Source organism: Dipodomys spectabilis, unplaced genomic scaffold, assembly GCF_019054845.1.
Source record: "Dipodomys spectabilis isolate Male_0828 unplaced genomic scaffold, ASM1905484v1 ptg000783l, whole genome shotgun sequence".
In the NCBI taxonomy this organism is placed as follows: Eukaryota; Metazoa; Chordata; class Mammalia; order Rodentia; family Heteromyidae; genus Dipodomys; species Dipodomys spectabilis.
The window spans coordinates 22746977-22890640 of record NW_024871460.1 but is presented as its reverse complement, the minus strand read 5'-3'; the positions used below and the strand labels follow the sequence as shown (position 1 = coordinate 22890640).

General features: G+C 43.2%; 4 protein-coding genes and 1 long non-coding RNA gene across 7 annotated transcripts in view; 2 read left to right on the top strand and 3 right to left on the bottom strand.

Moving 5' to 3' along the window:
• The window catches only part of Gdf6 (growth differentiation factor 6), a 16481-nt gene extending 6583 nt beyond the window's left edge, over positions 1 to 9898 (bottom strand). Inside the window, exon 1 of the mRNA XM_042673058.1 lies at positions 9441 to 9898. Within this exon, the coding sequence (XP_042528992.1) occupies positions 9441 to 9837 (397 nt within the window). The 5' untranslated portion in view covers positions 9838 to 9898. The remainder of the gene's footprint in view (positions 1 to 9440) is intronic.
• A 40108-nt stretch (positions 9899 to 50006) lies between these two features.
• Positions 50007 to 62648, top strand: LOC122102388. The gene is made up of 3 exons (XR_006146489.1): positions 50007 to 50016; positions 52256 to 52259; positions 62563 to 62648. It is a non-coding gene; the product is annotated as an uncharacterized LOC122102388 (long non-coding RNA).
• Positions 62649 to 63167: 519 nt separating this feature from the next.
• LOC122102346 (cytochrome b-c1 complex subunit 7) lies at positions 63168 to 67158 on the bottom strand. The gene is made up of 4 exons (XM_042672990.1): positions 67085 to 67158; positions 64718 to 64789; positions 64288 to 64454; positions 63168 to 63347 (listed from the first exon to the last, which is right to left on the bottom strand). Exons 1-4 carry the CDS (start codon positions 67101 to 67103, stop codon positions 63270 to 63272), a joined length of 336 nt encoding a protein of 111 aa, XP_042528924.1. The 5' UTR covers positions 67104 to 67158; the 3' UTR covers positions 63168 to 63269.
• Positions 67159 to 69318: 2160 nt separating this feature from the next.
• Mterf3 (mitochondrial transcription termination factor 3) lies at positions 69319 to 86155 on the bottom strand. Of its 3 annotated transcripts, none has more exons than XM_042673155.1 (8): positions 86027 to 86155; positions 81900 to 82239; positions 81023 to 81175; positions 77144 to 77333; positions 74548 to 74695; positions 74106 to 74177; positions 72709 to 72870; positions 69319 to 69529 (listed from the first exon to the last, which is right to left on the bottom strand). In XM_042673155.1, exons 2-8 carry the CDS (start codon positions 82222 to 82224, stop codon positions 69476 to 69478), a joined length of 1104 nt encoding a protein of 367 aa, XP_042529089.1. In that variant the 5' UTR covers positions 82225 to 82239; positions 86027 to 86155; the 3' UTR covers positions 69319 to 69475. The 3 variants fall into 3 exon arrangements, with proteins under 3 accessions (XP_042529089.1, XP_042529087.1, XP_042529088.1); XM_042673153.1 differs by having other exon boundaries at positions 69319 to 69587; positions 86027 to 86153; XM_042673154.1 differs by lacking the exon at positions 86027 to 86155 and adding an exon at positions 83742 to 83760 and having other exon boundaries at positions 69319 to 69587.
• Positions 86156 to 86379: 224 nt separating this feature from the next.
• Ptdss1 (phosphatidylserine synthase 1) lies at positions 86380 to 142892 on the top strand. Its single transcript, XM_042673056.1, has 13 exons — positions 86380 to 86729; positions 100246 to 100337; positions 107015 to 107059; positions 109969 to 110093; positions 115196 to 115354; positions 119278 to 119429; positions 122653 to 122794; positions 124941 to 125053; positions 127647 to 127712; positions 135097 to 135196; positions 139090 to 139158; positions 139820 to 139880; positions 141823 to 142892. The coding sequence occupies exons 1-13, from the start codon at positions 86551 to 86553 to the stop codon at positions 141930 to 141932; spliced, it is 1413 nt and encodes a 470-aa protein (XP_042528990.1). The 5' UTR covers positions 86380 to 86550; the 3' UTR covers positions 141933 to 142892.
• The last annotated feature ends 772 nt before the right edge of the window (positions 142893 to 143664 follow it).

Here is a 143664-nt window from a genome sequence, read left to right as displayed (position 1 = left end):
TCAGATCCTTGATAGCTTTTCTAGGGTCCTGGGTAGATCTTGCTGTCACACACATTAATGATGAGGAAACGTGTTTCAAGAGGCATCTTAACTAGCCAATACCTTTTGAGGAGTAAGGGACAAGTATCTAAGATCCTGATTATAAATTTGAGTCCCCCTTCTAGCTACACCCCTCCAGAGGTACTGAGTGGGAAACACTGAGGTGCAACTTTGTTCTTGATGCAACACAAAGGGGATCAGGTATGCCTCCCGCCACTCTCCCATCACCGCTCTTCTCCTTTTCTTTACTGAAAAGTTAGAATTCATGGTGGAGACTGGACTTTTTCTCTCCTAGATATCTCAGCTTCAGCATTGCCCTGAGGAGTCCATCAAGTTGGAAACAGCCAGGTGCGCTAGGTGAGTAAGACCCAGCTGCCAGTCCCACTCTTCCAGATGTGAAAGCCTCTTAGGGTAATCTGTGCCTCAAATGTTTACCTTGCTCTTGGGAAATGGTGGTCTCCAGGACGTTTCTTGGAGGGGTGGCATGATATTCCTGAGCGAGGCACAGTGGAGTGGTGAGCCATGGATCCTCACTAAGCATCCTCACTAAGGCAAGCAACCCTCACAATCCTCGCGAGTGATCTTGTGTGCCCACCTAAGGCTTATAAGAGCCACACTGGTGTGATCTAACTCTTCCTGTATGCTGCTTTATCATGGGAAAATTGAATTTGAAAGAACAAAGGTAATCCTCAAAAACACTAATAATGTGATCATTATCCATATATTACAAGTGTGTGCAATTATTAAATGTCAATTTAAAATAAAAGTATACTCTAATAAAATCCATCTCTGAAAAAGGTATTGCTATAAAGGAAAACGCAAGTTTAAGAGTCACTTGTCCAAGATGATAAGTGGGAGAAATGGCAGAGTGGGACCCACATCTATACCACTAGGTACAGGTGTCCCAGGCCTAGATATTTGTGCTTGGTGCAAATGGAATAAGAAGGTTCTAACACTTATACAGTGCCAATGCCTGGAGGGAGGGAAAGCTTTGATCCCTGGACTCCACAACTCATTCATTCCCTAACCACTTTTCAGTAGAACTGAAAGGAGGCTTAGAATTATACTTTGGAAAGAGAACTTACAGGGAAATTTAAGTATCTCCTCTACAAAATGGAGTTAATAATGTTGGATTACAGGATCACTGAGGGGGCAAATAAAACAAGGTTTACGGAACTTCTGAAGAAGTTATACAAGGGCTCATTACTATTGGCAGTGTGGAATTGAACATAGGAAGTTACAGTCTAAAAGATATACATTTCCATGCTTCTCTGCAACATATGAATTTCCATCTTTATCTGTGGCATAGTGTTTGAGTCACTTTGAGTGAATAGACTATATCTCATAAATTCTCCCAGCCTCATACACCTCATCTGTAAAGTGGAAAGACCACAGTTACTTTCACTACCATGCTAAGAGTCAAGGCACCAGAGCAATACCATAGTTCTTGGAAACCCTCAACAAATGCAACCATTATTGCTGTAACTACCTTCATCCTGGTAGGGGAGGTATATGTATTCTCCCTTTGACCTTCTTGGGGAGATATGACCCAGTTCTGTCCACAAGATGTCGAGAACTGAATGAAGAAAAGGCACCGCTTGGACATAGGGTACAGAAACAAGTCAGTGTTTTCACTTTCTGCTTATCTAAGGTCCAATAAGAGTGGGGCTCCTCCAGGTTGCAGTCTTGTTCCTATTAGGGCAATGCTATTTCTGACATAGTGTCACATGGCCAAAACTTGCACCCAGTCTCATCCAGGATTGAATCCTTTTTGCCAGTCCTGGAACATGGGGAACAAAACGGTGCTAGACAGGTACTGGTCGGCAAGACTCCCTTACTGAGTGTAACATGGAGTGAGATAAGCTGAAACTTTCTTTCTCCGGTCTTTGGCACAATCTGCCCATAGAGGCAGCCCTGGAGTAAAAGGGTATGCTCCACAAAAAGCCACTCAACATGGGGGAAAGGCACAGAGATGGTCAGAGAGCTCTTTGGCTACATTTTGGAGAAGCTGGGGCACCTGTCAATTAGGAGAGACCTTCTGAGAGGAAAGGTTGGCCTCTTACCCTCATTAGCCCACCTTTCCTGGGGGTGGGGGGGGGCGCGTGGGTTTCTTGGCTTCTCCAGTACCTTCCCCAACAGCTTGATTCCTCAACTTCTCTTCTTTCAAAATCCAGAAGTACACAAGGAGGAGGAATCCATGAAGTCTAGGCTTTTCTAGCTTCCCCCTGACTTCTGAATCTGTACTCTCCTTCTTATGGTGAGTGGACCTATCAGATCCCCAGGGAAAAGCAGACCTGGTAGTTGGTCCAAATTCCACAGAGAAATCACATTCAGCAAGCTGTGGCTCACCTGGAAGCAAGCAACTTGAATCTCCAGAGCAAAGAAACGAAGCTAGAAAAGGAAACCCATGTCCTACTGGACTGAAAACAAAAACAGCACTGCTTTTGTCTCCATGGCTTGAGGAGAACAGCCAAGAAGATCAAAGGCACTTGTTGGGACGTCTCTTTCCAATGCAGTCCCAACCACAGCAGCTCAGATCTTAATTTGACCACACTACAGATCAAAACTAAACAAAAAACATCCACACCATACTTTCCATCCCACTTTTCTTCTGTGCACAAGCCACCTTGGCCAAAGATCCCTGCAGGTTGCAGTTCTTACTTACCCTGGGGCCATGTGTACTAGGCCCAGACCAAATTCATTCCGTGGTGGTGACCGTTCCCGTAGTGCCCACAAATAGGCCACTGGGACCTGCAGGAGTCCTTTGGGCAGAGAGTATGGGGGTGGGGAGGAATTTCAATCATACACCCACCCACCTTAGTGGCGAGAATGAGATCAGGTCGCTCGGATTAAGGCTTTCCAATCAAAAGTAAAGTAAAAGGTGTCCAGTTTTATGCGGTTTCTGCTCCTCAGCTAGTGCTGAAATTCCAAGTGCTGGCAGGGGTTCAAATTTGCATCTAGTAATAGGCAGATTCTTGGGCACTCAGCCTCCCTCCCACTTCACCCCCCCCCCCCCAACACCGGTCCTGAGCAATAGAACCCTCCCTAGTGTGTTCTTTACAGCGCTGGGCCAGTCCAGATTGAAGAAAAAATAGCCTCAAATCCTCTCCTCCTGGATGTTGATCTCGGTCTGATTCCCGAAACAACGCGGCAAAATCAGATTCGTGGTGTTACCTGCGGGACCCTGTCTGGCGTTTACCAATTATCCACCCCACAGAACCTGGAAGCTGTTGTGTGCGGAGAAGTCGGGTAGGAGGCTGGAGAGTTGGGTAGGGGGCAGTGCCAATTTGTCTGCACGTCAGATTTACACAGCAGGCGCACGGGATCCCTTTGTCTCTCTCCCTACTCCCCAAATTTCTCCACCAAAGCCAAGGCTCCCACTTGCGAGTTACTTCTCTAAGCAGCTCTTCCCAAAGTCAAACCACCTCAACACCGGACTGAGGCCCGCCCCTCTCCTATCAACGCGCCCAGCTTTAAGTCCCCAAACCACGCCCCGCTCCCGGCGCGCCGGCCACTGGCTGCTCTGCGCGCGCTTCTCCCGGAACGCGGTCCCCACGCCGCCCGCCGCAGGTCACCCCCAAACCCACTAACCCTCAGCACCCAACCATGGTTCCCCTAGAAACCGTCCTGAAAGGCAGAGAAGGGTAGCCGTGGAACCATTCGACCAACCTGTTTGATTCCAGTAAACTGGAGATAGAACTATTTAACCCATTTTGAGACGATTAAAAAAAGAAAAAAGAAACAGCCAGGGCTTGGAGTGAGGGTTAGGGACTGTCAAGTTCGGGGATGCTCTTTCCACTCCTCAAAGGCTTGGCCCGATTCTGTCTCGCGGCCTCTCCAAGGCATCGCTGGACCCGGGTTATTCAACCCCAGAAGGGCTATCGAATGAATGCCTTCCGTATTCTGGGACAGCGCTTAGAGGGTACTGTTGATTTGCTTTGCGTCTTTCGATGCACTCTGAAGTCTGACTGAAGACAAAATTCTCCTTTCTGCCCAATTTCTAACATACTCTCTCCCCCAGCACACACCTCTCCATCACATCTTCCAAACGCCCTAGGAAGATATCGTTGCTCTCAAGGAGGTGCGTCAATACCCTGAAAATACAGGTGGGGAAAAACAGGTTCCACCAAGGCCTCCTTCAGTACAGCAAAGGCGTTCCCACCGGGTCCTGGGGACTCGAACCTTCTCTGTTCCGAATAGGGGGTGGGTTCTCACCTACCGAATCTGTTTGGGGTGCAGGACTCAGGAGACGTCTCCTGGTCTGAGTTTAGAGTCACTCGCCCGCCCCTGAATGTGTAAAAACGACATAGATATTTGAGCTTGGTTTTGCTCCTTCCTCCTCCCCCACCAGCAAGCTACCGTGCAAACTCACAAGGGCCCAGAGAGCCTCCCGCCAGTAGGAAAACCCTAGACGGCTTCTCACTTTAGCCTCCCTGATCACCGACACTCGCCAAGAATCCTGGCACCACCTGAATTCCCGCTGCAGAGGTGTTTTGAACCTACTGATGGATATTTTCTCCCCTCCAGGCAGCTCTGAAGGCCTTAAAGTTGCAGATGGCACTAACTGGTCTTTAACAAACCCTCACGTGAAGTTTTGGCTTTAATGTATCGGAATCATTTCGATCAGAAGAGTAGAGCAAACAAGACTTCCTTCCCTTACCCCTGGCTTTTCCCAGAACCTACCCATTCACCCGGCTTGTGGGAGGATCGGGAATCTAAAACAAGCACACAAACCACACCCGCGCTCCTGCTTGGCGAAGCCTCACAGCTCATCCCTGAACGCTTAGCAAGCCCTCTCCAAAGCTGTTCCCCCCCCCCTCCTTTTTTTTTCCCGGGGAAATAAAGCTTAGATTGGAACCTTCTGCCCGGCTTCCTCACTTGGCCGTCTGGTCTGAATTAGTGTTTTTATAAGGGACTCAAACAAATCGAATACAAGGTCACCAAATAATTAACAGTTGCGAATTCCCTCCGTCCCCATTAAAATACTTCCCTGCTTATATTTCATTTTCCGTTTGCCAACAACAGGGTCTGGGCAAAAAGCTCTGCTGCCGCCGTGATTACACCACTCCGGTGCCCAGGTTCACCCAGAAACCCGCTATTTTGCATATACATGATGTACCAGAAAAACTTCAATCGCTGGGAACTATGCAGTTCTTGGAATGTTTCTCCCCACACCCCGCCTAGCCCCAGCTAGTGGCCTGCCCCGGCCCCTGGTAATCACGCCCCAGGAGGTGAAGGGAGAAATGCACTAAAGGCAGCCGACTGCCCCGAGCCATTTCTAAGGTGTCAGGTTCCTCAAGGATGTTCCCATCTAGTTTTGTCTTTTTGGTTCTTTACAGTTCCTTGGATGCACTATTATAACCACCAAATTAAAGCGTCTTCTTATTTCAAAGACATTTGGGAACCTAACTCTACAGTCTTAGACTCAATTTCCCTCATCCTGGAGAGATTTTTTTGGGGTGTTTTTTTTAAGGTGGAACACTACATAAACTGTAATTCTGAGTCTCTTTCCCTCCCTCCCTCCCTCCTTCACTCTCTCCCTGTAGAATTCAGAGACAATCTAATGGCCTGCCTTTCCCAGGCCCCAAGGTTTGGGTGCCCTAGGGCCTGCACCATTGACCTTGTAACGAGTGATTTCATGAGCTAACTGTTAACTTCACTACATACAACTCGGTCCATTCTGATCCTGTGACTCCACCAACACACAACACATATATGAGCACAAAATCATTTTAAAACACAATATGAAGACTTAGGATACGATGTTTCACACCTCTGCTAAAATAAGTATGGGGAAGCCAGGCACAGCACACATTCTGAACCTTAAATCCAAAGTTCCATGAGAACTCCTATCTAGGTCCTAGCACACTATAAAGAAACATGGAGCCTTGAAGAAACTCTCATCTTTTTGTTGTTTTTGTTGTTGTTGTTACTTGTGCTTTGTATCGCTGTCCTTAGAAATCTTCTTACCCCTTACCGTTCTGGTTTAGCAAGCAGGGTCTACAATATTATAAATTTCATCTCTCCCTAGCCACGTGACACCTAGAAACTTACTTAATCTGTCTTCCTTAATTCACCTGTAAAATGGGTGGTTATCTCACTTTTCCTTGGGAATATTTATGAGCATTAAAACAGATGTAATAGATTTTTTAGCACAGCACATGACTCACGGTAAAAGTGCTGTAAGTCTTGGTTTATTATTATTATCCTTGGTTGGCAAAGATCAAACTGAAAGGAAAGACATTTCCCCCCTTTTAGACTGGCAATAAAGTGTCCTCATGGAGGGATGGAAGAAGTGGCCTGATTTTATAGAGCATGCTGTCTTTATGGAGACGGAGAGCTCTTCAGCTCCTTCGGGCATGGGCATGGCCTTTGGCAGGTTCCAGATGAGGAAGGATTTTCACAAATGTCTTTGCTCTTCCCCTTGAGGGACCCTTGCTGTTCAATGTGGCTCTAACGTACCACACACTCCCTGGCGACTTAAACCTGACGGGGACACGGCTTCAAGTGAGCCTGGCTGGCTCAGCTCCAGGCTGGCTCCTTCTCTTTCCTGCTGGCCAGGCCATCCCCGGGCTGGGGGGAGGGGATGTCAAGCGGTTTGGCGCGGTTAAGAATCCCCCTGTGAGGAGGGGCGGAAGTCCTCTCCAGGAGCTGGGGATGCGCGGCTAGCGGGTCCCTTCCATCACGGGAGACTAGACACCGTTTGATGTGTTATGACATGAACCCTCAATTAGATCGCTGAGTTGAAACACTCCAATCAGGGGCCCGATGCTAAGCAAGCCCCGGAAGGTCCAGCTCGAGGTCACCGCCGGTGACACATCAAATCAAAATCAGTGAGAGGGAAAGTGAGGCTTTCCCTTTATCAAGCCGGGGCTGCAGCCAGCATCTTACCCGCTCCGCCCCTCCCGCGCGCGCGCGCGCCTCTGCACTCCTTTATCCCCGCGCTCTCGTGAGCGCGCGCCACCAGCCGCGACGCCTTCCTGGTCAGCGCGCTACCTTCCGTGTTCTGGGAACTTGGCGACGGGAGGGGAGGGGATGGAGGGGGGGGGGGAACCTGAAGGAGACCAAGCCTTTGAAACTGCAGTCTGGTTGGTCAAGCCGTGTCTCTTCCAGCTGCCCTCCCCTCCATAGCAGCCCCCAGCCCTCCATCCATCGCATTCTGAGGTTGAAGCAGGATGGTTGGAATCTTGGTTCTACTGGCCTGGAGATCTTGGCTTGGGAACAGTCTCTTCCTCACCAGCATTCCCTTCGTGTGCTAGCGGCCACCCTCCCACACCCAGGGACTCACAGTGGGGTGCTTAGCGGTGGGGGTGGGAGGGGGTGCAGGGCTAGCAAGGATAAGATGTCCACACGGAACCTGGGGTCCCCAGAGTCAGCCTTTGCCCATGCCTGAATTCCCAAGGCTACCATAAACACCTCTGAAGAACCTGCAGGGTTGCTTGGTCCTGTGCCAAACTCACCAGGTGCAGTGGACCCGTTAGGGGTGCCTGCCTAGGCGAGGACCAGAGTTTCTAGCCACTTTTTGAAAAAAGAAAAACAACAACAACAAAACGAGCGTCCAACTGCCCACCCACCTAGGCCCCTAGGATTTCTTCCCTGGCCGAAGGGCCTCTTGAGCACTTTTCTCTGAGCTTCCTTAGCCTGTCCTTCCGCAAAGACTAAGCAGTAGCTTAGCGGAGGCCTTGAGGGGAGGGTTTGTGGCAGGGTGGATCGTGGACGGAATTGGCGAGCTGTGTGCCAGCAGGGCCCAGGCAGAGGACCGGGTTGCAGTACTCAGAAAACGCCCCATGTCTTGCAAAGGTGACTTTAGTAGTTCTAAAATCGTCATAAAATACCTGATGTTAATTTGCGGTTGCCTCCTTTCAGCAGCTCATAACCCAGATGACCTCGAGCTGCAGCAGAACATAGGGCTGTGGACAAGACCTTGGCCGGGGTGAGCAGGGCCAAGCTCGACAGGGCTGGAGACCCAGAATCCCGGGCTGGGAGCCATTACTCTGCTCGGAAAACTTCACTCATAGGTGAGCAACTTAGGCAACCGACACTGAGCAGTCTCTTTTGCCCAAACCCCAGAGCTTCGGGGTTATCAGAGCAACCCTACCTTCACTCACCTGGAAGCAGGGGTGGCCCCCCGAAGGTGTGGAACTCTCAGAGCTAAGCCTGGGGTGATGGGGGAGAGGATGGCGCCTAAACCTCTCATCTTCTTCTTATTATTACCTTTCCTTGCCTCCTTCTTTACCTTTTCTTCCCTGCATTACTTCCCTTCCTCTTTGAAAGTCACTGGCACTTTCCTCCAATTTCTGAGACACAAGAAGAGTGAAGCTTTAAAAAAAGAAAGAAAGAAAGAAAGAAAACCAACAGGACCCTGTCCACGCTGGGAGCCAGCCATGGTGGCAAGAAAAAGAGAAGTGGATTTTGCACGAACCCCCACGTGCACCACCGGCGCAGGCCGCGAGCACCAGGGATGAGCCCCTAGATGCTTAGAGAAAGAAGAGTTCCCTTGAGGGAACCGTGGATGGCCGCACTCCTGTACTCAAATGCATCAAGCACCAAGAAACCTCCAGACCTAGCTGGCTCGGGCCTGCCCCCCCAGCGGGTCGCTGCCACCGCCGCCGCCGCCGCCTCTACAGCTGCATTTTCAGGTTGCCCCCTCGGAGCCCGCCGTGGCTGGACGCTGGAGGGGGTAGGGGAATGCCAGAGGACACTGGGCATCTTCCTGGCTGGTGAGCCCCGCAATCAGCTCAGGGGCGCGCAGGGAACCCGCTCAGGGTTCTGGACCAAGGCACCGCCTGACGCCGCCGCCGCACTTGCTCTCTGGACGGCACGAGGGTTTGTGGTAGATTTTCCAGGACAGCCCAGAGCTCCTGGCTTCCCAGCGCTCGCTGCTCAAGGCCCGGGGCCAGCCCGGTTTACCCCCTACAGCTCGGGCCTTGGATCTCCCGAACCGCACCACCTCGAAGCCCGGGGCGCAGGGTCCGTGAGTCCTCGTCCTAAGCCTTCTCCATCCCCAGTCGTCTGCCTGACGCTTTTTAATCCTCGGGACTTCTTGCACTAGCTACCAGGAGAGCGGCCACCAAGCCACTGTCTGCAAAGAGAGGAAGGAAGGAAGGAAGGAAGGAAGGAAGGAAGGAAGGAAGGAAGGAAGGAAGGAAGGAAGGAAGGAAGGAAGGAAGGAAGGGAAGGAAGGAAGGAAGGGGAAGGGGGAGGGAGGGACTGCACTGTCGGAGTGGAACAAAAGCTGCAGCCACATTCAGTAACTCGAGAAAAAATGTTGCAGAAAAGAGAAGAGAAGGGAAGGGAGCGGGAAGGGGATCCGCAGATGCAGCCTCCTGCCGAGCCCGAGCAGCGCCCCGGCTGCCGCAGCTCCGGCGAGAGAGGAGCCCGGCGCGGTCTCTGCCACTTACCCAGTCCTCTGTCTACAAAGCTGGTGATCGTATTGGCTGACTTGGAAGACTGGAAAAAGCTGGCGTTGATGCCCAGCTTCTCGGCAATGGAGTAAGTCCTGTAGATGGACAGCATGTATTCGTGGGGCACCACGCGCGGACCCCTGTGCCCTGGCCGGGACTCGTGGTGCGGCCGCGGCGGCTCCGGGCGCTCGCGGGGCGTCTCGCCCGCGTTGCTCCCGCGCGGCGCCCGGGGCACCTTCCCTTCCTTGCTGCTCCGCACGCCCTTGCTGGAGTCCAGCTCGGCGGACGCCGACGCCGACGCCGACGAGGAGATGGACGCCTGCTGGCAGCCAGGCAAATCCCATAGAAAACTGATGAGGAAGACGGCCGAGAGCAGGACCCTAGGCGTATCCATGGCGAGAGAGTGGCTGCGTCTCTTCTCCACCCACTCCCCCGTCTCCCCAGAGAGGCGGCGAGCGGGGCGCAGAGCGCGAGGGACTCGGAGCGGCTGGACAGCGGCCGGGACCCGGCTCCTCGGGCGACTCCGAGTGCGAAGAGCCGGGTCCCAGCCACACCAACCCCGGGCCCGCCACGCCCCCTCCCGCCCCTCGCGGGGAGGGGAGGGAGGGCAGTGCAGCCGGGGAGGGGGGGTGAGAGGAGGAGGAGGAGGAGGAGAGGCCGGGGTGGGGTGGGGGGGTCCGGGCAGGAGGTGTGTAAGGAGTGGGGGAGAGAGGGGCTGTGGTGTGTCAGCGTGGCCGCCAGGCGCAGCGCCCCCGTGGGGCGCGCGCGGAGTTGCGGGGCGCTGAGCCCCGCGCGGGGCCCCGAGCCGCTAAGCCAGGGGAGGGAGGGAGGGAGGGACGGAGGGAGGGCGAGGCTGCCCCGCGACCCGGGAGCCGGGGCCGCGCCCGGGTGCCCCCCCCCCCCCCCCCGTCCCGCACCCTCCGAGACGCGGTCGGTGCGCCGCCGACGCTCGGGATCGCGGCGCTCCCCCCCCCCCCGCGCCCCCCTTCCCCGGCGATGTCTCCGCCCCCGGCTGCGCACCGGTCCACGGCGTCGGTACCTTCTCTCCTCCGTCCCAACTGTCAAGCTGGTGGCGGGCTCGATTGAGGGCCCCAACCGGAGCCCGGGAGAGCCGGGCGGTGGACCCGGCTCAGGGCCCAGCTGCGCTCAGTCCCAGGCTCCCGGGTGGGGGTACCGCTCCCCACAAACACGGGCGTCGATTCCCAACCTTTGAGGTCAGGCAAAGGCCACGGGTCTGCTCCAGAGTTGGGAGCGGCGCGGACCGCGGCCGCAGCCCCCTCCACCCCGCCCCCCGCTGCGGCCCGGGCCTGGGCGCGCGCCGCCCCCGAACCTCTTCGGAAGCTGCCCGCGGGTCTCCTCCGCTCACCCCGGGCCCTCCGCGCCTCCGGCGGCCTGCCCCCGGCCTCCACTCCGTCCCCATTTCCCCGGACTCCCTTCTTCCTCGAGTTCCTTCGGCATTCCAATCCCTCTTCCCGCCGCCTGCTTTTCTTCTCACGCTGCCCTCCCATCTCTCCACGCTTCCCACCCTCTCATCCAGGACTCCCCTCCCTCCCCTTCCAGGGGACCCCTCCCTTTCGCAGCTCTACCCCAATCTGTTTCTCTTCAGCCCAGCCTCGCCCCGTCACGAGTTTCCTTTATCTGTCCCCAGATTCCCAGGGCCTGTCTTCCGCCCGCCCGCTGTCTTGAGCTCGGTCCTTGGCCTTCAGGCCGCTCCAAGGAAGGCAGCTTCTCTCTCCCGCAGTGCTCGGGGCCCTGGATTGTCATAGGCAGAAGTTTTCCAGTGTCTGGGGCGGGCAGGGGCGGGGGGGGTGTGGGGGTGGAGCGTGTGCACAAGCCCCAGCCAAAATAGGTCCTCCTTTAGGGATCCTAGTACGATAAGGCTGGGTGTGACTGTTTTCAGTCATAATTTAAAAGCAAAAAGAAAAGAAAAAGAAAACCTCAAGGGAGGAAGTGACTTTGCCAAGGCCATCAGTCTGTTTGGGATCGAACATCAATTTGGGTTCTCACCTCTCCAGTTAGAGAGCCTAACATCGCCAGCTCATGTCTTGCTTTATTTCTTGTCCCTGTGGTTTGTTTCTTTTGATGTCGGATGACTTCCTTCCCCTCGAGGCTGCCTTTTCCTGTGTATTCGCTCCCCTCCCCTTTCTCTCACATTCTCTTTCCTACTTGATGTTCATCTCTTTTCGGGTCCTTGCAGGTAGACCTGTGTGCCTGAAGGAGGAGCGAGAGTCTGGCATCTCTGCTACCTTCACTGGTCCTTAAGATCTAGACCACGCCTCCTGAGCAGGACACGTACCAGACCTGGCCCACAAACATTGTTTCACTGAATCTTCCCAACAATCCTGAGAGAAGTCCCTATTTTATAGGCAGGAAACTGAAGCCCCAGGTCACATGCTTTCTAGAGCCTGTGCACCCAAGCACTGCACTAAGAAGCTTAACTGCTTCCTCTTGACGCCAAGGATCCATCTGACTCGATGCTCATTCTGTATCTGCTCTCATTTGAGTCTCAGGATTGCCATGTTCTGCCTCAGAATTGAAGGTGTCTTTTTCATTATTTCCCCTCTCCTCTCTCTGGGCTTTAGCTTGGTTTATTATCCTTTACCAAGTTAACATCCTAAAAGGAAATTGGAAATAAGGTTATTCTGTGGGTTTTTTTTGTCACTACATCCCAGATGTTTATGCCTTTTGGGTTCTCCTCCTCCATTCCTTCTTATTTGTTTGTTTGTTTGTTTATGTCAGCACTGGTGCTCCAGCTCAGCGTCAGGACGCTATCCCTTATCTTTTTCACTCAAAGCTGGCACTCCACCACTTCAGCTACAATCCACCTCTAGCTTTTTGGTGGTTAATTGGAAATAAGTATCTCAGGGACTTTCCTGCCCAAGCTGGCTTCAAACCAGGTTCCTCAAATCTCAGCCTTCTGAGGAGCTAGGATGACAGGGAGAGCCATGAGCACTTGAGTTCCTTTTTGGATCCATTAATCATGTTACTGCCATCCAGGGGGTGGGTAGATAACATGTTGGATTTTCCTTTGTCACTTCAACATTCATACCAAGCCTTCATCATCTCTCTTGGGGTTCATCTGCCCTTCTCTGGAAGTCTTCAGCACCCTGCCACTGGTTGCCACAGGCCCCCTCTGCAAATCCCCAGGCTCAAAACTGCTCATTTCTCCTCTTCCCATCTGCCAGCCTGCCACCCAAGGCAAGCACATGGTCTGGTTAGGCCTCCTCAGCATCTTGGGCTGCACATCCGCCTTCCTGGTGTCATGGAGAGAAAGCTTCCTCTTGTGGTCTGTCTTCATCCCAGCCTTTGGGGAAAACCAGCACTTGCGGTTTGTCTTATCTCTATTTTAATTTTCCTCAGTAGAGAGTGTATTTAATCATGAGTCATGGCTTTGGACCCTCCATCCAATAAGTATGTTTCCTGTCTGCAAAGGCAGCCCTCTATGCTCTATCTTCATTTTGCCCAGGGCACTTATTATCTGCTACAAATTATCAGTAAACAGGAAACAAAGTAATGAGCCTGTTCACTGTGGTTTAGAACCTTTCCATTGACTTGATAGAGGTGTATGGAATAGCACAGGCCGCTGGAACAGGAGCACAAACGATGTGGTCTGTTCTTCAGGATTACTCTGGGACAGATATTAATTGTTTTCATTGCTACCAGCTTCAGATCTATGCAAGAGAAGTTCCCTCTGCCAGACAGGGCAGTGGGGATCATCTTACAGATAAGGACACATGCTGACAGATGAACAGAGTTGCAAGTCAGGAATACAACCAGGAGCCAAGACTTTTGGATTCCAAATCCAATGCTTCCCCTATATTTAAGCAAAAGTCAGACTTCAATATCACAAAAATGGTCCACAGTAATGTAGAATGCTCAATCATTTCTTCCTTTGCATGCTTTCCCAATAGGAATCCACCATAATGCTAACAAGGTCACACTAATGCCTTTGCACTCCCTCCCTCCCTCCCTCTCTCCCTCCCTCCCTCTCTCCCTTTTACCCTCCCTTCCCCCCCCCCCTCTTGCAAATAAAGATACAAAGAGCAAACTACAAGTCAAAATCTGCTTTACAGCTTCACACCATATGTTTTTGAAATATTGCTGTGGAGTTTCCAGTCCAGATTTAAATGCTTTACTTATTTCTTAAGCAGTTTCTTCATTTTAAGAAGGGTGAATATGTCACAGGTGAACTGAGGGGGGTCTCATGTGGTGGACGCCCCTAGCATTGACTTGTAGCAACATTCTTTTCCCTAATTGATGGAAATGCAGATACTCCGTGCAGTATGGTATCTCCTGCCACCTTGTGGTGTTAGTGGGAATTACCCATGGATAAACAAAACAAGTGGATACAAAAAAATTTAGTCATTGATGTTTTTAAGTATTTGGTTCTTCACTAAAGTGTTACTAGAAAGGCAAGTTTTACAAAAGTGTCAGGACGTTGGACTTTGAGCATGAGCCCCCCCCCCACCTATAAGGGTGCCATTTATTAAAGGGGCTCTGGAAATATTTGCTAAGAAGACATCAAGAACTGGGTGCTGGTGGCTCACGCTGTAACCCTAGCTACTCAGGAGGCTGAGATCTGAAGATTGCAGTTCAAAGCCAGCCTGGGAAGATAAGTCTGTGAGACTCGTAAACCACTAGAAAACCGGAAGTGGTGCTGTGGCTTAAGCACTTGCCTTGAGCTGAAGAGCACAGGGACAGCTCCTAAGCCCAGAGTTCAAGCCCCATGACCGACAAAAAAAAAAAGAAGCCATCAAGAAGTGCCTGAAAATTTGCACAAACAAATCACTACTTTAAAGGTACTGTTATTATTAGGGCCCAGTTATAAATATTTAGTATTATGTCAACTCATAATTTGCTACTACTATTATATGTCTGAATCAAATGACAAACTGACACATCTGATCAGATTTGATAGACATGACCCAGAAATAATAAGATTTAAGACTGGCAGATTTTGATGAAAGGAAAACTAATGATAAAATTTTATTCTTTGGGTCCTTACAGAATGCAGAAAGGAGCATAAGAAAGAAACCGACCACTGGAGCCAAAGCTGCCCATATTTGCTTCAGCCTGGCACACCTGATCCTGGGGCTTGAAGTCAAGGCCTGGGCACTGTTGCTGAGCTTTTGTGTTCAAGACTAGCAGTCTACCAGTTAAGCCATAGCTCCACTTCTGGCTTTATTTCTTACTAGTGTATCAGAGATAAGAGTCTTACAGACTTTCCTGCTTGAGGTTGGTTTTGAACTACAATGTTCATATCTCAGCCCTCAGCCTCCTGTAAAGCTTGGATCACAGGTGTGAGCCACTGGGTGCTCAACTTCTTACTTGTTTTGGATTTGTTTTTAAATAAAGCCTCTCAAAAAGCAAAGAAAATGGAAGCCGTTAGGTCAACATATTGAGCAGTTCTTCAAAATCTAGTCAAAAGAGAAGAAATGGAGTCCTGAGTGGCAGGAGAGATGGGGAGGCCATGTTTGCCTTAGGGAAGTGGAGGAAGGAGAAAAGGAAGAGAAGGAAAAAGACAAAAACCTAAGATAAAACACCTAAGATAAAACATCTTGCATGGGCTGGGAAGGTGGCTCAGTGGTAGAGCGCTTGCCTTGCAAGCATGAGGCCCTGGGTTCGATTCCTCAGCATCACATAAGAAAAAAGAAAAAAAGCCAGAAGTGGTGCTGTGGCTCAAGTGGTAGAGCGCTAGCCTTGAGCTGAAGAGCTGAGGGACAGCGCCCAGGCCCAGAGTTCAGGTCCCATGACCGGACCCCCCCCCCAAAAAAAAAAAAAACAAATCTTGCTAATTCTCACTGCTTTATCCAATTTCTATTGAATAACTATTCCATTCCTTTTGTTTGATTCTTTCTTTGACAGGTTATTCTTGGATTCTTTCTCTGACAAAATGATTAACAGAGAAGTCAAATGAAGGCAGTTGTTATAAGATGAGCATTCATAGCCCCTCTAGGCCTCAGTTTCCCACTCTACCAACTGAACAGAATCTAACGTGAATAGGGAATCATAAATTTAGGTGGTTCCATGTGTGTTACAGATATGACAGTCCTGAGATTGGCAAACAATTAGTATTCCAGCTCTGGATGTTGCTAGAATCAGACAGACTGCCCAGGGCATCACATCACCCTGCACAGGACTGCTTCTCCTTTGGATCTACTATGGACAAGCAGATGTCTAATTGTGTAATGATTTGCCAACACCAGCCATTCTCAATGTGTGGGCCCTGGACCAGAAGATTCAGCATCACCTGGAAGCCCCTGAGAAATACAAATTCTTTGGCCTCATCCCAGATCCACTGAATCAGAAACTCTGGGGCCAGGGCCCGCACTGTGTATTTTAACAAGCCTAGGGGATTCTCCTAGACACGGAGGCTTGAAAAACATTGGCCTACACCCTAAAATAGGGGGAAACTACCTGCCAAGAACTTTAAGAAATGCTTTGATTTCAAAAGGAAAGCTCTAAAGGAAATGAATAGTATGCAATTTAATTTTCAAATTAATGATTCTCATTCCTAATGAGCAAATAATTTTCATTCCCCATGTGAACCAGGTGTGTTTAATTGTCTACTGCTATACCAAGTCAAACATGGCCAACCTTGCCTGATCTCTAAAGAATAAATGGGGCCAGGCCTGCTTAGAACCTGAAAGGAAAGGAAGACAGCAGCCATACAGCATTGTGACCGACTAAACATCTCCATGAATGATTAATGGGAAACTTGGTATCTCAGCTCTATCACTTCTTGGCTATTTAAACTTGAAATGTTCTCACTTTCATATGAGGCTCCATAAATACCTGCATTTTTTTTTCTTATCAGTCATGGAACTTGAACTCTGGGCCTGGGCACTGTCCCTCAGCTCTTCAGCTCAAAGCTAGCGCTCTACCACTTTAGCCACAGCACCACTTCCAGCTTTTTCTACTTATGTGGTGCTGAGGAATCAAGCCCAGGGCTTCATGCATCCAAGGCAAGCACTCTACCACTGAGCCACCTTCCCAGCCCTACCTGCACATTTTTATGTTTGTGTCAGTTAAGCGATAAAGTTTTTTAAAAAACCTTCAAACTTTTGTCACCTAAGATGGAGGTGAAAATATGTCCCTTTGGGGTTTTTTTGGTATGCGTTACATGTGACACCGCATGTAAATTCTCACAGATATGAGCATGTGTGGTGATTGTTAATCAGCTAATCATTTCCATTTTGCAAATATCAAATAATTGTGCTCATGCTCAGTCATCCTCAATCTGTATGCTCTTGTTCTGAGATTACATCTTTTTTGTTTTCATTGAATTAGCTTTCATATTCTCTTAAGATTCTTTTTTGGTAAGTAATTTCTCCAGCGGGTGAAGTTTGTTTGACACAGTGAGTTTTTACTGTGAATTTGTGGCAAGGCTTCTCTTCTGTAATGATTTGACATGTTTTATGCCTGTGCAAATATTCTAGATTAAAAACACATTGCTGCTTGCTAATAGGTATTGGGATAGTTGAAAGGAGCAAAATGTCTCCTGAAAGAGTCAAGGAGATGCTGCTGAGAGTCAGAATGATTAAAGTTTTGGAGTGATCTTTGCCAAATCTTGCATAGAAAATGGCAACCATATAGGAAATTGTCTTTCCTATTTAGGACCAGATTTAGTTTGAAAAATTACTACCAACTTTGTAAACATTAAAATAGAAGCAATAAAAAATGTAAAATTTCACACAGGGGAACCACAATGTTTGGGTAATTATAAGCATATGGCTACTTTACATGAGATTCTGTTAAAAGTATTTACTAGGGCAGTGGGAAAAACAGAGGTTCTCACATTTAAAGTTTATTTACATGTAATGAGAATGTCATATTATTGCCATTTTAGCATAATCTGTTTTGTTTCAGAACTCTAAATAGTGTTGGGTGAGCCCAGATTAGGCAGTGTATTGCTGTCTTGTCTATTTGTTAACATTAGGTTTTACTCATCAAAAAAAAAAAAAAAATACCACAAAGAGCAATTAGCTCTCAGAAGTGTCAAATGTTTTCTTGATAACTAAAAGTAATTGTATATATTTATGTTAGTCTTTAGGAGAAAATCCTGCTTTGAAAGACTGCTTCCATGGGGCTGGGAAGGTGGCTCAGTGGTAGAGCGCTTGCCTTGCAAGCATGAGGCCCTGGGTTTGATTCCTCAGCATCACATAAGCAAAAAGAAAAAAGCCGGAAGTGGCGCTGTGGCTCAAGTGGTAGAGCGCTAGCCTTGAGCTGAAGAGCTGAGGGACAGCACTCAGGCCCAGAGTTCAGGCCCCACGACCGGACCCAAAAAAAGAAAGAAAGAAAGAAAGACTGCTTCCAAGATACTCTAGTCAAGGACTGGAAATGTGGCTCAGTGATAGAGTGCTTGCCTTGCATGCATGAAGCCCTGGGTTGGATTCCTCATTACCCCATACACAGAAAAAGCCAGAAGTGATCATGAAGCCCTGGGTTGGATTCCTCATTACCCCATACACAGAAAAAGCCAGAAGTGATCATGAAGCCCTGGGTTGGATTCCTCATTACCCCATACACAGAAAAAACCAGAAGTGATGCTGTGACTCAAGTGGTAGAGTGCTGGCTTTGAGCAAAAGAAGCTCAGGCCCTGAGTTTAAGCCCCAGGATTGGCAAAAAAAAAGATATTCTAGTCAAACAGAAGTGATGGATGTAACAATTTAATTTCATGTGCTTCTCAAACGCTATTTGAATGTAGCTTTTCCTAGAAATCACTAAAATAAACCCAAATGTGTCATCTATGCATTAAGAAACAATTAAAGGAACCTTTATTTTCATTTTTTATTTTTTGGGTCCGGTCGTGAGGCCTGAACTCTGGGCCTGGGCGCTGTCCCTCAGCTCAAGGCTCAAGGCTCAAGCTCAAGTGCTCTACCACTTGTGCCACAGAGCCACTTCCGGCTCTACCACTTGAGCCACAGCACTACTTCCGGCTTTTTTCTTTTTGCTTATGTGGTGCTGAGGAATCGAACCCAGGGCCTCATGCACACAAAGCAAGCGCTCTACCACTGAGCCACCTTCCCAGTCCCTGAAGGAACACTTTAAATCTGAGAAATGGCTGCAATTTTATCTTGAAATGAACCAATATGGGTTCTAAGCCAATCTGGGCAGACAAATCTATGGATCTCTTATTTCCAATTAGCCAACAAAAAATCAGAAGTGAAGATGTGACTCAAGTGGTAGATTGCCAGCCTTGAGTAAAAACCAAGGAGAAAGTTACTTATCCCTACGTTCAAGCTCCAGTACAAACATGTACATGTGTGCACATGCACGTACTTGTGCTCACACACATACACACATACACACACTGTATTGGAATGGAAAATAAGATAGTGTTTTCCAGAGGCTGGGTGGAGGGAGGGAGAGGGAACTGGTGTTTAACAATCACAAAGCTGTAATTTGGGAGGAAGAGGAAGTTCTAAGGGGTAGACTGTGGTGTTGGCAGCAAAACAGTGAGTGTGTGAACTGGTCACTTTCATGGCTGAGAGGAACGCTTTCATGTTGAATACTTCACTACAACCAAAAGGACACATGATTTAGCTAAACAATTCAGGAAATGCCCTTTTACAAAGTAATATGCTGAAAGACAAAACTTTTAGTAGGTTGCTCTGTTGACAATTTATCATCTCTACTACACAGGCTCTGTTAATCACTGCTTGTGTATGATTTTACATACGTTTATGCAGAAAGATGCTGTGTTAATTTCTTGAGGCTTAAAACTCAACTCTTCTTTGCCTGTCCAGCTGACCATTCTTTATTTTTCTCTCTTTGATAAGACGATTTCACCAAAAACCAGAATATATGACATTGCCTACTTCATTGATGGACTCATATGCAAGGGAAAATTCCGAGCACCCAATGACAAGTTGATTCCACTGCTTAATACCGCTCATTAAGGAGCATTAATCATTTCACATTAAAGAACAATCAAGATTGCCCAAACAGAAGCCAACCCACCCATCAACAATTTAAAAAGGGAGTAAGAAGCTGAGCATCCGTGGCTCACACCTGTAATCCTAGCTACTCAGGAGGCTGAGATCTGAGGATCCTGGTTTAAAGCCAACCTGGGCAGGAACGTCCATGAGACTCCAATTAACCACCAGAAAACCCAGAAGTGGTGCTGTGGCTCAAGAGGTAGAGTGCTTGCCTTGAGCTGAAGAGCTGAGGGACAGTGCCCAGGCCCAGAGTTCAAGCCCCACGACCACCACCAACAACCACCACTAAAAAAAGGGTAAGAAGGAGGGTTTAGCCACAGCTGGCTAAGGAAGAAGGGCGATCTAGCGATTGACACCCAATCCCCCCTTCACTCCCCCCTTCTTCCCCAACCCCACCACGGCTGCCTGAGACTTCCCCCTCATGGCCGCTTTCAGCATCTACTCTCTCTCCCCTCAGAGACTGGCTGTTTTCCATCCTGGTTCCTTTGTTCCTCTTTGTTTTCCTCCCTGTTCTTCTTTTCCCTTGCCTTCCCATTTCCTCTTCCTCATTCCATCTCTCTTCTTCATTCGATTTCTCTTCCTATTCCTCCCCATGAAACTAGTTATAATTTGGGACAGGAGAATGCCCTTCCATTCACATTGCTCCTAATTTAAGCACCAAATGACTTGAACCTTACATATTAAAAAATATAGTCTTACCACTAGAAATTTATCTACTTTTGCTTGTATTTAAATGGAGCGCTTGTTTGATAGATTTACTTTCCCATAGTGGTCCTAAAAGAAAAAAAAAAGGATAGGGAAAACCCTTCTCTTCCATAAGGATTTTATTATCTGGTGTTTGCTTAAATGTGACATCAAATAAATATGGGTTCCTTGCCTGGATAGGTCCCTTTTTATGGTTGGGCAGAGCCAACACAATTCTCTTGCTGCTGCTTTGAAGGTTCCCATGGCTTCCATAGGTCCAGTTTGACCTTCTCTGAGAAACTAACTCCTATTTTAGCAGTATTACTCAGTTCCTGACTTGCCATGAATATCACTTGAGGACAACAATAATATCTGAAATTACCATTTTAATACTATGCGCCCTCTGGTAAGCAGTTTGGCTTCTCCTGGCATCCAAGGCCTGCCACAATCCAGCCTCGGCCTTCGCTCCTCTTTCTCCAGCCACACAGTATTGTGGGCCTTTCTGGGTCTCACAGTCTCCCTCATCTGCGAGGCTGGCTGGCTGCTCTTAACCACAACAGAGCAGTGCATGGTGGCATCTGCCTCTCCCACAGCTCCTGGGGCGTCTGTCCCACAGTTGCTGAGGGGAAGGGGGTCCCTCCAGGGATGGCTTGTTTCAGCTTCCCTGTTCATATGTTCTCCAGTGACCCTCTCATGTACACACCTCTTCCTAAGGAAAGAAGGAACATTGATTTAGGAGTCTGTCCTATGGAAATACTATTTCTGTTGGGCCCAGTAATGTAGGACTCTCCCAAAAGTACCCAGAGAGGAAAACGGAAGAAGACTCAATTTTTGAGAAACTCCTATGACAAGCAGAATCACAGAATGACAGATCTGAGAAAGGCCCAAAAGATCATCTCATTTAGTTGGCCACAAATAGGCAGTGTAGGGTGGTGGTCCAAGCAGCCTGGGCCCAAACCCTAGCTCTACCAGCACAGCTCCACAGCCATGGTACTTTACAGACCCTTCCTAGACTTTGATTCCTGCAGCTCCAAGTGGAGTGATGATACCGTCACTCACAGGGTCCTAGTGCCTGCAGGAGGAATGGTTGAGTGTGAAATACTACCCAGTTATTTATGGTATTCGTTTTTACAGGTGAGGGAAGGGAAGCTCAGACTTGGGTCCAGTGTAGATTGTCCCAAGTGATGGCTGAGCTGGAATAAGAATTGAGATAAAAAGCCAGACCTTCTGACCCCTCATCAGCCCTTCTGCTACCAAGATTTCATCAAATGAGTAAACAGAATAGAAAAAGAATTGATCAGAGGACCTGTGCCCTCCTAACTCTGTCGAGGTTTGCAGGACTCATGACAATTTCAACATTGTGACCCCATGCCATGTGCTCTTGTTACAGTGTTTTATAGAGTGTGTCAGGTGTTAAAGACATTAGTGTAATGAGTCATGGCTAGGAAAAGAAAGGGAAAGGAAGGGAAGAAGAGGAGAGAAGAGGAGAGAGAAGGAAAGGGAAGGGGAGGGGAGGAGACAGAAGAGGGAGGAAAGGAGAGGGAAGAGGAGGATGGAAAGGCAGGAAAGAGAGGGTAGGAAACAGGAGAGGAGGGAAGGTAAAAGAGAGAAAAGGAAGGAAGGGGAAGGAAAGAGGAGAGAAAGTATACTTTGTGCATTATACAAATGTTCTTAGAAAATATTTTCGGGGTGTGTTTGTGTCATGAGTTATCCTATGAAATTCTTACTAACAGATATGGTTAATTTTTTAAAAAAAATACTCCTTTTTAGAACAATTCTCAAGTACTGTTCAGCTTGAAACATAGCTAGAAAATAGGGGGAAAACAGCATTATTGATTTCCCTGGAATAAATGGGGATTCATCCTATTCATTCCTCTGTCCATATATTCTCATGACTGGTGAGTGGGCTCAGGTCAAAGAATCAGGAGAAAGGAGGAAAACAGAGCTTGTGGTAACCCGAGGAGGCTGCTTGTTGGTAACCCTGCCCCTGCCTGGCAGGCCCACAGCCATACTCAACCTCCACCTGGGCCACGCGATGGATGGCTGAAAAAATATTAGCAGCACCAGCTTCCATCAAAGTGAGTTCACCCGAGGAAGCCCGTTAAAGAAGCTGATGTTTCCCTAAAAGTCATCTACAAAATGTGCGGACTGACAAAATGTTTAAAGAAGGCCCTGCTACTCCACCAGCGAGGTTTACCTTTAGCAAATGACTCTGATGATTATCATCACTACAGTGGGGTGGTTATCTTTCTTCCACTGCTGGAGATGAAGGAAGACCAATCACCGAGGTCAGTCAATTCAAGCTGTCCATCCCTGCCTCCTGGAGAGCTGGAAGAGATCTTCAAAGCAACTGTTTGATGTGCTTCTTTTCATTGAGACTCCCTTTCACAGAGACTCAAACACATAAATGGCTGGTTATTCCTCGCTGTCACCCACCATTCATTACTTTTAAAATGTATTGATCTAAGCCAATTGCTGATGGCTCACACCTGTAATCCTAGCTACTCAGTTAGCTGAGATCAGAGGATAAAGGTTCAAAGCTGGCCTGGGCAAGAAAGTCCATGACACTCTTATTTCCAATAAACTACCAAAAAGATGGAAGTGGAGCTATGGCTCAGCTGGTTAAGAGTGCTATCTTTGAGCAAAAGAAGCTGAGGGATAGCACCCAGGCCCCGAGTTCAAGCCTCAAGACTGGAAAAGAAAAGAAACAAAAAGAAGTATTGATCTAGAAAAAAAAAATCCTTAGTGCAGATCAGTCAGCCTGGGCAGGCTAACATGTTTGAGAACCAGGTACTTGAACCACTGGTAAAGAAATCAATGAAAAAAAAATGTGTACAGGAAATCTCAACAAAGTACCAGGGAGATTAGTGTGACTCAAGGGCCAACCATTCAGCGCACCGAAACTTGCCACTGAAACATCCCTTTAATATGTAACTTGAGGTACCTGGAGATGCCATCTCACCAAGTGGGAAAACCAGCACCGGTCCTATCCCGTGTGCTTCTTAGAGGATTGTGTTTCTCCCTACAACCCCATCCTGCTCTGGATCCCATTTCTTCTGTTTTTACCCCTTTGTCCTTTTATGATGGTGTCATCTTGCAGTCTTGCCTGATCACCTCCCTGGTCTCCCCCTGATGTACTGTCTGCCACACACAGCAGGCTGCACTGCAGGTAGAAGGAAGGTAGAGAGGTCCATACAGACTAAAGACAATATTAAGAGGTCTTTGCTCTTTCTGTGTATGTGTGTGCTAGTCCTGGGGATTGAATTCGGGGCCTTCTGCTTGGCCCAGCACTCCACCACTTGAACCATACCTCCAGTCCTTTTGCTTTTAGTCTCTTTTTCATATAGGGACTCACACTTTTGTCTGGGTTGACTTAAGATCACAATATTCATATCTCCAGCTTCCTACTAGCTGTGACTATAGGCATGTGCCACCCTACCTGGCTCTTTGTTCATAAACTGTCCTGGGGCACCTCCCTGACCTCACTGGCCAATTCCACCCCCACCCCCTAGACTGTTTCCTTGTTCCATACCGAAACATCCTTCTGCTAAAAAAAAAAAATCTCAAAATTGTGCTTCTTTATTATAAAAATGGAATCTTCTCCATGTTTCTCCCTCTACTAGCATCCAGGAGACTTACCACACACAGCAAGGCCTTGCAAAACAAAGTCTAGCATTATGCAGCTCACTGAATATAGAAGATGGAAAATAAAACTAAAACCTTCATTTTTCTTTGAACTAGGCTAAATTCCTAGTCAAGAGTCTTGTGGTCACAAGTGCCAACCTCAATCAAAAGTAGCTTAAGCCAAAAGTTTCAGGGCTGAATCACAGACCATTGGAAGTAGGGATTTCATGTCATCAAGATTCACTTTCTCTCACAGTACTCTCGGAGGAATGGGCTCTGTTCTGTTCTATGGCACACCAGCTTTCTCGGAGAACCTGTAACCAAGGTTGCTGGCAACTCTTTACTACAGCTTGTCAACTAGCCATGAGAGCCAGGAATGATCGCCTTCCCCAACTCCATTTAGAAAAAAATTGACAAAGGCTCCTGGTTGGTTCAACACTCATCTCTCACTGGCTCTAGACCAATCATAGAGGCTGGAGGGTGGGTGCAGTGCTACCACCAGATGGCTGGGTCCTATGAGGGATATGTGTGTGTATGTGTGTGTGTGTGTGTGTGTGTGTTGGATTAGCAAAAGAAAGATAAATTTCCACTCCCCACCCCTACTCTCTCTCTCCATTCCACGCCTCATAAATAAAATGTCTGATCACGAGAGAAGAGGGAATAGAAGCCAAGAGAGAGACCCTTCCCGACCCAGATGATGCATATTGATCCTTATGGCAGGCTACAGGAAGCTCTGGGGACCATTCTGTCCTAGTGGCATTCTCTGTGGCATACAGAGAATGAGAATCTACCACATGGTTCTGAGATGGCTTAGGCAACAGAGCCCAGAAAAGCGTTGGATGAACTTATTTTAAAGACTTGCTCATCTCTCCTAGAAGACCCTGGGCTTGTGCCCAGAATAACGGCTTTGTCCCGAAGCCTGGAAGGTCAGTTGCTTGGAAGGCATTTAAACAAGACTGGAAGCAACTCTGAGGAGCCTTACTGCTAGAGCTGTTAATTTACAACAAAGGGTGAAGCTCACTGTTAAAGCTTTGGGCTTAATTTCACGTTGTCGCTCCGGTCCTGCTCTTAGCCCAATCAGAGCGGCCTCCAAGAGCTCAGACGCAGGACGGCAGTGCCCTCTGGTGTTCATATAACAACACGACCATCTTAATCACGGGAAGCGACCCAGGAGCAGGTGTGGGTAAATCTGTCCTGAAAGCAGCAACCTGAGGGTATCCTGTGGGCCCCATTCCTCTCTGGATCAAGTTGAATCCAACACCGCCGTCCTGCTGGTCCCAACCATGCAGAATGTGTTTAAAAGGAGGTCACCCTCCTCCTCCCACTGGGAAAAACAAGCACACTGTCCCCCATTCAGCTGTCTGTCATATCTAGACTGAGACTAGGAAGTTAAAGAAATACTGAGGGGGTGTGGGAAGAAGGTAGATGGAGGAGAACAGCATCTGTGTGCTGGAGAAGCCATTGAACAGCCTGCCTCCCACCAGAAGCAAAGCAGCCCATCCATAGGAGTCTAAAATGCTTCTGGTGCAAGTGGCTGAGTTTGCATCCAATGCATCCCCTGTGCTGGCCCAGAAGTGTTCAAGCAATGGGCATCTGTACAACAGCAAGTCCATGCAAACACAGCAGATCACTTGCTGGAAAATGGATCTATTGTTTCTAGAAGATGTGAATTCCAGTCTCTGACAGTCCAAGGAATAAGAAGGGGACCAAGAAGCAATTTACAAGGAACTGCTCATCGATAGTTGAGGATGGGACCCTACCAGGTCCTTTCCTTCCAACAAGAAAAGGAAAGAAAGAAAGAGTTCTTTCGCCTTGTGGCTGGAGGCATTCCTGTGTGCTACATGGGTTCATTGATTTACTCCCATCCTACTTCATTGCAAAAGGCTTTGAGGTACATAAAGAACCTCACAAGACAGATAGATGTGCTAACACACACTTGCAATACTTGCTTCTTGGGAATCTGAGGCAGAGTTATTGTGAGTTCAAGGCTAGCCTGGACAACATAGCTAGATCTTGACTCAAAAAGAGGTCAGAGAGAGGGAGAGGGAGAAAGGGAGGAAATGAGTGAGGGAGAGAGGGAGGAAGGGAGGGAGGAAGGAAGGAAGGGAAGGAAGAAAGGAAAGAAGGGAGGGAGGGAGGGAGGGAGGGAGGGAGTAGGAGAGGAAGGGGAGAAAAGAACCCCTCAAACACAACCTCTAATGAACGCTTACATTTAGCCACTATGTAAATATTGTCAAAAATAAACCTTTGCTTTCTACATTGATTTTCTTATTTTTGTCATATGAACCAAAAGCTGATGCACAGCTACATGATTCATATAAGCAGCCAAAGGTGAGACCCAGAGCTCTAAGGACAGCTGTGCTTCAATTGATCCTTCAGTTTATACTAACTCCCCTATCAACTAAATTCTTGATCAGTCTTCTCTCCAAACCACGTATCTTACCATAGCAGGAAAGCCTTCTGTGTAGAACAAGTTGGCAAGGCTTTGTCTGCTTGCTTGCTTACTTCTTCTAGGTCCCATCACTAGTTCACTATGTGATCTCAACTAATCCTAGAACTGCGAAGTATCACTGATGATGGTGATGATGATGGTCACATGTGCTTTCATTCCACCCTCATTGTCTTCCAGAAACTGGGCTAAGAGCTTTCTATGCGTCATTACTCAGGAAGGAAAGCATTCGTTCACTGAAGAAACCACGGTTCAGAGAAATCAAGTCAATCTTCAAGATCACAGATAAAGTAACAGAGCCAAAATTTAAATTTAAGCTGTTCCTTCTCAAAGTCTTTTGTCCTGACAATTCTTCAAAACCATCTCCCTCAATAATCTTCCCAGATTACAGCCCTAATAGAGAAGAGAAAGTTCCATCCATGCCTGCCCAAGTGCAAAGCTCACACTTCATCTACCATGCTGGACAGAACATGCTCACTAACCAGAAGTTAGGTCATATTAACAGCTCTCTCCTGAGCCACTCACTTTCCCTAAAGAAAGATGGATGAAGCCAAGTGCTGGTAGCCTACATCTGTAATCCTAACTACTAAGGAGGCTGAGATATGAGGATCACAGTTCAAAGTCAGCCTGGGCAGCAAAGTCAGTGAGACTCTTATCTCCAATAAATTACCAGAAAACAGAAGTGGTGCTGTGGTTCAAGTGATAGAGTGCTAGCCTTGAGCTGAAGGACAGCACCCAGGCCCACAGTTCAAGCCCCATGACTGATAAAAAAAAGAAAGAAAAGAAAAGAGAAAGAAAGAAAGGAAGGAAGAAAGAAAGAAAGAAAGAGATGGATGATAGGGGTGGGGCTATTATGGTGAGAGGAATTTAAACAATCTAATTCAGTTTTTTAAAAAGCTCTCATTCCATTGAACTACAATAGACAAGCAAGTCTGTTTCCTACTTAAATGTTCAAGGGCTTTCTTTATGTAAGAAGCACAACACAATTCCTAGGTAAGATTTAAGACCGGAAACTTCAGGTTTCCTGGCTGGTAAATTTTTCTCACACTGTATTCCATATGGCAATAGCAAATGGAGTCTCTGATTTCTTTCATTTCTTTAGAGACCATAAAAAGTATACCTTTGCAAAAAAAAAAATCAATATGTGTTTCCTTTCCTGCCATTTCACATGATAGATAAACACAACCCTCAACCCCATACTAGAAACTACATGGTACTTTTAAATTGCCCCAGAACTATGCGCATAGCAATGTCTAAACTCATCAGGCAGTTTAATTTCAAAGTGTTCTGGTGTCCCAGGCTAGAATTCCTAGAGGGATGCATGGTCAGATAGTTCCTGGGAAGCTTCGAGGACATCTAAGGCAAGGTCTGAAACTGATTAGAGCAATATATTCCAGGGGAAATGTTTTGCATGACCTTCCAGGAAGAGATTGTCATCACAGTGAGTGAGAGCTGCGGGCCCACCATGAGGCCCACGTGACAACAGCACCAGGCTGGCAGGGTGGGGGCAGACCCAGGAGCATCCTGGGGTGGATATGTGACCATACAGTGGGTGTCAATCCTGTCACACCAGTGGAAGAAAATACCCCCGGAAGCTGTGTGCCTAGGGACATTCTACTACAGACGTGTACTCATACAACAGGTCAGAACAAGAGAGGAAAAATCATAGCACCATTGGCTCATGCCTCATAATCTTAACTACTCAGGAGATTGAGATCTGAGGATGGCAATTTGAAGCCAGCTGGGACAAGAAAGTCCATGAGTCTCTCATCTCCAATTAACTGCTCAGAAAAGGCCAGACGTGGCGCTGTGGTTCATGTGGTAGAGGGCTAACCTTGAGCCAAAGAACCTCAGGGACAGGGCCAGACCCTGCCTGAATTCAAGGCCCAGGACTAACAAAAAGAGAGTGAGAAAGAGAGGAGAAATCATAGGATATGTCAGCGAGGAATTATGTGGAAAATGTGAAGGACAGAACGAAGGAGGGAGAGAGGAGACACATGAGGGAGGTTCACAAGAGAGAAAGAGCAGACAGAAGAAAGAGACACTTGATTCAGATGTGTTGATTCCACTATGAAGGAAAGTTGGACTAATGTAGAGAAAAAGACATATGAAAGATTCAAGCTATGCTCCATGCAAGCCAACAATAAAAAATGAGCTCCATACAGTATTCATGTATAAAGTCAAGAAATACCAGTTCCAGTGCTGGGAAGGTGGCTCAGTGGTAGAGTGCTTGCCTTGCATGCCTGAGGCCCTGGGTTCGATTCCTCAGCACCACATAAACAAAAAGAAAAAAGCCAGAAGTGGCGCTGTGGCTCAAGTGGTAAAGCGCTAGCCTTGAGCTGAAGAGCTGAGGGACAGCACCCAGGCCCAGAGTTCAGGCCCCACGACTGGACCCCCCCCCCCACACAAAAAAAAAGAAATACCAGTTCCATGGTTTAGAGGTATTAAAGGCATTGTAATGAACATAAAGCCCTGTCTCAGGAAGTTTATAATCTAACAAGGAGATAGAAAGCCAACAGAGTGACCCCAAATATACATGATGCAATGTCAAGTGCTAACACCAATATACAAACAACAGGGAAATAGTCAAGAGAGCCAGGGGGCAGTGGCCATGCATTTGAGGACGTTAATTTAAGACCCATGAGAGGGTGAGCCAGGCTCTGACACAAAGATCTTTTCAGACAGAGGGAAATAGGAGTGCAATACAGGCCCTGAATGGAAATGTGCTTGAATTGTTGAGGAACAGTAAGAAATATGATAATGAGTCGTGGCACTCAGGAACAGAGAGGAACCATTGCGGAAGTCATATTGCCTAAACCAATGACTTCTTGCTAGACACCAGCATCATGTTGCCATGTTGTCCACAAATGAGATAATAAAAACTGGGGTCAATGGTTGAATATGAGACACATGATTGACTGTCCACTGGGTAGTGATGACCAGCCTGTGTTAGAATGTGGCATTTCAACAGCACAGATATGCTGTTTATTCCTATGCTACATATGTATGTATGTATTTATATACATACATATACCATATATGTGTATGTATGCTATGTACATACATTATGCAGCACATGATGTCTAATATACATCGAAAAGAGCAAGGCTTATGTTTTATTCAATGCAAAGCTGACTATTAAGATGATCTTGTAAGCTTATGCATTTAGAGAATGCAGAACTATTTATATTTAATTCTCAGACAAAGGCACCAAAGGTCAAGTATAAACAATGTTCACAGGACAGTCAGTGCTAGTCAATAGGCCACTTCTTACAGCAAGACTTCAAGATCACAAAATTGGTGGAGAGAAAGACTTCCAATCATTTGCCTATTCCCTACACTTTTGTAGCTCTGCTTGGACGCAGTTCTCTTGCATGCAACTCTTGGTTTTCTAAACCATAAATATGGAATAATAATCCTAATCTCAAGGATGTTATTAAAATTAAAGATGTCATCACGCTCTGTAAGCTTGTCATTGTATCAATGTAATTATTGGAGCGTAGCGTGACAAGATAAGGCAGGTCTATCCTATGGAAAGCCTCCAGTGTTACTCAGCGTGGCGACATGTGGAGTGAGCATCAGGACTCTTAGTAGTAATTGGAAAAAACTGGGACTACTATGTTCTCAGCAAGTACCTCCCACTTGCCTCATTTAAATAAAAATTACAAGCAACCTAAAAAATAAACACAATTGCAGGTGGAACCTCTCCAATCTCTCAATCCCCAAATGCTGCAAAATCTAAAAATTTGAGGGCATTGATTGACAAGATACAATGTGTGGAAAATGCTACACCTGCCCTCAAATAACAGGTCTTAGTCAAAACACAAGTCCATTAAAATTGCCTTCATGCTGTGTGCGGAAGGTGTCTATGCGAAGTAAAATGAGCTTCATGCTTAGTATTACGTCTCATTCCCCTAACACATATGTGTTTTTGAAATCCCAAATCTGAAACCCCTCTGGTCCTAAGCATTTCAGACAAGGAACAGTCAACCTTTTTCAAATGAGACCCAGGAAAGTGAGAGCTGCCACCATTTTCTAATGGACTGGTTAAGGGTGCTGGAAAATAAACTAAAGATGATTCCTACTCTGGGGTTTGATCCTTGGGTAAGTAAGGGTGCTATGTGGTGAAATCAGGCACACTTGGCTAGAGAGGTGGCTGTGGGAGTATGAAGCTTCATGGTGGTCACGGTACCCTGGTGATGGCTTGGCACACTGGTAGAAAAGAAGAACAGGAAGCTGACATCTTTATTGTGGAGCTTAAAGAAGAGGTTAGAGTTGGAGCTACAAATCGGGGCTCATCAGGAGACAAATGGTATTGTTAGACTGTATTATGAAGAGAACCTGGGGAGTTGTGTTAAAGAAGAAAAGAAGAATGGAGCACAAGAGACTATATGAACTTCTTTTTCTTTTGTCGATCATGGGGCTTGAACTCAGGGCCTAGGCATTGTCCCTGAACACTTTTTGCTCAAGGTGAGTGTTCTACCACTTTAAGCCACAGCATCATTTCAATTTCCTGGTGGTTAATTGGAGATAAGAGTCTCACAGACATGGGGCTGGGAAGGTGGCTCAGTGGTAGAGCGCTTGCCTTGCATGCTTGAGGCCCTGGGTTCGATTCCTCAGCACCACATAAGCAAAAAGAAAAAAGCAGAAAGTGGCACTGTGGCTCAAGTGGTAGAGCGCTAGCCTTGAGCTGAAGAGCTGAAGGACAGTGTCTAGGCCCAGAGTTCAGGCCCCACGACTGGGCCCCCCCCCAAAAAAAAGAGTCTCACAGCCTTGCCTGCCGGAGCTGGCTTTGAAATTCAGTCCTCAGATCTCAGCCTTCTGAATAGCTAGGATTACAGGCGTGAGCCACCAACACCCCATGCTGAACTTTTATATTTAATGACTCTCATTCTTTTAATGGTTGGTAAGCATTTAACTATTAGGTGCTGAGATTTTTTTTCTCATTACGTGAATCCAAAATTGAAATATGAACATTCAAGGTGATAGTTGTAATTATGGGAAAAATGGTATCACTGAGTGGCAAGTTCTTTCACGGTTCAAATTTCTTCTGATTCATTGCTGATAATTAAGAAATGACGAGGACTTAATCAGAAGTTACATGATGGAACATTTACAGAAATGAAATGTTTTATCTTGTGATGCATCAAGTATACATGTGGTTTCTTGTGAACCTCCAAACAGCTCTCTGACGCTAGCATTGAGCACAGAGACGTTCAGGGACAGAGCCCAGTCCCTGAGTTCAAGCCCCAGGACTAGAAAAAAAAAAATCAACTCTTTGAGAGCCGAGTGCTGGCAGCCCACACCGGTAATCCTAGCTACTCAGAAGGCTTAGATCTGAGATCTGAGACAATATAGTGCTAGCTCTGATGAGAGACTCAGCCAAATGGCAGACTACCAAGAGGGTGGGGGTGGGGGAGGGCTTGCTCACCTTCTAAGAACTCTCCCATGAAAACTGCCAATGAGTCCCCAGAGTGTACTACAAGTGTCTCCATTTCAAGGACACACCCCCAGTGACCATGACCTCTCACTAGACTCCATTTAAAAAAAAATCTCACAGCACCTCACCACTAACATCCTGGGGAACAAACTTTCAGCACATGAACTTTTAGCTGAACATCTACTATCCAACCAGAGCAGTAATAACAGATGAATAAATCAACAAGCGATTGGGTTGTGAGTCCACAGCGATCTGCAGAAAAACCCAAGCCCTTGCCTATGTTATTGTTGGATTCCATAAACAAAAATACAAGTGACTGCTTCTTGAAGGTTCGTTCTTTCATACCTCCAACGACTATGTATTGTTTAGGACCCATAACCTTGAGGAAGCAAGCTCTCTTTTGGGCACAGAACTTCCCAAAGTTCTAGTACAGAAGGAAAGTCTCCAGCTGTGGCTGGTTCCCAACTCCCGGCCACTCCTTGTCACTCAGGTCCTCCCAGGAGCACCAGCAGTGTTCCACAGCACTGCTTTCCAATTTCTCATACCTTTTATCAGAGCCCTGGGGATCTCTGCATTCCCTTCTACCTAGCCACCTCTAGCTATGTTGGACTTCATTTAGACATCACCTCTTTGGGGAGCCTGCCTGGATTTTTCCCCCAGCTGATAGACACCTGCTTGGGATTGATTGATTGATTGGTTGATTCTGGGACTGGGACTTGAACTCAAGGCCCTGGGTGCTTGTCCCTCAGCTTTTTCACTCAAGGATGGTGTTCTACCACTTGACCCACAGCTTCACTTCTCAGCTTGCTGGCAACTAATTGGAGATAAGAGTCTCATGGACTTTCTTGCCTAAGCTGGCTTTGAACTGGGATCCTTAGATCTCAGCCTCTTGAGTAGCTAGGATTACAGGTATGGGTCACCGGAACCCAGCTAGACTCCTAGACAGAGCTTCCATCTCCTGTTTACCATACTTCTACCTCTACTTTCCACTTTCTTGAAGACAAAAACTGTAATTTATATGTCTTTGCATTTCTTTCTTTTCTTTTCCTTTATCTTTTTTTTTTTTTGTCGGTCATGGTGCTTGAACTCTGGGCCTAGGTGCTGTCCTTCAGCTCTTCAGCTAGCAGTCTACCTCTTGAGCCACAGTGCCACTTCCAGTTTTCTGATGGTTTATTGGAGATACAAATCTCATGGAGTTTCCTGCCCGGGCTGTCTTTGACCTGTGATCCTCAGATCTCAGCCTCCTGAGTAGCTAGGATTACAGGTGTGAGCCACCGGACCCAGCTTCATCTTTGCATTTCTGAGTCTGCAACTACTAAGGGGAAAAGGAAGAGAGACAGAGACAGAGAGAGACAGAGAGAGGTTTGTCAAAGATGGTGAGTTTGAGATACTAAAACATAGGGAAGAGAGAGTACTTCTACAGTTGGTAGTCAACTTGATGTAAGGTCAAGATGGCAGGAACACTGAAATACCAGAGGAAAGCATGTAACTCCAATAGAGACAGAGGGAGGGAATGGTGGGAGGAAAGAGTAAACTTTTTTGGTATTTGCTGCTGGTAACAAGGTAACAGGCGACAGTAGAAGCAATCTGATTCTCTAGATATTATAAACACAGCTAGGATTCTTCTCCTCATTTGTTGAATAATTCTGAGAGCACGTGCTGGACCTTATAAGCTTATATGGCTGAGCCAACTTTGCATAGTACACATTTTATGTAGAAATCAATACATACACCAGATAGCTGGACAAATAGACAAGCTATTAGTGGTTTTTGCCACAAAGCTATCTACCTCATGCCTAAATGGGATTTGTTGAATGTTCCTCTTTACCTGGCCTAGGTCTGTGCCAGTTGTGGGACCAGAAGACAAGCAATTCGATGTCCTATTTAACTGGTTAAAAAGTAGTTGTATAAAATCACCAAGTATCATTTTCATAGGGAACCAATTCACTCTCACCAAGTAATTCTAGAATTAGGAAGCTTTCCAAAGAATTCCTGCAGAGCTATACCGGAATAAAATCTGGCCCTTCGTGAATATAAAATGTCAATTTTATTTAAACAGTTATAGCTCTTTGGGTCTCTTCTGCTGACTCTAATATTCTCCTTGTCTATATACTTTGGACGCATTTTTCACCTCCTGCTCAAAGACTTTAGCTGCTTCATCTTCTTGCTGGTGCCACCTCTCCCCTTCTAGAAAGTTCTGTTGGAACAATGGCATGACCTTTGCTTAGTAGCTTGTCAGTGGATTTCACAGATAGGTCATCCCATATCTCCCACATTATTACCTCCATATCCATCATTTCTTCAGCTGCGGAAATCAGTCACTGTCTTCATAAGGTAAGGGATGGGTAGCATTACCTTTCCACCATCTCCTCAATGAAAGATTAATGCTTTTGAGACAGGGTTTCACCATGTTATGCAGGCTAGTCTTGGATTCATCGTGTATTCAAGACTGACCATGGACTCGCAATCCTCTTGCTTCAACTCCTAAGGGCCAAGGCAACAGGTCTGTACCACCACATCCAGAAATACAATTTTTGAGATACCAGAATTTGAATTCAGGGTTTGGCACTTGCTTGACAAAAACTCTTACCACTGAGCCACACTCCTAGTCCCTTTTGCTTCAGTTATTTTTCAGGTAGAATCACATTCATTTTCACATGAGCCAGATTGGAGTGAGATCTTCCTACTTAATCATTCCAAATAGCTTGAGATGACCGTTACATGTTACATGAGGTAGGGCCTCATGATCTTTTTGTCCAGGCTGACCTCAAACTACAATTCTCCAGATTTTCACCTCTCAGATAATCAAGATTATAGTTATGAGCCACCAGGTCTGGCTATAATCAAATTTTTGATTAGGGGAAAAAATAAACTAATGTATGCACCAAGAAGTAACCATGGTGTTTGTATTTCTATGCCAGGCTTACTGAAGTACGGTAGAGGGTGATGGATTTCTCTCAGTGATGAGAGAAATAGAATGATGGGAAAGCCAGGGGTACAATGGTTTCCAAGGCTAGGGGTCTCGGCAAAGACTATGCTAGGCAGTATCTCAGCAATGGTTTTGTCTGTGCCACTATCTTGGGCCCAGCTAAGGAAGGTAATAACTTTAGTCCTTTCCTCTGCCAACCACTTTTCTAAGATCAAATAGCCAACCCTCTGCCCTCACCAGGAAGGACTGGTTTACACTGTGAGGCATATCACAGCCACTATGGCAGCCTACATCCACTGCCATCTTAAAACCTCCCCTGTGCTCTTTCTAACCTTCATCTCTGAACACTTTGCAAGAAAAAGCTGTGCTTACTGTTGCCATTATTTACCGTGCTTTCTCCTCTCCCAAATTCTCTTCGATGTCACCCAAGTGGGTGCAGTCTACATCACTTCACTGCTCAAAACCTCTCCCCTGGCTTCCATGGTGCACTAGGCCAACTTCCAGGAGTGCTAACTAGTCATTTCTATCTCTTGAATAAGATGTGTGTGTGTGTGTGTGTGTGTGTGTGTGTGTGTGTGTGTGTGTGTGTGTGTGTGTTTATTGGCAGTGTTGGGGATCAAACTCAGGTTCCTTGCACAAGTTAGACAAGTGTTCTATTCCATCCCTAATCAGACATATTCTGAGAAAAATAGCAGGCTTTTATTGAAAATTTAACCCATGCCAAACAACCCACCTGCATCGTCTAGCTCCCTACCTTCTCATAGTACTCATTCCATATCTGGCTGGAAATATCTATTGATTCATAGGATGGTTTTGTCTCCCATAGTGAAAGGTAAACTCCTCAACTAGAAGATCTTAATTTGTTCTCTTTTAGACCACTAAGAAAAGAAAAAGAACAGTAATAAGTAGAGTCATCCCCTAGTATCAGAGGTGCACTGGTTACAAGATAGGATACTCAAATCTGAGGACACAGGAGTCCTAATGGTATTGTATCTGCATATAACACATCATCTCATAGACTCTTCATCATCTTAGATCACTCATAATCCTTTATGCTAAATAAGGGCCATGTAAGTAGGTGTTACTGTATTGTTCAAGGAATAATGACATAAAAGAATCTGTACATGTTTGGTATAGCTGCAGTTAAATAAATATTTTTGATCCACAGTTGGTTGAAGTCACATATGTAGAACCCACAGGTATAGAGAGCTGATTACTATATGTTTTCTTTCATTACAGCAAGCACTTAATGCATGCCTGTAGAGTGAATGAATGAATGCATGAATAGATGAATTCTGCAAGGAATTGTGGGGTCTTCAAGAACACAGATTGTGTCTCACTCATCCATCAACCTCCAGCTTCTCCTATGGTGGACCTAGGACCAAAGAGGAGTTTATCACTTATCTTCTGAGGGAAATTAGAGGTGCATGCAAAGAGCCACTGACTTCCACTGAGTGTGCAGGTGCAGTGCTCTGCTCTGTCTAAGGCACAATGCTTCTCTTTGGTCTCACCATGGAGAAAGTAGTTGCCATGCTCCTTACTTAGGAAGGAACAAGTCTTAACGTTAGGGAGATGACACACTGATCAAAGTTATAGGCAGGTGAAGGGCAGACTTTAGATTTGAGCCCATTTCTTAAATTATTATCTACATTCCTTCTTGCACCCTGTTGCCTCTCTTTCAAGCCCAGCTATATTTAAACAAATGGACATTCAACTCATACAAAATCCTATCATCAATAAAGTAAATCAAAGTAAAAGGTAGACACATTTTTTCTAAGTCATCTCTTCTACTCTCCATGGTTTTTAAATTTATTTTTCCCTTCACTCCATGATATTTACAGAGAAGGTAGGATAGAAAGGATTATGATGCCATTGAAGCCAATTGTGCATATGAAGCCACCTATGCAAAGCCTTGATCATCAGGCGAAGGCCATTGTGGTTTTTGTATTAGTCACATTTGTTTGCAGCAAAATTCATGAGCTTGCTCTGTACCTCTTTCAACTTAACCATAGCCATGTTTAAATTTATTTTCTTTTAAAATGGGATCTCATGGACTCTATTAGTCTATCCTTGAATTTGTGTTGTTTGGGAAGCATCCATTCGGGTATGAAGAACACATCACTGGGTTCTTGCCCAAACTCTGTTCATGAAGGTCTGTTTGGACACTGGCAGTATTTTGCAAGAGAAGGGAAGCTTGGACTGTTTTTTTTTTTTTTTTTTTTTTTTTTTGCACAATCACTGATTTTTAAATCTTTTGCATTCTTGTAAGCCTGAAATCAGTACCAATGCCAGAGGACGTCATCATCTTGGTGGTGGAGATCCATGTGCTCAAAGTCAATTAAGGACACTTAAGGAGACAAGTACCATGAGGCAGATGTTTGTGCTCCTTTGACTCAATAACCAGGGCCACCATGTTCACGTCAATGCTGCATGTCAATGAAAACAAAATTAACCAAAGTAAGACCTTTTGCCCACTTGTTTCAAAGCTAACCTGCCTCAGCTCTAAATAAATCCTGCATGTGGTTGACTCTCTAGTTTCTATCTGCATCTTAAGTCTCTCACATGGACCTTGCACCATTGTATCTGTATCTATTTGGATGTCTTGTTCAGATATAACATGCCCCAAATGAAGCTCATAATGGGCATGACCCCATAGCTGGCCATGCCCCGCTTCCTTCCCACAGTTGTTTTTTCTGCCCTCTACCCTACCTGAGGAATGGCAGCTCTACTGTGCCAATGGCTCAGGCAAAAAAAGTCTTTATCATCCCTACTCCTTCCTTCTCCCCTTCCACACATCAGAGCTAGCAAACAGCCTCTTGATTTTAACCTTCAGAAGATGTCCAGAAACCAGTCTCTTCTCATTACCTTCTCTTCTGCAAACCTGTCCTAGTTACCATGATGGTGACTGTCCATCACCATCTCTCCACCATGTCTTATTTGGGAAAGAGAGTGCAGTGTTGGCAATCTAGTTCAGGGCCTCATACATGCCAGACAAGCACTAAGCTACACATCCACCCCAGGTTTCACTTGAACTCTTGAAATAATCTCCTAAACTTGTTCACTGCTTCTGTCCTTGGTGCTCTTCAACCCAGCCTAATACCCGTGTGTGTGTGTGTGTGTGTGTGTGTGTGTGTGTGTGTGTGTGTGTGTGTGTGTGTTGGTACTGGTATGCTTAAATTCAAGAGTTTTATAGTCCTGCTCAGCTTGATTGCTTACTATTGCTGCTTTTCCAGCCATGCCTCCAGACTGGCTTTTTGCTGATTGTTTTGGAGATGAAATCTCTCCGAATTTTTTTGCCTGGCTTTAAACCAAGATTCTCAAATCCAGCTTCCTGAGTAGCTAGACTTGCAGACTCAAAGAGCAATTGGTTCAAAGTGATTTTTTAAAGTGAAAGTAAGATCATATTGATCTATAGCTTGAAGCTCTCAGCTGTCCCTCAGGTCATTCAGAAGACAAGTCAAATTCCTGAGGCCTGTATTACTTTCCTTGGGTTCCAATAACAAATTACTACAATGTTGGGGGCTTAGAAGCACAGAAATTTATTCTCTCATAGTTCTGAGGTACAAAGTCTGGAATCAAGGTGTCCAAAGGACCATAGCCTTTTACAATTTCTAGAGGCAAGTATGTTTCCTACTTCCTCCAGCTTCTGGTGTCTGCTGCCACTCTTTGGCCTATAGCCACATGTCTTTTGGATGTGACTAATATGAAAACCACAATGGCCTTAGCCTGATAATCAAGGTGCTTTGCATAGGTGCCTTCATATGCACAATTGGCTTCAATGGCATCATAATCCTTTCCATCCTACCTTCTCTGTAAATACCATAGAATGAAGGGAAAAATAAATTTAAAAACCAGGGAGAGTAGAAGAGATAACTTAGAAAAAAATGTGTCTATCTTTTACTTTGATTTACTTTATTGATGATAGGATTTTGTATGAGTTGAATGTCCATTTGTTTAAATATAGCTAGGCTTGAGAGAGAGGCAACAGGGTACAAGAATGAATGTAGGTATTGATTTCAGAACTGGGTTCAAATCTAAAGTCTGCCCTTCACCTGCCTATAACTTTGGTCAGTGTGTCATCTCCCTAACACTAAGAATTATCCCTTCCTAAGTGGGGACAATAGCAAGCAACTACTCCCTCCACCGTGAGGCCAAAGAGAAGCATTGTGCCTTAGAGCAGAGCACACCAGCCCATCATCTTGTCCTCTCGTGTCTGTCCTACAAGAATACATGTGATTGCATTTAGAGCCCACCCAGGTAATCCAGAACAGGCTCTCCTCTCAAGATCCTTAACTAAACCCTATTTGCACCACAAACATTTCACATAAAGGAACAAAAGGACTTAGGGCATGGATATATATATATATATATATATGTATATATATATATATATATATATATATATATATTGGTGGTGGTGATGGTGGTGGTGGTGGTGATGGTCGTGAGGGCTGAACTCTGGGCCTGGGCACTGTCCCTCAGCTCTTCAGCTCAAGGCTAGGGCTCTACCATTTGAGCCACAGAACCACTTCTGGCTTTTTTTCTGCTTATATGGTGCTGAGGAATCAAACCCGGGGCCTCATGCATATGAGGCAAGCGCTCTACCACTAAGCCACCTTCCCAGCCCCTGGATATATATCTTTTTTTGAGGCAGCCACTATTTGATCCTCCCTAGGGTCCTTTATGATCTCTCTCCCTCACCTTTCTGGTTTCATTTCACTTGTTCTGTCTTCTCCATACTCATTGCCGTCTTCCTTCCTTCCTTCCTTCCTTCCTTCCTTCCTTTTTTCTTTCTTTCTTTCTTTTCTTCCTTCCTTCCTTCCTTCTTTTCTTTCTTTTTTCTTTCTTTCTTTTCTTGTACATTTTTTATTATGAAAATACTATACAGAGGGGTTACAGTTACCTGAGCAAGGTAATGAGGACATTTCCTATCAAGCATTGTTGACTCCTCCTTTGGTTTTCCCCTACCATCCCTTCCCTCCCACCTCTACAACTACCTCCTCTCCCACCCCGCCAAACCTGTAAAGTTTGTTTTCAACATAGTGTCTTGTACATCTCATTGTCAACCTGTATCCCTATTTAAACATTTTGTTTTCTCCCTTCCCCTCCCTGAACGTGCCCTCTTTCTTATGCCTTGTGTAGTCCAAGTCACTCTTGCCACAGGTTCTTTGTACCTGGTATCTCTTCCACTAGAATGAGATAGAGCTGAAAGGGGAGAAAAACTTGCAGTTAGGCCATGTGAGGCCCTTGGAATTTTACAAGATGCCAAGGCACCACAAAATATGAGATCGTCAATTTAAACCAATGGCTCCCCAGGCTTGGGATGTCATTTGGTGTTTTTTGTTTTTTTTTTTTTGCCAATCCTGGGGCTTGAACTCAGGGCCTGGGCACTGTCCCTGAGCCTTTCTGTACTCAAGGCTAGTGCTCTACCATTTGAGTCACAGTGCCACTTACAGCTTTTTCTGTTTATGTGGTACTGAGGACTCGAACGCACAGCTTCATGTATGCTAGGCAAGCACTCTACCACTAAGCCACATTCTCAGCCCTGTCATTTGGTTTTGAGTGCCCTTACTTCTACAAAAGAAGCTGATGTGAACACTAGAGCACTGTTCCACTGGTCTTGAGAGAACATTTTTAAAAATACTGTTGAGGAATTAGAATGTTAGCAAACTTGCAAGGAAAGCCAGATAGATAAAGGAAGGGAAATAACAAAATGATGAAAGAAGAATACAGGTTGAAACACTGTAACAATGAAACATACAAGGAGCTATGGTGAAAACAATCTTGACTATTTATGGGGTCCGGCAAGGAGTTGGGGAAGTGGGGAGGTAAGGGATGGTAGGGGAAAACCAAGGAGGGAGCAACAATGGTCGATAGGAAATGTACTCATTACCTTACTCATGTAACTGTAACCCTTTTGTACAGTAGCTTAACAATAAAAAAAAAAGAAAAAAATCTATTTGTCCTACAGAATTTGGGAGAATAGAAAAGTATAATACAAAGTTATTGCCTATTTCTTTCTTCTAATATAGGTAATTTTATACTTAGAGTTTTTGTTTGGAAAAGAAAACGAAATAAACAGTTTTGTAGACAATGAAAAAAAAAGAAAGCCAGATAGATGGATATCTTATCTTGTACCTGCTACTAAATATGAGTGGCACAATTTTTCTGAGACTTGCCTTTTCCACAGACCTCTCAGTAGAGGTACTTTGTGAAAGGTAACAATGCCTTCTCATTTCTGGCTAATTCTCAGACTTCTGCTCAGACCAGTGACAAGCCAGGAGGTATCCTCGTGCTCTGGAAGACTTGGAGATACCCAGGTGCTGACACTCAGAATCATGAGCAGCTCCCATGTTTATCCACAACTCTCATCTTCTCACTCAGCATACATTCTCTCCAGTATCTGCTACCAGGGCTCTAAAGATATTTCTCTGGTTACCTGCCCAACTTATCATCCTGGTTTTCCTTCTCTGGAGCACCAGGATGGCTTTCCCACCGGTATGGTGGATATTTCCACACAGAGCCACTCATTCATTATCCACACACTTATCAGATATGTATTGGATAGTAAGTGGTCTAGATACAAAATTACATGAGAGGACATTGTTTGTCTTTATGGTCTTTATGATAGCAGGATGTCATTTGGGCACATAAGCTCCACAGGCCCAATATACAACCCTCATCTTCTGTTTTTTAAATTTTATTTATTTATTTATTTTGGGTCCAGTCGTGGGGCCTGAACTCTGGGCCTGGGCACTGTCCCTCAGCTCTTCAGCTCAAGGCTAGCGCTCTACCACTTGAGCCACAGCGCCACTTCCGGCTTTTTTTTTTTTTTTTTTTTGCTTATGTGGTGCTGAGGAATCGAACCCAGGGCCTCAGGCATGCAAGGCAAGCGCTCTACCACTGAGCCACCTTCCCAGCCCCACAACCCTCATCTTCTATCTGTATGCTTATTCCTTCACATCTGAGAGAAGAAATCACCATCTCACCACGTGCTAAAACTTCCAACTTTTTCTGTCTTCATCATTCTCTGTTGATTTTTACCTTTCTACCTTTGGCCTGGTTCTATCACCACTTGTCAAGCAAGAGCATCACAAAATTATTGAAACCAAGTTGTGTTGGCTAGACATGAATTTGATGGCGATACCGGAACCTCTGTGCTTTCTCTTCTATATGTTAAGCAATCAGTTGTAAGATCCCCATTAGCCTGGATGACGGTTGACAAAGAGTTGTACTTTGTGCTTTACTAACATTTACCTTTTGTCTTTAAAGCGCATCTCTTCCTCAGAGTTCTCATCTTCCGTGGGACAGTTCCTAAGACTTCAGAAAGTCTGACAACTCCATTGTGTAGAAGATGGAAACAAACCAACTGACATGGTCTGGTTTTTTAAGGCCAGGTTGGAGGTAGGGAAAGAAACTTCTTTGCTGCTTAGAAAGATGCTGATGGTGCTATTCAGAAAGGCACTCTAAGGATTGCAGTTTTAAAACAAACTCCAATAACAAAACACTCCCAGCCAAAAGAGAAAGCTGATCTCCCAACCGAAATGGTGCCAGCAATACCTCCTCCCCTCCTTCAGCGACACAGCTGACACTCTCTGACGCATCTCCCGCCCCACTTGTGGGAGAGCCCATCAGTTCCCTTTGAATGAAATCTTTATTCAGATGTTTCAGCACTCCAGGGAGATGGGAGGGAGAGGACGAGAGATGAGTTTCAGAAACAAAAAAAAAAAGGACCCAAGAGCCAAGTTTCTGTTCTTGTTACTGTTCAGGTTTTGGCCCCGTGAATTCAGTCTCAATTCCATGTTTTTCATTAAACCAGTTTGCTTGGCAAAAGTCGAATGATAAACACAAAGCTCTGAGGTCAGTCTCACCTGACGTAGAAGGAAGGCTACACTGGGAAGCTCAGCTTTCTGCAGTCGAGAAACTTTGGAAGCCACCGATCTGCCCTTGACAACAAGAGGCAAAGATGTGGGTCAGATAATGTGTTTTTCTTTACCAACAGATGCATCTAGGACTCTCCCCACCCCCAACTTCAAAACTTCACACACAAGCAATGCTTTGTTGATCACTAGGTGCTGGTGGTCAGGTGAGAGAGGACAAGGCTGATGGGGGCTGAGGATAGCATGGACATGTGAGATTCACCCAGAGGCCAAGCTCTGCTCTGTAGTTGTCAATATGTGACTAAATGTTATTTTTCCTGCCTCTTACCCCTTCAGCTACTCAGAGGTGCCACCTCTTGAAAGGGCAGGTTATTAGGGAAACAGAAACGAGCAGAGGTCTCCACCTCCTCTGACCAGCCGGTCAGTCTGGTGTTGACTTGTTAGGAACCAGACTACTATCCTAATACTGCCCTCCAGGGCATGCTTCCTGGCCAGCTGCTTGTCTCCAGGTAAAACCCATCCCCTTGCTTTCTTCTACCACACTGGTCATACAGAAATGAAGAAAATACGTGAGGAGAAGTCTGTTTCAGCACTGGCGATCTGTCAAGGTGAATGTTTAGTTCTGTGAACTCATAAGGGGCAGTACTCTGTATGCCAGCCTGCTTCTTCAGCGCTGCCTCGTGAAATGTGTAGTAGGAAGTACATGCGAGTTTTCATTGATGAGGGGGCAGGAGTCCAGAGAGGCTAAGTGACTTGCTGATTAGCAGCAGATCTGGGACTTGAACCCAGGCAACCTGACTTGAAAGCCTTCTAACCATGTCCACACAGGCCCAGCCTATCTCCTAAGTAAAGGTATGTGGGATGCCAGGTAGCCCCAACATTTTCTCTCCCTCCCTCCCTCCCCCTAATCTTTCTGTCTCTATCTGTCTGTGTGTCTGTGTGTCTGTCTGTCTCTCTCTCTTTTTCTATCTCTCACACCCCCTCACACACACACCACATTTTCATTCCCATGGTTGACAGGCAGCATGCTCAGGTTTCTAGGAAGAGCAGAAGAACCACAGGGGAGAAGGCAGTAGTCACAGAATTTCCTTGGACCTGGTCCTGCCAAAGACGCAGATCTCTACATGCCAGCCTGCCAGCCCACGCATCAGAGAGGCTTCAGGATACTCTAGCACAGCACCTGCATTGCTGGTGCTCACTGGCAAGGAAGGAGAGAGAAAGTCAGATAGCTGCCTCCCATGAAGAGTGGACGGGGACGCCAGGGCTTAGACGTGCATGTGTCCATCCATGGCTCACTAAGGTCACGCCACTTGAATTCAGCTCATGAACAGGTTCAGGCTCAAAGCACAGCCAAAAGGACTAACAACGCCATCTTAGCTTGGTGGATCTCTCAGATATCGTAAATGGAGTGCTTCTGCCTCAAGCATGCTCATCCGCCCTCATTGTTCTGGGGCAGGTCAGTCCAAGGCACTAGTAGATTTGCTGTTTGAGGACCTCCTCCTGGGGGTGGTAGAGATAAATAAAATAACCACACAAAAGATGGAAAGAACAGGTGCCTGACGATAGCCAGGGACAGTTTTTGCCAAGCATCCTGTCCCACCATTGAGACTGACTTTGGTTGAGGATACTTCACAGTACAGAAGCTGACAGTCCCCAGCCAGCAACCCCAACAGGGACTTCTTAATTATACCAGTTAGCCAGGGACTGCATTTCCATTTCATTACAGTTGTGGTTTCATTGCCACACCTCCCTGCGAAGTTCCATCTTGTCCCTGAAGACACTTATTAGGGAAACCACTCCTCATTTCCTGATCTTGGAAAGGCCCTCCCATTGCGTGAAAAATTCCATAATTATGTGCATATACTTAACATAATCATTAAGTCCTGCTCATGTTAAGTCTAGGGACCCAGGGGCATTTGATTGTTTGATCAAGCTCCTATCCTTGCTTCTCTTGGGGGTATATACTTTTATGATCAGTTCTGCTTTAGTAAAATCTAGCTTTGGCTGAATAAATCTGCTCTGTGAAACATGCTTCTATATGCCAAAGGCCTGCCATCCATTTCTCCTGACCTATAGACAGCCATCTTCTCCTATCTTCATATGGTGGAGAGCAGAGAGACAGGAAGAAAGCTCTCTTGTTGGTGGTGCTAGGGTTTGACCTCAGGGTTTCATGCATGATAGGCAGGCACTCCACCCTGCTTCCAGCCCGTTTTACTTTGGTTATTTTTGAGATAGTCTTATTTTTTGCCCCCTCCTTGGCCAGACTATGATTCTCCTATTTATGCTTCCCACCACAGTTGGGATGATAGGAGTGTGCCATCACATCCAGCTGTTGAGATAGGGTCTTACGAGCTTTTTCTCCCCACTCAGGCTGGTCTCAATCCTCAGTCCTCCCAATCTTTGCTTCCTGAGTATTAAAGGATTATAGGCATAAGCCACTGGCTCCTAGGTTGTGAATCTTCTTATAAGGTACTAACCCTATAGAAGATACAGCACTCTCCTCCAGTGGTTCCATCTCCAAGTGCCATTTCATTAATGGTTAGGTTTTCAGCATATGAATTTGAGAGGGACACACACACATTTTGTTTGTGCTTCACTAGTATCATCAAAAAAAACACACACAGTTGCAAGGTGTGATGGCTTGCATCTGTAATCCTTGATACTTAGGAGAAGGAGATTGAGAAGATCAAAGCTCAAGGCCAGCCCAGGCAAAAAGTACAAGACCCCATCCCCCCCCACACATAAAATCTTGGTTGTCCCAAGTCTGTCGTTCCAGCTATGAGGGAAACATAACTAGAAGAGAGACAGTTGGGACATAGCTCAAGTGGTAGAGTGCTTGTCTAGAAGGAATATGGTCTAGCTCACCCCAGGTATAAATGCAAAAAGTTATTCATAAAGGACTAAGCCAGACACTAGTGCCTGACATTTACAATCCTATCTTCTTGATAGGCGAAGAGGAAGAAAACTAAAGTTCAAGGCTAGTCTGCATAGAAAATTTCATGAGACTGTTTCTCCATCACAACGGGTGCAGTGATATATGTCAGTCATCCTACAATACATGATATGCTGAGACTAGGTGAATCATGGAGCCAGAAGCATTTACCAGACTCCATCTTCACAGAGGGAAGCTGGATGAGTGGCTTGCCTGGGATCCCAGCATTGATGGTAAGCATAAATTAGGGCCAGGTGTAGGAATTGAGACCCTATCCTAAAAAATAGGGCTGGAGATGTGGCTGAGCCTAGTGCCTGAGCTCAGACTCCAATACATATGTATCTGCATAATCTCTCTATATATATGTAAGGGTATATGTATGTATAGGAATATATGTGTAGATATAGATTAGATGGATGGGTAGACAGAAAGACAGACAGAGATAGAGAGATGACAGTGTAGGTCTAGAAAGTTCACCAACCCCCATCTTGTTCTCAAATGGCTAGCTCATTGTTGGCATGTCACCGAGATAGACAGTTTATTGTTTTGTTCACCAATGTTACCAGTACCATAGAAATACTCAGAACTTTGGAGTTCAAAGCATCACACACCACCACAGAACCCCAATCTGCCTGTACCTTCTTCCTGAAGATGCAGGAAACTTGGATGTATCCAAGCATGTAGTATCTCTAGATTCTGATTAATCCATGCTGCCTCTGTCAATGCTCAGTAGAAATGGGAGTCATGTATCGCCAAAGTAAAGATCTCATAGTACAAATAATTCTGGGTTGAGATAGAAGGTTTTCAAAAATATCAAAGAGAAACCTAAAAATAATACATTTCCATTTTTGCTTAATTCAGGTACAATGTCTCAACTTTAAAAAAAAAATCATCAAATGAAAGAATTTCTATATATTTAAACAGTCTTTACCAACCCTCTATGCTCAGTCTCCAGAGATTTTTTTTTCTGCCAAAATATTTGAGCTACGAAGTTAAGGTTATAAATTCCCTCAAGCCCCGAAGTCACAAGTTGGAGTGTCATGGTCTCATGTTGATATTTTGCTTTCAAGTCAACCAAGCTATAATTTGAAACAGTTGTTCATTGGAAAATCCATTTTCTTACTTTTTCTGATCTTCAGATAACAGTCTTGACAGTTAGAAGATTAAAATATGGGTCAGCAAGTTAAGTGATATGTTTAAGGTCATCAACAAAATCTTATATCAAAATTTTATTATAATTGGAAAAAAAACAATTCAGGGGAAATTGTAAAATGAACTGTTACCCCAAACTAACTGCTCCCTCTTGGGCCCACTCACTATTACCCAGTATTACAAATATTTGAGTAAAGGGAAGACAGAAGGTGTTGTCTAACTCAGAAAGAAGTTCCAGTGAGTAGCTCATCATGTTCTTCACTTTCTCCACGAAGCTTGTTCCTGATAAAAGACATCTGGTGCAATCCTTTCAACTCCACTTTTGATCACCAAGTTTTCAAGTTGATTTCACAGTGTTCTGCCAGCAAATTCAACCCAAAATATTTTATAGATGATAACAATTATATTATTAAAAGAGGAGATGAACGGAGGGAATGGAGGCATGACTCAGGTGGTAGAATACCAGCCAGTGAGGGAAAATGTCAGATGCAAAGTTTAAGTCCCAGTCACTTAAAAAAGAAAAGAAAAGAAAAGAAAAAAGAAGCCGGTCAGGCTATAAGGTACACAGAACAGGGCTTTCCAGCTAGATGAATGATGCTCAGATGTAGAAAAGAGGTAAAGATATGAGCAGAGAAAGAACTTTAGAATCTTTAATGATCATAGTTACCAAAAAAATGAAGAGAAACAGGTGCTAGAGGAAGGTCTGGGAATGGCTTTTAAACATAGGAACTATAAACAGGCTTACAATTAAGAAAACTTTGGAGATCCTTAGCCAGGGTCATCCAAATGATTCTGATATATTTGTTTGTTTGTTTGCACAGATGAACCTGAATCTCATGGGTAGAGTCTGAGTGTGTTTGTTGTGGAGAAAGAAGCCCAAGTGGACGAAATATACACCCTGGGTTAAAAACTGCTTATCTATTAACCCTTCTTGGTTTTCTCCTTATAGCACTAAAGTGTTAAGTTTTTCAATGCTATTACTCTTTGAAAACTATGCTCTGTTTATAAAAAATGCATTGAAAAACTGAAAAATTAGGGCTGGGAAGGTGGCTCAGTGGTAGAGTGCTTGCCTTGCATTCATGAGGCCCTGGACCACATAAACAGAAAAAGCTGGAAGTGGCGCTGTGGCTCAAATGGTAGAGTGCTAGCTTTGAGCTGAAGAGCTGAGGGACAGGGCCCAGGCCCACAACCAAAACAAAACAAAACAAAATCTGAAAAATCTAATCGTCCCCAATAGACTTCAAAAGACCCGTAGCCTGGAGCTCTGAAAACATGTACAAAATTACTGTTCAATCTTATTTTTACCAAACTTATTTGTATTTTGTTTTATTTTTGCTAGTACCAGGATTTATAGTTAGAGTCCATGCTTGCTCAGGTGGTGCTCTACCACTTGAGACATACCTCCAGTCCTTCTTTTGGTGCTTAGTTGGACATGGAGTTTCTTGGCATCTTTTATACGGTCTGGCTCCTATAGGCATGACTTGCTGGACCCTGGCTTCATGTGTGGTTTTTTAATAATTTTAGTGTTATATGCTTGTTTTGAAAGGTTTTCTTCTAGTTATCAAGAATGCACATGATACTCCATCATTGGACAGTATTTCTTGGATAGTCACCACCCATCCTTGCTACTATAGACAATGTTGAAACAAACATCCTTATATATAATTGTGTGTGTGTGTGTGTGTGTGTGTGTGTGTGTGTGTGTGTGTGTGTGTGTGTGTGTGTGTATGTGGTGGGTGGTGGTGGCAGTGGTACTGGAGTTTGAACTTAAGATGTTCTAGCACTGAGTGATGCTTCCAGCCCTTTTTTACACTGATTATGTTAAGACAGGGTCTCACTTTTTGCCTGGACTTTCAAGATCAAGATCCAAGATCCACCTATGTTATGCTTCGCATTGTAGCTGAGAAGATGGACACATGCTACCATGTCCAGCTTCTACCCTGAGGTAGGGTACACTTTTCTGCCTGGGATGGCTTGCATCATGATACTCCTGATCTTGGCTTCCCAAGTAGCTAAGATAACAGGTGTCACCCACCAACGCAGCAATTTTTGTTGTGGTAAGCTAAGTCTGCATTGTTACAGCTGCCATAAAGAACTAATACCTTCCTCTTGATTTCTGTGGGGTTTTCCCAATACAAAATTTCTTAAGACTTCCTCTTAGCCTCTGGCCTAGTGTTGCTGTGTCACCATCCTCTGTGTTCCCATATCCACCCTGCCTCCCATACCCTGAGTTGTGAGCGTCTGCTCACTGAGCGATCCCTTCTGTTCACACAAGAACTCTGTTAGGACAAGGGCTGCCTAGATGTAACATGTATGAATAAATATTGATTGCATGAACAAACAAACATATAAAAATGTGCAAATAAGGTAGAAATGGCTTAAGGGAAAGAAACTTTGGATAGATGCCTCTTCATATTAGACTCCTTTTCTCTTGACAATCTTTTAAGTTTTCTATTCTCTAAAAATAAAACTCTGTGCTGGTTTATGACATACAATAGGTCAGAGATATGCCTTGGATCAAATCAAGGGCAGTGATGTGTTTGAGACAGTGTTAATCCAGAGGGGAAAGAAATATCCTGTGATAACACTGGGTGTGGCTGTGTTTCTCTCACCTGCCTACGATTATAGGGCATTGCAGTAGCTGTTTGCAAAATGCTGATGGTCTGATAGGCTCAGCTTTGTTCAGATTGCTGTGGAACATGTGTTTAGGCCATTTGGGCCTAGAGACATTACTTCTTGGCATGACAGGAAACCTTAAATGAATGTCTCCCCATTCCATCAGCTAGGTTCCCTGTCTAAATTGTCTAAGCCAGCAGGGTTTAGCCCACAAAAATTCCAAAGTACAAGTGCACAAAGATATTTACTGTGGCTCTCTTTGTAATAGCATAGAATTGGAAGCAATCCAAATGTCAGCCAACAGCTAAATGGTTGAGTAAATTATGGTAGATTCATAACCCACAGAGTTATGCATTCCTCCAAGAGAATAAGGTTGTTTCATACATTGCACTTCTGTCGTAAACATATTTCACAGCTTCTCCTGGTCTTAACTGTCCGCCCACCCCCCACCATGTCCCAGTACCAGCTGTGCTTCCCTTTCTGAGGCCAAGGTCTGTATTCTCCCTATCATCTGGATTCAGTACAGTGGCCATCTCCATCAGTGCCACCCAAAGTCATTCCTACCCGGTCCTTTGCATTTGCTGTTCTCTCAGCTGGTTCCTCTGGACCAATATTTCTCGGCCTTGATTACACAACAAAGCCCTCACTAACCTGGGCTGCATCCCAAACAAATTAATTCAGAATCTCTAAGGTCTCCAAGGTAGAACTCAGGCATCACTTTCTGGTTGTTTTGCTTTTGTTGTTTGTTTTTAAGGCCCCTCCCCCAGGTGGTCCTCTGTCCAGACCAACTTGTGCAGCAGGGTGGTGTCAGATGGTGGCTTCTCTCCAGCATTCAAGGCAGAGTTCAAATGTCATCTTCGTATAAGTTCACTATTTAACACCATTTTAAAAACAAAAGGTTTCAACTCACAGGGTGAGTTTAAGGAGTAAACAAAACACACACTGAAATTTAATTTGTAAATGTAGAAATGATAACTATGAATTGCACACATTGAAGAACAATGCAATAAAAAAAAGGCAGTGAACTACTTCCCTGCTTTTGTTTACTTTCTTTCTGGAGCTTTCCCCCTGCCCCAGTCAATTAGATACATGCATCTTCTTTTCTGTTACTAATAAAATTTAATACATGATAAAAGCAAAAACAAAAGAGTTGCCAGGCACTGGTGGTTCAAGGCCTGTAATTTGAGCTACTCAAGAGGCTGAGATCTGAGGATTGCAGTTGGACACCGGCCATGAGACTCTCATCTCCAATTAACCATACATGCACACAACAAAGCTGGAAGTGGAGCTATGACTCAAGTGGTAGAGTGCTAGCCTTGTACAAAAAAGCTCAGGGACAATGTCCAGGCTTTGAATTCAAGCCCCAAGACTGGCATAAAGCAAAGCAAAGCAGAACAGAACAAAAAAATAAAAATAGTATAAAAACACCCCAAATCAAAAATTTAGCAAAGGGCCTGAATATGTCTTTGTGAAGCAGATATAAAAATAGCCAATCAGTAATGAGCAGTTCATGGCAGGTGAAAACCACAGTGCACTATTACCCACACTATTAGGATGGCTCTTAGGAAAAGACAAAGGAAGTAGTGGGAAGGATATGAGAAAAGGACTATTTGCATATGACCAGTAGAAATGCAACTATTACAGAAAACAGCAGGAAGGTGCCTCCAAAAGTTAGAAACAGAATTAGCACTTGATCCAGCCATCTCCTATAAAATTACTACCTGGGAAAGACATCTATACCTACATCTAAAGACGTCTACATCTACACCTCAAGCACATGCACCTCTGTCCCCAATAGTAAAGATACAGAAACAAGTGAAATGTTTGCCAACAGATGAATGGATAAAGAAACTGCAGTGTGTATCTACAATGAAATATTATTCAGTCTCTAAAAGGAACAAGCTCCTGCCATTAGCAACAACATGAGTTGGGCCCCCAAAAGATGTTCCATGTTGTGAAATAAGCCAGATACAGAAAGAAATATCCTGAGCAATCTCATTGACATGTGGACTCGAAAAAGTCAAATAAACACCAGATGGAACAGTGGTTCCCAGAGGTTGGGAAGTGGGGAATGATGGGAAAACTTGTCCAAGGATGGAGACTCACTAAGCACCAGTGGCTCACACCTGCAAATTGGGTAACTCAGGAGGCTGAGATCCAAGAGTCGTGCTTCAAAGCCAGCCTGAGTAGAAAAATTCCTGAGACTTTCCCCTCCAGTTAATCACCCAAAAGTGATAAGTGGAGCTATGGTTCAACTAGTAAAACACCAGCCTTAAATGAAAAAGCTAAGAGACAATACACAGGTCCTGAGTTCAAGCCTCAGTACCAGCTAAATAAATAAATACACAAATACATACATACATACATACATAGACACAGACTCATAAGTGTGTATGATGAATAAGTCTCACAATACTGCATTGTGTACTGATATTTTGCTAGGAGAAGAGATTTCATGTGCTCTTGCCCCATGAACACAAAAGAAGCTGGAGGTGGGTATTTTAATTTGCTTGATGGTAACAATCATCTCAAGACACTGCCTGCGTAGCAAAAGATTATATTGTACATCTTACATAAAGGGAGGACAGCCCAGCAGCAGTAGAGTACACTGAACTTCCATTCTACTGCTCTCCCTTGCTGTGATCTTGTACCAGTTACTTCCCATCTCTTAGCCTCTGGAAGTGAACAGGAATGCACAGCTTAGGGGACATTTTCAAATGTCTGAAGCAATGAGACCATGAGTGGTACCCAGCCAAAACCCAGTAAATAGCACTCATTATTGTTAAGGAACAAATCATTGGTTAAAGCAGTCAGTGCTTCAGAAATTCCAAGCAAAGTAGGAATGCCAGGTGTCTGGGAGTCAGGGAGAGCTCCTTGGGGAAAGTAGAACTTAATGTCCTGTAAGTAAGCTAGGATCTGGGCAAGTGGAGGGAACAGTGAAGGTCACTAGCAGCATCCCAGGGGACACAGGTACAGGAGGAAAGGTGAGAGGTGGAATCCTGCAGTGTGTCTGGAGAGGAGGAAGGAAAGAACTTGACTAGTGATATGTCCAGGTGAGCGAGGCTTCTGCTTTCCATCACATAGCATCTCTGTGGTGCTGGCATGATGCACATTCGATGGTATGGAAGGGTAAGGCTGTGATTGGAAGCAGACCTCTGTAGACAGAGGGGTAGGGGATGGCAGGAGACAGGCTTTGGAAGGGTGCTCCCTTTCAGGGAAACTCGTGTGGCCTCTTGCCCATTGACTCTTCGCCAACCTTAGGGCAGTAAGTTACTGGGTTGCCAGGAATAGATCCCAAAGCACTTTCAAGTGGCAAGATTTGGAACTCCTGTGAGATACCCACCTCCAGGGAGCCCAGCCTTGTCTGTGCTGGGCAAGAAAAGGGGTGTGGGGGGTGTATGGTGGGAAATCCCACCTTTTCCCCTCTCCTTTCTTCTCTTCTCCTCCCTCCCTTCCGCTCCCCTCCCCTCCTCTCTTCTCCCTTTCCTCTCTCTCAATCTCATGCTCTTTCTAGGGCTTTAACTCAGGGTCTTGCACTCTTTTTTTTTTTTTTTCTTCCTGTCCTGGAGCTTTGAACTCAGGGCCTGAGGGCTGTTCCTAGGCTCCTTTTGCTCAAGGCTAGAGCTCTATTACTTGACCCACAGCACCACTTCCTGCTTTTTCTGTGATTACTTGGAAATAAGAATCTCCCGGACTTACCATCATGGGCTGTCTTCAAATCACCATCCTTACATCTCAGCCTCCCAAGTAGCTAGGATTACAGGCATGAGCTACCAGTGCCTATCAGCCTAGCACTTTGGCTTGGCTTTTCTTGCTCATACTTGTGTTCTATTCACTTGAGCTATGCCTCCAGTCTACCATTCTACTGATTAACTAAAGATAAAACTCAGCTTTTCTGCCCTGGCTGGCTTGGAACGTTGATCCTCAGATCAGCCTCCTCAGCTAGGATTATAGGAGTGAGCCACCAGCTCCCACCTCCGTTGTTTTTCTCTATCTGGAAGGTGACTCCTCTGTGGGATAAGCCCAAACCACAAGCCAGATGGAAAGAGTGCATATTATACAGTCCGTATCTATTAGCCTCTTAGGGTCACAGGCAGGATGGGGATTGAAGAGCTGATGTGGAATATCACACAGCAATTGTCTTACAGAACGACAAGCACATAGGAGCTAGTCATGAGCTAGTCATGTCCTTCCCTGATTAAGGTCCTTCCGCACCTTCCTCTCACAACCCCAATCCATCACCTAGCTTTGCCAATTGGACCTCCGAGTATGGCCCCCAAATACTCTGCACACACCATATACTTAAACCTCATATGGATGAAAGATTTATGGTTTGATTTTTTTTTATAGCTAACATTACTAGGTGAAAACTTGACTGGATATTTATATAACCTTAGAGTAAAGGGAGAGCTTCTCAGAGTGAGACCTTCAGGGCAAAACCACAGAGAAGATTGATCGTTTGAACTACGCAAAAACTGGAAACTTTCATTTGACAAAAGCCACCGTGAACAAAGTTGAAAAGGCATAAAAAATAACCAGAATAAACCTCAAACAAGGAAATAATATCACTTCAGCAAATTTAAGTAAATATATAAATCTAAATATATGAAGATCTCCTAAATAGATAAGAACTGAACCAAACTTAGGAGAATAGGAGGAACTAAGAGGAAAGGAAAATCAAACAAATAAGGAAAAAGCTGTGAACATAAAAATAGATGCACGGGCAAAGGACATAAACAAGATTGATGAAAAAGGAAAACCAGGCAGGCTTTCGTGACTCATGCCTATAATCCTAGCTACTCAGGAGACTGAGATCCCAAGAGTATGCTTTGAAACCAGCCCAAGCAGAAAAGTCCACAAGACTTTTATTTCCATTCATCTAGCAAAAAAAAAAAGCTGGACTAGAGGTGTAGCTCAAGTGATAGAATGCCAGCCATGTACAGACAAAGCCCTGAGCAAGCCCTGATACTGGCAATAAAAAAAAGGAAGGATATTGCAAATAAGGGAAACCATGGGACCTATGTTTCTTTGGGCCTGGCTTACTTCACTTAATATAATTTTTTCCAAGCCTTTCCATTTCCTAACAAATGGGGCAATGTCATTCTTTCTGATGGAGGCATAGAATTCCATTGTGTATATATACCACATTTTCTTGATCCATTCATCTATTGAGGGGCATCTGGGTTGGTTCCATATCTTAGCTATGGTAAATAATGCTGCAATAAACATAGTTGTGCTGGTAGCTTTAGTGTGGTCTTTTTTGTAAACATTAGGGTAAATGCCCAAAAGTGGGATTGCTGGGTCATAGGGGAGCTCTATGTGGAGTCTTTTGAGGAACCTCCATACTGCTTTCCAAAGTGGTTGAACAAGTTTACATTCCCACCAACAATGAGAAGGTGATGTTAGGAAAACGAACCCTCAAATATGTATTTTAATGTTTTTGTTTCTTTCAAGCATGTGTTTCTAACGCATTTATAAGATTATTTCTTGGTTGCTTTGTATGTCCCTCCCCCACAGTGTAACCCCTGCTTTCACTATATTTGATGTCAGTATAACATGTGGAGGAGATGGGGACAAACAAGTCGTTTAAGGATTCAGGTGGACCTGTTGCAACAATGAGAAGTACAAAATGTCATGTCAAAACCAGCTTTACAATGTCGGAGGGGGGACAGGGGGGGTATGATTGGGTGGGGGGGAGGGGGGAGGCTGGGAAGGGAGGTGAAGGGTAAACAAAGGAGGAGGCTGCAATGCTTGGTAAGAAATGTATGCATTATCCTGACCATGTAATTGTAACCCCTCTGTACAGTATGTTCTCAAATAAAATAAAATAAAATTTAAAAAAAAAAAAAAAAAAAAAAAGGAAGGAAGGAAGGAAGGAAGGAAGGTAGACAGGCAGACAAAGCAGACAGGCAGGCCAACAAAGTTTATTTTTTAGAGGAGGTTTTCTTTTGTTTGTTTGGACTTATTATTGTTTTGACAGAAGGTCTCACTAGAAATCCCTCTATAGCCTATCTATCCTCCAACTCAGGATCCTCCTGCCTCAGCCTCTAAAGGGCTGTGACTACCACACCTACCACAGAGATAGTTTTTCATGAAAGCACTCAATATAGGCAGAAAATAACTCTCATGAATTTTGTTGAGAAGCATAAATTATAACAAACTTTTAAAAAGAAAATCGGTAGTTAATAGTGAAAAACAAAATTTTCAACACCCAGACCCAACACCTTCATTTCTCCAAATTTGTCTATATACTCAGCTGCTTGCAAATGAAGTCCAAGTAGCTAAATCTGACATGACTTTTGTCACTCTAGAAATTCAAAACCTATGCTTTGTATGTCCCTCCCCCACGGTATAACCCCTGCTTTCACTGTATTTGATGTTATAATTTGTGGAGGGGAAGGGAAAAAACAAATCGTTAAAATAGGGATACAGGTGGACCCATTGCAACAATGAGACGTACAAGTAGTATGTTGAAAAATGAACTTTACAACTTTGGTGGGGGGGGAGGAGGGTTGGGTAGGGGGGTTGGGGGGGGGGAGGATGGGATGGGAAGAGGAAACAAAGGAGGAGGCTACAATGCTTGATAAGAAATGTACTCATTACCTTGCCCATGTAATTGTAACCCCTCTGTACCGCATTTTCACAATAAAAAAAAGAATCATGAAAAGATGATTGTATTACACTTGCATTTGCTCTTCTATAAATTGCCCATTCTACCTATTTGCTATTTTCCATTGTTATATCAAATTAGTAGGTGTTTTCATATTGTATTGATATTAAAACTACTAAATATGTGATGAAAAATTCAAAACCTATACCATTTTCTGCTCATTTTCTTTTGCTTGGAAAGCCCATCCTCATCTTCTTGGTTTCTCTAGCCTTGCGGGCTCTTCTCAAATCAGCTAGGTTGTTAGAGGGTCTACCCTGTTCATCATCCATGGGAGTTTCCTGCTGTTTCCATAGCACCCATTGTACATATTTATTACAGAAAATATATATATTTGCTTCTATAGATGTTCACATATTTATGGATCTAATTACATATTTGTCTCCACCATATTTGCTTCTTTCTCTGTATCCTACTACATGGGTAGTTTGCAACTGGAAGCAATTGTGTCCCTCAAGGGACTTCTGAAAGTATCTAGAACCTTTTCTTTTCTACAATTAAGAGGCAAGAGGGTACTAGTACTTGGAATGTAGTAGCCAAAGAAGTTGTTAAACACCCTACAATGTTCAAGTAAGTCCCTAACAATAAAGCTATTCAGCCTAAGAAGTCAATTGAAATTGGGCACTGGTAGCTCACCAGCTGAGATCTGAGGATCATGATTTGAAGCTCAGCCAGGAAGGTCCATGAGACTCTTATCCCATTTTAATCACCAAAATGCCGGAAGTGGAGATGTAGCCTTGAGTGAAAAAGCTAAGGGTAAGTGCTCAGGTCTTGAGAACAAGCCCCAGCACCAGCACGCACACACACAGATGTCTAACATAGCTGTAGTTGAGAAAGCCTGTCCTATATCTAGCTTCTGACTAGCTTGGAACATAAAAAAATACACCATTCTCACCAAAACCATACAAAACTATATACTGAAATGATGTAAAATGAACTTCTATTCTTTGAGACAGGGTCTTGCTGAGGTACCCCAGCCTGATCTTAAATTCATTTTCGGAGCCTCCCAAGTACTTGGATTACAGGTGTGTGCCACCATGGCTGGCTTTAAAGTGAACTTTTAAACTCTAATTTCAACAGTAGACAAGCATCTATGCTAGGATGTTGTACACAGCTGGTGCCCCATCCATATTAGTTCATCCTGAAATAGTGTGAATTAAATCAAAGGCCCAGAATGGTTGGTTCTGAAATGAGTATTAAAGGTTTGGGAATATTTTTTTGCGGGGAAGTACTAGGGCTTAAACTCAGAGCCTCATGCTTTCTAGGCAAGTGCTCTACCACTGAGCCATACTTCCAGCTCTTTTTTTGCGCTGGCTATTTTGAGATACAGTAATGTCTCAATATATGCGGAAGCTTGCATGTAGATGGCAATTCATCTATTTTGTGCTTCTTGTCATATGACAAGAAGCTACCACACATAGCTTCTTCACTGAGTTGGATGGAGTCTTGCAAACTTTTTATGCTCAGGTTGGCCTGGACACACGATTCTCCCAATTTCATCCTCCCACATAGCTGGGATGACAGGTGTGTACTACTGTGTCCTGAGACTGGTTGGGATGGGGTTTCTTGTATATGCCTGGGCTGGTCTCAAACTATGATCATCCTGTCCTCAGCCTCCTAACTAGTGAAGATTACATTTGTGAATCACCAGCACCCAGTTTAATAGTGAAGACTTTATAGTCAAATGCTTTCATTGCATTGCTGAAAAGCCCCATGGATAAAGGCTAACGACCTTACCAAATTGTTGGCATCTGAGTTTCCAGTTTCATGGCAAACCACATTTTAAATGCATACATAAGGAAGAAATTGTAAGCTAACTCTTCTAAAATAAATAATTACCTTCTTTTGGCTTGGCTTATAATAACAATTTTTACAGGTATGTGTAAAACTTTCTTAAAAATAGTTAGAATACTAACCGAATAATTCAAGTGAATAATGTTACTAGAAGTTACAGAGGTTTATTTTAAAATTACATTTTTGGCGTTTATGCAAAAATAGGCAAATATATTAAAGTACAAAGTTAAACAAATAATACATTCTTTCTACTAAAGGAGATATAGTCAGATTCCAGAATGACTATTTAAATAGTTTGTCATAAACCACTCAAATATTAACAGGCTTTTTGACATCTCTGCTAAAAATTAATTACCTTGCAATAACAGTTCTTTTTCCTGTTCAATTGCTAATAAAAATTTCTTAGCAAAATATGACTTAGGGGCATCATCAAATTCGAGATCTCATTCATATGCTAACCTCCTACGGCTTTTAATAAACACCCAGATAACCAGCATTTAAACAAATTATGGCAAATACAATACATATATTTTAACATAGATAGGCTTTATTAAGTGTTCCTTATATAGTCATCTGGTATTTTTAAAGAGTGAGCAATCATATAAAAGGAAATATGGTCATAACTGATTAAAGTAATAAAATCTCCAAACTAAATCACATCTCATAATTCACTTCACAGCATATATTAGATTTCATTACATCAGTATGTGGCTTAGTTGTAAATTCTCCCGATGGCCATAAACCTCTAAGGTGTTGTCATCCTGAAAAATGAGCAAGAGGGAGTTGGTGCAGGTACAAAATGGATAAATCTTCCCGGGTGTGCTGTACCTAGCGTGTAAGGCTGTAGTTCGCCGCCACCTAGTGGCAGCAGTTCCCTCCTTGTTACAGTACAGGGACTCTTCAAGTTTTCTGGAGCTATCTCATGCACTTGGTAATTGCTCATCTCTGATCCTGGAGCTCCTAAAATGAGCTCTGTATAGTGTACCCCATCTGTTCTCCACTCACCGAACTGTGACAGATTTAGTTATGAGTTTTAATATTCGCCTTTTAAATTTCAAACCCTTTGGTTATTTTCAAAGCACACATAGGATCTCTCTCTCTCTCCACACACACGTTAAAAAAATATATTTTGTTGGGCGTGGGGCTTGAACTTTGGGCCTGGGCACTGTTCCTCAGCTCTTTAGCTCAGGGCTAGCGCTCTACCACTTGAGCTACAGCACCACTTCCGGTTTTCTGGTGGTTTTGTGGAGATAGAGTCTCACGGGTTTTTCTGCCCTGGGTGGCTTTGAACCATGATGCTCAGGTCTCAGCCTCCTAAGTAGCTAGGATTACAGGCATGAGCCACTGGTGCCCAGCTCGAATATCTATATTTTTAAAATACCAACCTGTTTGTGACTTTGGAAGGAATTTAATGGCTATAGGACTTTGGGCTTTGATCTGATTTTTATCCTATTCTTGAATCAGAATTAGTGCAGAGCTAAACAAGAGAGTCCTTGGATTTTCTTAAGACTCTAGAATTTAAAAGTAGGCAAAAGTACTGTTAGTTAAGTTTACTTAGTTAATATTGAGGTACCAATACAGAGAGTCACATAGTTAGGCAATGAGAACTTAGCTTTAGAATATTATCAAATATTTCTATTTAATATAGAATTCAGACCAGAATTCACATTTGGAAAGTCTGAGGGCTTAAAGTGCCTACACTGAACAACATACCAGGTGCATGACAGTGAAGTTAAACCAATTGTCTGGTTTGGGGAAGAAACTGCAATGTATAGTAGAATGAAAAAAATAGAATATAACACACTTCTGAGTAAACAAATCTTTCTTTCTTGGAGGTCTAGGAAAACTATACATGCAAAGTCCAGGCCCACCTCAAAGTGTGAACACGGAAAGTTATTGAACAGTTTAAACCCAAACTCTTAGCTGGAGAATCATCTAATCAAAGTAGTCACATGGATCCAATTCCGCTACTTCTCATCTCAGGTGATAAGTACTTTGTTCAGGTCTGATATCCAAGGCAGGTGATGGATTACAAGTACTTTGAAGTAGATAGAACACCTTGGATTTTGCCTACTGGTCCATTAGACTTGATCATACTTAGCATTTTACCCAATTACTTATTCTTCTATTCACCTAAAGAAGCTCTTACACAGCACTTATTATGTGCCAGGAAATGTTCTAAGTGTTTGATATATAACGTAATAGTTTTCACAACCCTGTAAAATAGGCCAACTCATTAGCCCTATATTAGAGCTAAAGAAACTGACATAGAGGTTGAATTAGATTCCTAAATTTACACAGTAAATGGATTGAAGCCTGGTCCAGAATCAGCTGAGTGCTCTGCTGTTCTGTATTCAGGAAGAAGGCCTGTGTTTCACACACTCCAACATGACTTGTTATATGGGATGGCTTTTGATAACACAGAAACATCTCTCATGATTAAAAAGTTCTTAGTGGCTTAATCTCTCATGGAGCCAAATACTAGTTCTATTTTTCTCATTCCTCATGACAAGCCAAATAATAATCTATAATTAAGAACACTGATATAGCATGCTACAGTTTTCAAAGAAAACCATACTTGTTGGGCTGGGTAGGTGGCTCAGTGGTAGAGCGCTTGCCTTGCATGCATGAGGCCCTGGGCTTGATTCCTCAGCACCATATAAGCAGAAAAAGCCAGAAGTGGCCCTGTGGCTCAAGTAGTAGAATACTAACCTTGAGCTGAAGCACTCAGGGACAGTGCCCAGGCCCAGAGTTCAGGCCCTGTGACCGACCAAAAAAAAAAAAAAAGAAAAAAGAAAAAAAGAAAACCATACTTGTTCACGTTTGTTTTCATTTATAACCAAGTAATCAAGCAAAGGTGAACTAGGCAGCTTCGCTGTAAGAGGCTCCTGATTGCAATGCCACACTTTCTAGTATGAGCAGGTGGATCCTGAAGTCTCCTCTTCCTGTTATAGCTCAGCCAGTCAGCTCTGTAGTACCCTTAGTATTCCCTTTGAATATCTAAGGCACTAAACCACTTTTCACTGGAGCAAAATCATTATCAAGAGGACCTATCTCAGGCTAGAGACAAAAGAGAACTGAGGACACAAATGTATTAATTGAAGTATAGGATATTCAGGGGAACATTCCAACAGTGCAATTCCTTAGAAAGGCTCACAGTCCAATACAATAAACACCAGGAAATGGACTTGAAAAGGAGGTGAGATTAAGGGACAGGGAATAGACAAATAGAGAATACAGCCATAAAATTCAATGCATATCCTACAAAATTAAGAAAATTGAGGGTAGGGGTAGAGTTGGTAAGGATATAGAATGATGAAAAGCGTGAAATCAATCAAGATGCAATATATTTATATGATGCCTTGTTGGAATGGCAACTCCTTTGTACAACTAAAGATAATGAAAATATAAAAATATAAATTCCTGATTCCTCCCTCTCCCCCAAAAAGAGAGAACTAAGAGAGTACTAAGGACGGAACCCAGGGCCTTGTACATGCTAGGCAAGCATTCTATCACCCATATACATCTCAAGTTCCCTAATTCTCAGAACTTTTTTTTTTTGGTCAGTCGTGGGGCCTGAACTCTGGGCCTGGGTGCTATCCCTGAGCTCTTCAGCTCAAGGCTAGCACTCTACCACTTGAGCTACAGCGCCACTTTGGCTTTTTCTGCTTATTATGTGGAATCAAACCTAGGGCCTCATGCATACAAGGCAAGCACTATACCACTGAGCCACCTTCCTAGCCCCAGGAGAGATATTTCAAACTATAGTCTAAGTAGCAGAGGAGAGGCTGTGTGTTATGTGTGTGTGAATATGCAGGTGCACATGTTAGTCTTGAGGCAGTCAGTGCCTGGGTGCTGTCCCTGAACTTTTGTGCTCAGGGCTAGTGCTCTACTAGAGTCACAGATCTACTACTAACTTTTTGAAGGTTAACTGGAGATAAGAATCTCAGACTTTCCTGCCCATGCTGGCTTTGAACTGTGATCCTCAGATCTGTCTCCTGAGTAGCTAGGTTTACAGGCTTCAGCTAATGGTGACCTGCAAAAGGGCTAATATTTTAGCAAAACTTTTAAAAGGTACTCTGTGATTATGTTGCAAAAGTCAAATGTATTATTTCAGCATTGTTTTGTGGAAAAGATGCCAAATAGACTTGTGTATTTTGGTTATGAATTTTAAACATAAGACGAAACTTCTCATATTCTGTCATCTTGTACTGCACCATAGGGCCTACCACTCCTGCCTGCTCACCGTGAGCCCAGATCTCACTTGTACAAAAAGCACTTCAGAATTTAGGAGTAAGAATAATAGTATTACTGAATTAGTAGTATATATATATATATCTTTTTTTTTTGCCGGTTGTGAGGCCTGAATTCTGGGCCTGGGTGCTGTCCCTCAGTCTTCAGCTCAAGGCTAGCACTCTACCACTTGAGCCACAGCACCACTTGCGGCTTTTTCTGCTTATGTGGTGCTAAGGAATCGAACCCAGGGCCTCATGCATGCAAGGCAAGCACTCTACCACTGAGCCACCTTCCCAGCCCAGTAGTTTATATTTTTTAAATTAGCTTACAACCTTAAAGCTTTTAAAGATGATGATACTTAAAACTTTGAAGTATCATTTGTTTTGCCCATGTAGGGATATATGCATAATTCCTTTTTAAATGGTAATATGCAAATATGTCTACTGGGAGGATAGTCCTGACAAGCAAGGGAAGGAATGGTCCCTTCCGGTCCTTTCAGGTAAGATTCTGATATTGCACTGCATAGGACAGTCTGACATTGCCACTACCCATAACAGTAGCTACAGAACTCTGTGCAATGCTAGTCCTTTCTGAGGCTGACAGCCAGTCTGTTTGCATGCTGTTCACTTTAGGAAAAACAGTCATTGGCACTCATTTCTTGCCCCATCCCACTCCTATAAGTCAGGCCTTGATGCAGTTTCCAAATACATCAGTAACCTATGAAGGCACAATCTAAAGGTGACTTTGCTTGGCTTATAAAAATTGTAAGATTGAGAAATTATCCAACCAATAAGCAAAAGATGAAAGTAGCTTCTGATCTTCAAGGTATACTTAAGCACTAAATGTTATCTTAGAAGTTTGAAAGCCAGGTGCCGGTGGCTCACATCTGTAGTCCTAGCTACTCAGGAAGCTGAGATCTCAGGATTGCAGTTCAAAGCCAGCCAGGGCAGGAAAGTCTGTGCCGCTGATCTCCAATTAACAACCAGAAAACCGGAAATGGCGTTGTGGCTCAAGTGGTAGAGCGCTCACCTTGAGCTGCATGACCAACCCCCCCTCTCAAAAAAAAAAGTTTGGAAAGAAGCCAGGAGTCAATGACTTACACCTGTAATCCTAGGTACTCAACAGGTGAGATCTGAGGATCGAGAGGTTTGAAGCCAGCTCAGGAAGGAAAGCCTTGTGAAACTATCTCCAATTAAACAGAAAATAACTGGAAGAAGAGGTAGATTGTCAGCTATGAGTGAAAAAGCTATGTGAGAGCACCCTGGCTCTGAGTTCAAGCCTCAGTACTGGAACAAACAGATAAGAGGGTTTGGAAAGAACTGTGACAAAAGTGAATTCAGGAGTCATCAGAAGAAGGTTTAGAATTCAAAAGTTCCATCAATGATTATATTTATTTAAATATTCTTAAATTGTATGTTTCAGATTTAATTTACTTCATAGATTCTCTGAGCACAACTGCATTCACAGGTTCCAACTTCGTGATTACTTGTTTGCCCATTCTTCTCTCTCTTTTCTTTCCCGAATAACCTCCTTCAGGTATGGTTCAAGGTAGAATTTATCCTATAAATAAATAAAAAAAATTATATCCTATGATTGTATTCTGATATATCCCAAACACTTGATAGGTCTCAACAAATGAAACCCACAATTACTTTTTATTTCCAACATAAGAAAATAAATTCTCAACCAGACTGATAACTATGTCTTTATTTATTTAGCCAATACTACGGTTTGAACACAAGGTCTTGAGCCTGCTAAACACGTGCTCTACCACTTGAACCTTGTTTAGCCCTTTATTGCTTTAGTTATTTTTCAAGTAGGGGCTTGCCTTTTTGCCTGGAGCTAGCCTCATTCCTTGATTTTCCTAACCACGGCCTCCCTATACCTGGGATCACAGGCACACATCACCATGCCAGTTTATTGGTATGGGTCTCAACTTTTTGTCTAGGTTGGCCTTGAATAGAAGTAGCTTAGACTATAGGCACGTGCTACCTTACCCAGACACTACTTGCTTTTTAAGATGTAAAAATCCACAAAGATATTACCGGTTGCTCTGATAGGTTACAAAAGGGAAGTCTGTCAGTAGAAAGAAAAAAAGAAAAAGAAAAAAGAAAGGATGATGGTCTATAGGCTTTTCCCTAGTTCCAGCATAGTTCAGGGGTAAAAAGTCCTTTTTTGGACCTGGAGGGACCACTCAGCGGACTTGAATGCTAAATGTCATCTGAGCTGAGAGAGAGTGAAGAGGGAGAATGCCCTGGGAAGGAGAGCACCTGGTCTATCACAGAAGATTTTCCTTCTGACTTTGGAAGTCACTCTATTTCTAAGTCTCAGTGTGTTTTTCTCTAAACTGGGGCTAATACTTGCTCTACTAAGCTTAGCAGACTGTGGTCAGGACAGTTATGTGACATAATGTTGAGAGTGCTAATGCAGTGGGAATCAATACACTTATCTTATACTCCTGTCCTTGTCACCAATGTCAATTACATTAAAGCTGTTCTACCTCTTCATATTTTGTCCATTGCTCCTTAGGCAAGATCTGCTGCCTCATGTTCAGGTCCAGAGCTCTCTTGATCCGAAACATCCTGTCATTATAAAGTTTCTCAGGAAGCCTTCTTATGGCTTCTTTTACATCTTCAGTCTCTTGTATGGTATCATCTCGCATTAACCCTGAGACAGAAAAATAAATCTATCAAAAAAAGAATAAAAAGGAAGTATTTTTTCCCTAATGAGCAAAATACCCTTATGAGTTATAACTCAGGACATGGGTGAAATACTGAGAGTCCAAATCACTAGGTACAATGGAAACCCAAAGGAGTTGAGAGGAAAATATAATAAGGATGTCCTGCTACTATAAATCATTGCTTTCTCAAAGTATTTTTTAAAATAATAAATCTCTTATAAAAAGAAAAAGGAAACAGGAGTGAACTTACCCAGTTTGTTGAATCCTGCAGCACTGTAATACCATTTTCGAACACCATCCAGCCACCATCCAGAGGCTGAAACTGGTAATTATTGCATTGTTAATTTCTATGAACATAAGCAACCAGTACTCTTATAGCTATCTTCATGCAAATACAAGAAGGAATGTCCTATTAAAAATTCATACTCTCAGTCAGGCACTAGTGGCTCACACCTGTAATCCTAGCAACTCAGGAGGCTGAGATCTGAGGATCATGGTTCAAAGCCATCCCAGGAAGGAGAGTCTGTGAGACTCGTATCTCCAATAAACCACCAGAAAACCAGAACTGGCGCTGTAGCTCAAGTGGTAGAGTGCTCGCCTTGAGCTGAAGAGCTGAGGGACAGCGCCCAGGCCCAGAGTTCAAACCCCATGACCAAAAAAATAAATCATATTCTCTACAGTATAGGTAAGAGTTCTTTGCTTTATCTATGATAAAAAATGACTAGATAAAATATATGGCACATCATGGGAGAAGAGGGTAAGCTCAAACAGCAAATATATAAAAAGATCATTAGGTACAACTACTGCAGGTCAGCCTCCCTAAGGTTTAACAAGCTAATCCCTAATATCCCTGCAGAACTGGGGATGGGAAAGGAGCCCAGAACATTTCTACAATTTGTAGTTGCAGAAATAAATTACAAGAATAACTGCACACTGTTCTTTTCAAAGGAAGAGGAGGTACATGAAAAGAGGGCTGGATTTCAGGATGGGTGGCAGGGCTACAAACCCCCACTCTTATATGTATTATTATTATTGCATCTGGTTATCTTCTTTGCAGCTAACTTTCCATTAAGGGAATGAGTATGTGAACACATAATGAATTTGAACATGAAAACTCTTTAGGGACTATGAACATGAAAACTAAAGAGGCTGAGTGGGGTAGAGCATACACTTGTAATTCTAGCACTGAGGAGGCTGAGGCAAGAGGATTGTGAGGATTTGAGACACTGTCTCAAAAAGTAATAAATTTAACAGTCCATGCACGCGCGCGCGCACACACACACACACACACACACACACCAACCAACCAACATCTAGGGCTAGCCCCTTACCAAAGAAGAAAATCAAACTGCCCTTTCACTTCAACCACAAACTCCTTAATACACTATACATGACTTTGGAAACTCTCCTTGGAAATTAAGAACCATGTATAAAATTATTTCTAGGTAAAAATATCAGTCAACTATCTAAAAATATAGTTAACTGTCTCCAAACATACTTGTTGTAAACATACTGGCAAGTGATAATGATCATGGTTATCGTTCACGAAACATTTCAGTGTGCCAGGCACTGTCCTGTTTGCTTTACCCATATTTACTAGGTTTATTTGTAATAAAGCTGTAGAGAAGTTAGCAGTAACAGTGAATTATCATGGCCAGGCACCGCCGGCTCACCTCTGTTATCCTAGCTACTCAGGAGACTGAGATCTGAGCATCTGCTTTTCCAAGCCAGCCCAGGCAGGAAAGTCTGAGATTCTTTTATCTCCAATAAACTACTCAGAAAAAGCTGGAAGTGGCACTGTGGCTCAAGTGGTAGAGTGCTAGCCTTGAGCACAAAGACGATCAGGGACAGCGCCCAGGCCCTGAGTTGAAGCTCTAGTCCTTTTTTTTTTAAAGACAGAGTCTGACTAGGGTAGTGTAGGTGACCTTTACCTTGACATCTGCTTGATTCAGCCTTAACTCCCGGGTTACCCCGCGTGGGGCACCCCCACGGAATACATTCGTGAACAAGTCTAATGCACTTTCACAAAACTCAATTCACTGATGTTCCTTGACAGTTTCACCATTTCTGAAGCTGTGCAGAATGGCAACAGTATTTAATTACAAAGACAAAAGCGAGTCCAAATTCCGCTGCCCGAGAGCCCGGGGGTGGGGTGTGTGGGAGGGGGGGCTGACACTATCTGAAGTGCACATCCCCTCCACCCCTGCGTGAGTCCTCCTGCCCCCAGTAAACGCAAACCCCCCCAAGCGCCCCGGAGGGCTCAGGGCTCCAGGGCGCCCAGGAAGGGAACTCAAGGGGCTTGGCCCCCAGCCTGCGCAGGGCCCGGCGAGGCGCGCGCGAGGGCAGGGAGGGCCCCGGGCCGGCCTCCTCGGGCCTCAGCGGCAGCCGTTCCCCCGCCGTCTCCCCGCCCGGAACGCCTCGAAGGCCGCGGGGAGGGCGCGGCGGCCGGCGCGCGGAGCACCCGGCACCGCCACCATCCCCAGGCCTCACCCCCGCAGGCAGCCACACGCGGGCCTGCCTTTCCCGTGTGCGCAGACCCCCGGCCACTCAGAACAGAGGAGGAGCGAGGTCGAACGCCGCGAAGCTCGTCACGGAGCAGAGGGGCCCGGTCACTTACCAGCCGACCTGCCCGCCATGGTGACCCGAGAACGACGCGAGGCCTTCTGGGTAAGTCCTAGAGGGCGCCGGGCTCAATGCGCAGGCGCCTGGCGTCGCGACGCGCCGGAGGCGGTATGCGCAGGCGCAGTTCTCACGGCCCACGTGAACAATCTGCTTTGTCTCCACTAGAGGGCGGCAAATGGAGTATTTGCAAGGGGCTAGTGATATAATGGGGGGGGAAATGTATGCACGAACACACACACACACACACACACACACACACACACACACACACACACACACACACACACACACACACACACACACACACACACACACACACACACACACACACACACACACACACACACACACACACACGAGCGCTGGTCTAGGTTATGTTACTTAGTAGTTAGGAGCGTGGGCATTATTAATGGAGCAGAAAGAGCCAGGTAATGTGTATAGGACTGGAGGATTGTTTCTAGGACCCAGGGGGTTATCTTTGGATGCTTCTTTATATAAAATGATGTCGTTTTTAAGTGAAACCTACACACATCTCTGTTCTTGCTAATCATCTCCACTTGGTGACTGGCAGTCCTGGGGTTTGAGCTCAAGGCTTGGCACTCTGGAGCCAGGCCCTGTACTACTTGAGCCTACACTGTTAGCCTCTTTAGATTAGTTTCAATACCTGATACAAATTCAGTACCTAATTTCGATACCTAAATACTTGCAAGTAGTTGTTACATAAGGAACGACAACAAAATGCACTTGTTCAATAGCAACATAGGTGGGTTTTTTTGTTTTTATTTTTGTTTGTTTTTTGTCAGTCATGGGGCCTGAACTCTGGGCCTGGGCACTGTCCCTGAGTTCTTCAGCTCAAGGCTACCACTTGAGGCACAGCGCCACTTCTGGTTTTCTGGTGATTAATTAGAGGCCCAGGGACTTTCTTGTCCTGCCTGGTTTTGAACTGTGATCCTCAGATCTCAGCTAAGTAGGTAGGATTACAGGTGGGCTCTTTCATTAAAAAAAAAATTTTCCATCCCTCTTGGAGGGTTGAACATGTAATTTCCAGAGATGGAGGACCCACAGTTTTCTCACTTAATTGCACAACTATAGTCTAATTACCATGATGTTCTCCACTGTAAAGGGAAAGTTGAACCTAATTCAGGGTGAGTAAAGTGTGAAGGGCATAACTAGAAGAATCTAGGTACCAACTCAGGCTTCCTTAATCTAGGACTGCATGTCACATGATGCATCTGGGAAAGACAACCTTGCTGGTTTTCAGTTTCTCTAGCTAAAGATCTACATCAAGCCATTTTAGTTGGAAAGTTAGGTTGAACAAGTTAATAAAATATTAAAAGCTTCTCATATGTCTGGCATTCAGTTGGTATGACAGGACCAGCTGGAGTTTGGCAAGGAATCTTCCACTTCACCTACTTTCTTCAGTAATTGGGCTTCTTTAAATATGGCTTAGGTCTCAAGAAAGTTCCCAAGAGGACAAGCCCCACGTGCAAATGCTTGTTAACCTCTGCTTCAGAATGTCTCAGGGGCCAATTTAGATTGGCTCAGAGTCACTGGGGTATTCTCAAGAGTATAAATTCAAGGTTTGGTTCACTGGGAACTACCAGTGTACCACAACCTGGTGATTGTAAGGCAGATGACTCAAGTGATGCCCCATATTACAAAGAAGCAAAGACTCAAGAGATTAAAATCATTTTCTCCCGTGGGAGAAAATGTCAATTCCTACTATAAATCTGCTTGCTGGTAGTAAGCCAAAGTGTTATTAAATGTTATTAAATCTCATTGCCTCAAACTTTTTCTCCCTATCCTTTTCTCTTTCCTGATTTTCAGTGGCTATATATGGACAACTGTGAATACCAGAACATAGGAATACAACACTATAGCTCAGGAATACAACACTATGCATAGTCCAAAACAATGTGTTTTGAGAACCAAGTAGTGGCTGATATGATGTATTATGCTCCAGAAACTTGTATTTTATGGTATAAAATCTAAAGTCTGTGAATTCAAGAAGAGGAAAGACCCTCTTGAACCTTCACAGGAATAGCAAAGCATCCGCTCCTAAGCTCTTTCTCTAAGCTTGCTTTTATTTCAGTTCTCTTTTTCCTGAATAGAAAGGTTACGGTGAGTCTAACAAGAATTGAGTCAGAAGGAACTTACAAGAAAGAATGTATAGACCCAAATATACAATACCAATAAATTATTTCTAATATCAGTTGAGACCTAAGACAGTTACTTTAAAAATAAATTTATTTACATATACATATATGTACTTTATAATACTTCATTTTAGCATTCATTAAAAACTAAAGAGTTTTTATGAATTTTTCAAAGTCCTTTACTGAAGCTTTGGCAAGTTCTTCACAAAATATTTCATCAGGAATAGATACTAATTTGTCCAAAGAGATGTAGTTAGGTTTTTGTGGATCATACTGTGCTCTTCCTAAATAGACAAGAAACAGATGTCTTTCTTTAATTTTAAACAACCGAGTATTAAATACCTAGAAAAGAAAAATGAAGGTTTTGTTAAAAATAAATTTAAGAAAGCTATACAATAAAAGATAAAGTACTAAAAAATTACTTGGCTAAATATTTTAAGAGGTTAACAAATAGAACCATGATTCATGTTGAAAAATTCAAATCTTAAGTTTCTGTAAAAAAAAAAAAGTTATGAGGAAACAGACTGGGGTGTAGGTTAAAAGTATAGAACATGCCCATTATGTGTGAGATCCTAGATTGATCCCCAGAATAGCAGTAAATATTATTAAAAGATAGGACAGGTGTGGTAGTATATGCATGCAATATCAGCACTCAGCAAGCTGAGGCAGAAAGATTGAGAGATGAAGTCCAGCTTGGGCTATAGGGCAAAACCCTCTCTCAAAAACCAAATGACAACATTATGACTTTAAAAAGAACTCAAAAAGCAATTAGGTGGGAAAAATAGTTGTCTTGTCAAAGCTCATAGAATTCACAAACAGTGAAAGCAGGGGTTACACTGTGGGGGAGGGACATACAAAGCAACAAAGAAATCATCTTATAAATAAATATGTTAAGCCGGGCGCTGGTGGCTCACGTCTGTAATCCTAGCTACTCAGGAGGCTGAGATCTGAGGATCGCGGTTCAAAGCCAGCCCGGGCAGGAGAGACCGTGAGACTCCTATCTCCAATAAACCGCCAGAAAACCGGAAGTGGTGCTGTAGCTCAAGTGGTAGAGCGCTCACCTTGAGCTGAAGAGCTGAGGGACAGAGCCCAGGCCCAGAGTTCAAGCCCCACGACCGACAAAAAAAAAAAAAAATAAATAAATATGTTAGAAACAATTGCATGATAGCAAAAACATTAAATAGGGATACAGGCAGACCCATTGCAACAATGAGATGTACAAATCATTATGTCAAAAAACGAACTTTACAACTTTGTGGGGAGGCAGGGGAAGGGGGGGGATGGGAAGGGATGGGAAGGGGAAGCAAAGGAGGAGGCAACAATGCTTGATGAGAAATGTACTCATTATCTTGCCCATGTAATTGTAACCTCTCTGTACGGTATTTTCACAAAAAAAAAAAGAATTCACAAACATTAAAGACCATGATAATAGCAATTTGCCTGGTGAAGGTTACAATGTGTTTCACATAAATTTGTGAAATTTATTAATCACTTAAGCTCAAGAAAAAAATTATTAAAAAAAAACAAAAAAAACAATTAGAACAGTTAGAAAGGAATGAAAAGCTACATGATGGGCAAAGAAAATAGACTACTCCAGAGACAGAGGGGAATGTGTTAGAACAAATCTCAGGCCTCATCTCCAACCTATCTCATCAGATACTAAGAGTAGGGGCTCAGAAACCTGCTTTAAAATTTGAGAACCAATGTCCATGTCAGAAAAAAAAAATTGCATAATCTGTGAAATTTCCTTTAAAGAATTCCTGCTGCTCCCCAACTAGAAGCAAACAGTGAAGCCATGAAGTTGACCCTGTTAGGTAGCAATAAAACTTGCAAAAGGCCAGGTGAGAGGTGAAAACTTTACAAAGGCCTGGAGGTCTGGCAGACGTGTGGCCAGAGCCAAACTCCAGAGGCTGAGGGCAAGATGCTGGAGGGTAAGGGGAGGGATGTTTGTGGTAAGCAGTTGTCTCACTGACAGTGAGGATCCAGGCTTGGACAGAAGAACTCAGTGCAGGACACATAAGCTCTAGGCCTTTTTCCTGGTGTACAAAGGAAACAAAGTAGTAATAGTTCAATTGGAAGGGACAATGAAAAATAACTGCTGAAAACAAACTTGCTTTGACAACAGTGGCCAAAAAAATACAAGGTACTAATTAAAAAATGGAGTCAATGTGCTTTGGGGACAAAATGACTCTTTTTTATGTCTCTGCAAAAACACAAATGACGTTCTTGGTAACTAAATGTCCCTTACCACATCATTACTACTAATGGTATAAGAAGCTTCAGATGTCTTTTGTTGTTTGTCTTTTAAAGTACAGCTCAAAAACCAGGAAATTAAAAAAGACCTAAATTTAACAACACTTTAAAGCATTTATATAGTTTATGACCAGATACTGTGTTTACTTCTCCAATGGTCTGAGGTTACTATGTAATGAATTCATGTTTTTATTTTTGAGGCAGGTGTCACTCTGTAGACTCTCTGCTCTGGAACTTGCGGTGCTGCCACACCATATGTCAAGGTTACATTATCGTAAGAGAACTGTATACTATTTCAGGTTCAAAAGCCACAGCTCCGATTGAGTTTCCTCTCAAAAACACTCCCAAATTACTACCAATAATTACTATTTTCTTACCTTTCACGATTTTTTTTTTTTGGTCAGTCGTGGTGCTTGAACTCTGGGCCTGAGCGCTATCCCTGTGCTGTTCAGCTCAAGACGAGCGCTCTACTGCTTGAGCCACAGCACCACTTCTGGTTTTCTAATGGTTTATTAGAGATAAGAGTCTCATGGCTTTTCTGCCTGGGCTGGCTTTGAACCGTGATCCTCAGATCTCAGCCTCCTGAGTAGCTAGGATTACAGGTGTGAGCCTCTGGCCCTGGCTTTCATGATCTTTTCTTGTGTGATAGTTCTCTCCCAGTTTAAAATTTATTATATGTTATATATGCTAACCAGAACTATATCTATGAGAAAGTTAAGCTTCTTAGCACGCATGCAGTTTCAAAATCCTTGCAAAAATTTAAAGTATCTGTTGGGTCCCTCAGTTTGTCAATGTATTTTCTTACTAATAATCTTTCTATCTTGTTTCATTTTCAATAATAGAGTTCAAGAAGCTGGAAAATCTCAAGCCCATTCTACAATTGGGCTTGCCAGCTATGACTATGGTATATTTGTTAGCTCATAGTTTCCTCTACTTGGAAGGTTTCCTTCCTTGTGGTAAATGCCACTCATTGTTTTACTGATTGACATCACTGCTAGAGTGGCAGGGTGTCTTGATAAAGAGGCTGGGTTTATTTAATTGTCTGGGTTTTGCCACCTGTTAAATCAGTAACTCTGGACAAGTAAATCACTTTATATTTACTTTCTTCACACAGTTGTGACAGTCACATAAGTGCCCCCACTTCGCATGTGGGGGGCAGCCCACATGTGGGGCAAGGGCACCATCACGAGAGCTGGGGTATATGTAGTACCTGTGGGAACTTGACAATGATATGATGGGGGATGCTCATCACATTGTGCACATAATCAAAGGTCTGCGTAAGCTTCCTTTTATTTGCAGTTAGCATCTTTGGGATTCTGGTGATCATGTGTTGAATTTCATTATGTTTGAAACCAAGTTCAAGACGATATACCTAGAAGAAAATACATTTTCTGTAAGTCAGGAATAAAAATAGCTATTTTGGTAATATACCAGGAAACAAATTGACATCTTTTTTTAAGTGGAAAATAGTGACATTAAAAAAATCTGGGGGTAGCACTATCAATGCCCTCAAGAGAGTGTGCCTTCCTGCTTCTGGGTGCAACTGAACTTCCAATTCTCTCCTAAGGATGACACAGCACAGTGATCATGATGGTCCCTTGAAGGAGCAGCGTGAATCTTAGATGGGATAACGGTGTAAGGGAGACCTGGGTAGTGTAAGGGAGACCTGGGTAGGTTGTTTGTAAGGACTACAAGCAGATGAGTGTTAAAGCTTTCCAAGTGCTTTTGAACTTGTTTCCAAGCATAGCTACATATATGTTATTGAGAAACTATGTCAAGATTCCCATAAGGGGAAAGCCTTCTATGTACTTTCAACATCCTACCCATGACACACTCCCACCTCACATCCCCCTCTACCAAGCCACTGTTGTCACCTACACTAGATTATCAGCTCTCCAAAGAGTACTTGGGTAGGTGGTTGGTTGGTCATTAACAATGTCCTCAATGACTGAATATGCACCTCAGAGACCAGGCTTTACATTAATTTCAAATATCACTGCCACTTTGTATATTAACTAGTTATAGTCTTGGCTTCTCCCCACCCCGCCTCTTTGGTTTGGTCCTGGGGCTTGAACTCAGGGCCTCGGTGCTACTCCTGAATTTTTGCTACAGTGCTATTTCCAGCTTTTCAGAGTTAACTGGAGATAGGAGTCTCATGGACTTACCTGCCTGGGCTGACTGAACCATGATCCTCAGATCTCAGCCTCCTGAGTACCTAGGATTCCAGACATGAGCCACCGACGCTTGGCTTTGGCTATCTTTAGAAACCTAGTTTTCTGGGCTGGGAAGGTGGCTCAGTGGTAGAGCACTTGCCTTGCATGCATGAGGCCCTGGGTTCAATTCCTCAGCACCACAGAAGCAAAAAAGAAAAAAAGCCAGAAGTGGTGCTGTGGCTCAAGGGTAGAGCGCTAGCCTTGAGCTGAAGAGCTGAAGGACAGCGCCCAGGCCTAGAGTTCAGGCCCCATGACTGGACCCCCCGCCCCCCCCCCTCAAAAAAAAAGAAACCTAGTTTTCTTTAACAAGACTAATAGCAATATTTATTCTCTCCAAAGAACTTAAACACATAAAGAAAGAAATGGACTTCTCAAATGCTTGAGGCTGTCCTACCTTCATATTTTCTTTTATAGGCTCTAGACTCCCAGTCAGTAGTCTTGGTAGACGAACAATCAGATCTCTAGTCTACAATTAGAAACAAAACAATCTATTATTACTGTACACACACATTTAACAGTATTTGAAAAAAAAAAAAAAACAAACTAAGCCTGATTAGGAATATAAGGCTAAAGTTCAAAGGATGTCCAGAGAAATGATCAAGAAGTCTGGGAATATATAAAAAACAAACATTGAAAACAAAACTTAAGCAATGTGATAAGATTAACCTTGCAGAGTAATTCAGTTTTGTACAAAAAGTATCAGGAATTTATGGGACTCTTATGGGCTAGGTATAAAGAACATGTTATTTAACAGTCACCAAAAGTATTAGATATTGAAATGTTATTTTCCCTCCCTCCCTCCCTCCCTTCCTTCCTTCCTTTCTTTCTTTTTTTACCTTCTTTACACTGAGTTCAAGTTCTTTCTGGAAAAATCCCAATCTGTTGTCCAATCTTTCCACTGAAAAACTCAGCAAAAATGGTGCATTTCTGACCATCTGTGTAATATCTGCCTTACTGAAATTTTTTGATTGTAGATAAGCCACCCTAGGAAAAAAATACATATATGTATAATACATATTAGTAAGAAATAAAAATATACACATAAACATTTACTTGTGCCATGCTATTTTCCAAAAGAATTATTTTTTAAAAATAATAAGGCTCTTAAATCAGAAAAGATACATAAAAAAGGATAAAAACACTATTTTACAGCCCAAATTTGGAATATTCCCCAGTTGTTAGGAGCATATGTGGTCTTGAGCAAGTTTAAGGTCTAAATTCGCTTTTTAAGTTTTCTTCAGAGTTACATGTAGGGGGATACTATGGTATAGTAGCAAGGACTGTGGAGCTAGATGAACTGGGTTTGAATCCCAGTTCTGCCACTCACGCTGTGTGCAATCTTGGATAAATTACTGAACCTCTCTGCTTCCCAGAGACAGTGATGATCATAATGTAGCTTCTAAAATAATGCCTAATTCCTTTACTTAAGCTTCCTTGGAAGAAATTGGAACAGTCAGGGCAAGATGGTTTGGGAATGGTGAGGAAATTCCTGGCAGCCAGAAGGAAAGAGCTGGATGAGTTTCCTAGAATAACTTTCTCTCCCCTGTACTGTGATTGTCTGTATGACACAGCCTATGAGTCTCATGATAGAAGACAGCAAGTCTTTCATGTCTGATACCTAGCTCAACGCTTTAAATGTAAGGGTCAATATAAGAAAGGAAAGCTGTTTTTCTTTCTTTTCCCCTAACTCAGAAAAAAGAAAAAAAGGGAAAAGCATAAGATTATGAAGGTTCGAAAACTGTAAAGCTCTCTGAGATGTTGAGAGGCTCAACACTAGTGTGGACAACAGAGTAGGGGCTTAAGAGCAGACAGACAGCTAGGAGGCTACTGCCATGATATAGGTGTGAACTGATGGGACCTGGGGTGGGGTATTCCAATTGGAGATGAAGACAAAGACACTGGCTGGTCTGGGAGATAGAAAGATAGAGCTGATGGCCTGGGTGATTTATCAGATGTGATCCCAAAAGAGGAAAAGCCAAAGTTAATACTAGTTTTTCTAATTTGAGTAATATGGTACACAGCGTAGTGTTCTCACATAGTGAACTCAGCAAAATAGAGCAGTGTTAGTTAGAGGAAAGGGTATGATGAATTAAAAAAAAAAAAAAAACCTAAAGGACAGAAGCTTTGTCTTATTCCCACTTTGTCTTATTTCTTACTAACTAGCAAAATCATTCTCAAGAGACTACTATCTCATTGTACAGCTTCTCACAAATTTAGCATTTCTTTGAATGTTGAAGGAAGTACGAAGATATTTACAAAGAACTATTTAAGTAAAAAAATTTTTTTAAAGAAACAACAACCACAATAGCCAATTGAGTAAGCAAATGATACACTAATTTGCCAAAAGAATGTGTCTTATCATCAAAAATTAGATACAAAGCTAGGTGCTAGTGGCTCACAACTATAATCACTGACACACACACACACACATGCACACACAAATACAAGCTGAGCTACTGGTGTATCATACTTATATAACCACAGCAATGTGGGAGGCTAAGATTGGGAGGATCACAATTCAAGGAAAGCTGGGGCAGAAAAGTTCATGAAACTCTTTCTCAAGAAAGAGCTAGATGTTGTAGTATGTGTCTATCACCTTGCATAGAGTAGGCATCCAAGTGCATTCAGCACCAGGCAAGATCCTATGTCAAAAATAACTAGCACAGGGCTGGGAAGGTGGCTCAGTGGTAGAGCGCATGCCTTGCATGCCAGAGGCCCTGGGTTCGATTCCTTAGCACCACATAAGCAAAAAGAAAAAAAAAGCCGGAAGTGGCGCTGTGGCTCAAGTAGTAGAACGCTAGCCTTGAGCTGAAGAGCTGAGGGACAGTGCCCAGGCCCGTAGTTCAGGCCCCATGACCAGACCCCCCCCCCCAAAAAAAAAAAAAAAACTAGCACAGTAAAGGCTGGAGGCATGGTTCAGTAGTATTACACCTGCTTAGCAAGTGCAAGGCCCTGAGTTCAATTGTAGTACCACCAAAAAAAATGGACAGCAAAGTCACCAGTGGTGGTGCATGTTTTCAATCTCGGTTCATGGTTTCAATCTAAGCACATGTAAGGATGAAGAGTTCAAGGCCAGTCTAAGCTAAAGCTTAAAAAAACAAAAAAGAGAAACAATAAATGTCATGTGCTCAAAATTATTCAAGATAATTCAGCTTTTTGTTAATAGAAACGTTTAGAAAAAATATACTTAAATTTATGACACAAAACAGTCCACTGACTCAGCAATAAGTTGAAATGATAAAATTGTAATGGATAATTCACTAAAAGCACTGTTATATTTAACTCAGATGAGAGATTTGTAACAATACTAACAATTAACAATTAATGCTCATCATCCCAGAGTTCCCCATGCAACAGACTTACAAATTTCTCACATCCATATATCTTCCCACCACTTCTTAGGTTATATGAGAATTATTATAAAAGCCCTACCTGGTCTTAAGATTTTCAAGGTCCTCAGAGAAAATGGCATAATTTTTACTTAGGAATGCTCCCAGTTGGTTATCCTCCAAACCCAAATCCTTGAGAAATAGTAGTATTTGCTTAATGTCTTTTTCAAAATCCAGTCTTAGGAGGAGGTTGGCTGCATCTGGATGTTTTTCTATCTTGGACAAATCCACTCCTCCAAAAATTAGAAATACAGTGTTAAGATAATTTATTATTCAGCCATGAGTTTCAAATAGATAAGCACAAGAATGACTCACCAACAGTCTATTCAAAGAACTGAAATAGGAGATTTAAATATTTTTAAATTATACTGGTTACAGGATTAGAAACAAATGCATTATACATTTATTCTGAAGACAAGTATACAGGAAAACAAGGGCATCTAAGTCTAAGTTTCCCCAAAGACAAATTCACTAAACCATAAGGACACCAGGCCATCACCTCTTGTCTATAGCTTCTTGGATAATGTAATTATTCTGCAGGGTTCATCCCTCTGAATACGCTTATGTAATTTGAATACTGTGAATCACAAAAAATATAAAACCTATGTATGGCTTTCTCTATCATATACATTTAGAAAAAGGTTTGGAAAGTTATTTAACAATCAACTCATAGTGTTTATCTTTGAAAACTGGGAGAGGAAAAGAGGTTTATCTCTTGCAATATTTATACTCTTAACAACTAGATGTTATTCTTATATAAGTTAAAAAAAATTAATAGAAAAACAAGCCTAATTAAAAGATTGATAAAATAGAAACAAGTTCCAAAAATCGATGATAAATAAAGGACAATTAAAGATTCAGACGTCACATTTAACTAGCAATTACAGCTTATATGTGTTCTAGGGCCTTGCATAAGCTGTCACACTCTAACTGTGCTCAAGCAGAGGCCCTGAGGAGCTGTGTTCTAACAGCCCCAGGAGAGCAGAATCTCATCAGGAGAGCACAGGGTTCAGTCAACTCAGCTGGGCTCACTCATGATTTCATTAACCTGAAAACACGGTCACTGAATGCCTGCTTGGTCCTCGGCTAAGCACTGGGATACACAAACTGAACACTATACCATCTAACCAGTACAAGATCAGCTTTTGGGCTACAAATATTACTATGACTATTGTCTTCATTTATGGTTACACATATTTATCAGTCAGGGTCTGGTAGGCAACAAATACATTTCCTTGGAAAGCTCAACCAGAAAGAACTGTAAGGGAGGAACTCAGTACAGTGGCACAAGCAGAGTTAAGGGAACACATAGGGCACCACACACAGGGAGGCCAGAGTGTTAACCAGAGCTCAGAGGGAGCCTGAAACTATTAAAGACAGGATGCTCCTGCAGACCTGTTGTCATGGAGGGACAGTTACAGGACCTAGAGAAGGGAGATGTGGGAAACAGCCCCACCTGGCTTCCTAGCCTCCTCCCCTGCAGGTTCCTCCCTCTGGCTGAACCTTCTTAGAAGCCAGCTGGCATCAGAGCCCCTGGGCCCAGGGATTGGCCTCCTGAGATGTAGAACAAGCAGAGAAAAGCAGAAAACATCTGCCAAGCAAATAGACAAATTTTCAAAAACATTGACAAGCCATGGTTCTTCTATGTTTGTCATAGAATATATTTGGTCCTTCCACTATAGTGGAATATATTCCAAAGCTCTACATACACTATAAATTATTTAAAGGCAAGGGCCATGTCTTAAGATTATCTTGCCTCACCCAGGGTACTTCCCATAAACCAAGAAAACTATTCTGAAGAAAAGGTGAGTGGCTCTCTGGCCCACAGCAAATGTCACCTCTCACCTCTGAACTTACAGAACAGCTTTTTGAAACTATATATTTGGGGGTATAACATGTTTTGATACATGCACCATACATAATAACTAAATCAACATAACTAATGTGTATCACTATTCATTTCATTTCTTGTGGTGAGAACATTAAAATCTACTCTTAGTAAGTCAGGAGCTGGTGACTTATACCTGTAATCCTAGCTAATCAGGAGGTGGAGACCCCAAAGATCACAGTGGAAGGTCAGCCAGAACAGAAAAGTCTGCTAGACTGCATCTCTAAAATAACCAGCAAAAAGCTAGGTTGTAGGCATGTCTCAAGTAGTAGAACACCAGCTGAGCAAGCAAGCCACACAAGCGCAAGGTTCTGAGTTCAAACTCCAGCACAGTGAAAAAAATAAAAAAAATTTAAAAACAACCACCAAAACTACACTTAGCACTTTCCACGTATCGGTATATGATTATTAACTATAGTCATCACACTGCACTGTACTTTTCAGAACATGTATCTAATTGAAACTTTGTGCCTTTGTCCAACATTTTCCCATGCCCTCCTTTTCTTGCTCCTAATTCTTTTCCAACCATTTGATCTTCTGCTTCTGTGAGTTTGTAATTCTTAGTTCTAATATATTACAGGGAGATCATGATCTATATGTCTTCCAACGTCTGTCTTATTTCACTTAGCATAATGTCCTTCGGGTTCATTTATGCTGATCTCCTTTTTGGGGAAGGAATTGTAAATTTGTAGCACTTTGCTTCATCTGTTCCTTAACTAATGGACACTTAGGTTGACTCATGGAAAACTTTATCTGCATCTTCTATTAGGAACTTCCCACTTTACTTTTCATCCTGGCACTTCAGTTGTTTTTTTGTTTTGTTTTGTTTATTGTGTTGGTGATGAAACCCAGAGCCAATAAAATGAACTAATAAAATGAACTCTACAACCAGCTATGGTCTTAAATATGTGAGCTTCAATGTTCTGAACATCTGCAGCTTCTTGAGAACAAAGGCCATTCTCTACACACTTTGGTAACCTCTAGGTAATTAAGCACAGGGACAGGTGAATAATTATCATTCACTCTTATTAGTGCTAAGATCCAAGTAAGCCAGGAAGAAAGTGGGGGCGAAGAGGGCGATCCTGTCTGCAGAGTCAAAGAAAACATTTCAGAAGCTGCTGGATCTCTGAGCTAAGTTCTCAGGTTGGCCAAGGAACATGTAGCAGGTAACGAAGATGGAAAGATAAGGAGGAGGAAAACAGGAAGAACACTGAGGCTTGGAAAGGCTTTGAGGAACTTTTAAGTTAAGTCACATTTACATTATAGAAAGAGCACTAACATAACATAGATTTTCAGGGCCAATCTAGTGGATAAGATTATCAAGTCAGAAGTTACCCACAGTTGGTCAGTAATAAATGAGCTAGATGAAGGTTGATACTACAAGACTTGAGAAACATACAGAAAGATGTTAAACTAGCTAGGTGAAGTGATTCACTTCCAGATGAATAAAGGATGGCCTCAAGACCAAAAGTCTGGGTGCATGCAAGTAGCTGATGTCAGTAAGACTAGCTACCCAGGAGGATGAAATCTGAGGATTGTGGTTTGAAGCCAGCCCAGGAGGAAAGTCCATGAGACTTTCATTTCCAATTAATCACCAAAAAGCTGAAATGAAGCTGTCGTTCAAGTGGTAGAATGTTGACAATAAGCAAAAAAACTCAGAAACAGAGCCCAGGGGGGTCAAGTATAAATGGAATGATGAAAGTGGGGATGTAGAGTTAAGTGGGACAGAGCAGGGAATACAATTTTCTATGGGAGGCCTGGACACAGCACTAGACTTTTTTGCTCATGGGTAAATACTGGGATCATTTCATAATTAAATATTTAAGAAATCCAAAAATACTCTGCCTTTGATCAGATTAAAATGTTAATTTAAAAAGGGGAAAAAAATAAACCAAGAGTTCCTCAAGAAGTACTTGTAAGGGAGTGGTTCAAGTTGTTAACTGTCTGCCTAGGAAGCTGAAGGCTCTGAGTTCAGATCTGAGTACCGCCAAAAAGTAAATGAAGAAGCAATGTACCTGTAGGTTGGAAACTTACCTAGCAGCACTAACTTCTGCAGAGTCTCAGAATGATCTACATAGTCTTGAAGTGTGTATGAAGCTAGAGGCAATGGAGGGCATACAGTAATCTGAATAGCCTCCTCCTCAGAAATTGGCTGCAGTGGAGACCATGGAGGCAAGTCATCCAGTTCTTAGAGACCGCAGAAAAAAACAAAGCCAAGTTAGCACAGTAATGTACAAACCTACAAGTATTCTACATAGATCAGCTCTTTCCTAGTTTCCTATCTCACTGGTTAAATACTGGGGTCATTTTATCATTAAACATTTAAGAAATCCAAATATTCTGCCTTACACCAACTACTGTTTCTCCAGGGTAAGAAAATTTGGGGGTAACTTTTAAGGTACAAAACTCCTTTTTTCTTCCACCTCAGCATCCTAAGAGCAAAAGTTACAGGGAATGTGCCACCATACCTGGTGGAGGGACTCTTTTCCTTCACTTTTCATTAACAGGTAAAAATGTTAAAGGTCAACTGCTCTTCAAGCACATTTTCTTTTATGAGACTGAGTCTACCACAGGTACTACCAAGGAGGCTGATATCTAAGGATCTTGGTTCAAAGCTAGTCCAGGCAAACAAATTTGAGAGACTTTTATGTCTAGTTAACCAGCAAAAAGCTGGAAGTGAAGGCACAGCTCCAGTGGTAAAGTGAGCCATGAGTGAAAAAGCTGAGCAAAAGCAAGGCCTTAAGTTCAGGCCTTAGTACTAGCATGCATACGTGTGTAAATGGAAAAACTGGCATTGTTTATTTTCTTGGCCGACACAAAATAAGACCTATAATGGGCTATCAGAATAGAAACAGGCAACCTTTTATACCTAAAGTGGGCAAAGGAGACTTTTCCAGAAGTTTAGCATTACCTTCTAGGGCTAGTTCAGAATCAAAACTGGGTATCTTCTCTGGCGTTTCATTCACTGAAGGAGGTAGCGTGTCTTGAACAGGCCTGCTGTCTGGCCTGCTGGAGTTAATAGGTTGGGAACTATTCCACAAGGAGGAAGTCTTGTATGTCTTAAATCCCCACTGGAGAAAGCAATTATCAGAGGACATCTGAGCTGGAACACAAAAGCCCTGTGACAGGGTTCTCCCTGGTCCCAGAAAATGTTTTGTGAGTTGTACAGTGTTAATGAAGCTACTCAATTTAATTGAGTTGAACAATCGGAATATCTGCTGGGCTGAAAGGGCCATTTTTCTGAAAGTAGCCTACAAAGAGAAAAATATAACCATCAAAAGAGAAATTCAATTATTTAAATGTTGAAAGCAGTATTCAAACAAACAAAGGATAAACTGGAATTTTTTTTAAATGAAAGGAGCTTAAATAAATTTTTATAACTAAATTAGTGAGATGTGTCTCATATAGAAAAAGCTTCAAAGGCAACGACAAAAATGAAAGCAGTAACTTCTGAATTGGAAAACATAAAGATATGCTTTTATAATTAAAAAACAAAATAGATCATTGGTATAAGAAAAACATTTGGAAGTGGTGCTGTGGCTCAAGTGCTAGAGCGCTAGCCTTGAGCTGAAGAGCACAGGGACAGTGCCCAAGCCCAGAGTTCAAGCCCAGGACTGACCAAAAAAAAAAAAAAAAGAAAAACATTTAAGCCAAAAATCTGTAAATGTTCAAAGTCCAGGTGAACTAATAATTTAGTTCACGTACTAATAATTTAGTTCATGTGATTCTTTTTTGTTTGTTTAAGACAGTTTCACTATGTAGCACAGATTGGCCCTCAATTCTCAATCCTTCTGGCCCAGCCTCTAAATGCTGGAATTGCAGGCATTCTCCACCATGGTTTACACCTGATAGTTTCATTACTTCAATAGAAAATACAGTGATGGAATGAAATGTTTTTGGAATTTGGTTTGAAAGGCATTTTGGTAGAATCCCAGCACTCCAGAGACTGAGGCAGGACCAAGAGTGCATTTCGACTAGTCTCTCCTTTCAGACAAGACAGGAAGCTGAGACCTGACCATCTCAGTTTGAAGCTAGCCTGGGCAGGGAAGTCTTATCTCCAATTAACCATCAACAACCCAGAAGTGAAGCTGTGGCTCAAGCTGGCAGGGTGCTAGCCTTCAGTGCCTAGGCCTTGACTTCAAGCCCCAGGCCTGGTAAAAGAAAACAAACAAATGAGTTCAAGGTTAGCCTGGGTTACACAGTAAGACTCTGTCGCAAGAATAACAACAGAGAAAAAAAAACCCAAATATTGAATTAATTCAAATACAACCCTGTATAGTCACAAAATAAACAGAAAATCACTGTTCTAAATGGATCATAATATTAGTAAAGCTATATAAAACACTGAAGGTTGTTTCTTATTTTATCCTCAGAGATCACTGCTATTTCAGATAGAATACTATTCTTCAAGACAGAATTGAACAGAACTAGTTTTGCCAAATCCTGTTTCACTGTACGGAACAAGAAAAATAACAGCCTTCAAAAGTAAAAGGTCAAAACAGCTAGAAAGCCAGGACTGGTGGTGCATACATATAACCTTAGTGCTTAGGATGCAAAGCAGGAAGATCCCAAATTCAAGGCCAGCCTGGGCTATATGAGACTCCTGTCTCAACAAAGCAACAAAACCAAGTGTCAGAAAGAAATAAGAGCAGTAATGCATAAATACATCATTTTACCAAAAATATACATGGGTGTGTAAATATTCACACATATAAATATGTAAATACATATATTAAATATAACATACACATACATACTGGTGTCCTGGGCTTGAACTTAGGGCCTAGGTGCTGTCTCTGAGCTTTTTGCTCAAGGCTAGTGTTCTACCACTTGTGCCATTGCTCTACTTCCGGCTTTTTTTTTTTTTTTTTTTTGGGTCCGGTCTTGGGGCCTTAACTCTGGGCCTGGGTGCTGTCCCTCAGCTCTTCAGCTCAAGGCTAGCGCTCTACCTCTTGAACCACAGTGCCACTTCTGGCTTTTTTCTTTTTTTGCTTATGTGGTGCTGAGGAATCGAACCCAGGGCTCATGCATGCAAGGCAAGCGCTCTACCACTGAGCCACCTTCCCAGCCCCTACTTCCAGCTTTTTGGAGGTAAAAGTCTTCAGGAATTTCTTGCCCAGGATGGCTTGTGATTCCTCAATCTCAGCCTCCTGATTAGTTTAGGATTAAAGACATGAGTCACCAGTGCCCTGCATTGTTTTTTGTTTAAGAAAGGTTGCTGCCACTTTTAGCTTTTGAACTATCAATTTTACATTAGGCCAACTAATTAGGCAAATTTGATGTATATTATCTTACACTAAATAATCTACATACAACACAGTATGGAGACAAGTGAATAAGAAATACTTAACAATGAGTCATTATTATTACTATTACTACTGATGGTCAAATGCCATTAGTTCTTTCTTTTTTTTTTTTTGGGTCCGGTTGTGGGGCCTGAACTCTGGGTCTGGGCGCTGTCCCTCAGCTCTTCAGCTCAAGGCTAGCACTCTACCACTTGAGCCACAGCACCACTTCCGGCTTTTTCCTTTTTGCTTATGTGGTGCTGAGGAAGCCAACCCAGGGCCTCCTGCATGCAAGGCAAGCGCTCTACCACTGAGCCACCTTCCCAGCCCCAAATGCCACTAACTCTGTCCACTAATTGTATGCAACTTTTGATTTTTTTCTACATAGTGGAAGGTAGCTTATTTTAATGCTCTGAATTAGATTGCATATTTGAGGTCTAATATCTGGGAGATTTGTAACTTGGAAAGTCTACTGAAAAGAGATTTATAAAAGAGGAAGTCTCACTTTCAAGTAACCTTAGAAAGGAAATAAGTGTTCAAAAGTAATCTTCTGGTATTGATAGTATCTGTTAAAATTTGGTAGGAAATGAGCTTCCACTGACCTGTCAGGTGTTTTTGTTTGTTTGTTTTTTTCCCCATACCAACTTGGCTCTGCCCTGAAGCCCATCGCGGCATTAAACTGGGAGCCAGAAGACTTCAGTTATGCTGCTACCTAACAAGATATTGCTTGTGCCGCTCTAGCACAAGGTCTAGCTTATGACAATGGCTCAGTTTAACTATTCTTCAAGTAACATTTTTTGTGGTGCTGTAGAGTCATCTCAGGGTAAACACTGATCTCATCATTCACTCGGCTCCAAAATAGTGCTTGCTGTAAAGGTTAGGGATACAAAAAAATGATTTTCAGGCCCTTATCAGCGCTGATTTTTTTTTTTTTTTTCATTTTAAGGATCCTCCTGTCTCAGCCTCCAGAGATTAGGATGACAGGCTGTGTGCCACAATGCTCACCATTTGTAGATCACAAAGTTTGGCTAAGCATCTCATTCTGCCTCAGAGCAAACTTCTGAAGCCCCAAATCCACTCTGGTTGATTGATTCCCTTGTAAATCCCACCAGACTTTGAAAGAACAATAACGTTTTTATTTACAAGTGCGGTTTCTTTACATGATCACATCACTAGTCTAAACAAGTCAGGTTGATAAAAACAAAAAAGGGTAAACATCCTGGGCAACTCGAGTCCGAAGAAACGGAGTCAGGAAGCGTCGCTGGTTCGAGTCCAGCCTCGTCTACCTAGCGAGGCCCTGAATCCAAACCACAAAAAAGCAAGATCCATTGTCCGTTTAACACGGTACACCGCTTCCCAACTGTACGCGCGGCATTTCGTTAGGAATAAACACTCCAAATGGAGGGCAGGCTCAAGTTTCCGCCGCACACAGACGACCTCGGGGCGAGGACGGAGCGGCTGGCGCGGCGGCTGCGCCCCGCAGGGGCCGCGGAAACAGCGCCGTCCCCGCCGAGGCCGTTTGAGCTCCCCAAACCCAACTTCCGCAGGAAGCCGGCCGACGCGCGGGCCTCCGCCCGCGTCCCTCGGGACGGGCGAAGGAGCCCCCCGCGCCGTTCACCCGGCGGCCTGGGGAAAGCGCACAACACAACCCATCACCGCCCCCCTCCGCCCGGGACCCGGCCACAGGACCTCCAACTCGGGGCGGCCCCATTCGGGCCGCAGCCCTCGCGCTCCGGGGAGGCTCCACCCTTACCGTGTGCGGCCTTGGGTTCCGCGGTGGCCTCCAGACTCCCGAAGCCGGGAGCCGCGCGCCCCCGGACTCCAGCTACGCGCGGGTCTGACCCGGCGCTGCCGGGCTCCGCGGCCCACGTGGGCTGCGCACGGAGTGGACCGTACCATGTGGCAACTGTGCGGGGGGGGGGGGAGCGAGCTGTGAGTCCAGGGAAGAGCTAGCCGTTGACCGCGGAAACCTTCCTTCCCACCGCCCCGTCCCTGAACATGGCTGCGTGTGAGTCTGAAGGCTCGACGGGTGCTCAGAAAGGCCCCCACTTCTAAGACCAAATCGGAGAGACCGATGGCATCCTCCTCCCGAGGGCGCATTGGCTGTGCCGCGACCCCGCCCTCCCGCGCCTGTCCTTCCCTCTGCTCCCTGCCTCTGCTGGGCGCCAGACCCGGCCCCGCCGTCCGGCTGTTTCTCGGCTGCGGCTTGTCACCTCCGGGGTCCCAGCCTCCGTGGGCCGGGGCCGCCGGCGCCGCGGCAGGACGGGGAGGCGGGCCATGGCGTCCTGCGTGGGGAGCCGGACCCTAAGCAAGGATGATGTGAACTACAAGATGCATTTCCGGATGATCAACGAGCAGCAAGTGGAGGACATCACCATCGACTTCTTCTACCGGCCCCACACCATCACCCTGCTGAGCTTCACCATCGTCAGCCTCATGTACTTCGCCTTCACCAGGTGAGGCGAGCCCGGCGGCGTGCGGGGCCGCGGGGTGCTCAGGCGAAGCCACGGAGGGCGGTGGTGGCGGGGAAAGGTAGCCCGGTGTGGTCCGAGGTGAGGAAGTCGGCTGGGGGGCCCCCCACGCCCGCCCGCGCAACTGCTCCACCCGCCGGGTGCCTCGCCCAAAGCCCAGCCCCCAACCCCACTCTAAAATGGGCCTCTCCCTCACCGTGCCTGGGGCCACCCCAGGAACTCACGCCAGCCACCTAGCCAGACAGCGCACCCCTCCCTTCCCTCCCTCCCTCTCCACCCTCCCCATCCTCTCCACCCTCTGCCCTCAGCATTGCTCTACCCACGTCACGACTTGGCGCTCTTCTCTGCAGCCCCCTCCAGCCCTGCTCGGTTTCCAGCACATCGCATGAATTATCTTGTATGCACCACTTTCAGCACCCTATACACATAAAAACCCCCAATCCTTCCTTTCCCATGGAGCTACTCCAGTTTACCACTACCAGGTAGGTACACACACACACACACACACACACACACACACACACAAGCGCACATGAGAGATACACAACACTGTCTTTCCCATACATTGCATACAAACCGTCTGGCATTAGTATCATCTTTCCCCCATCCTCAAACCTACCATCTATATCAGGACAGAGATTGGCCTTCTAGATAGCACAGCACTGCCTTATCTTTCCTTTCCAGCACAACCCCAATACCCATGACTTCCTGTGAAATGTGCCTTACAGGTGCCAGCACTACCAAACATCCTGACATACACCTGCCTGGTCGTCACACACCACATGACTCCAGGGCAGCACAGGGCCCCACACCCCAGAGCACAAGCTAACAGATCCCTGGTTTGTTTGTTTTTTTAAAAATACACATATTCTACTTACCATTTTCTGCGTTCTGAATGAATTTTTTAAAGAAATTCATGCACACCACGTCATTAAGGCTTAAAAGACAGGAACCTAGGCTGTAGTTTTGGAGTCAGCCTGTTGGTTTTTGGTTAAGTTACTTAACATGCTCTGAATATCAAGTTCCACACCTGTAAAATTGGGTAAAGTCTGTATTTACCTCATACTGGTTAGGATGACTGAATGACTATGTATAAATGCATTGACCAGCGTATCTGGTACATGATGCCCAATTAATGCCAGTTCTCTTCTCAGTTTTCAGTATTTATTTAAGCTGGTGCCTCACTGTATATCCAAAGCAAACCTTGAACTTGAAGTCTTCCTGTCTCAACCTCCTGAATGTTGGAGGTGCTAGACATGTACCTTCATACCTGGCCTCTCCTGATGGGTCAGGGGAAAATGTGTAGGGATATTTTGAGCATGTTGGTCACAAGAATGGAGAACACTTCTGATATTTAGTGGTGGGAGATAAAGGCTACTACATAGGGGACAACATTGTACAACAGAGACTCAGTTGCCCACTCAAGCATCTGTCAAGTGCCAGTGGTATCTCCCTTGGGAATCACTGCAGTTTTATTTTCAGATTTTCACAACACATGTCCTTTCCCATCATCATTTTCCTTATCTTCATAATCATTCAGACTCTTGTTTCTTATTATGTGTTTATTTGTACAAGTCATCAAAGGGTACAAAAGCATAGGTAACAATTACTTTTTAATAACTGGGAAGAGTGTAGGGCTACCATTATTGTGAAGTCTGCTAATGCTGTGCAGACCAGACCTTCTGTTCTACAGCCTCTAACCGTCATATATCTAGCTTTGTAGAAAATCACCCTTGGTTCTTATTATGGTTACCCTCAAATATTTCATCATGTCACCCAAATTTCCCACTTACTATATATTTGATCCTGCTAACCTTCAGTTACCTTATCAGTATGAAAATGAAAACAACAATACTAGTTCTTCATAAGATTGTTTGTGAGAAGGAAATTCATCTTTTACTTTGTTTAGCTTAATACATAAAATGTATTGAATATGTAACACACAATTGCATTGGGTAAAAGGATAAAGGTATTGGAAAATAGACATTGAAAAACATACCTGTCAACTTTACATGAATAGCAATTTATTTTATATATAAGTTTGAAATGATGGAATTTTTGAAAGGTTTTTGTTTTTTGGAAATGAGAAAAGTAATGCTATTTTATTTTAAATAATGAGCAGGAATGAACAGTTCCTTACATCCTTTCATATCTGATAATATTGTAGGCACTTTTAAAATAGATCTTTCTTCTTTACTTCAAATACAGAAAGTCCCATTCTTTTGGAATTTTCTCTTGATGACCTATCCCACAAAAGCCATTGATGCACTGCAGCAGTGAGAATGTAAGAAATGAGTATGGATTTTAATATGGAGCTTGTGGAAAGCCATAGAAAAGCCATGATCTGAAAAGAGCATGGTCCTTTCAAAACATGATAATAATTTCACTTCTTACTGTAACTTCATAAGAAAACTGCAGTCACATCATGAAGAACTAATTAATAACAAGTTTCGCCTTATATGAAATGATAAGCCTGCTAATAGAATTATTAGTTTTATTATTTCTTGCACATTTTATATGATTTATGATACTTTGAAGTAAGATATGATAGCTCTCTTAAAAATAGAAAATAATGACCTCTTAGATGAAATATTTTCATCCCACAGATTTTTATAGTGATCATAGCACCTTATACTTACTTTGGAAGGCTATTTAGATTACTGTTCATCCCATACAGTTTTTCCAGCAAAAATTTTAAAAAAATATGCCATAAAGTTTGTTTTGTAAAGACAAGTTGTTTGAGAACACTGGAGAATAGTTTTGATCTGACCACTTACAAGTATATGAGCAATTAGTGTCTGTGTAGTGTATCCGAGGCTGCTGAGACCTACCTTTCCAATTGTGAGGAAATGGATAGTTCATATACATATGTCTGAGAGAAACTTGGATTTGCCAAATAGTTCTTTTGTTAACTTATGCTATGATTTAGGTGTGGTTTGAGTATCCATTGTGATTGGAGTTCTAGTCCCAGAGTAATGCTGTGGGTGATAGTAGAACCTTTAAGAGGTGGAGCCTAGAGAGCTGGGGCGGCAGGTGCTCTTGAAAGGCGGTTCTTATGCTGCCCCTACTCAGAGTGGTTATACATAGAGTAAACCTGTTATTTCTTCCTCTATTTTGACATGTAATCACACTTGTTCCCAACATCACTGTCCATGACTAAAGGTTGCAGTGAAGGGGTATCTCTCACCTTAGAGCCTGTGCTATGCTATTTAGACTTTGAACCTCCAAATTATGAGCTAGATAAACTCCTCCCTCTTTATAAGTAGCCTTGCATCAAGTATTTTATTACAGCCACAATGCTTACTGATACAGATAGCAACTAGGCCAAATTATTCATAAATCAGTGTGCAGCCCCAATGTCTCCATCACTGTTTGCTTTCAGATGCTATCTGATCATTTCCCTAAGCTTTGAAAAGCTCATTTTGCCATATTTTAGAATACATTATAAAGTAGATGTGTGGGCAAATGCTAACTGTTCAGCCAAAGGAGACAAGTTAAGCCTTTATCTCCAGCTCAGACTGTAGTCATTTCTGAGTACTCTCCTATTTAATTTGGCTTTCAGAAGTAGAGAGACTTGGAAATACTGAATGACTTTCTTTGCAAAACCTCAGGCCTTGGGTTTGAAAACATCAAAATGGACTAAATCACATTCTTAGACACTTCTTTCTCTAAATGACCTGCCATTAAACAGTAGAATGAGCCTGTGCTAACAAGCACACACAAAAATGGCTTTTTGCCTAGAGGATACTGCCTTTCTGCAGAGTGCTGGGCCTGAGTGGTCATCATTGGTGCTAGTTTTCTCCTGGCATGGAGCTAAGGAGACAGAGAAGGGCAGGGAAATGGATAGGCTTCATTTATTGGACTCATTTGGTAATAATGGCTTTTTATTCCACTTCCCTTATTGGCTTTAGAACTTGAGTTTATTATATTTCTGACCTTCTGTAAGGATCTCTCTTGGGTGCCTGCTAATAACCTTTCCTATATTTTCCCTTTCCTCCATGTTAATACCCAGTAGAAAATGTCTCCTGATACTGCTGATTCAGTTGCCTTGGTTCCATTTCCTCATGTACATCATGTTCTTTCTCTATAATAGAAGCCCTAGATGTCCTTGCTCATGACACCAGCAATATTAATTAATCAAGTATTGCATCTGTGTCCTGGGGTCAAACTAAGCATGGAGGTGAAGATGGAGTACTGTTAGGTTAGGTTTAGTTGTATTGGATTGTACTTGAAGTCCAGGTGACACTGATCTTTACTTTTTTCTTTATTCTTTAGATCATATTTTTAAACTGGATTTAAGTACACATTGGATAATTTTTTATTATGCTTATATATAAGGTATTTTTTATCCCTAATTAGATTGTAAGTTATTAAAGGGCCATATATCTCTGTAGAGTAAGCCTGTAGTAAATAAGCATGTGGGTGACTCAAGTATTTATTTGGTTTAGATGTTGCCTTACCCCAGAGAGTTTATTTATCTAGGAAGTGCTGCTTCTCAGACTCCGCATTCAAGTTGGTCTTTTCGATAATTGTTTACTATTTCAGGTATAAACTTGTTCTGAAACATAGCACAGTCCATCTTGTGATATAATCCTTATTGCTCTAGATTTCTAGAAGTTAGGAACATTTCCTCAGCTAATCTAGAAACTAAGACTAGTTAAGTCAGCTGCTTTGCTTTCTCAGCCCTGGCATCCCATCTAATCCAACTACCCAATTCCACAATCTCTGTTCTGCCTAGGCCCTGTCTCTGCCATCCTTGGGCTCACCCCCCTGGCTTCTCTTCAGCAAGTCTAATTGGGTCTTTGGAGCTTTGGAAGCTATTCTCCATCCATTCCCAGCCTTAGCTCAGCACACCTCCCCCTCCACTGCTGGGAATAGCATGTCCCCAGGCTATTGACTCCCCCTGCAGTCCATTTAAGACTATGTAATCCTATCAGTCTCACATCACTGAAAGTCTACCACCCAAAGGAAAGGACAAGCTAGATCCCAAAGTCTTTTCTTACTAGTTTTCTTCTCCAGTGTAAACTGCACCCTATCCCTATGCCCACACACCTGTATACAGGTCCCTACAGGCCTAGGTGGCTCCCTGGTTCCACACCCTGTCCTCTAGAACAGCAGCCACCGGTGACTCCTGCCCATCCCCAAGCCCTATAATGTCCTTAATAACCCATTTGGATGTCCCCTCCTGATGGACAGCCTTCCTGATGTCCAAACAAGCACCAAGAAAAACACATTGATAGACTTCTAAATGCCCTATCATGTAATAATTGTTTCTATGTCAATTTCTTGAGGCCAGATTTCTTCATCATCCAGAATAGGCATATTGAATAAATGGCACACAGGAAATCATATACCCAGGGAGAACTTTGCTGAGAACTTCTATCTCAGCAATAATTCTTCACAAAGATCATGACAGGTTTAAGATAGAATCAAATCTCATTGACATTGGTCTAATTTATAAGCCAGGATTATATTTTCTGTTGGGGGAGAGAATCCTATACCTCTGCGAGTCTTCTATACCTGATACTGTATATGTGTAATTCAAGGACTCAAGTGAAAGATAATGAAGGAGAAAGATGGGAGGTGAGAGGGGCAATTAGTCCAGAAGACTAAGCAGTCAAGATAAAAGCTAGCCATTGTCTGCCAGCTTCCCAGAGAAAGCCAAGGATAATGAGTGTATGGAGTTTGCTTTGGTTTCCTGAAGTCAACATCCCAGATAACAGATATCACACACACACACACACACACACACACACACACACACACACACACACACACACACACACACACACACACACACACAGAGTCTGAGTCCAAAAGTACATTTTATTTTGTTTGTTTAAACTCAGGATTTTCCCTTTCACTTTCTTTGCTTCCAGGACACTCTGCTTCACTAAAAACGTGTTTGAAAACCTGCTCTTAGGTACTTGTAGATCATCATCTCAGTAGACTCTTGGAGGTGACCCTTTGCTAGGGGACAAGAAGATTGCCATTAGTAGAGTCTGAGTCAGGCTGGGTTCCCCTATATGTTATCTGAGTGGCTTAGCCCATGTTGTGGTATCATTTGGCATATTCTTGCCATCCAACACATATTGCAGATACCTGTTACATGACAAGCATCGTGTTGGGTGCTAGAAGTCCAGTGGAGGGGAGAGGGTAGAAATTGTGCCCCAGGGGGAGCTTGAATGAAAACAACAATCTTATTTGCACTACACTGGGCAGTATCTTCACTGTTGTGTCTGACATGTAGAGAGTGTTCTGACATGGCAGAGTGGGAGTGGACTTCACCTCCTTGTGCCTGTACCCGAGTGTTATTGGTGAATGAGCAGGCATGACCTAGAATTGGCACTCCGGTGACCCTGGGACCTCCTTCTGCTTCCTTCTCGTGTGGCTGTGGACAGGACAAACCCAGAGCTTCATTTCCCTCCTCCTTCAAACCAGGGTAAAGTTCACCCTGCCCCCTCCCCTTGGAGGCAGGGAAAAAAAACCCAGCCTGAAGGGTCTGTGGAAAACCTGGGGTCTTCCAGATGGAACCTCTTGCTTGCTAGTAGTTGTAGTTAGACCCTGGAGAAAGGAAGCTTTCACATCTGGAAAAATCATCTTTTCTTTTGCTATAAAGCAAAAGATCCTCCCAAGAATATGATCATCCTAAGAATACGATTATGTCTGCTCCTCTCAGCCCCAACCATAGCCCCTGCCGAAGAACAGACACTTAACTTGATGGAGGAATGAATAGACATTGATAAAACTGTTTAGACATTGGGAATTCATCATATTGGACACGTCTTGTTTGCCACTTATCTAAAATAAACTCAAGGAGTTTAAGTTATCTGCTCAGGGCCATCCAGCTGTCATTCTGAGCTGGTACATGCAGAGAGCTGATACTCCTTGTTAACTCCGCTATATGGCCACCTACACAGGAGAGAGTTTGCACTTCAGAGCTAATGTGCATCAACAGTGAGTGTGTGATGCAGCACACAATCTATAAGTAAGGTTCTTGTGCCCGGGGATGGGGTTTTGTGAGTTATTAGTGTCTCTTACAGCCAAGTTCCTTCTCATGATCCACTAGGAATATTTCAGTGCACCTTGATACAGGGTTAATTCTGGATTATTTGGAGTTTAGAGAAGATGGACTCCCCAGGCCTTCCTGCGTGGCCCTGTGTGCTCAGGTTGCTGTGGGACCTGTAGGGTGTTGAGCAGTATAACACTACTTAGAAGGACTGTGCTCAATCAGTACCATAGGTACAACCTCTTTGTGCTCCAGAAACTTATACTGGAATGTGAAGGTGGACCCCGTGATCTGCTAGGACTCAGATTTCTTCCTAAGCTTGTCCATCCCCATTCTTTGACTATAGTAGTTCGATCTTTCTGTGCTTATATCTTCAGCTTATCTAAACACCTCATCATCCCTCTTCCATACTCTGTGTGTGTGTGTGTGTGTGTGTGTGTGTGTGTGTGTGTGTGTGTGTGTGTGTGTGTGTGAGAGAGAGAGAGAGAGAGAGAGAGAGAGAGAGAGAGAGAGAGAGAGAGTGAATCAGGTTTGGGATTAGGATATCAGCATTGTCACTTAGTTTTTTTTGCCCAAGGCTGGCAATTTATCACTTGAGCCACATCTTCACTTTCAGCCTTTGCTAGTTAGTAGAAGATAAGGAGTTTCTTGAATTTAGTCCTCACATCTCAACCTCTTGAGTAGCCAAGATTACAGATGTGAGCCACCAATGCCTGGCTGATATAATCTTTCTAATTAGACAAATACAAAACTGCCAGTTTTTAGATTTCTTAATGTTGTTACTGCCTCATTTTTCTCTGAACCTAGACTGTGCATTTACATCTTTCCAACTAAATGGCTCACAATTTACAGAATTACAGTTTTATTGCTTTTGCTGTTTGTGGTTTGTGTTTGTTTTTCTTTTTTTGGGGTCTGGTCATGAGGCCTGAACTCTGGGCCTGGGTGTTGTCCCTCAGCTCTTCAGCTCAAGGCTAGCGCTCTACCACTGAGCCACAGCGCCACTTCCGGCCTTTTGCTTATGTGGTGCTGAGGAATCGAACCCAGGGCCTCTGGCTTGCAATGCAAGCACTCTACCACTGAGCCACCTTCCCAGCCCGTGTTTGTTTCTCTTGACAGACAGTCTCACTGTGCAGCCAGGCTATCCTAGAACTCACGATCCTACTTTAACTTCCTGAGTGCTTGGATTCCAAGTGTGTATCACCCTATTTACCTTAGTTTGTTTGTTCTTATTTGTTATTGCTTCAAGTTTCTATAAATTCTGTGTTGGTGTACGGTTTTGAGCAGACTAGTTGGTGATTTTTTTGAAAATAGAGACTGATATACTGATTTATTTAGGTCATTTATTTAATTAAAATTTTAATTATTTTAAAAAAGAATGATATGTTTACATTGCTTGAAATACAAGTCATAGCAAAAGGTATGTGGTGAAAAGTCTCCCCTTCTACCTCCCTCCCAGCCCCTCATTTCCATTTCTCTTTTTTGTCAGAAGATCAATGTTCTTCATTCCTTGAATGGATGGGCATCCAGAATACATTCTGTGTATACATTCACACAAATTATCATTTACATTCCCATGTGCAGGTCCATTTGTAGGCACAAATAGTTGTTTCTTATACCCACTTTACAGCTTTCTTAATTTCATGACATCTAAATTATTGTGACAGTTAATTCATTAAAATATTTTTTATCCTTCCTGTGGCTGCCTAGTTTTCCATTGTATGATGAGACTGTAACTTAATCAGTTTGCTCTGATGAGTATTTAGCTTGTTTCCAGTCTTTTGTGACTGTATAGTTTTGCAGTGCACAGCCTGGTGCTCATTTTATTTTTGTATACATGAGTTTATCTGAAGGATACATTCCCAGAATGGGAATTGCTGAGCTATGAGGCATATGCATTTATAAGTGTAAAATATTGCCAAAGTGCCATCCAGAAAAGAGGTCTACATTTTTACTACCACTACAGTAGATACAAAGCTGCAAATTTGTCTATTTCTTCTTGTTCCTCTCCAGTTTAGTCATTTAGTGTTTACTTTGTCAATAAGGTGCATACAAAGCAGTGGTGCTCTATGCTGATTTACCCATCCCATTAACTTAAGTGAGGTTGAGTGACTTCTGCATTTAAGAGCTATTGGATTTCCCTCTCTGTCAACAATCTTTGTATCCTTTCCCTATTTCTGTTTACTTTGCTGTGTCCCCTTGTTTTTCTTTCTGTTAATTGATTTTGGAAGGAATGCTTTGCATATTAGAATTAACCCTTTGTCTTGATAGGAGCTACAAATATTTTCTTCACGTTTATGTCTTGGGTTTTTGTTACTCCCACCCTTTTTTTTTTCCTGTATCCAATCCATTTCTTTTCATATGACTTCTGGGATTTGGGTCTTCAGAGTTTTTCCCAATCTGAGATTGTTAACTCTGTGTGTGTGTGTGTGTGTGTGTGTGTGTGTGTGTGTGTGTGTGTGTGTGTACACATATGTGCACACATGCTGCTACTAGGGCTTGAACTAGGGGCCTGGGTGCTGTTCCTTAGCTTATTCGCTTAAGGCTTACTACAGTCTATTTCTTCACTTCCAGCTTCTTTGCTGTTTAATTGAAGATAACATTCCTAATGACTTTCCTGTCCAGACTGGCTTCAAATCCCAATCATGAGGTAGATTTCAGCCTTCTGAGTAGCTAGTATTACAGTTATGAGCCACCCGTGCTTGGCTGGTTGATTATTTTTGTTTGTTTTTCATTCTCCCGTTGGTCAATTTTTCCAGTATATGTATATATATATATATATATATATACATATATATAATGTATACATGCATACATACATACACACATACAGTTTACCTTAAATTCTTTTTTTTTTAAATATAAAAATCCATTTTATTGCATTAGTTAACTTTTTTTTTTTTTTTAAATTTTATTTTATTTTATTTGAGAACATACTGTACAGAGGGGTTACAATTACATGGTCAGGATAATGCATACATTTCTTACCAAGCATTGCAGCCTCCTCCTTTGTTTACCCTTCACCTCCCTTCCCAGCCTCCCCCCTCCCCCCCCACCCAATCATACCCCCCCTCCCCCCGCCTCCGACATTGTAAAGCTGGTTTTGACATGACATTTTGTACTTCTCATTGTTGCAACAGGTCCACCTGAATCCTTAAACAACTTGTTTGTCCCCATCTCCTCCACATGTTATACTGATATCAAATATAGTGAAAGCGGGGGTTACACTGTGGGGGAGGGACATACAAAGCAACCAAGAAATAATCTTATAAATGCATTAGAAACACATGCATGAAAGAAACAAAAACATTAAAATACATATTTGAGGGTTCGTTTTCCTAACATCACATTCTCTGACTTTTTCCGCTTGACTCATACCTATACTAGATATTGCAAATAAGGGAAACCATGGGACCTATGTTTCTTTGGGCCTGGCTTACTTCACTTAATATAATTTTTTCCAAGCCTTTCCATTTCCTAACAAATGGGGCAATGTCGTTCTTTCTGATGGAGGCATAGAATTCCATTGTGTATATATACCACATTTTCTTGATCCATTCATCTATTGAGGGGCATCTGGGTTGGTTACCTTAAATTCTTTCAGTCATCCAGAATGTATGCTGGTGTAGTTTGAATTACAGACTCTCCCTTCTTTTCCCATGCAACAGTTACTCACTTTTGCCTTGCCTTTAATTTGTAGCTTTGGTGTTGTCCAAGTATTTCTTACACTTTTGCAACTTCAGGTGACAGATAGTCTCCCAATGGGGCAGAGTGATCCAGGGAGAAGACAGTCATGTTCAAGTTATACCATATGTGGGTACGGATATAGGCCTTGCAGCTTTGGCAGCTGACTTGATCTTCCTGAGCCGTTGTCACTTCACTTTGAAGATGTGGTTGATAATACCACATCTGTCCGTTGGGTGTGACAGAGGTAATGCCGATGCACTGCCTGTGGGAGTCTAATTCAGTAGACACTTGATAGCAGGGGCTATTGTTACTACCATCCTAGCTATATGGAAGATGTGTTCCTTCCCTGGGCAGCCATTCTTCAGTCACAGCTGGTGTTTTGGAAATCACCCTGGCAGGTTCCCTGCCGAAGCCAAAGGGCATTTCAAACACCCTGGTAAGAATGAGGCTGGCATTTGTAGGGCCATATTCATAACCTCTGGGCAGATGGCCAATTGTTAGGGTGTCCATAAAAATAAAATTGCATTTGTTGGCTCACAAAGGTGGCCTGATTCTGTGGTTTGGTTTTGTAATCTGATCTATGACAGTAACAGCACTAATTGTTCTTTTGTACTATCTGGGTGCCTGTGATGATATGGGAAATAATTGTACGCATTTATTTAAGAACCCAGCCCCAATCCTGTTATACCTGTGGAAGTTGTTGAATTTGGTGCCAAACTTAGCTGCCTAGACAAAAATGGACTCCTTATGTATGTGTATATGCTGGTTCTGGGGCTTGAGCTCAGCGTCTGGATGCCATCCTGAGCTTCTTTTTTGCCCAAGGTTAGTATTCTACCTCTTGAACCATTGCTCCACTGCTGGCTTTTTAGTTAGTTTATTGCAGATAAGAGTCTCAGGGACTTTCCTGCGGAAGATAGCTTTGAATCACAATCCTTAGATGTCAGCTTTCTGAGTAGCTGAGATTACAGGCATGAATCATGGTACCCGTGAGCTACCTGTGCACAAGCTGATTTTTGAAGTTAACATCTGTTTGTAAATGCATATCTTAGGACTAAGAGCTCAATAAGGAAATTTGTTGTGGTTGCATTCCATACCATCTCATGTCTTTTGATGATCTAGATTTTATTTTTCTCTGCAAACTTGCTTTTCCCTTAAGCTTTTCAAATAGTTCTCCTCTTCTCCCTAAGCTCAACTTCTTTGATCATCTTTAGTTGATTGCTGCTGTTTCATTGTGTCTAAAAGAACTCCTTCCATGTCATTCCATTTTCAAAACTGAAAATGCCTTTTTTAAACCTTTTTCTTCCCCAGCTTCTCAGTAACAATCAATAATTCATAAATCTTCTCCTGGCTGTCTTATTAGACTTTTCTTTTCCCCCTTTTGCTTGCTTTTCTTCCATCCCAAGTGTGTTTCTAGACTCTTGCTTTTCTTAGATGAACTGTGAAACACCGAAGCCATTCTTATCTATCAAGGTGAACTTCCATTTGGGAAACTTGCTCTGGTTTTACACAATAAATAATCTCCCTAGTCAACAGCAGTCCACAGGTATGTGTTGAATGTTCTGCCAGACTCAGAACAGAAGTGGGGAGTTGCCTGCTGCAGAGGTCTGCTTCCTGTGGGGAAGACAGGGAGGGACACAGAAGCCAACAAATGGGCTTGTTTTCGTCACTGGGTGTTGAGACTACATAGGTCATGTGCTAGAAATGACAAGGCATGGGAGAGGAGTGCTTATTCCTTCTCCTTCTAATTCATTCACTTGTGGTCTGGTTTTAAAGCATGAATTTTGTTTTCTTTTTAACTTTTATGTTTACAGGTATGTTCTTATAACCTAACCAATCCTTCCTCCCCACCACACAAACACTTCATTAAGCCTCATCCCTCAGAAAGCCAACTGCCCATTTTTAAGAATAAATTATGTTATTGAATTGCTTTCTTTTTCATCATCTTATGCTTCCTTTCTGATTCATAATTTTTTAGCCATACTGAGGTTTGAACTCAGGACCTCATGCTTGGTAGTCTAGTACTTTACCACTTGAGCCATGTCCCCATCTCTTTTTACTTTACTCATTTTTCAGATAGTGTCTTGGCATTTTGCCTACAGCCAGCCTTGGACTACAATCTTCCTACCTATTCCTTTTGGATAGGTAGTTAGAAGACAGTCAGGTAGTATCACCCCCTTTTATTTGTTGAGATGGTTCTCGCTAACTTTTATCCTGGACTGTGATTCTCTCCATCTCTGCCTCCCAGTTTTCTGGGATTACAGACAAGCCCATACATCAAGCCCTTTTCTGATTCTTGACATTTTTCTTTGTCACATTTTATATCAACAAATATCATCTTTAGTTATTCTTAAGTCTAAAAGACATTTCTACAAAATAAATCTTATGTTTTGACATCCTAGGGTTCAATTCTCAAATGAGTGTCTGAGTAAGAATGCATGTTGGTATACAACGCTGGTGTGTGTGTGTGTGTGTGTGTGTGTGTGTGTGTGTGTGTGTGTGCGCGCGCGTGAGCGCGCGCGCGTGCGCGCGCGCGCATGTTTTAGGGATAGAATGAAGCCTTTGTGCATTCTAAGCATACACAGAGCACTGAGTTATGCCCCCAGCCCTTCAGTTGTCTCTAGTAAAGAACTGAGCGTGGTGGTATATTATGAAATTTGTGATTTTAGGACAGGAAGGTGGGTGACTAGTGAAGACACAAGGACTTTGCTCAGAGCGGTCTCCCAGGGTTAGCTGGTGGAAATCTTGTTGCTTTCTGGTTAACTATTTTGACCTGAAAATGAATTCTCAGTGTTGTTTTTTTACTTCCAGGGATGACTCTGTTCCTGAAGACAACATCTGGAGGGGCATCCTCTCTGTCGTCTTCTTCTTCCTAATCATCAGCGTGCTGGCTTTTCCCAATGGTAAGTGATGTCTTGTGCTGTCACATTTCTCCTGCACATCCTGTACTTGTGACTTTTTTTTGAGACATGAGCCATTTAGAAGCAGAAACTGGAAGATGGAGAAAAGAATAAACTGGGTTTTGTGTAGTGGTCAGAAGCCCAGGATTTGGAGGCAGTCTAGCTCTGCCACTGCTTCCTAGATTTGTGACTCCATTGAAGCCCTGGCTTTCTTAGAGTGTTTCAGTTTATCTTCTGTGAAATGGAGATAACAAGGAGGTACTGTTGTGAGAGAAAGCTAAATTAATACATGTAGAATCCCATGTATTAGTATGTTTTCCTTCTCTGCAACAAGATACCTGAAGCTGTGTGCTTTGTAAAGAAAAGAGGTTAATGGAACTCCCAGTTGTTTTTTGTTTGTTTGTTTCTTCCAAGTTGCTTTCTTTTTTGCTTAATCCTTCCTGCACCTTTCCCTAGAACATTCTATACGTATATGTCCTCTGATCATTTTTAAATGATAATTTTTGTGTTATATTTTTCTTTATACCTCTGATATTTGAGAATTATTCCAGTTTTAGAAACTAAACATCCAGCACCACATTTCTGTCTCTAGTGAGAGTCCCTTTGGTTTCACGTTGTGGCCGTGGCATAGTGGAAGCACTTATCAAAGGAGAGATACATGGTGAGACCTGAAGCCAGAGAGACTAGGGAGGGACCAGAATTGGTTATTATGCTAACAAGGGTCCCAAGAGAATTGCACTGATAATTTTTTGAGGGCAACACCACCAGTAATCTCCCACCTCTTAAAGGTTTCATCTCTTAGCATTGCCATACTTTGAGAGCAAATTCCCAGGGAGAAACCACATCAAAAACAAGCAAACTCTGCCCAGAGATTGACAGGTTATGAGCTTCCAATAAGCTGTTCTTTCTGTTGCTGTTATTTTTGTCAGCTGAGTTACACAATACTCAATTATTGTTACTCACCTTCTCCCCACTAAGGAATATTAATTAAATATTTCATCGTCCCAAATAGCCTATCACAACTAACTTTGCTGATTATTTTTGTAAGATGAATTTTTATTGTCAGGAAAAAAAGATAGTTGATTAAGCTGAGTGCCAGTGGCTCACGCCTGTAATCCTAGCTACTCTGGAGGCTGAGATCTGAGGATCACAATTCAAAGCCAGCCTAGCAGAAAAGTCTATGAGACTCTTATCTCCAATAAACCACTCAGAAAAAGCTAGGCCTTGTGGCTCAAGTGGTAGAGTGCTAGCCTTGAGCACAAAGAGGTTCAGGGATGGCTCCTAGGCCCTGAGTTCAAGCCCCAGAACTGTCAAAAAAAAAAAAAAAGATAATGATTACCATGAATGTCCCAACCTCCCAAACATGATTCTAGAGAATGAGGCAAAGCTTTTTTTTTTAAAAAAACCAAGTTTAGTCTGCAGCCATGTTTTCAATTGACTTATACTTTTTCTCTGAATTGTTTCTTCCAAGTTGCTTTCTTTTTTTCTTAATTCCTCCTGTACTTTTCCCTAGAGCATTCTATACATATGTGTCCTCTGGTCATTTCTAAGTGATCACTTTGTGTTGTGTTTTTCTTTATACCTCTGATACTTGAAAATTATTCCTGTCTTGTAGGATCTGTTCCTCGGGCCAGCTCAGGTTCCTTCTCACACCCTGGGCTAGAACTGGGCCTCATGCTTCCCTGTGCTCCAGTCTATCTGGAGGACAGGAGTTCACAACACTCAGAGGAGCAGATGTTAAATGGGTGTGAATTGACTGAGAAAGAGCAGTTGCTAGTTTTTACTTTCATGGCTTTAGACTTCCTCTGAGTTACTTGGAGAGGGGTAGACACATGACCATTAGCTAGTCTTTGCTATGACTAGGTGCTAGGGCAGCTCACTGTGTCCTAGAAGGAGACCAAGGGCAGCAAAGAGTATGAGTTTCTACTTCCTACTTCTCTAGGCTGTCTCTTCCCCCACCCGCTCCCCCCACGCTCTCCTTTCACTTGTGGCTTAAAAATAATTCTTATAAAATGCTATATCCATCCCAGTATAGCAAATGGCCCTGAAATGCAAGTGTAATTTTAACTATTTCACTACATCATGGAAGTGAAACAGAGAAACCTGTTGGAGGCAGTTTAGTTGAGAGACTTCTTCTAGCAAGCAACCTTCTGTTTCCTGCTTCGGAGATTGCTATCGACCACTGGTCCCACCTCCTCTACCCAGCCTTGTATGTACCCCATGCCTGGCCCCAGCCTCCTCTCAGGAAGTACATGTTGACTTAGGTGATGAAGCAGAGCACTAAAAGGAAGTTCATGGAAGCAAGCAGCCCTCTCTTCCTTGTATCTCTGCAAGACTGACATCATTGTTAAAAGACGCCTGGAGGAAAGTGAAATACTAGTATTTCCAGAGCTTACCACTCTGTCTTTTCTCTTCATTTGACTTCTTTGAACTCAGAAGATCACACCTTTTATTTTATTTGTTACAGAGTCTCCCTTATTATAACCCAGTCTGGCCTCAAACATAAGGTCTTTCTCCCTTTACCTCCCAAGTGCTGGGATGATAAGTATGAGCCACTATGCCTGTCCTAATCATGTCTTTTTAATGATAGAAAGTTATCCAGAAGATTTACTGTCTTCTAAATTAAAAAAGTGTATTTATATAATATATGATATATAATATATATAACATATATAATAATATTACATATGTATTTCCCTCATTATGTGACTTCAACTTCAGTACTATTTTCTTTGAAAAACAGTAATTCATTCTTAGGTCTGAATATGCTTTCAGATAATTTTATTCTAAGTTTTCCTAGAAGAATGTGAACTTTAAAATAATCATTCTGAAAAGAAGAAGCAGGCTAAAAGGGCATACCTGGGTCTCTGGTTCAAAGTACAAATGGGTCACTGTTGGACAGGCAACTTCTTGTTTGGGTTAAAAAATTATACTTCCCCAAATTTTCAACCTTCATTATTTATTTACAAGTATAACCATTTCTGGTTAATCAAACATGATCTTATACTTTTTGAGATAGTTTTAAAAATGCTACTTTTCTCTCATGGCATGCTAGCTCTTTTGAGATTAAACTTGATTGTAGTATCTGATGGAAGATTGATAATGGATATTAAAAAGTGGCAGTCTGCTTCACCATCTGAAAGGTGTCCCATTTCTTCTATATAATAAATATTATATGTTATAATATGTAATATATTTTATAATACATTTAATATATAATAAATATATTATGTACATGTTAAATACCATATAAACTATAGAAACTATAGAAAAACCTGCTGATTGAGTGCATCTTGACTGCAGGGACAGAACCCTGTGGGCTGCATGGCCCAGTGCAATGCTCCTGCTTCCGAGTGGTGTCAGGAAAACTTGAAGGCTGTGTGAACAGGAGAGTCCTCTTTCTGCACTCAGGAAAGTGCTGCTGTAATCTCCAGGACTTGCTTGTGTCTGACATTCTTTCAACCTTGCTTCCTAAAAGAGTTCCTAGATTTTTACCATTTCAAAGGAGATAGCTATTTGTAGCCCTTCCTGTAATTCTCACTTATCTTAGAACCAGCATTAAAAGAGTTGAGGGGCTGGGAAGGTGGCTCAGTGGTAGAGTGCTTGCCTCGCATGCATGAGGCCCTGGGTTCGATTTCTCAGTACCACATAAGTAGAAAAGGCCGGAAGTGGCGCTGTGGCTCAAGTGGTAGAGCACTAAAAAACAACAACAAAAATAAAATAACTGTATCACTATATTACTATATTTTATTAAAAATATAGAAAATAATTTAATTAACAGGATAGTTAATACATTATTTATTACATTACAATAATATTATATTGCTTTACATATATGAATATATATTATGTATATTATATAACATAAACATATTTTACACATAAATATATCTATTTTATATTATATTACGATAATATGCATTTATATTATAATATGTAATTATATAGTTATAATGTATATTAAATATGTCACAAGTATAAATATATAAATTTATATATAAATATATCAAATATATAATATATGGTTAATATAATATAAACTGTATTATATTATTATAAATTACATTGTATTATACATTATTTTATTATAATAAAATAAATTTTATTACAATTATAATGTAAGATTATTTTATATTATAATAATAAGGTAATAAAATAGCAATGATCTTACTATAATAAAGCAATATAAAATAAAAATTATTAAATTATACTAAATAATAATATGCATTTATTATATGCTAGATATTATACACATAAGTAAATATAAATATATAAATTGATATAAATATATCCAATATTTTATATAGTTAAAAATAAGCTGCATTATATATACATTGCTTCTTAGAAGGTAGGTAGCAGTGACAAACCTCACAATTTAGGCTGGGTGGGAGTGCGGTGAGGCATACTTGATGAATGTATGGCAGCCTGGATTGGATATGCGGTTGTTATACAACCTGAATTGGATTTGATATCACCTACTAACAGTGCTACTTTATATCCCAGGACTTTTTGTCACCCTTAGTGGGTGAAACCTTCTAGTAATTAATTACCTGCTGACATCTCAAAAGGCATCCTACTCCCTTTGCCTGGTCTTTCCTGTTTTCCCTCACCTTGCTCATGGATTTCAGTTCTTTCTAGTGTCACCAGCACTAAGCACCCTTCTCTGTCTCTCTCCAGTGTACAACTGGCACTGAAACCAGTCCTGACTCAAACCTTGGACTCCCCCTTGCTTCTCTTCCTGAGGTGACCCTGCACTGTAGGCCATGGGAGGCACTCAGAGTTCCTCACTACTTAACCTGCTGATTGAGTGCATCTTGACTGCAGGGACAGAACCCTGTGGGCTGCATGGCCCAGTGCAATGCTCCTGCTTCCGAGTGGTGTCAGGAAAACTTGAAGGCTGTGTGAACAGGAGAGTCCTCTTTCTGCACTCAGGAAAGTGCTGCTGTAATCTCCAGGACTTGCTTGTGTCTGACATTCTTTCAACCTTGCTTCCTAAAAGAGTTCCTAGATTTTTACCATTTCAAAGGAGATAGCTATTTGTAGCCCTTCCTGTAATTCTCACTTATCTTAGAACCAGCATTAAAAGAGTTGAGGGGCTGGGAAGGTGGCTCAGTGGTAGAGTGCTTGCCTCGCATGCATGAGGCCCTGGGTTCGATTTCTCAGTACCACATAAGTAGAAAAGGCCGGAAGTGGCGCTGTGGCTCAAGTGGTAGAGCACTAAAAAACAACAACAAAAATAAAATAAAAAAGAGTTGAGATGGTAAGGGAGCTTGATCTACCTTTTCTGTTTACTTTCTGCTTTTAAACTTCTGAGTCTAGCCCTTTTCTATTTGTTAAAAATAATGTTGTTTCCCTGTCTTCACAGGTATCTATCTATTCTGCTTCATAGATATAATTTTTGACCAGTTCTCACCATCCAAGTCCTTCCTTCTGCCATCCATAGCTCAGGAAGCAGATGTGTCTGGATGAAGCAGAGTATTACTGTGGACACTCAGCAGTGGAGTACATTTGGATTTTGGTGGATATTATAAATCAAGTTCTTGAAATAAACCTGATTTGTCAAAAGAAAGTAGTTAAAAAATGAATTCCAGAACAAAAATTAAAATGTGATGGTTGCCTAGGCAAGATTCAAGGTTGCAAGCAACAGAAGTTGGCTCTACATGTTAAAGGATGTGGATAGACTCATCTAGCAAGGAAGGCTTGGAAACCAGGGGCCAGGACAGACTTTTAGGAATAGATCTCTCCTGCCAGGAAGGTGGGAAACAAGCTCAGGTGTCCCTGGGCATGTGCAGTTCATAATGTTGTCAATTCTCAAAGTGTAGAAAGACCTGGGAACCCCAAACTAGGTAGGCTCCTAGCAAGAAAGAGCACTGCTTTTTATGGATCTGTGAGTTGTAACTTTGCAGTTAGAGATAAAATTGCTTTGTAGCTGAAGGCCTTAGCTTACTTGCTTCTTTCCTTTTATGAGTATTGGTGTATCCCTTGCAGCAAAGGTAAGTTTTGTCCTGTGATACGTTGAATTTCATTTGTGTGGAATCTAGGTCATAAGAAAAAGCCACTGTACTAGCGTGTTCCAGGGACCTCGGTTGTTGCTGTTGTTGTTGTGGGTTTTGTGTGTGTGTTTCCAACACATAGGCTTGTTCTTTTTCATTTTTCAGCCATCTATTGAGCCTCCCCCCACACACACTTTCTCTTTCTCTCACTCCCTGCTTAGATTCAGACATAAACACACACCCACACCCGCAGATACTGTCCTGAACCCCCTTCTCTGTCAAAGGGGCAGCCAGATTTCCCTTGAGAAGCAGAATGTGTATTACACATGCCAGAGGCCAGCCTCCTGACCTCCTCAATGTTACAATGTTGTTACCATGGGAAGTTATGTTCCCACTTTTGAAAATAAATCTTTACAAAACTTCCTATGCAAAGTGGAGCCTGTGATGATTTCTATAACTAACTGTCACAGTGTGGGTAAAACATTCCAACCTTGACTTTGACCCTAGAGTGGAAGGCAGGAAGAAAGGGAGGGAGTGAAGGAGGAAGAGAGGAAGAAAGGGAGGGAAAGGAAGAAAGTGGAGGCCTTTTTGCTATTGTTATCTACAGGTAGATCATCGTGGTTTTCTTCAGTTTTCTCCTATTTCAAACCAGTTTATTCTTTCTGACTTTTTATGTTCTATCTGCAGGTCCATTTACAAGACCCCATCCAGCCTTATGGAGAATGGTTTTTGGTGAGTTGCATTAGTAGATGCAAAAAATATATTCTTAAAAATTTTTTTTTCTATGTGTGACATCACAGTTACACTTAACCATTCTGCAGTTAAACTTTGTGTTTGTTTTGTTTTTACTTTTTTAGTGTGCCTAATACAGATTTTTTATTACATGTCTTTGACAACAACTTTGGTGTTGGTTTTAATGCTCTCCACATACCAGCTCCTCTCCACTTGCCCCTTTTGATGTCATGGCTCTGAGTGTGCACAGGTTTGACTCCAGCAAATTCCCCTCATTTTCCTTTGTGCCTCCATCCTCTTAATACCCAGAATGTTAGTCTTGTCAGCTTGAGGGAATGCAAAAACAGCAGCAACTCAGCCTCCTCAGCGCTGTGAACATGAGAGAATTCTGACAAAGAGCCCTTATCTGAACTAGTTTATGTATCAACAAGCATGTCAGTACTATCTTAGTTTCATTTGATTTTTTTTTTTTGCATTCCAAAAAGAGAAATTGCCTGAATATAAAATAAATCTTCAAAAAGTTCGACTGTTTGTCTTCATCTTACTTAAACAAGACATCAGATACAATTATTTTAGGCTTGGGAAATATGATCTTGTGTAAAAACGTTAAAAGGATTCTAAAGAATGGTTATTTTGCTAAGTGCTTCCTGTCTTTCAACTGTCAGAGATCCTCGTTCTCTGAGTTTATTGGTGGATTTTCACTCATTATCTCCTCACTGCAAGTGGCAGTGTAGCAGACCCTGCTGGCCTATGGGCCTCCATGGAGGATCAGAAACACAGGATGTGCCCTGTGTGTCCTTGGGAGCCACCCTTAAGTCAGGGGAAGGAAGATAGCTATAGTGGACAAATTTTAACAAATCTTATCAGCTATCACCATTGTTGAGAAGTTAGTTAAAGCTGGGTGAGGGGCACTCACGGGTGACTGCTTTAAAGCTTGAGTAGGAAGGGGAGGCTTAACTGAAAATTTGGCAGCAAAGAAAGTCCAAGACATCTGGGAGACATGCCTTCCAGCCAGAGAAAGGCTGCTAAACTGGCCCCAAAGCTAGGAAGATCTTTGCATGTTCCAAGCCAGCATGGCCTGGGTTTATTGAACACAGACAATAGTTAAAAGGGAACCGTCAGAGTTGGCAGGTGGGGGTGGTGGAGAGGGGTAGGGATGGTAGGGGGAAACAAAGGAGGAGGCAACAATGCTTGATAAGAAATGTACTCACTATCTTGCCCATGTAATTGTAACCCTTCTGTATGGTATTTTCACAATAATAATTTTTTTAAAAAAAGAAGTTTCTGAGGGTGTGGGCCAGGTGGGGAAAAGAGTATGTGCATTGGGAAATCTCACCAAAGTTTTTCCCAGAGGAATGGTGCAGTTGCACATATATTTTTAAAAAGAGTCCTGGCTGAATTATACTCACAGTCCACAGACTGTGTATTGCTGCTTAAAGTGTTGTTACTTTCAATTCGTTTGGCACTTGTGAGGTGTTTTTTGTTTTTTTTTTCTTGTTCTAATGATCGATCCATTGTAGCTATTGAGCAGTTTATGTCTTAACTTGAGAGCTTTTCTGGAACATGAAATCCTTTAATAATCTGATAAGACCTGTAGACCTTTCCCCAGGACCTGAGCCAAGTTTGGGGTGTTACGTTTCAAGGCCATGTGTATGAGTGTCTGCATCCCCACTGCTATGTGACCTGTGCATATCCTACTTGTGTTGTCCAGACCTTGAAGCCCCACTGAGAATTCAAGCTTAAGACCTTTTATATCACAGAATGTTTCTTTCTCCCTCAAAATAGTCATTTTCAAGGACATAAAGGGACTTTAAGGTGATAGCTTATAACAGTGACTGGTACATCAATGTAAACCTAAGACAATTGCCCTAATCACATGCCTAGAAATTTGTATTCCTGGCCTCAGGGATGCATATAGTGTGGATCATTCCTGGTCTTTCTTGGCCTCCCTGCCCTCCCTGAGGACCCAAGAAGCCCCATTGGGCAGCTTGCACTGTAGCACTTTCTGGAAAGTGGGCCTGCCATGGCTGTCCTTTTCTGGGGAGTGTCTCTTTAGGATTACAGCTGAGCCTGTGCTTGGGGCAGCTGTGCCCTGAGGTCACATGTATTAATGTAATGTCTTCCTTCTTACAATCTCAACTGAAAAAAAGTGGGAATGCCCCCCGCCCCCTGTGCTTGACTTTCAAATCTTTCTGAGATATGGTGCACAGAGTTTGAGTTTTTTGAAATTGAATTCCCATTCTTTTTCAGTTGACATGGTACATGGTTATTAGGTTAGCAATTGTGAAGTGCTATGACAGGAATATGAAGGCTGAAAAGGCTAATTATTAATATGGAGGGCAAATCTAGGACCAGAGGCCCCAAGTCCACTACCCGTGGTGCACCCAGCGAGACCCAAGGCTGAGATGTCCTCAACCCAGCTTGAGCCTGTCAGCTCCTTTGGTCTCCTAAGATGTTTCCTAGGTCATCTTATGTCCTCCTCATTTACCCCATTGTGGCTTCCCGCTTGTCACTTCAGTGCCACTTGCTCATCCCCTCTCTGCAGGCACCTGAGCCATATTGTCACAGACATTCCTTGTGGGACCTCCCCACAAGCCCCACATAACATTGATGGCCAATCTTTCAAGGCTCAGTTCCAATTTTGTTTGCTCAATGACAGTTACACTGATTTCCTCTCAATCTGACTTAGGACTCCGAATCAGCCTCCCTGGTTAAAAGAAAACACCTGGATTCGGATGTGGCTCAAGTGGTGTGACACTTTCCAAGCAAGGCCTTGAGTTCAAGCCCTAGTACCAAAGATATCTGGCTAAGGTCTCCATGGACAATGTTGCAGTAATCACACGGATTGTATTCAAGTCGATGTGTGTTGTGTATCACTGCTAAACATGAACCTACTTTTGTTTCTGCAGGACTCAGCGTGCTCTACTTCCTGTTCCTGGTCTTCCTCCTGTTCCTGAATTTTGAGCAGGTCAAATCCCTAATGTATTGGCTAGATCCAAATCTTCGATATGCCACAAGGGAAGCAGATATCATGGTATGTATCTATCAGTGGCACTGGAGAGAAGTGGGTAGACTCTTGGGTGTACGAGGTAGACCTGGCATTTTACGTTGGTTCTCTCCATGCTTCCTGTGTACAGAGCTAAATCGTGGACTTTCAGGTGAGCTGTTAGGTTGCATGGTTTTCAGAAGTGATATGATCCAGGGAAATGTAATCTTGTCATGAATGGAAGGCACATACATTAAGGAAAGTAAAAACATTTTTCTCAGACTTGTGCCTAAACTAATATTTTTTGGTACTGGGGTTTGAACTCAGGGCCTTGTACTTGTTAGGCAGGTACTATACTACTTGAGCCGCAGCCCCAGCCCTTTTTTGCTTTACCTATTTTTCAGTAGGGTCTCAAGTTTGTACCCAGGGTTGGCCTGGGATTTGAACCCTCCTACCTATGTCTCCTGCTCAGCTGGGATTATAGATATGAATCACCAAGTTTGTCTTATTGCTTTAGATGGAATCTTGCTAGCTTTTTGCCTGGATTAGCTTCAAACCACAATCTTCCTAATGTCTGCCTCCCCCTCCCTTCCTCCCTTCCTCCCTTCTTCCCTTCCTTCCTTCCTTCCTTCCTTCCTTCCTTCCTCCCTTCCTTCCTTCCTTCCTTTCTTCCTTTCTTTTTTCTCTCTCAATATCTTTATCCTTCTTTCTCCCTTCTCCTGTCTTTCTCTTTCTCTTTTTCTTTGTGTGTGTACCAGTACTGGGCTTGAATTCAGGGCCCCATGCTCTTGCTTAGCTTTATCTCAAGGCTGGCTCTCTACCACTTGAGCCAAATCTCCAGTTCTGGAATTGTAATTGGAGATAATCTCAAGAATTTGTCTGTTCGGGCTGGTTTTGAACCGAGATCATCAGATGTCAGTTTCTTGAGTAGCTAGGATTATCAGCATGAGCCACCAGTGCCCAGTTTAACTTCAGTTTTCTTAAAGGACAATTAAAACAAAGACAATGCAAAAGTTATAAGTAGCAAGAAAAATAGTTTGTTGTAGATTTCTTATTCTAAAGTCATGAATGGCAAAATATGATTTAGTAGATTACAATGATGATAATTGTATTAACCTTCCATTACTGTAACAATACCTGACACAATCCATTTAGAAGGAGGAAAAGTTTGTTTTTTGTTCATAGTTTTGGAGATCAGTTGACTGTTGTCAACTGACAGGCGTCATTTGGTTTGTGGCAAGGCAGCACATTGAGGAGCACATAGCAGGAAGCTGCTGAGAAGCCGAGGGATGGACATCCCACAGTCCTCTGCAAGGGCATACTTCCATGACCTAAGATCCTCCCACTTAGGCTCCACCTCTTAAAGGTTCCCCCACCTTCCTATAGGAGCAAACTAGGTATCAAACACTTAACACAAAAGCAGTTGGAGAACATTACAGCTCCAAATCACAGTAGTAATGAAAATGATGATAGCAGTTCCTGGTTCTCGACTGGTCACTTTATTGATAGTCCATATAAGCCTGTCATACGTGTGCTCAGTGTTTGTTATCATTTCATTGAGGAGGAAATGGAAGCTTTAAGGTTAAATATGTCACTCAGAGCTCAAGCTGCTATCTCTCTGGCTTCAAAACTCCATTTCAGTTCTGCTAGTTACAATTATAAAAAGTACTAGCATATTCGCAAGAGCCTTTGAAAATTGAAATTGGGAGGAAGATATTCCAGATAAAATATTTTCCCAGGCATCATTTTTAGGCCTTTGAGCAAAAGTGATCATATTTCAAAGCAAACCAACTTGCAGATGGTTGTGCTGGTGCCCTGTTGATCCAGTTCTCCCAGCTGCGAGAAAGAGGCTGGATCCAATAACGTACTTGACCTCTAGCTCTCTTAGTAATCTCTTATCACAGGAACATCTAAGTGTCACAATTATAACTGCAACTGGCTTCTGAAATATAGTCTCCCATAATACCTACTTCTTGCCAAACTAAGCAAAGCATGAGTGTATTAGATGCTTCTAGAGGTCTGATTGGAGCTGGAATGGCCTGTTCTCTCTCCCTCATCAGTTTTTACTTTCTGCAGGTCGTTTTTACACTTTTCTGTGGAGAAATGCTTTCTACATTGCAGGACTTGTAGAAAAAAAGCTGTTGGTACAAGACTGAGAGTCTGTGGCTCAGGTCCTGGGATATCTGTTCTCCGTATCCTTCACCCTGATACCCACTTACCTTGATAACTCCGGCCACTGAAACTCATACTCCCTTTGTCCTTAAATTTGGTTATAAATTAAAATGGTGGTAGGGAATTTTTAATAGTTGGACAGTTTGCTTCTTTCTAAAATAACGATTCTGGTACAGTCTGCTTTGGCATGAATGAAGCCTGGGTTGGATCCCCAACACAAAATAAGTCAAGCATAGTTCTTATTGAATTTTTTAAAAAATATGTATTCTGCCAGGCACTGATGGTTCATGTCTGTAATCCTAGCTACTTAAGAGGCTAAAATCTGAGGACTGATGTTGGAAGCCAGCCCAGACAGGAAAGTCTTTGAGACACTTATCTCCAATTAACCACCAAAAAGCTTAAGTGGGAGTATGTTGAGCCTACCTTGAGCAAAGAGACTAAGGGAGAACAGAAGGCCCTGAGTTCAAGCACATGTGCGCACGCGCGCGCACACACACACACACACACACACACACACACATACACACACATAGAGCTAAAGTAGACACAGGGTGTAACTAGTGAAACATCTTTATAGTGTTAAGCTGGAGGTCATTATCCAGGTATATATTACAGTATCATCTGTACTTTATTATATCCCTGAAACATGTTACAACTTTAGAAAGCCATTGCAAAAATGTGAACACTGCAGTGGTATCTATGGAGAAGAGGGTGGAGCCAGCAGGATTAGCAGGAGGACAGGTGGAAGCATCATCTTTACTTACCATTAAGTCATATACCTGACCACTCAGCCCATTTCCAGGTACCTGTTTCTTCAGGTTCTTAGACTTGTGCTGTGGGAAGCTATTGGGCTCTACTACTGCTGGACCTCTGTGTCGGGGCTCAGCATCCATGGAGTCATCCTACTGTAGCTCACAGATACTTAGAAACAATGTTTCTCTTGGATTATTTCTCTAGCAATACAGTTGTAGCTATTTAGAAAGCATTTGTATTTCTAGTACTTCTTTAGATGAGAAGTACTCTGGAGATAATTTGAAGTATAGAAAGGATATGTATAAAAAATGTGCACATTTTGTATAAGAGACTTAAGCATCCATGGATTTTAGTATCCTGGGGTATCCTGGCACTGGTCACCAGGAGACCAAGAGACAGCTATAAATTGTAGTATCCCCTAAGTCTTCCCCAGGACCAGGACCTCAGGTCATTAACTAGTACATCTGCTTGTTAATAATTCTAATGTTAGTATATACCACTGGCTCTTTATATTTTTAAATGGTCTCCTGTAATTGAAGTGTAGAAGTGTCATGGCCCTCCCAAAACCACCTCCAGCCTATGTTGAGAGTAATCTGACAGTAGACATCCCCAGTCTTGACCCTATGTCCTGGTCTAGCCTCTGAGCCTCCTATTCCAAAGCAGGGAGAGGGAAGGGAGGTTGAGAAATTTGAGGATAGTGGCACCTTGTTACTTTCTTTGCCCTGATATATAGCCTGTGCTAGGATGTTCATGCATCAGCCTGGGAGTCCCTGTGACAGGAAAATACTGTTGAGAATCTGAGAATCTCTGCAATGCAGTGCTGTTTGTATGTTTTAAGCTTTGACTTACCCTTATTAAATCTTCTCTCATTTTCTCTAGATTTCCCACTTACACATAGTAATTTCCCATCCCACCACTTTTTGGAGGTAGATTTAAAAAATAAGTCCTTCTAGCTGTGCAAACTGCAATGCCCTCTATCAGAGAAGGAGATCAGATATGGTAGGATTCAGAAGAGAATGGGAAGCACTTACTCTTTTCTTCTCTCAGAAAGTGTTACTTCTAGATTTTGAGCCTGGCACACTTTGTAGGAATTTTTTTTCTATTTGGGTTGATAATAGGTAGATCTTTCCCAACGCTTACTATCAGATTTGTTTTGAGAAGAAAGGATATGAAAGGAAGAGATTGCCTTGAAATGTGTATTGTCATATAATTCAAAGGTATCTATTTTTGTAAGTATATGGAAATTTAAAATTAGTGAGAAATATATGTCATAGTCAAAACAAGAAGATGGAACCAAAATTGTTTTAAAGCCTTAGAATTTTCTAGTATTTGAATTCTGTAGAAGCTGATGTATTTTTAGGTGGGGAATTCTATTTTCTTCCTATCTCTGAAGGTGGAATGATGGCAGTTCTGCGCTTCCAGTAGAGCATTTCAAGCTTTGCATTTTCCTCAGAGTTCAATGTAACATTTACCCCCTCCCCCATTATTTTCATTCTTTGTTACTCAACTTAAAAAGTTTATTATGACCTCCTCATTAAATCATAATCTTTAGAAAAACATGTTAAATTTCTTTATCTACTGGAATTCTTTATATTTCTGTAACTGGCTTTCCCTTACTTGCCTTGTGGACAGACGAGTGGTCTGTGTAATGTGACTTCTTCAAAATGCCTAGAGACTTTGTAAAATTATTTTACTTCTCATTCTAGCCCAGCATTGCAATTCAGAGCCAAGTAATTATATGTAAACTCTAATACTTGCTCATATTCTCCATGAATCTTGTTTTAAAACTTTCTTAGAAATCAGGTACTGGTAACTCTTATCTGTAATCCTAACTACTCAAGAGGCTGAAATCTGAGGATCCAAGTTTGAAGCCAGCCCAGACAGAAAAGTCTGTGAGACTTGTATCTCCAATCAAATAGCAAAGAGGGTAGAAAGTGGGAGTGTGACTCAAGTGGTAGAACATCAGCCCGGAGCATAAAAGACCCTGAGTCCAAGCCCTAGTAACTGGGGCCCTAGTAACAGACAGACAGACAGACAGACACACACACACACACACACACACACACACACACACACACACAAATAAAGAAATACAACAAAAAAATTCAACAGTATATATAAACTTGGTGTCAGATCTTGTGAGTTCTTTGATTCCACACCTAAATCCTGGGAGGAAGTTGGTTTCTGCAATTCTGTTCATTTTCCATTTTTTCTCTGTTCAACAGGAGTATGCTGTGAACTGCCACGTGATCACCTGGGAGAGGATTGTCAGCCACTTTGATATATTTGCCTTTGGGCATTTCTGGGGTTGGGCCATGAAGGCCTTGTTGATCCGCAGCTATGGCCTCTGCTGGACAATCAGTATCACTTGGGAGCTGACTGAGGTAAGAAATGGCCTGGGGCATTTCTGGACTCCATTCTACAATTTTATGTGCATTGGAGGCAGAGTGGGCAGATAACAGGCAGTCCTCTCTCCAGCACTGGGATTCAAAACTCTACTTACCATCCTATAAGAACATTGGATACTTTTTGTTGTTGTTGTTGGTTGTGGGGCTTGAACTTAGGGCCTGAGCACTGTTGCTGAACTAGCGCTATACCACTTTGAGCCATAGGTCTACTTCCGGTTTTCTGGTGGTTAAGTGGAGGAAGGGTATCATGGACTTTTCCTGCCTGGGCTGGCTTTGAACCAAGATCCTCAGATCACACCCTCCTGAGTAGCTAGGATTTCAGATGTGAGCCACCAGCATCTAGCCAGAATACCTTTTTCATAAAAAAGAAAACTAAACAAAATCCTCACTTACTTAAATCTGCCTTGATGCCATAAGTCTTAAAAGAATATTTTCAATTCTATGAAATCAAGCTAAAGAATGGAGTTAAAATCCCAAGTGAGATAAACAAATAGGAGGAATTCTATGTATATGTAAGTCATTTTGCCCATCTACTAGTTTCCAGTTTGGGAGAAATGGAACAAGGTGTTCAGGAATTACAAGGGCATCCAAAGATATTTTTCTCACTGAAAAATGGCTTCCCAATATACTCCATTATCTGTGATCAAAGGTTTGTCTTATTTAACTAGTGCAAGAGATATATTTTTGAGAATTTTAGCAAAATGAAATTTGGAGGCCATGCTAGTGGTTCACACCTGTGGTCTTGCTACCCAGGAGGCTGAGATCTGAGGATCACAGTTTAAAGCCAGACCAGGCTGGAAAGTCCATGACACCCTTGTTTAGCTACCAAAGGGGGGTGGGGTGAGGGAACAAATGAAGCTGTGGCTCAAGTGGTAGAGTGCTAGCCTTGAGCACAAAAGCTCAGGGTCAGTACCTAGGCTCTGCATTTAAGTCTCAAGACCAGCACAAATGGAAAACAAAATGATTGTTCAGTTTTCTGTCATTATTAATCAGTCCCAAACAACAGATGTATAGTATAATTCTTGGTGTCAATCACTGTCTAGACCCTAACTTAGAGAAGTGTATTACTTAGATGTCTTCTGTCAATGTACCTTTCACCATGTTAGAAACTGAGAGTCTAAGGTCACTGCTGGCAAGACCACTTCCCTTTGAAGACTGTTTTGGAGACTTTCCAGTGACGTCTCCTGCCTTCTCATAGTTTGTTGTTGATCTTTGGCCTTTCTGGACTTGTAGTTGCGTCACCAAGATTGCTGCATTCATGACTAGCTAGTATTTTCTCGAGCCTCCCTGGTGTTCTGTATATACAGACAGCAGTCATAATGGATAAGTGACTTACTCTACTCCATGAGTCCTCTGCAGTGACTCCACTTCCAAATTAATTCACTTCTGAGCAATTAGACATTAAGAATTTTGAGAAGATACGGTCCAACCCTTCCAACACACTGCTCAACACCTTTTATATACAAATTTTCATATACCAAAAAAAAAAAAGCCAAGACAGCAATGTATTATACTTGTCATACAGGTCAGTGTTAGCCAGGCTTGCAATCCGTATGCAAAGCCTGCTTTCCTGCCCTTACACCACATTCTGCCTCAGAGACCAAGCCTTCTCTTCACTCAGTCACCACATGAACTTTAGGCAATGCACCTGGACCTCAGCCACCATTGCCTATTTTTGCTCCATCTTACCCACCCTTCAGATTAGACATTCTGCCATCCCATCTTCCCTTGTTCCCCTTCGTGTTGTGGTCCCCAGGTTATACCTGTACAGTCCATCAAAATCTTCTCTCACTTGCACCTGTACAGTCCATCAAAATCTTCTCTCACTTGCATCTGATCCTCCATTATGTCTTGTCTACAGTGCTTGTCTGAATACTCTTTGTGGCCAAAGCAGATGTTCTCAGGCCTCAGATGAAGACCTTCCCCTCCTAGAAGCTCTTGAGCAATTAATTGTCCTTGGCTCTTAAAACAGAATCCAGACTTTCAGACAGCCTTTGAGGTTTGTGGGGAGTTGGCCACTGCCTTTCTGCCCAGCCTCACTGAACCACTGCAGTCCAGCCATCTTTGCTTTCTCTATTTTGAAGACCTTGGGATTTTCCCCACAGAAGCCCTCAGCCAAGTAAAGTCAAGTCTCATCTGTGCTCCTCACCTACTAGCCTGCTGCCTCCAGGGCTCAGAATCTGAAGAAACACTCTCCCCACCCCAACATTAGCCAGATCCATGTTCAATCCTGCCCCCTCTTCCTTACATGTCACAGACAATCCCTTCTGAGTGAATGAACACAGTTCCAATTCCTCAGATTGGTTCTCAGTGCCTATCTTACACTAGAATCTAGTACCTTCCAGAGAGCTACTGGACTAGAGAGTATCCTTCCTGGTCATTCCTCATAGATTTGGTTCAGAAAACATGTTGCTGGCTTCTGCTTCAGTTTCCTGCTTCCTCATTAGGTCCAGATCCCCAGATCTTCCCTGTAACTTAGTTCCTGGGAATGTACCCCAGGGGGCTTGTCAGCTCTTCACCTAGTGCTTCCACTAGTGAAGAACGTAGCTATGAGCTATCTATCACCTGCCATCGCTGTCTTGGAGCTTCTCAGCAGTATGCACCTTGAGAAGGAAACCTTATATTTATCTTTTGCTTATAGCTTGCAAAATGTTTTCATGGATACTAGTTTGACTTTGCAGTATTTATCCTATTACTTAATAGGTCTGTGATGACAAGAGTCATTTCTTTCCAGAGAATTTTCTGGCATGGTCTTTCTAGTTTCACCTTCTTAAATTAGGCCTTCATACAGCAGGTCATGCTGCTCTGCACACAGCTCAGCTACATTTTTTTTTTTTAGAGAACAGAAAGTTCCTAAAAGTAATCTTCCTGTTCCTCTTTCTGGAATGTTCTTATTCCCTAAGTGCCTTTTGAAATCAGTCATTTCTGATTTTAATCTTCCCACTTCAATATGTCTTCCTTCAAGAAGCCTTTTCAACCTTACTTATAAATGAATCTCTTTTGCCCCAGATTTCTCTATACACCAAGAAGCCAGCTTTCTCTATACACGCCACTCTTGTAATACTTGCTTGAAGCCGGGCGCTGGTGGCTCACGCCTGTAATCCTAGCTACTCAGGAGGCTGAGATCTGAGGATCGCGGTTCAAAGCCAGCCCGGGCAGGAGAGACCGTGAGACTCCTATCTCCAATAAACCACCAGAAAACCGGAAGTGGTGCTGTAGCTCAAGTGGTAGAGTGCTCGCCTTGAGCTGAAGAGCTGAGGGACAGCGCCCAGGCCCAGAGTTCAAGCCCCACAACCGACAAAAAAAAAAAAATAAACTTGCTTGAGTCAAGCCTAATTTGTGATTTGTAGTTCTTTGGATACACATCTGACTTTACCCCTTGAGATCAGCAACCTTGACTTCCTTCTGTCTTACCACGGTGCGCATCGTGTACGCCCAATAAAAATAATGTCATCAGTCTGTGGGAGATGCCCTGTTACGCTTCATTTCGAATCAGGGACAACCCTTCTGCTTTTGCAGTTCACTCACTGGTTTACCCACAAATGTATTGAATATTTCCAAAATGCACAGCTTGAATTCTCTCAAGCTGCTCATTTTGAGGATTGTGCCAGTACTTTGTTGTTGGGGATATACACTTTTTTAAGAGGCACTATTGTTTTTTGTTTTTGTTTTTGTTTTTAAGCCCAGTGTCAAGTAAAGAAAGCTGTTGGGATACATGTTGTTTGCAAACCATCTGCAAGACTCGGATTACAGACTTTGAACATAGAGAGGGGTGGGAGAGGAAAGAACACTGGCTAAAACCATGTGTGACTGGAAGGAAATGTGGCATTCTGCATGGCATCCCACTTTTGCTTTTTTATTTTTATTTTCCCCCAACAATCTTCTCTTGTGTTCCTCAGCTTTTCTTCATGCATCTTCTGCCCAATTTCGCGGAGTGCTGGTGGGACCAAGTCATTCTAGATATCCTGTTGTGCAATGGAGGCGGCATCTGGCTGGGCATGGTCGTCTGCCGGTTCTTAGAGATGAGGACTTACCACTGGGCGAGCTTCAAGTGAGTCCTCTTCCTCTTCTTTTCAGGGTTATTCACACTGTTGCATAACATGTTGAAGTGCTTTGTGAGGAGTAATCTTAGGTGGGGTCTTTGATGATAAGGAATAAATTCCACATTAGCAATTGGAACTAACAAATAACTGCAATCCTAATTTCAACCATTCACCCAGAAAATGCTATCCTGTTACAACTTTCTTCTTTCTCATCCTGTATATGTAGAGGATTCAAGCCTTCCTTGATTTCAAAGTAATTCTCAAGTCTGTCCTTTGGTTTCTATTTGCCTCAGCCTATGTCCTTGGATTAATTAGTCTCTGGTCCCTAAGAGAAGCCCTCCTTCCCATCCCAACCTTTCTCACTCTAATGCTTGAGTGTTACCCCCTGTGGTGGCGGCTTCTGGTCTTTAGGACAAATTGTACATCCGTGGGCTGTGAGGGAGGAGCTTCCAATCTTCCCAGGTACCCAAGGCTTGTGACCATGCAACTACTCCTTGATCTCTTTACCTAGGATTTAGTCCATTTCTGGGAACCAAGCTACTCATCCTTTTTGTTGCTCACTCACTTTGGGAAGACACTTAATTATACTCATCTTCCCTGCTTCCAAGGAGAGCAACACAAGTCACTGTTGTTACTTAATCTGCTTGCTCCACCTTGCTTCCCAGTTTATGACAGGAATCTGCCATTTGATAAAGAAGAGAAGCATGGAAGTGATCATGAAAATAGTAATTGTTTTCACCACATTTAAAGTTTAATTTAAAAATATGAGCATTGCACCATGTTATACTATATTGTTCTGAAAAATGATTTTACAATGCTTGTAATATCTCAGCATATAGACAAACTCATTTCCTTTATGGTTCATTTGTTCTTTCAAGGGTTTTTTTTTACTTCTATAAGAAGGCTACAATGAAAATTACATATATCTTTGTGTGTATCATTTTTTGTAACCAAATTCTTAGAACCATGGTACACAGTTTATATTTTCACCTACTATTTGTGTGTTTGTGTTTCCATTCACTGTTTCCTTGAATTTTTAAAAATTTTAGTCAAGGGGCTGGGAAGGTGGCTCAGTGGTAGAGCACTTGCCTTGCATGCCAGAGGTCCTGGGTTCGATTCCTCAGCACCACATAAGCAAAAAGAAAAAAGCTGGAAGTGGCGCTGTGGCTCAAGTGGTAGAGTGCTGGCCTTGAGCTGAGGAGCTGAGGGACAGCACCCAGGCCCAGAGTTCAGGCCCCACGACCAGACCCAAAAAAAAAAAATTTTTTTTTAGTCAACTTTATCCTATATAAAATGGTGTGATAATGGATTTCTAATCTAATGTTTATTTCTCTTAGCACTGCTTTTTAGAGTTCTGGGATACTAACAATTTGTAGCTTTATTTTTCATTTTGGAATCTTCTTTTTAATTCATTATGTGGTAGATTTTTCAGTTTTTTACTCCAAAAACTTTTTATGCTTTTATTATGTAATGTGAACCTATATTTTCTTCTAATCTCTAATAGTGGTATCTTTTTTATTATTATTGTTCTTATTCTTATTGTTATAAGTAACTCACTTGATCTTCCTCAAATTTATTTCGGCATGTGCTATAAGAGTGAGACTTCACACTTACTGCCATAGCTAACTAATTTTTCCCATCCTTGTATTAATAATTCATTCTTATGATACTGTCTTGAACAGATTTCTTCATATTTTCTAAGGCAGTATGTGATAAGACATCAGTCCTGAAGGCCAACACTACAATTCTCTTTGTCTCAAGGAGAGTGATGCTGAAGCTCAAGTTTAGTGATTTTCCTGATGATCAGCTAGCTAGCAAGCTATGGGATCCAAATTTGTACCAGGCTGACCTTCTCAACATGATATAATCCTTCCCATTTTTTTTTTTACATTCATGCTTCATATTCAACATCAGAATCATTTTGTCAAGACTCCAAATTAGAAGCCCAATGATTTCATTTGAAATCCCATTAAGTATGCAAATGACTAGATTAATTTAAATTAAATTAACCTCTTCATTGTATTAAATACTCTGCATCTGATATGTGTCACATCTCTATTTTCTGTTTTCTAGGTCTTTTCTTGTACATTTACCATTTTAAAATACAGGGCTTGGCTGGGCATTGGTGGCTCATGCCTGTAATCTTAGCTACTCTGGCTGAGATCTGAGGATCCTAGTTTGATGCTAGCCTGGGCTGGAAACTCCACGAGACTCTTATCTCCAATTAAGTACCCAAAAAAGCCAGAAGTGGAGCTGTGGTTCAATTAGAACAGCACTAGCCTTGAGCAAAAGAATTCAGAGACAGTACCAGGCCCTGAGTTCAAGCCTCAGGACTGGCATAAAAATAAATACATAAAAATAGAGGGCTTTCACACTTTTCATTTTTTTTACCATTGGGCCACAAATCTTTTTACTGTGATATTTCCCCCATATATCCTTATGTTTAGAAGGCAGAGGTATAAAGGACTAGATCTTGTTTCTTTTACTGCTATGTTCTTTCCCTTTTAAAGAAAAGGTTTGTCATCTGCCTTTAGTACTTAGCCTACTGTCTGAGATATAAAAACCCTTTGCATAAATATTAATTGAATTTAATACCAGATATTAAATGATATCACCTTGGATATCAGCTCTCCTGACCTAATATGCTAGAGCTAGAATCTGCACTCAGCTCTGAAGCTTTCAAAGCTAGTCTGGGTAAACCATGGGACTATTTGTTTCTGTCTTGGGCATATGAAACTTTTTACTGAATGATTGTTAGGATTAAAGTTGAAAAGCTAAATGTTACTGTTTGTCAACTCCCAAAGTATGGGGAAGAAATAAGGATGTGGTGATCTGAGGTGTGTGGATAGAGCAAGTATCCTTTTACCTAACACCCCCGCTAGAAGACAGCCAAGCAACGAGAAGTCATTTAATCTTTGTGGACAGCCAGGCTCCTAGGTGAATTCCAATTCACAAATGAAGATCTCTCCTGACTCCTGACACTAATGACAGCTCTGGACCCTGCCTGTCAGCACTGAAGTGTTCCCCTCTTGGGTGTGTCTCTGTCACCTTCTTTACTTGTGAAGAGCAAGACCTTGCTTTGGGTTGCTCAAATAGAAAAGACACTCTTCTATTTGAGCATTTGCTAGAATATTCTCAATACACATGTTTTTCCTTGCTGTTTGTATTTCCCTTGTCTTTGTATTTCTCTTGTCTCTGTGGATTTTCATCAGAGCCATTTTTCCCTTTCAGGGACATCCACACTACCACCGGCAAGATCAAGCGTGCTGTGTTACAATTCACACCTGCTAGCTGGACCTATGTTAGGTGGTTTGACCCCAAATCTTCTTTTCAGAGAGTGGCTGGAATATACCTTTTTATGATCATCTGGCAGGTAATTTTTTCAGATGCCCATAGCTATGGGGTAAAAAGCAACCAAAAAACTTCTGGAAATTTAGAGTTAATGGTGGTTTACATCTATCATGCCAGCTAGATGTTTACAAGATAATACTACTCTGTAGCTGGCATATGGAATAATTAAGCCTAAATCTTTGTTTATGTGATATTGTAAAATACCAGTCTTTGAATTACAAACCAGAAACAGATGAGTACCCACAAAACATCATGCAACGAATTAGGCATTGGATTGCTTTTCATTGTTTTTCAGATCATTTTCAAAACTAGGCACAGTGACTCGTATCTGTAATCCTAGTTACTCAGAGGTCTAGATCTGAGAATCACAATTTAAAGCCAGCCTGGGCAGCAATGTCTATGAGACACCAGTTAGCTGCCCAAAAGCCAGAGGTGAAGCTGTGGCTCAAGTAGTAGAAGAGCACCAGCCTTGAGTAAAAAATGCTAAGGAATAGTACTCAAACCTTGACTATAAGTCCTCATACCAGCACGCGCGCGCTCACGCACACACACACACACACACACACACACACACACACACACACACATGAACAGACAAATTTTTTTGTTTTTTGTTTTGTTTTTTGTCAGTTGTGGGGTTTGAACTCTGGGTCTGGGCACTGTCCCTCAGCTCTTCAGCTCAAGGCTCTGATTTTCTGGTGTTTAAAAAATTGAAGAGTCTCACAGACTTTCCTGCCCCGGCTGGCTTTGAATTGCAGTCTTCATATCTCTGCTTCCTGATTAGCTAGGATTATAGGCGTGAGCCACTGGTGCCTAGCTTTATTTTAATTTTTACTTGCTTTTAATTTTTGCACTTCAGGGGATCAAATCCAGAGCCTTGTCATGCTAGGCAAGTGATCTACCATTGAGCTCCATCTCCAGCCTGAGTATTTTTTTTAAAACCATTCTAATTTAGTGCTTGATGTTCAGAATTGGGCATTACACTTTGGGCAATGTATAAAGAGCAAAATTGGCTCTCAAATATCTGTGGGAATAGGGAGTGGGGCCTTTAGGATGTAGGTCCTACAGAGAGCTGTCCCAATAGAGAGGAGCTGTACTTTGAAATGTGCTATTACATAATAATAATAATCCAGATTAGCCAAAAGGATTCTCATATCTCTGAAAACATCTCTGTTTTCTAGAGACAGCCTTTTTTTGTATTGAGCCTCCTGTCCCCAAGGTATTTGTGCAACTTTTGGAGACTTACCAAAGAAAACCAGCTTTTGATTAAAGAATCTTTTCAGAATCATCAGAAATTTGGGTCAGGTGCCATGGCTCACTCCTGTTATCCCAGCTAACTTGGAAACTCCTAGAAGCAGTTCTTGCAGCTTCCATTTCTCATGTCTGCTTTTTATTTGTGTCCTTGAAGTCATTGTAATTGAAATGTACCTACCACTCCATTGCAATGTGTTTTCAAAGCACAGTGACCTTCCCGTGGTCTGTGCCCCTTGCTACAGGTGTGGAGACAAACCCTGGGTAGAGGAGACACATTGCAGAATGTGCTGAGGGCTCACTGTGGTGATCTGCACTGTGATGCTAAGCTTGGGGAACGGTACCACTGTTCCCAGGTGGGGCTTGAACCACATGTTAATACCTGCATTTAATATCTGCATTAAGTGGCCAAAAGTCTGGTCCATCCCTGAGGTGTGCCAGCCACTACCTGGGCATTTCATCCTTCCTTAGAGTTGTATCTCAGGCTTCTTTGGATATAAGCTAATTTACCCATGGTTGGGCTTCTTTTAGACGTAACCTAATTTCTGTAAGGCCATTTAAATGATTTGTGCTGTGCTGAAAGCATGTCTGTCAGGACCATCCTAGCAGATCACTCATGACCCAAGTGACAGTCATGCAAAACAGTAAACATGACAAATAGCTTATGTCCTGAGCCCTCATGTGCTTTCCTGGCACCTGGCACCTGGCACCCCAGCTCCTCCTACAGGCCCTGGGCTGGGCAGAGCTCATGTGATAGTTCTTACTAGTTTAAATAGCAACCCTCGGGAGATCCCAGATGTTTTCTGTAAATGCTTTGGATGCTTGACTTATTTTTAGCTGTAGAGTATCTATTTGAGGATATAGGCTTACGATTTAGTACAACATAGCAGATGACTAATCTCTTCTCTTTTTGTCAGCTAACTGAGTTGAATACCTTCTTCTTGAAACACATCTTCGTGTTCCAGGCCAGCCATCCCTTAAGCTGGTGTAGGATTCTCTTCATTGGCTGCATCACAGCTCCCACAGTGAGGTAAGCGTGCATTCCACATTCTCCTGTTGGCTAGTAGATGTCCATGAAAAGCCATGCTAAGGAATTATGCAGCCAGAATATGAAGAAAACATGGTGCTATCAGACCTTGGTATCATACTTGGGCTTTCAGGAAGGAAAGTAAATAATTAATGCCACAGTAACAGTACTAGTCATTATTTTAAAACTCCTTTACAATCTGTTACCCTAGTCTTCTATTCTCTATTCTAGATGGTGTCACATACTGTTCCTTACTGACACTAAACCAGGGCAGTTCAAAGCCAAACACATTGACTTGTTTCAGTTCATTTGTATTGAAAAAATAGCCCTTCGGTTTTAGGGAGTATATGCTCTGGTCAGGCCAAAGATCTGCCCTTTCTTTGTGCTGCTGAAGAACACAAATCTGTAACTGGTGATCAATTAGTTATAAACACTACTGCCCTCGGACCAATCAGAATAAAGACACATAAGCTGTTAAGAGTTAGCGTTTCAGTCCTGGTGCCAGCTGTTAGCTATTCATGAGGCTGAAATCCAGAGGATAGAGGTTCAAAACCCCAATCCTGCCCAAAAGAAAAACACCATCATGTTTCAATGTCTGCCAACCATGTAAGTCAAGAAGTTCACTTGTTAGGGAGAATCAGAGCCACCAAATAGAACATTTCTTCCTGTCACCACTCATTATTATATTTAAAAATGAAAAAGCAACCTCCCAGACCCTAGATTGAACAAACCAAAGCAACTAAGACATACCTGAGTACTGTGGAATTACATCCAAAATACCATGTGTCCTTTTTATTTTGAACCAAGCAGTGAAGTGTCAGTTTGGAAGCCAGCAGCCCTTTGAAGTCCCAGTCTAATACATGTTATTCTCTTGATTTAAAATGCATTTTGTTTGAGACTTCACAAGTATTTTGTTAATTTAGGCGAACTGTTTTTGTTTTTGAGATAGAGCCTCACTGTATAGCCTAGCCTGGCCTTGACTTTATAATCTTCTCCTGCCTCTGTCTCCCTAGTGCTGAAATAACCAGCCTGTGCCCACCTAGGAGTTGTTTTTATATAAAATTAAGAGTAAATCAATGAGAGGAGAAAAAAAAAGCCTCAACTGGTTGATCATGAAATTTCAGCATTGTTAGTATTTCCAAACAAAGAACGAAATCTTAAAAAGTCAGTATTTTGAATTTGAGAGCTCAAAGGTTTGGCCACTAACTATGGATTGCTACATAATTCATTTTTTGCTTAAAAACCAACCACTTTTCTTTTTTTAAATTATTTTTTTTGAGATTAAGTGATTACATAAATTTCACATCTTTCATAGTATTGTGAGATAGTGATACTTAATTAAAAGTTACAAACGCATTTTAACCTTCACAAGGCAAGTTGTCATTATCATGGTCTATAATGTTTGTGAATCCTATGAGCTTTTGACAATACAACTATTTCTTTGACATCGGTTGATATGTCCATTTCTTTCCTTTTGCTTAGTGTAAGCTGCTCCCTCTTTCCCTCTCATTCTCTCCCTCCCATCGCTGCCCAGTTCGCTTTCATCAATGTATAGTGCAGCTGATGGGCCCCCCTCCAACTACTTTTCTTAAAGTGCTAGCCTTGAGCACAAGAAGCTCAGGAACAGTGCCTAGGCCCTGAGTTGAAACCTCAGGACTGACACAGATATACACACACACACCCCCAAAAAAACCCTCAAAAGATCAACAACTTTTTATGCTTTTACATTGTTTTTTGAGCAGTGTTATATAAGTAACTCTGGCAATGTGCTTTAGCAAAAATAAAATTAAAACTTATTTTTTGTGTTGGTGCTTAAATTTAAGGCCTCCACGCTCTTGCTTGGCTTTTTTTGCTCAAGGCTAGTGCTTTACCGCTTGAGCCACACCTCCACTTCTGCCTTTTTTTTCCTGGTTAATTGGGGATAAGAGTTTTGAGACTTTTCTGTTCATGCTGCCTTTGAACCATGATTCTCAGATCTCAGCTTCCAGTGTAGTAAGGATTACAGGCATGAGCTGTTAACACCTGGACTAAATAGTGTATTATTGAAAATTTTACTCTTTGAATGTGGCAGCTGGAGAATTTACAGTGGGTACCTGTGGCTCATAACAGTTATTATATGCTGCAGCTCAGCATTTCAACACCTATTCTGTTCTTGTCATCAACATTCAAGGTCAACAGTGTTCTGAACTGAGGTCCTGTTCTGGCTTCAGAGAGCCAAGTGTGCATTTCTTGCCCCATTACCATCAACATCCTTTGTCCTAGAAGTGCCAAAGGAGACAGTTGATGAGCCCAAAGTTGACCTTTGGGAATCACCTCCAGAAAGGCTGAATTAGCCACAGGAGTGCTTTGGCTCTAGGCTGAGAGAAGGCCCAGATCAAGACCATCTTGGCTGACTGCGGTTCTTCAAGTTGCACTCCCTCCCTCCTGCCCACCTTAGTGGGATTCCGAATTCCTTACAGGACTATTTCAATGGCTTGGCTTTCTGCTTCCTTGAGTAGAACTAGACCAGGCAGTTTTTACATTCACTGTCAGTGATTTCATTGTGAAGTGTCTTGTTCCAGAAGCACTTAGTAAATTCCAACTCTTCTTCTTTCAGACAGTACTATGCTTACCTGACTGACACGCAATGCAAACGTGTAGGGACGCAGTGCTGGGTATTTGGGTGAGTATCAGCTATTGCAAGGGTTTAAAAGCCATGTACAACCCTTGGTTTTGGGGGGTATTTCTTGGCTCTATGTGAAGTGCCTTATAATGTAACTTCCCAGAAAGAAAGATGAATAATGAATACTGTTTTGTTTATAACATGTTTCATTCTAATTTCCTCCTGTGATTTATATTAATAAGAATTACTTGGGAAATTGTAGAAACAGGGAAACTGCTGCCTTTAAAACATGTAATAGGAAATCAGATATTTTGCACATAGAATGAGGAGACTTGGTTTTGTGAAACAGAGAATGGATTGGTTGAGTTTCCTCTGAACCTATCTCGAGTTTGAGGTCTCCTCCATCATGGACTTAACCATAATCCACCTTCTTTTGCTGTTAGGCCCCTTGAAAGAGTTGCTGGTTGTATTTTTATTGTTCAGAGAATAAACACAGACAGTGATGATAATATATTGTCTTGTGGATACAAATGCTGTGATTTAATTTACTATTATTTAACCAGTGTGAAATAGTTCCCTTTCTTCCTTTCCCCTCTTCAGTGTTTCAGGCCAGTCATTCTTTTGTGTGAACACCAACCAGGCCTAGCATATCTGTATAGGAAGTTCAGTCCCTGAGGTATATAGTAGAAGATCAAGACTCAGTGTTAGTGAGTGATACTGCATAGGGGAGTTAAGGAAACTTGAAGTAAAAAAGTGACCGCTTCTAATAATTTTAAATAGAATAACCTTTTTGCAATTAAGAAGTCATATAAGCTGTGTGCCTGTGGCTTACACTGTAATCCCAGCTACTCAGGAGGCTAAGATCTGAGGGTTGTGGTTCAAAGCCAGCCCAAGCAGGAAAGTCTGTGAGATTCTTTTTTTTTTTTTTTTTGGTCCGGTTATGGGGCCTGAACTCTGGGCCTGAGCGCTGTCCCTCAGCTCTTCAGCTCAAGGCTAGCGCTCTACCACTTGAGCCACAGCACCACTTCCGGCTTTTTTCTTTTTGCTTATGTGGTGCTGAGGAATCGAACCCAGGGCCTCAGGCATGCAAGGCAAGCGCTCTACCACTGAGCCAACTTCCCAGCCCTGAGATTCTTATCTTAAAAAAAAAAGAAAGAAAGAAAGAAAAAGAAAAACTACTCAAAAAAGCCAGAAGTGACTCTGTGGCTCAAATGGTAGAGCACTAGCCTTGAGCAAAAGAAGCTCAGAGATAGTGCGTAAATCCCAGATTTCATGTCCCCAGGACTGGCAAAAAAGAAAAAAGAAAAAGAAAAAAAAGTCATACAGCCTGGTAGTGATGGCTCATGTCTGTAATCTATGATCTAAGGATCATAGATCAAAGCCAGCTAGAACAGGAAAAGTTTGTGAGACTCTTAATTTCCAGTTAACCACCCCAAAAGCCAGGTGGCTCAAGTGGTAAAGCACTAGCCTTGAGCAGAAATACTCGGGGATGGACAGCATCCAGGCCCTGCCCCAGGACCAATACCAAAAAACTCCACAAAAAACAGTCGTGTATATACGTGGATGTAACTTGAGAAAGGAATGTAGAAGAAACAAAAGTGCAGACCTTTGGAGATGTAATGTGATCTTTCATTTCTTCCAAACCTCTTTTGCATGTGTGTCTGTGCATGTATGCACAGTCGCAGGACCTCTCATTCCAAACAGAGATTATCTGTAGTTTCAAAGGATAAAAACATTGATAACTCCAGTTGGATGTCATCAAGTCCCTCTCAACCTCCAGCAGACAAAGAGCTGTTGTCAATTTGTTTCTCCTAAGTTCTGTTATATAAGCCCATTTTCCCACTCAGGAGATTGCAGCTTTCAGAGTGATATGGCAGGTTAGGTTTCCTTTGTTTTTTGTATGTGTGGCAAGAAGGAAGATTCATATACCATCCAAAATTCTGCTGGACTGGCAGAGGAGCCCGTGTAGGCCATGGGCATGTAGGCCATTCCTCTTAATGGCTTTGCCAAGCTCTTCTTTCTCACGGCTTCTTCCATGTGTGTTTTTCCTTTCATAGTTCAAAGTTCTAGATGCTATTGTGGATGTTTTATTAATTGACCTAGAGGGGAGGTGGTAATAGGATAGTTTCTTTCTCATTGGAGCTGAAAACTATAGTCACTATAATGGGAGAAGTGGGAAAGGGAAGAAAGAGGGTAAGAAATAGGTATGAGTAATTAAAAATCCTGTGATAGAAATCTGCTTCTTTGGACAGTGATTAAAATAAAGTAAACCACAAAAGAGTGGTGATTTAGTTTGCCTTCTGGAGAATTGAGAACTTCTAGGACAGTGATGCCAAGATTAAGTGATCTGGGGAGAACCAGTAGGCCATACTAAAAAATAATAAATCCCTCTTCACATATGAGACACAGGGACCCTGCTCAGTGCTTGATGAACCTCAGGAACACTGCCTTTGCCTGTGCTGTCTGCCCTTGTCAGCAGGGGGAAATATTTACCATCCAACTCCATGACCCAACCACTGCCATTCAGCCTTCATCTCCCCCTCTGCCCTACCTCTCCTGTGGCCCTCTCTTTATTTCTTCTGCTATCCAAATAGAAAACAATCTGGCTTCCTTTTGTTAACTAGTGGCTGCTTTATGGCTTTTAGGAATGACCCCAGGCTTTAGCATCGCACATTTGGGGGGCAGGGGAGGGGGGGGGGTGTAGGACAAAGGTGAAACAGCCTCCCATCTGAGGCTTCCTTCCCAGCAGTTCACATCTTTTTCTCCACAAGGGGGCACTGTCTCTTCTGCAGATAATCCATCAGACTGTTTCTGTGAGATACTTAGCTAAATTCAGACTAACCATGTCTTATTCAAGTTGAAACATGAATTTGAACTTTAAAAAAAAGCCTACTTTTACTATATATACTTGTTTCACAAGACAGAGCAGGGAAGGGATAGAGACTATACCAGAAAGGAGAGCAGTAGTTCGGAAAAGCTGGCCCCTTCTTTCTTTCCTCCCACCTTTCTGTTTCCTTTGCCAGCTTCTCATTCCACTGCACTCTAGAATTACCTCTTAATGGTGCTTTTGTTCTTCAGGCTCATAGCTCCAAATTGTCCTTCGCAAGGGCAGATGAAACAATAAAACAGAGACTTCTCTGTAGGGGGTATCCATATGGGTGACTCTGCCCAGCACTTCCAGGTCACTGTCATCACCTGGTGACTGTACTTCCGGGTCACAGTTATCCTACAGACTGACCTGTCTCAGCCTTCCTTCTAGCCCTAAGCACTTGCCTCTGTTCACACTTCCAGTGTAGCTTTAGAGACAATTTTCTTTTTATTTTGGTGGTCATGGGGCTTGAACTCTGGGCCTGGGCGCTGTCCCTCAGCTCTTCAGCTCAAGGCGAGCACTCTACCGCTTGAGCCACAGTGCCACTTCCGGTTTTCTGGTGTTTAATTGGAGATAAGAGTCTCACGGACGTTTCTGCCCCAGCTGGCTTTGAACTGTGATCCTTAGATCTCAGCCTCCTGAGTAGCTAGGATTACAGTTGTGAACCACCAGCACCTGGCCAAGAGATAGTTTTCTATCTGCAATATCTTTCCTATCACTCCAACCTGACATTGTTGATCCTGTCTGTATCCTTCCACGCCATACTCCTTGGTTCAAGACACTTACCACCACCACACCCTCCATCCCCACCCAATGACATCTCAAGAACTCCAACACCAGTACATAACAGTGGTGTAGTTAGTACCCAGGATACTCTGCTCTTCTTTTCTTGAAATTCTCTGTTAGTCCTCGAGCAATTTCATCTCTATTATTCATCTCTATTAAACCCAGCTCGGTTCTCACTTCCTCTAGAAAAGTATCTTGGCTCACCCCAGTCAGAACTGGAACCATACTGTTGAACCTGGGGAGCACTGTCTGGCTTCCTGGATGTGTGTTAGTTGAGTTTCATGAACAGATACACAGCTCTTTTCCATTGTAGGGGACTAGCTACATCACGGTGGGAGAGCTGACCCTCCTATCCTTCAGTCTTGTGCCTCTGTAGGGAGCTATGTATAGGACTCCAGGAAGGTGGCCTCGTGACCATAGCCGTAGGAGGTATCCTCAGTCTGAGTGCAGGTTTTGTTGGCGAATCAAAAGCCCTTCCTCTCCTGCCCAGGCTTGGCTTACACTCAAGCCTAGTGTTTTCACGCCCCAATTTCCATAAAATCCCTGCCTGTAGTTTTGTTCTATTTGCTGAGAAACTACTCACTCTTGGCTCTGCATTAGCATCACCTAATGTGTAGCTCTGCCAAGAGAGGCAGCAGACCAGGAACAATGAGGATCCTCTAGTGCCCACCCCTAAGTGCAGCACCTCAGCCACCACCTGTGTGTATTTGCCTTTTAACCTTGTTAAAGAAAGACGAAGGTGGCAGCAGGCACCTAAGGGTATGTAGAGACATTGGCTGAATTCCATCAAACTAGAATTCGGGGCACCTGACCCAGCAAATCACAGATATTTACTGAGCTAAGAGACTTACTTCAGAGTTGTGCAATAAGAGACCCCCTACTCAGGAGGAAGGTAAGTGGTATCTCCTAATGCTGTGCCCAAGGCTTTGGCCTCAGCCCAAACTAGACTATTCAGGTCTTGATATGACAGGGGCATTAAACTTCTAGAAGGTGGTTGTTGATTTAGATTCCCTCTAGTGGATGGGGGACAATAGCTGGTACGAATCCCTGTAATGCATCCCAGTTCCTACCACTTCCCATGACTCCTTGTCCTTATACCTGAACTGACACAGAGCCTCCCTCTGTCCATTCCTGTCTCCTCTCATCAGAAGGATCTGATTAAAATGTGAATCCTATCATGTTAAACCCTGTATTTCAAACTCCACAACTCTATGGACTAAAAGCCAAGCACTAGCGTAGCCTTCAGGACCCAAATGACCCTGACCCTAACCTCACTGAACCCTTCCCCTCACTCCTGCAGTTCCTATGCGCAGGCCTCAGCCTGACGTTCCACACCCAAATCATTCACAGCTGGCTCCCTTGTCTGGGTCTGCTCAGCTCTCTCCTTCTCAGAGATGTGTCCTCGTGCACAGAGAGCGGCTTAGCTAAGACTCGGCACTCCAGAGCAACCCAGACCCTGGAGCTGCTGGCCCTGGACTTGTCTGTGGAAAAATTCTTCTCAATTGAGTGGATTCACATTAGTATTTAGTTTTTTGTTGTTGTTGGTGGTGGTGGTGGTAGTTACAGGGCTTGAACTAAGGACCTGGGCTTTGTTCCTGAGCTCTTTTGCTCAAGGCTAGCACTCTACCATTTGGAGCCACAGCACCACTTCTGTTTTTTTGGTAGGTTAACTAGAGATAAGAGTCTCACAGACTTTCCTGCCCAGGCTGGCTTTGAACTGGCATCCTTAGACCTCAGCCTCCTGAGTAGCTAGGATTACAGGCGTGAGCACCTGCTTCTGGTCACTATTTAAACTGGGAAGTTCGCTCTTGTCTCTAATTCTGACTTCCCAGGTGAGATAAGCAACTAAGTTTCCCTCTGGTGACGTGGAACTTCATGAGTGACTTCATTTTCATTTTCAGTCTAGTCGATGGGTGCCTGCTGTAGGAACTTAGTCCCAAACAACACCCTTCTATCGTTTTTATTTAATGAAGGTGTGTGTGTGTGTGTGTGTGTGTGTGTGTGTGTACATGCTCACACGCTGCATTATAATGGAAAATGTGTTTCTTGCCAACTCTAGTCTGCTACTCACCACAGTTTGGCAAAAACCTTCCAAGTCAACTTAGAATATTCTGTCTGGCCTAGTGTAGAGGGTCACACTTGTGTTCTAAACTGGTATAGGAGTTGACAGATTAGGCTGAAGTAACATAGCTTAACCACCGTGTAATGTCAGATCACCGGCTACAGGGGAAGGCCTTCTGTGTGTATTGTATTGCACAGCTGAAGGGATCCTTTCTCATCTTCTCATCTATGACTGGCTGTGTTGTACCTGGGGGCTAGGGGTGGGAGGGGCAGTGGTCTTTCCAGATTCCTGCTGACCTCTCTTAAACCTTCTTTCATTGAGACTGGGAGGACAATCCCACATTGGTGGGAGGTAACATTCAGTAGACTTTGGTTGATTTTTCTGTTTTTGCCAAAATAGTCATTTGAGCGAGCCATATGTCTGATGCCCCTGCCATTGGTCGGGGACCCAGCCAGGCCCTCTTGGTCCCCTCTTGCCTTTGTAGCAAATACCTGTGTGTGTAGGAGCACAGCAATCCCTGGCTCTCCAGATTCCTTCTGGAACAAGGAGTCCCACAAGTGGAGTTGTCTGAAATCAGTGTCCCCTGCTGCTTTTGGGAACCATGATCAACTATATAACCCTCACCTTTAGCCTCTGAACCTTAATCAAAACCTCAGTGTTTTAATTAAAGGAGACATGGGGAGAGGATGGGGCGGGGAGGTTTTGTATTTAGCAGAATTGCTTCCAAATCAAGAGAAGGTGGGAGTGTGTTGTGCCTGTAAAAGCAGAGGATTTTTTATCTGGAAATTCTTAGAAGGCGTGCGGAAAATGCAGTTGAATACTTTCCAGGTGTCAGCTGACCCATTGGTGGGCTCTGGCGCACTCTGGTGGCGGCTGAGGGCAGTGGGAGCCAACTCACTGGTAGGAGGGGAAGGAGCTCTCCAGCAGCTAGAGTGAGGGAGCAAGCCATCTCACAAAGGATGTGAAGGATACAGGTTCCGTGTTCCTGAGAGTATCCCCAGGGGCTCGGATGGGAGGGAGAGGGTCTGAGTTCTGTGATACCAGGAGCCCTCAGCTACTGAAATCTGAGGTAAGGAAGAGGTGAAAGGTATTCTTTCTTTTTTGTCAGTCATGGGACTTGACCTCTGGGCCTGGGCACTGTCCCTATGCACTTCAGCACAAGGTGAGTGCTCTACCACTTGAGTCACAGCGCCACTTCCAGTTTTCTGGTGACTCATTTCAGATAAGAGTGGTGGCTCACGCAGGAGGCTGAGATCTGAGGATCACGGTTCAAAGCCAGCCCGGGCAGGAGAGACTGTGAGACTCCTATCTCCAATAAACCACCAGAAAACCAGAAGTGGTGCTGTAGCTCAAGTGGTAGAGCACTAGCCTTGACCTGAAGAGCTGAAGGACAGCGCCCAAGCCCAGAGTTCAAGCCCCACGGCTGACAAAAAAAAAAAAAAAAAAAAAAGAGTCTCACAGACGTTCCTGCCCCAGCTGGCTTTGAACCACGATCCTCAGTTCTCAGCCTCCTGAGTAGCTAGGATTACAGGCATGAGCCACCAGTGCCCTGCCGAAAGGAAGTACAGTGCGCTGGCACAATGTGAGTCTGTAAAGGGCCTGCTGTGAGGGCTCCAGCAGAAACCTGTGGCTATTTACCTTTTCTATTTACTCGTGCCTGTTTCTGAGGACATCCATGCCCTCATAGGAAGAATTCATATTTATCCTCTTGTTCTGTGTCTCCATAGGGTCATTGGCTTCCTGGAAGCTATTGTCTGCATAAAGTTCGGACAAGATCTCTTCTCTAAGACTCAAATACTCTATGTTGTGCTTTGGCTCCTTTGTGTGGTAAGTGATTACTTTTATGTCCACTCCCTCCCAATGTTAATTACACCCCCATGGTGTCTCTTGAAAAGAAAATACAAAACTAGAAATATTTTGGGTACCAAGTCTTCTTAGAGATTCATAGAAGGATGTTCTTAGGGGAACGTGCCTGACGAGCATGGAGATTTTCCCCTCTGGCACAATCCAGACCTCAGGTTTGGACTGGAATATGACCTGACTGGGCAAATGTGTAGAGAAGGAAAGAGTGAGGAAGGAGGGAGGAAAGAGAACGGGTGTCCAGAGGGTCTGAAGGACCATCATGTCCCCACGGTGGCTCAGGATGCTGATGATCTATTTGGGGAGTGACAGAGTGCCCAGGGCAAGTTGGAGGAGGACAGAGGTCACGTGACCTGCTTAGGCCAGGCTGTGTATGCCTGTAGTTGGAGCCTCAAAGGATGGTAAGTGAGGAAATGATGTGCTCTGATTTGTGTTGCAGAGAACAGGAAGATGAGTAGGTGCTGTGGGGTGGGTCCTAGGTGACAAGTGTCTGGCATTGAAGTCTTAGGCACTGAAGTACAGAGGAAGGCCTGCTTTTGAGAACCGTTCCAGAGGTCAGCTCAGCAGGGCACCCGTCCCCTGTGATTGCTGAGGAGGAGCTTGAGGACGACTCAAGGTCTCCACTTTGAACTAGTAGATTGAGGCGGTAGGGGAGATGCCCATGAGAGGAGGAGGCAAATTTGGTTCTGGGTTGGGGTTGCAGGAACTTTTTGAATTTCCAGGAAAAGACCTGTCTCTTTGGGAATTCTAGTCTGCCCAGGACCAGTGGAGAGACTTGGTCATTGGAGATAAAGAATGTAGGAGCTGTTGGGGGCAGGATGGGGGGTGGGCAGCTCGTTCAAGCCATGGGATTCTGTTGAGTTAGGAGACATCAGGGAAGCTGAGAAGCCAGTTGAGGATGGATTCCATGGAGCAGCTGGATTTAAGAGGTAAGACAGAACAATCACAGGACAGGGAGACTGAAGGCAGACAGAGTCTGTGATTGAGGATGAAGGACTTTGGTAGAAGAGGCCACTGGATTAGTCAGCTTTCTATTTCTGTAACAAACCTAAGATAATCAACTTGAAGAGAACAGATCTGTTTTGGCTCACAGTTTTAGAGGCTTCACAGATCATTTGGTCCTGTTGTATTTGGGCCTATGGTGAGGTAGCATATGGTGGTGTGAGCACATGGTAGAACAAAGCCTGTTCACCATGTGGTGGGAAGGAAAGATGGAGGGGCCAGAGACCCATTTTCCCCCTTGAAAGACACCCCCATCCCCTTGGACCTAAGACTCCCCACAGTACTTGCTTCGGCAGCACATATACTAAGACTTCCCACTGTGTCCCACCATTTAGAGGTTCCAGTACTTTGCAAAGTTTTAAGTCAGGGGAGCATGCCTTTAATACATGGGCCTTTAGGAGACCTTCAAGACCAAAACCCATTTACTGACGAAGGAAGAATGGAAACAAGATCCTAGCTCTTTTACACACACACACACACACACACACACACACACACACACACACACACACACACACACACACACACACACACACACTGTGCCCTTTCTTAAAGAGCACGATTTAGCTCAGGAACGAGACAACCATTGTTCAGTAAAAGAGCATTAAGTTACACTGTGCCTCCTACACTATTCAAAAATGAAGCCCCTAATTATTCCCCTTGCTGGGCAAGAGACGTGCATAGAGCTTGAGATTAATGTGGAAGCAAGGATCTCCAGTGCTGATGAATACAGTTGTCTGATCAATAATCACGAATCTTAATGCTCATTATCATACCAAGGAAACCAAGCCAGAACAGTTGCACCTTCCTAGCTACCACACCTGCAGGTCACTGCCGGCCTGGCTCTCATCCCATACAGTGTTCTTTTCTCCCTTCCCCCGCCCTTCTTTAAACAACATTGGTACAATTGCTGGTTTAAACCGAGACTTTGACACTTCAAATGGGTACGTGCCTACATATCCACAGGTGTGATTGCAAACCCATAAATTACAAGCTTTTGTCTCCTGGGAGGAGTATAAAAATGAGCCTCTTTTACTCAGGTAAAGTGGTAGATTTAGCAACCACAGCGGGTCCTTTGTGCAGGGATCAAATGATGAGCACCTGTTGCCTGCCACTTGCCCAAGTTTTTCTGGCCCCTCTGCAAAGCCGGCACTGCCTGCTGCCTGCTGCTGGAGGGAGCCCCAGCTGCTGCCTCACTGAAGAAGGGAAGAACCCTCCCTCTGGTGGTGAAAGTTTGCAATGACAGGCTAATGGAGGGCTCCACCTGCCTACCCTCCCCAGCCCATAAGCCAGCACCAGGTTTGCCAGGAAAAATCTAACTTCCAGCCTCCTATGTGACGCTCAGGTCAGCCCGATGTGCCCACTGCAAAGGACCTAACACATGTACAGTCTGGTACTGGACTTCACATTTGTTCTGCCATTTGAGCCACTACACCCTGCTCCTCCAAAGCCCTTTGTTTTTTGTTTTTTTTTTAAATTGTTGTTTTGCTTTGTTTTTCATTTGGTTTTGCTTTGTTTGGTTTTGGTGGTACTGGGTTTTGAACTTGGGGCCTTCACTTGCTAGGCAGATGCTCTAGCACTTGAACCATACTTTGACCCTTTTTCGCTATAGTTAATTTTAGGTAAGGTCTCTTATTTTTGCCCAGACTACCTTGGAGTACGATCCATCTACCTGTGGCTGCGTGTGTAGCTGGGATAACAAGTGTGCACCAGACATACACAGCTTTTTGGTTGTTTGAGATGTGTTCTCCCTAACTTGATGCCTGGCTTGGCTTTCAACCTCAATTCTTTGCAGGTGTGAGCCACCACACCCAGCTGAAGTTTTGGACTCTTGTATAGTCATCGCTTGATATCCATGGGGGATACCAAGGTCCACTGATGCTCAAGTCTCTTATATAAGATGAACAAAGCCTTTGCACATAGCTTCTGCACATCTTTCGTGCATGCTTGTAATTCACCTCTAAATTATTTACTATACTTGATGTATAACACCAAGTGTTAATAATACCTAAATGTAACACTTAATACAATGTTATGCAATATAGACTGTTCAGAGAATGGTAGTATAAGCACAGTTAATATATTTGATCCACGGTTGATTGAGTGGGCAGTGGGGGGAGCTGTGGTACAGAGAAACAACTATTTTCTTTCCTCATGTTGGAGTATCATTTGAGGGAAAGAGTGTGGGTAACTCTCTCAGGTATGCATGGACACACGTCTCATTTCGGTCAGATCCTTTCAAAAAATGGCTACCTCTTTATTCTCCTGTCTACTTAAGTAAGAGACCCAAAAGCTATAAGAACAGAGGTCAGGGTGGGGCTGGTCACTCAGAAGCCACTGGGAAAGGGCAGCCTTGTCTTGCCCAGCTCTGCTGGACACTGAGCTGTTTGTCCTTCTTGCCCTCAGGCACCTTTGGGGCAGGGCTGAATGAGACTTCTTTTCCATTCAGAAATTCTCCTTCCCCACGCTGAGACTTATGGCCAGTGATGAAGGCAGGGAGGGGATAGGCCAAGAAAATCAGCAGTTCAGAGCCCTTCCATCCAATCAGCTTCTTCCTGAACAGAAGTCGCAATGCCCCTCCCCCATCCGAGATCAGTTTGCAATTCTGACGTAGTCAGAAGTGGCCACTGTGGCCTCTTCCTAACTTGCTTGGTCACAAGCAGGTGCCCCAAGGCCCACTCATTTTCCTGTCAAACCTGGTCATTGTGTAACAAGCCTGTCTGGACAGACGGCAGAATTGTGCTTCGCCCTCCTCTGTGGTTCCCATGGAAACCCAGAACTTCCGGGAAGTAGAGCATTTTTGTGCGTCATCATTTGTAACATGGCTGTGTGTGTGTGTGTGTGTTTCTGTCTTCCAGGCCTTTACCACATTCTTGTGCCTGTATGGCATGGTCTGGTATGCGGAGCATTATGGTCACCGGGAAAAGGTGAGCAAGAGGCAGAGTTGGCCTTCCTTTAAAGTAATCTCCTCAGGCCTAGAGGGTAGCCCCAAGCACATTCTTGGAAGAAGGGGGCCTTGTGGGGGAGTGGGGTGGTCCTTAAGTTCTGTTCCAATAGAAACTTAACTGAGCCAGGATTCATTCTTTCACTAGCTGGTCCTGCTTCGGTCTGGGCAGTCAGTAGGTCAGTATTTGTAAGAGGGGTTGAAATCTTAGTTATATGTTTTATAAAACAGGTAGAAGTGGGAAAGCCTTGGACCCATCTCTGTGTTGTATTTGCTTTGGGGGTTTGCCTCTTCATGAGATCCCGCCTCACCGGTCCCATCTGCAGTCAGCAGACACCTGCGTTTCCTCTCTTAGTCCCTTAGGGGCAGAGCAGTAGAGACTAGGTGTGAATGGGTTTAAACACTAGAACCATCTTTGTCAGCAGTGCTTTTTTATGCAAAAATAATGCCTTTATCCTTTAAACTTTAATGTAAAACATAAGGCACTTTCTAGAAAGTTGCTTCTCTATGACTTAACAGAAGAGCTTTTTTGTTTTGTGGTCGCTCTCTAGGTTAGGATGAGCTCTAGGGTCAATTTTTGCCCAGCTAGTCCTCATAGGAGAAGCCTGAAATTCTTTTCTTAGTAAGCCTGTCTCTCTCCCTAGACCTATTCAGAGTGTGAGGATGGCACGTACAGTCCAGATATCTCCTGGCATCACGGGAAAGGTAGGAAAATTATCTTTTTCTTGCTCATTGTTTAAAACTTTCCTGGGTCCTCTCTCTGTGCCTGTGGGGTGATTGATACTCAGTCTCTGAGCACTGGTGATGTAGACCTCAAAGGGCTCAGATCTCTTGTCACTTACTAAGTAATACACATGGGCTGGAAGTGATAGTGATACCTCCAGATACTTGGGAGGCTGAGGGAGGAAGATCACAGCTGGCTTGAGCAACGGTTAGTGTGAGACCCTATCTGAAAAACAAGGCAAAAGCACTAAGCACATGCCCTGAAGGCTAGAGCACTTACCTAGCACTCAGGAGGCTCTGAACTCAACCCCTGGTGCTACAGGAACAAAAGGAAGGAAAAAAAAAAGGAATCATGCACCACACTCACAGAATCACAAGAATGTTCTTCCTCTGGGCTTTTGTCATGAGTGAAAGGGTTAGAGAGCGCTGTCCGAGAGTGGGGAGGAGGAAGAGGCTTTCAGAAGTGGGTCAGCTTAATGGTATTTGTGTAGGAGGCAGAGCAGGGGAAAAAGGGAATTATAATAGTGTAGTGAAGGATCATCCATTGGGCTTTCTCCAGAGAGGGCCCTGTGGTCATTTGAAAGAATGAGATTTGGTGGAATCATGAAACTAGAAGGCCTCATTGGCCAGTGGTTCCTTGTCAGTTCTTATGAAGTTATTGGGAAGCAGGGCCGAGGGGAGACAGGAGCATGTGGGGAAGATGCTCACTGAGCCAGAGCGGTTTCTTGTCTGCAATCCTCCAGGGCCATGCTTTTACAGATGGCCCTGGAGAAATGCAAATATAAACCATGCTGAGTTGCTGTACAGTTTCTTACAAATCCAGGAAATCAAGCCACAGCTGTTTTGTAATGTTGATGTAGATGGGGAAGGAGTTGTGCCTCAAGCCCGCCTTCTTTAGAACCATTCACTTTTAGACTAATCTTGGTCTCCTTTGGATTCTCCACTGAAAAGAATTCAGCAGTGGTAGACAGAACTGACCAAAAAAAATGCCTGCAGAGTACTAAAAGTGTGGTTTCAACTAACAAATGATATTTACAGTGAGACAAACCTTTTGTCTGGGGACTTTCCCTTTTTTTGATGTTGGTGGAGGTTTCCCCTAAGGTTGCATTGAAGTCCTAGGGTAGAGAGTACTTTGGCTCAGTGCTTGGCCAGGGGTTACCTGTAGCCCAAGGAAACTTAAGACTCTGAGGCTCCATCATGGGCATCAGGGATCTGGTTTGTCACTCTCCTACTTAATGGCATTAATTTTATAAAGTCAAGAAACATTTCTGTGGGCTCTGGTGGCTTATGCCTATAATGTTAGCTACTCAGGAGACTTGAGATCTAAGGGTTGTGATTTGAAGCCAGCCTGAAAAGTCTATGAGACTTTTCTATGGCTCAAATGGTAGAGCACCAGCCTGAATTCTAAAAGCCAATGGAGCATGATCTGACCCAAAGTCCAAGCCCTGGTACATCTATAGACACAAAAAGAATCCTTTCCCAATTGAGAAGTTTAAAACCATGCAAAGTATGCAAACTTGGCCAACCTGACCTTTGGTTTCAAGGTCAGGATGGACACCCATGTGGTTTGAGTTTCAACAGTCCTGTAGTTTGTGCTTTGAGTTCATTGGTACTTGCTAAGCTCCTCCCCTGTGTCGTTATCATCACAGTCTATCTTATACCATGTGGATGTAAACCACTTCATTTCTGTATGGTTGTTGCCTTAACACACCCAAGGCACCACCTGAACCCAATTCAGTGTTGAGCCTTCTGCGTGGTCAGCCTTCATTTCTTAATGAGGGCGCTAGAGGGCGAGCGGGGATCAGGGATGAGCCTGTTCCCAGCTGAGCAGGCCAAGGCTGGTTAGTAAAGGAAAAGCCACATCATAGGAGTTTTGGAAGCCCAGCAGCGCCTGGTGACCATGGACTCTGCTTCCCTTCACCAGGTTCTGAAGATAGCCCACCCAAGCATTCAGGCAACAACGAAAGCCATTCTTCCAGAAGGAGGAACCGACATTCCAAGTCCAAAGTCACCAATGGAGTCGGGAAGAAATGAAAGACCCTGGTTGATTAGAGATGTTCCAGAGAGTGCCTAGAACTGCAAGGAAACAGGACTCATTTGGACCTTCCCATCAGAAGATCAAAATATACAGGGCAAATAGGAACAGGAAGGGAGTCAGGGAGGGTCCTGATTTGAGAGCATAAGTCTTGTTTCCGCAAAACCTGGCCACATCAGACAGACCGTTGCCTGGAGTTCTTTGCCAATCTGGGGTCTCTCCTAACTTCAGCCCTTGGCATGAGGTCATTACTAACACTGCGGTGTGTTGGAAGGACAAGGTAGCTGCTGGCTGTTCCCAAGAGCAGCTCTGTGCTGCTGTATCTTTTGGATGCAGATAAGCTTCTTCATTCAGAACAGCCTTAACCAGGTGGTTAATGGACTGGTCACTGGCTTTTATTTTTGTGAGTCTGTCTTTCCATTTGATTTAAGTTGAGGCTACTGGACTGTCTCTTATTTTGTTGCTTTCAAGTCAGGAAATTTACAAGCCTCCAGAATCCACTGCTGAAATTGAACACAAGGGGAGGCTTTCCTTTTAGAGACAAATTGGGGGGCGGGGGGAGGAGAGCGGAGAGGCTTTTGTGTTCCTCTCTAGCAACTCTGACCCCTTTGAGTACATCAAGCTTTCCACGTTAGGTGACCAGCAGTCTGCGAAAGGCTAGCTGCCTGTGTTCCCAGTGGCAACCTTTTTGTTTCCTTCCAAATGTTACGTGTCCAGATTTATCTACAGCACACAAAAGCCACCCTGCTGCAAAAGGGCATGACACCATGGCTCTTCCTCTGCCAGGTGCCTTCTCCGTGTGCTCGGGTTCCTTCCACGTTGCGTTTGCCCGTGTTGTCTCTTAGTCCTGTGTGAGGTTCTGGTGAGTATTGCCTTTCATCCGTGCCATGCTCTAGCACATTCTCATAGTTTTCCACCTCTGATGGATTCCAGTTTTAAATAAAACAATTCACATTAAAGCCTGTTGAAGGTCTGTCTTTGCAAAATTCCTAGCACTGGTATTTCCATGGTTGGCAGGAATCTGTATTGTTCAGGTACCTTTAGGGAAAAAAGTATTATGCCTGTGTGGTTTATATGGTGATGAGGAACAAAAGAAAAATATTTATTGTAAAAGGCATATATATATATATATGTATGTATGTATATATGTATCCTCGTTCTTGACCTTCCCATATTCTAGTTCATGCCCCATTGGAAACAAACAATATAGTCATTGTTTTTCCTCTATGGTATGGTTACTGGGTTGTATTTTCTTTCTCTAGCAAGTAGAAGGGTCATACTTTTTTTTTTTTTCCTGCTAAAGAACTCTGAGGTGAAGGGGTTAAATGAATCATGCAGAGCCAGGGTCACATCCTGTGCTCTAGGCAACAGCTCTGTCCAGAGCCACCCACAGACTTGCTCCTGCAGCCAGACATGGCAGGGAGCAGAGCATCCGCGATCGCTGGCCCACACCATGGGACAGATGTATGGGGAGCTGTTGGGGGTGATTCTGAACTTCCCTTTGCCTTCCAGCAGCATCTGAAGCCTTCCAATAAAAGTACTGAAGAGAAAGAGGAGCCTACTGCATACCTGCCTGCACCATCACCACCCCTCCTCCCCCGTTTGAACCCAGGGTCTGGAACATATTAAGCAAATGGCTTTGCCAGGAGCTTTTGCCTTGCACTCTTCCCATCTGAAGCTTTTTTGAATATAGTTACAATTTCTTTTCTTTTTCTTTTTTTTGCTGGTCTT

Coding starts and splice junctions, on each gene's coding strand:
- Mterf3 (XM_042673153.1), bottom strand. CDS start 82,224: ATGGCCCTTTCAGCCCAGCAGATATTCCGATTGTTCAACTCAATTAAA. Junction 81,176..81,899: donor TTCTGAACTAGCCCTAGAAG/GTAATGCTAAAC, acceptor GCGGTCTCTAAG/AACTGGATGACTTGCCTCCA. Junction 77,334..81,022: donor GCAGAAGTTAGTGCTGCTAG/GTAAGTTTCCAA, acceptor TAATTTTTGGAG/GAGTGGATTTGTCCAAGATA.
- LOC122102346 (XM_042672990.1), bottom strand. Junction 64,455..64,717: donor TGCAGGATTCAACAAACTGG/GTAAGTTCACTC, acceptor TTTCTGTCTCAG/GGTTAATGCGAGATGATACC. Junction 63,348..64,287: donor AATGGACAAAATATGAAGAG/GTAGAACAGCTT, acceptor ATTTATTTATAG/GATAAATTCTACCTTGAACC.
- Ptdss1 (XM_042673056.1), top strand. CDS start 86,551: ATGGCGTCCTGCGTGGGGAGCCGGACCCTAAGCAAGGATGATGTGAAC. Junction 100,338..107,014: donor CGTGCTGGCTTTTCCCAATG/GTAAGTGATGTC, acceptor TTCTATCTGCAG/GTCCATTTACAAGACCCCAT. Junction 139,159..139,819: donor ATTATGGTCACCGGGAAAAG/GTGAGCAAGAGG, acceptor CTCTCTCCCTAG/ACCTATTCAGAGTGTGAGGA.